The sequence below is a fragment of the Amphiura filiformis genome, chromosome 15 (assembly GCF_039555335.1).
Source record: "Amphiura filiformis chromosome 15, Afil_fr2py, whole genome shotgun sequence".
In the NCBI taxonomy this organism is placed as follows: domain Eukaryota; kingdom Metazoa; phylum Echinodermata; class Ophiuroidea; order Amphilepidida; family Amphiuridae; genus Amphiura; species Amphiura filiformis.
This window is the reverse complement of record NC_092642.1, coordinates 29,805,006-29,930,915: the sequence shown is the minus strand read 5'-3', so window position 1 is coordinate 29,930,915 and position 125,910 is coordinate 29,805,006. Positions and strand designations below refer to the sequence as shown.

The following is a 125,910-nucleotide window of genomic DNA, read 5'->3' as shown; positions in this document are numbered from 1 at the left end:
AAATCCACCTTTTTAGGGGGATCAAAAAATTTGACGTCCGAGGTTCCAACTTTTCCAACCATCCCCTCCCCCACCAAAGTATTTATGAACACTCCCTACACTGGCACAAGTCTCTCTTGTTTTAGAAAAGATTAATTTCCGCCTTACGCGACACCACCCGGATTTAGAAAATTCCCAGGAAAAAATGGCCTATTGGCATTTCAACTCAAAACTGATTATTATCTTTCCGATTTAAAAGCACCTATCCTAAAGAATATGATCCCGAATCACATAAATTCGCCCAGTCCCATTTCCCAAATATGAAAGTGAAAAAAAAAAGTGAATTTCAGTTTGGCAGAGGTGGGACTCGAACATACGCCGCAGTTGCATACAGTATCTCCAAGTCCAGCGCGCTAATCCATTGGACCACATGAGTTGCTGGTAGCCATATCGAATTTTAAACGTATAGCTTATAGGCAACTCCAACATTTCTGGGTATAGAATAGAAATACAACAATACGTGTATTGTGCTGAGCACAATAAATAATATCAACTTTGACTGCATCGTGCATCATGGTATTGATATATCGGTCCGTACAATCTGAGACTATTATCTCAGGTACAATGTAGGCCTATAGGGAATCTGCCATTTTCTTTTAGGCCTATAGTCCCCGGAGTATAGACGTTGGGTTTTCCCCCAGTTTATTCAAGATTTTCACATAGAACCCCCAAGATGTTTTTTAGAAAATAGAAGATTAGGCCAAGTAAAAATAAAAATATGTTTCTCGTCCGGGTTTTTAAAAATTAGGAGAATGAGGGGCTTTTTATTTTTTATTTTTTATTGGAAAATGACACTAAATACCTGTATTTGGCACCATATTTTTGGGTATTTGACATACAGATTGATATCTGAGAAAAAGGAGGAGGCCCTTTTTATTTTACTGTTTTGAGAGGTAGGCCCCTCTAGTGATCACAAAACTCTTCTTAAAATGATGTATTATTCATTTACAAAGCTGTAAAATAAGTTTCAACTTCTGAAACATCTTTTCCAACAAGTTATAACCGAAAGTTTACAAAATAAAAAGAAATTTAAAAATCTTCAAAAAGGAGGAGGGCGCGGACGAGAAACATGTTTGTTTTTTTACTCGGCCTTAGATTACCATAAAAACGACACAGTAATATTTATCGGGGTTCTATGTAAAAATTACATTAGATTTTTCATCATTTTTTGAGCGTTTATTTTCAGTAAATTCAAAAAATATTTTGACGTATATAAAATTGAAATAAAATTCTCCCCTGCTAAACAACACCAACTGTAGGCCCTACCACAATTGGGTATCACGAATCGTTCTACATGTTGTGCAGTTAATATTCATATATTCCTTTATACATAGAATGCTGCAGTTTTTACACAAAAAATATTTCAGCGAAAACCCGCCCACTCGGCTATTTTATAATGATAATCAGACTTCCTTGGAACATGCAATAATTAGCATTAAAACCAAGTTGTTTTTATGCATTTTAAAAACACTTTGGCTGGACGGCGAAGGCCGCTGTGATCCCGAATATAGAGTGCTTGCACGAAAAGTCATTAGTTCAAATCATCATCCAGACACGCTCCAGAAGATATGCAAATGCATGGAGTACAAAAGAATTACTTTGATCAATACCAGTTAAACAGGCAATTGTATTGTACTCCATGCATTTGCATGTCTTCTGGAGCGTGTCTGGAGGATGATTTGAACGAATGACCTTCCGTGCAAGCACCCTATAATTATGATAGGGTCACGCATAAATTCAGCGCACACTTTAAATTTTCGTCTTGGGTAAAGACTATGCTGCAGGGATCGTTTTAAACGTAAATACCTAAATAAATCATGCAAGTGGCCATATTTTTGGGAATTTGTTGTGACGCACCATGATCTTTGCGAAGGTTGCATTCATAGAACACCTCAATGAAATATGATATGTCCCATATATATGTTTACTTTAAAGTCGAAACTAATTTATAGGCAGAAAAAAATTAAAATTTACTGGCCAAAAATGTGATATTTTTGGCATTTTTCTAGTAACATTTTTATGGAAACAAAATTACAAAAACCTCGGTAAATCTGTCAATTTACGACCAATTCTACCACCCGAAAGAAAAAACTGTCCGTGTTATTTTGCTCACACAATAGTTCTTGTTCAAAAAGCAAAACAGCAGAATGCGTGTTATCTCTAATTTCAAAAGAAATGTTCGGGACTTTTATCACGATTATTGTAACACGACAAAAGAAGTACAGTACATACATCCGACACGTAGCATACATCCTTTTGGTCTGATAACATACCAACATAGCACCCGGCTATATGGCCACATAAATTTTTTAATTCGTTTCGCATCCCAGTTGGAAAAGTGAGGAGGGAGGGGGCTGTTGATTTTTGTTTTTGTTTTTTGCTGAATTGACCAAATAAAGCAGTTTTCATGTAAAATTGACATTGCTAGCAGTTTTCGGGCATTTCAGCATATGCCATGAAAACGACGAAACCATCATTAATGAGGGTAAGATCCCTTAGAGTTCCACAAAAACACTAGCAAGTGATTCATGCTGACTAATAATCTTGTTTATACGCATTAACATTTCACTCATGTATTGAAACCTTTTAATGTAATATGAAAATTGAAAAATGAAAAAATATAGACTGATCCCAGAAAGTGAGGAAGGAGGTGGGCGTACAACAAATGATTTTTTTTATTTGGCTTAGCATGGACTAACCGGTGTATGTCTATTATTCTTAACCGTAACTGCGGGGTCAACAGTACATCCGATTTATAGTGATCTACAATCAGTCGCCAAGCTGTGAGTTATTGATTAACAATCAATCAAGTAAAAGCACTTTCCTACAATAACAAAAGCTTCTAGCCCTGTCTCGCAGTTGAAATCGCAATAATCTTAAGCGACCAGTAAGTATAAACTCAGCGTCATGGGTTGTTCCTGGGATATTATATATAGAGGGAGACATTCCAAACCCAGAAAGATTATCGCTGTAGGACCTATGCTATGAAACACTTGTGCCGTGTCGCCCAGTGCGACGAGGGTGTTGACGCGCTTACAAACCCAAACAGCATGAACGATGCCTGCCCCCCCCCATTTATTATGTTTTCCCCCGCTTGCCCCCACCCCCAATGAAAATGTCTACACTCTTAAAACAAACTAATCAAAAACGATTAGAAACTAATCAAATTTGATTAGACTGCCGTATCGATAGGTGACTTACTAGAATCTAATCAAAATGATACGGAGAGTCTAATCAAATATTTGATGAGGAACTAATCATTTTTTTACAAGTTATCTAATCAAAATGATTAGATAACTATTCAAATTTGATTTGATCCTTATCAAAATAATACGTAATATATCAAAAATGAATAGTTTGCTAGTTGCAGTTGATTAGAATCCATTCAATTTATTTGAATCTATTTGACAAGAAATCTGGTTAAAATTCTAGTCATGTTAATTTGGGGAAATGCGTCATCTCTTGTCCGCTTCACGCTAAGAGAGGAACACTATACGACTCAACACTGTGGTGTTAAATAGCCATCGAGTGTATTTGATAGCATGGTGACACGTATTACAGAAATTATCTATAAAATTATCCGGTCTTAAAAGAGGAAGGCAGATAATTATAATGTATTTGCTTGAAAATATAAAATCTATGGTGTTAAATAGCGTTTGCCCTGTGTTCTTCACCCGTGGTTTTGTTTCCTATTATTTCAACTGAGATTCTAACGTACTTTTAAAACATAATGAACACAAAAATACAGATGCTAGATTAATATATCAATAAAAGTAGATTTCTTACTAGTGCCTATGTCCCCACCGTACTGTACAAATGTGTAATGGCGGCCGACCAAGACCCCGGATACAGCAGCGTGCGTACTTTTGACCAATGAAATCCCTCATTATCGTTGACGTCATTTTGATGAGTGTGTCGATTCAAAGTTTTCTGCGATGTTGATACTAAATCGCATCAAACGATATGATTCGATTTAAAAATGATAAGGGATCTATTCAAATTGATGAGTTTCTATTTAAAAAAAAATGAATAGACTTTCTATTCAAAAAAATGAATAGGCTGTCATTAGAGTGTAGTTACGCCACTGTGAGTAAGTAAAATTATTGTTCGATTTAGTTGAACATTTCAGCATTTTATATTAGTGTTCATTTGAGTTAGTTGAATTTTTTTTAAGTAGCTGTTGCTATCATAAGGCCTACTCATTTTGAATGATGATTTTTTTAGCAACGAATATAATTTAAAAAATTCTTTCATCATCATCATCATCATCATCATCATCATCATCATCATCATCATCATCATGAAGACCTATATGATACCACCTGTCCCTATCCAAGCCTTAATAGTTTGATACTCGTACTTTTCATAAGTAGGCCTACCGTAGAAACCCGTCTATAAGGAATAGAAGCGACTGTGATGATAGCATATTTCACGCTAGCGCCCTCCACAATATTATATCATTATGGAATTTGAGCAAATCATTTACCGACACAAGCAGGTATACAATGTATTATTTTATCTTTATTTCGCATCTCACGAGCATAGCTCACTTGGCAAGGCATAAGACTTTGGTTCTTTAGATCGGAAGATGGTGAGTTCGAGCCTCATCACGGTCACACAAACTTTTATAAACAAAATATTGTTCAAACTTTTCATTTATATTTTCTTGCATTTTCTAAAGACTCCTTTCGTGATCATTTTTTTTCATATTTAGTTTAATTTATTCTATTGTTTTTCTTTTATTGTTTCTTTTCTTTGTCTTTTTTTCTTGTTTAATTTTATTTTTCTTTATTTTTCTTTGATTCATATAATATTGGCAGGATAAGGAGAGGAAGGAACTAAAGACCCATTCAGTGATTTGCTCATCCAGACGATCGTAAAAATCATCAAAATTCACCTTTGTCATTGTCATAGATGTGGTAACATAGCCTGCTAGTGGTTCAGCAGAAAACCGTGTGACACATAATATACATTTGGCTACATTTTATTATACGATAAATACGAATTTATTAAACATGGTAACAAATATTCTCTAGCAGATCGGTTATACGATGGAACTGGTAGGCATAGGCCTATTATAAATTCGGGATATTAAATATCTTCCTGACGAGACAGATCTGCGCATGTGGTCAAAGACGATTCCTTACTAGCCACAGACCGTCCGCTGGAATTAGTTCAGGGATCGATATAATGGGATAGGCATCGTAGTATTACGTAACACACCGAAAGATGTAGTTTAACTCTAGACAATAGGCGCCATATTGCAGGAGGGTTAGAGTTCATAGAGAAAACGTTAAAGGTTAGTAGATTAGGTCACCCAGGCACATCACTAATGTGTTTCACGAGTTGTAATACCGACAGGTAAAAACATTGATTTTGTAAAATTCTCCCGATTTTTAAAATTACTAAATAAGGTTAGTACTTCAAACCATTCTTTGATGAATCTATGCAATATGACGGTAATTTTTGAAACATCTAAGAATCAATCTTAAACATCTTCATGATATTCATTTTTTTGCGCATGGTCAAAGCATGCTCTTGCGCTATCCACAGACTATCCGGTGGAAACTTCAAAGCAGCGATCATGCGTTAATATTTACAAAATGGCGAATGATGTAGTTTAAGTCGAACAATAGCGTGACCGGCGTGACGTAGTTTTTGGCATTGTTCCTATATGCACTTTCACCCTCCTGATTAGTTGAACATGAACCATTCGCTATGGCTGTTGGTCGGACCTCTCATCTCTCCACATCGATTGTGACCTATAATCCCCGACATTGCCCTTATGAACTCACATCCTCCTGTTTTATTCCAATACGCTGGCGAAGTTACGTAATAATCGGATTAACTACCATAGCAATAGGTGAAAACAATTTTTGAATATACCGCGTTATACACTGATACGTTCAGGCGGTACCTCTTCATAGAGGCCCTGCATGAAATTATCGATTGGCTCCAAACAAAGGATTTGAGCCGGTGTCCTTCACCGTAGTTATGGCGGAGTGCAGTCCATTCAATCAAATGTTGTCATCAACCTATTTGATCGTAGTGCAGGGTTATGTGTGTGAGACGAACTGTCACGGTAGATTGCAATCATGCTTTTGTTGAATGCATTTGAGTAGTCCGCCATATTTACGGGATGATACGTCACATGCAAGGCCTCTATTGAACCATATCATGCTGCACCTGTAAGATCTTTGAAAAGACCAGTATTGTATTCAATCTATGATTGCAGACATACACAGTACAGGTGATGAGTGTAACCTGCTTGTAGCGCAGCGCGATATGTTCAAAATTGTTTTCACCTATTGCTATGGTAATTAATCCGATTAATTACGCAACTTCACCAGCGTATAATGGCCGAATAAATTCTGACCATCACTTGGCTTGTTGGATTCGTCTATACTACAATTCGCTGTCGAAGTGACGTAATAATCGCAATAACTACCATCAAGCAGATTGCACTAATCACCCGCGTATGTCACCAAACATAGATTGAATAACACTGTTTTCATAAATACTAATCTTACATGGCGAGTGATTAGCATTTCTTTGACAACTATGGTTTAATGCATAGGTGCCACGTGAACGATGAAGTGCACGGCTATATATTCGAAATTGTATTCATCAATTGATATGGTAGTTAATCCGATTAATTACGTCACATCGACAGCGGGTTCAAGTGGAACAAAAACAGTGTATGTCCATTGCTAGCTATGGTAATTAATCATGTTAGTGTTTACATCACTACTTCGGTGAAGACAAGAGAAGTGTGCCTTCTCTACCAACGCCTGTGATATAACAGGTGCAAGCGAAACAAAATTGAATGACCAGAATAGTTTCCTTTGTCAGATGAATTGATTGAAGTTTTTGAAGACACTCTATTCTTGATGGGACAATAGATTCAAATATGGAATAATTATTATTCCTCATCTATTTTTTTTTTATTGAAAAAACTGCAATTGTGGCAACAGAACAATATTTATTTTGATTTCATTTCAAGTAGAAACAAAATCGTGCTTAAGCCAAAAACGCACCCTACCTACCATTCCTCAAGAATTGGGATGGCACAAAGGTGCAACATAGGTTTTATTGCAAAGACGAGGACAGACAAGTAGTTACAACACATCTGTCTAACCGTGGGTTTCGCTATTATTTAGAATAAATGCTTTTACTAGTTTCTATAAAACCACAAAATTACTAAAAAAACTATAAAAAACTATAAAAAAAAAAAAAAAAAATAAAATTTAAAAAACAAACAAAAAACACCTAAAATTAAAAGTAGAAAGGTAGATTTGAAGAAAGATAAAAAGAACATGTCAAAAAGTTAAAATTAAACGAGAATGAAAAAACGGAACCGGTGCCCGGACCATGCTCTCTTCAGCATGTCTTCAGTTCCAAAGTCTGACGCTCTATCAATTGAGCTATGCGATCCTGATATACGAAACAGTCGTTATTATGTCAATACAATTGATTGGTGTTACAACATACTTAGATGGAATGCATAGCCACCCAGTGCCAGTATATATTTGCTCAAACTCCAAATACAACAAGCAACCAATTTTATTGAGGGCGTTTCTTAGGTATATCCTTGTAGACGGGGTTTTACGGTATTACAATATTATTTCGGAGTGCCTATATATATTGTACCAGGTTGGACATCAATTTAATACAATATAAGAAGGACAAAATTGGTAAAGATGTAGTAAATATTTGACACGAAACAATAATGCATGCAGTATTAAAACTGAATTTACGGATAAGATGCATATAATATTGCTATATCTTCTACTTAAATAATTATAAATATTGTACCAACAGATAACTTCATGTGAGATCTGAGAAGACTACTGAAAATCTGAGAGGACTACTGAAAATATCAGCAGTAGATAGCACGTTGGTTGTTGTCAAATAATGTTTGGTTATGTTTTTGCACCAAAAATATCCTTAAATAATGTTTTACTTTTGACAAACATTCGAATGACTTGTTTGAAGTGTGAAACAATTTTTGCTTTACTTTTTAGGGAAATCACAGATTCCTTTCCATTAGGCTTACTGTTTTACCCTTTTTTGGGATGCAAAGAAAAAATCACGAGTAAAAAGCATAGACGTATCATTCATACAAGTTGGACTCATAAAAGTCAAGTGGAAATAAAATAATACATAAAAGACACAAAAACAGACACAATATTCTTGCATCAAGTTGTGTATATAGGCCTACGGTATAAGCCCAAGCACAAGACCGCGGGTCTAGGCTAGTCTTTGTGCCGGGAACATTGCGATAATGAGACGGCAACCTTGTTAGTACGGTAAACCGTGAGGACCACAGCTTATGTACATCTACCTCCAACAGCCTATACAATTACGTCGCTGGCTGAAAGGGACGAGGTTGTCAAGCGTTAAGCCTGCAAGGCCACTAAGACTAGGTTGAATTTGCGTTGAAGAAATCCGGCTAGAGTTAAGACTCGGGCTTCGAGAGCGGGCTAGGCTTAGTAGCCTCAAGGCCACCTTAAGCCTAAGGCTTACGAAGACTCCTATCGAGAAATTCGCCCTACGACTCGTAGTAAGACTCTTAGTAAGAGGGTGTGATGACCGAGCGGTCTAGGCGTTGCGCTGTCGGCCGGGAGAATACGATCGGCTAGGGTTCGAGCCTTGGACTTGCCTTGGGTGAGAATTCTCTTTCTCTCCCAAAATGTTCCAAAAGGTCGGAAATCTTCCAATTGCGTTAAGGGACCGTTCACAAACACTTGTGGGGGGGGCAAAATTGAGTTTATATGCTTTTCTATGGGGTTAACCCGTAATTTTCATGTCAAAAAAAGGGGGGGGGGTCCTAAAATGTTTGAGATGTCAAAGGGGGCCCTGAAAAAATGTTTGCGATGATTTTTTTTTGCTCCATGCCCCCCTAACAAGTGTTGTGAACGGTCCCGAACACCACAGAATGTAATTCTCACCCCCATACACTGCACGTGCATGCTTTTAGGCCCCTAGTAGGTTATAGCATGGTTGCCTTGAGCACAGTAGAATATGAGCTAATATGGCTTCAACATGTTCAATGTGCCCAGGGCTTGAGCATTTTCCTTGAAGCTGGTCCATATCAGGACCCACGTGGTCGCCGCACGGAACGATCGTTTAAACAAACAACAAAATAAGTTTCTATTTTAGCGGGATTTTAGCTACCTCCTACCTTTTTTGCAATAGGTCTATAGTGCACAGAACTGTTCAGAACAACCTGCTCAACACTGGCATCACATGTACAACTGAGCTGATATTGTTTGGCCAAGCCGTTTGGTAGCAGTTTTTGTGTTAATTTCTAGTTCAAATTTTACATAACAAACTTGACCTTCTCATGCGTGTAGTATTTGCGAGTTGATAAAGCAAGTATTTTTCCCGCTGTTTACATAAATTGAACTGTATTTGAACTAAAAGATAACATTTCGTTTATTTCCATATATTCCGATATCGATATGCCATACCGTATGGTCTTGAAATTTACATAATTAAAAAAAATCATTTATTTATTTATCTATTAATTATTTTGTTGTTGTTGTTGTTGTTGTTGTTGTTGTTGTTGATGTTGTTGATTATGTTTGTTTGTTTCACTGTGACAGGCCCTGGAACAGAATGCTAACAAGTGCAGTTCTCGAACCACAAAGCTGATGGACCTCGGCATTTAAATCGGCTTTCGCGGTTATCAGTTTTAAAAAAGTGAAATTTTTCTCTTATTTTTCTTTATGACTTGTTGATATGTTTTTTAATTGATTTCTTTATTTTTTTCTCTCTTTCATTAATTTGATAGGCCTACCACCTGGAGATTTCGAGATATCTATAAGTTTACAAAGTATCCAAAAAATAGGCGGGACTTTAAAAATATATGTATACCAAAAACATCTTGCCTCCTTTTGATTTGCCACATTTCTTGACACCATTCAACCTGAATGGCATGCCCTCCCCCTTTTGTCCTGCCATGGGGTATTTGGATGAAAACATAGAATATGGGGCTCGTAGTGACAATTCAGTTGACAGTAGTTAAATATTATTGAATACCCAATGTAGATTTTCCAGTCTCTGAATCGCCGCACAAAACTAAAAATATCTAAATACAAACCCCACTATCATTTTCTCAATTGGGATGCGATCAAGCAAAATCAGTCGGAACTCGGAAATATTAAATTTTCAGTTTCTTATAGAATAGTAAAAAGCATTTACAAATCTGGATTTTGCAGAAAACCCCATTGAAATTGAACAACCATTTCCAAAATGAAATTATTTCCTTTGTATGGCTATATCTCACAATCAATATTTCCGAGTTCCGACTGATTTTGCTTGATCGCATCACAATTTTTGAATGGGTAATTTCAGCCGTATTTGGTGTTATTTTAAATTGCTCAAAGATGACTAAGTGTCATCATACAACTGAATCCATAATACAATTGTCTGCAGCATGATCAGGGCCAGAGGTGTTGTGAGTCCAGAAAAGCCAAAAAAAATTGCAAATGTGTATTCAAATTCAGGTTCACCTTAAATTTAACGGCCCCAAACATATTGCATGCTGCATTTTCAATTCAAATTACCAGTTGTCCCGCTCATCTTATTCATTTCCCGTTAATGTGCTTATTAACGAGTTGCTCGGACAAGAACAAATTTTTACGGTAGTTTTCATTTTTTTTTAATTACAAATATTTGTGTTACATGACTGTGCATGTAAATTTAAAATTAAAAGAAAAAATGAAAAAGTCCAAGCAACTCGTTAATCATGTTAATAGGCTTATTAACGAATTGAAGTGGGACATGTGGCCCTAGTGGGAATGACCTAAGTGGGACATGGACTAAGTGGGACATAAGTGGGACATGGACTAAGTGAGATTGGACTAACTGGGACATGGACTAAGTAAGATTGGACTAACTGAGTCTGGACAAAGTGGGATTTGGACCAAATGGGATTGGACTAAGTGGGATTGGACCAAATGGGATTGGACCAAGTGGGAATTTCCCCTTGGTTCGTAGACTAAATACTCGTTAGACCAAATGGTTTGTAGACTAAATGTGTATTAGACCAAATGGCTATTAAACTTATTGGTTATAGACCAAAGGGGTATTAGACTAAAATGGTTATTAGACTAAATGGTTTTAGGCTTATGGTTGTTTGACCAAATGGTTGTCGGACTATAATGATTACCGGACCAAATGGTTATTGGACGTAGTCGATATAGACCTAATGGGTTTTATTAGACTGAATGTTATTAGACTAATTGCAAATCCCCATCAAAAATTCCGAGCTCTTTAGATATATGAAAATATTCGCAATAATGTGATCAGCAAAATCTGGAGCTTTTTAAACAATGTTGTGACCATTAATTTTAAGTCAAGCTTTGCTCTATCATGGTCTGCTCACGCTTGTGTATTAAAATCATTTTATTAAGTGAAGACCTGAGCGCAAGAAGACCTTAAGTCCACTTGGCCCCTCAACATGTTTACACTAAAGTTGCGTATGGTTTCTTTGGGTTTTATAATGTTTAATACATGTTCCAGGGTGAAAACATCATGAACGGTTGTGAAAGATTTGTTTTGGCCCCTGAACATGTATAACACATTACCAAACTATACGAAACTATAGGCAACTTTAGTGTATAGGCCTACATGTTGAGGGGCCAAGTGGACTTACGGTCCTCTTGCGCTCAGGTCTTCAAGTGCGTTCATGGTATACCGTAAACGTTCGCCTAATGGCGCTATGGACTTTATAGAAATGAGAGAGCGCCATCCTTGCAAAATCCTAACAGCATTAAGGATACGTGTTGTTAGAGTCTGCAACCTCGACATAATGATTCAGAAACAAACTTTCGTGACGTGATCAAACAGTTAGGTTAGTTAGGTTACATGGAGTGTGATTATAGTGGCTGCATGCGGAAAGATTATACTGCAATAACAATAGAGGTTACCCACTTTACTCATGTGTGACTTCTAACGACTGTTCCCGTAGTGTACCTTATTCAAAGCAATTCAATGCACGACCTCGAAGTTACCTGCAAGACTTTGGCGGGCTAATTTGAAACAATGATGGTTGCACATGCAGGTACTTCTTTTGAAAGTCCTAAACAAGGTATAGCGGTCGCTGATAGGATAACCTCTGTTGATTTTGCAGTATACTTATACGCTAATATAGCCGAATAATCTGGCTCACTATAAAAACGATCTAGGTTAATAATTACTAGAGTGGCGCAAATAGCCATAGTAGCTGAAGGCGCCATTAAACCCAAAGAAAGAAAGAATTACTAGAGTGGTAAATGTTTTGGTAAATTTTTTTTTGGGGGGGAAGGGTCAGGTATTCTTTCTCAAAATGTCATTGTCCTTAATTTGCAGATCGATTCATACCTAACTCATTTTGGTAAATCTGCCATTGTATTTTTTTCATAGTGTGTGAATATTCTTCTGTTCAAAATGACACTGTGTTTCTGTCTGACCCGTTAGCTCAGTCAGCAGAGCGTGCGCCTTAAATGATTCAGGGTACTGGTTCAAATCTTGATCACTGACCCTATTTGATGTGAAGAAGCGTCAATAAATGTTTATGTCTCCATTTTTGGAATGAATATTATGATTCGTTTTTATTGTTGTAGTTTATTTTTATCATTTTTTAGATAAATAGTCACTACGAAACATAATTCCAAACGGCAACGAAACCCGCGGTGGGACCAAATTTGCTACACCTGGTACCTATCAATGCGCGGTCCACATAATGGTAATCGCCTTACACGTAACAGTTAAAAATGACCAAGATAAATCCTTTGCAAAAATATACGTCCTCAATGTTTCAAATTGTGTAACTATACAAAGTGTATTATTTACTTTATTGATTTATTCATTATAATAGCTCAGCTGGTTTTTTTTTTTTTTTTTTTTCATTTTATTAAAAGGATCGAACCCTAGTAGACCAGACAACAGAGCATATCCATCAGACCACGAAGTGGTTGCGTTACTCCGTGGTATCGAGTCAAGCAATTTTTGTATAGCGATTATTATGATCCAGGTTCAGAACTTTTAAGTTCATTAAAATGCGTGATATAGTCCATATAATGATAATCGCTTTACACGTATAACCGAAGACTGAACTAAAATGAAACATCCTCCGTGGAGCAGTTTCAGACAAAAGCTTGGGATTATTAGGGCAGAGGTTATCTTTTGAATCCTTTCATAACCACTGAAGCACAGTCAAAGACACTCGAGCGAATTGAAAGAGTTGTCGCTCGCGACAAAAGAATCTGGGTGCAAACATGTATAGAGAAGTCGGTACAAATTTGATATGTGAGGGTTTTATACTATTTAATAAAAACCGACGAACTTAACAATAACAATAATAATTAATATTGCTTTTATATAATTTCAGGGAAGAACCCATTATACCATAGTAGTTACTCTCCATATATTAATTGTTAAATACAAGAGAAACAAAGCAAAATGAAATGAAAAGAAATAAAACCAACAGAGAAACAAAGAATCGTGAAAAAAAGACACAAACAAATAAAATAAATAAATAAATAAATAAATAAATAAAAAACGATAAAGATAAAATCAACAGAATAGAGAAAAAAAAAGTACCTAAACAAATACAAATTAACAGATTTTAAACAAAAAGAGATACTATTTCCCCAAATCAGAAAGAAAAAAACATTGACAGACATTCTAAAGCAAATTTGTCAGGAATTTCTGCATGGGAGACCATCTAAAGTTCACTCTATCCTCGTCTGATGCTCTGCTAACTGGGCCACTACGTAATAGCTGAATGATTACCACATTATCATGAATATCGTTGTTTGACCTTGGTCATAATTGAATGTGTCGATAGGTTTCACGCTTTAACTACACGCGCCCTTAATTTTCAGTGATGATACTGGGCTTTTACAGGGAGGGCGCTCTCTCATTTCTATAAACTCCATAGCGCCATTAGGCGAACGTTTACGGTATTTACATAGTGAAATAAACTGAAACTATCCACCACAAAGCATTTTGTAAACTCTTCAGAGTAGGTTTTAATGTTTTCACTTATTTGCCTGACATATCTTGGTAAATTAATTTAGTTTGATACATCTCCTTCCCTTTTCTTCAGTTTATTTATTCGTCTTTATTCTTGCTATTCAATTCTTGTACCTGTTCTTCATCTGCTCTTTTTCATGCTTTTGCATATAATGATACACATGCATTGCCTTAATTTGGAAAGTTATTCTTCAGGAGTAACCAGGAAGTGGAAAGCGCACAATACAAACACGTCTTTCAGCAAAGATACTAAAATATCTTTGACTATATTAGTTCTTTATCCCCAGGCACGTAGCTCAGATGACATAAAAATGTCTATTATTATCCCTCACGTTTGGGATACTCTTTACACTCTCATCGGTATGGAGTTCTTAATGATCATGATGACTGGGCTTTCCTGGTTATGCGCCTGGTAATCGTGCCAATAATTGTAACTTTAGAAAGCTGTGGAGATGCCTTGTGAATGCCAGGTAAAACATTATTTTCCTTTTTTCTTTTTTTCCTTTGTCTTATTTACATGAGCACGTATTTCCACTTATTTCTAGATTATTGTATACACCTTTTTTCCTAACCAGCTGTAGGCTATTTATAGGCCTATTCTAACTTGCTTTTTGAAATACTAATTATAATGACTTTGTTCAATTGTTGTTTTTGTTTTTCGTTTTGTTTTCTTTGTTTTGTTTTTGGAAACTTAACATTTCATGCAGCACTAAATCAAAACTGGAAAACTTTTATAACATCGTTTTTGAGTCCATTACATTTGAAATGAAAGAAAGGAACAAATATGTAGCTTTAATAAAACAAAATATTACAAAACCAGTATCTGATATGTTCCTGGTATACCTGAGACTATTATACTCAGGTATAATAGTCTCAGGGTATACCGACCCAACTACTGCTAACTACTGATAGACTTCTATACCTGCAACCAAGTGATCTGCGAAGAGCCTCCTTGGTCTCTTCTGCTTCGCCCCACTCTATGTAGCTCTATGTAAGCCAGGCCTATAAGCTGCTCTATCTACTCATCGCAATATTTTAACTTTCTTTAGTACAAGGGCCGCTTTGGCCCAACCATTATAGGAACAAGCAAAATGAAGACAATGTCGCATTTAACCCCCTGAGCACTACCTGCCGATCTAACATTGCCTCTGATTGGTCAATTACGTGATATCTTCATTTTAATCACCAATCAGAATGGAACTTTGCCAATTAATTCACCCCAATTTTTTTACGTGGTGAAATTATTTTAACAATCTGACAATGTTGCTGATTGGTCCAATTGATAATGAAATCTTCTTAGGCATGTAGTTCTCATGGGGTTAAGATATACAACATTCAATCCGTAACTGTTGTTGATAAACATTTTGAAGATGACCTTATAGTACTATTTTCTCCCGCAGTACCACTTTGTAAATTGTAATCCACAAACTTCGTCTTCATTTTACTCGACCATATCTCAAACATGACAAAGTTATCAAATAATAAATATTCGGCAGTAGCATAAGTTCATATCATAGTCACTATTACGCAAATGATGACAAGACAGAGTGCGTCGTATCCGGCGTTGACGAAGTAGGCTGCAATCTTTTTGCCTTCAAATCCTGCATGAGGAATCTGTAACAACTGGCATGGGATGGTCAACGCTAGAGCAAAACGAATGGCATTATATAAGCCCTGTACATGAAAGTAGGATCTGAAAAGAGACAAAAGTAGAAAGATTATGATTGAAGCAACTTCATAACCCTGTTCATAATTTATGATGATGCATTCGCTACACACTAAAAACTACGGGGTTATATTTTCCGTGGTCATTTTGAATTGACCACGTTTGGGGTTGTTTTGACCCTTCAAGGGGGTTAAGTAATTTGACCACATTCACGAGGTCATTTTAGCCACGACGAACGTGGTCAAAAACTTAGTGGTCATTTTGCCGATACCGTCGCGCATTGATATCAGTTTCAATCTTCCGCTTTGAAAATCTCAATTCATAAATGAGTTTAAACATGAGCTGCAATTATAGTTTGTTGATTAATAAATAAAACTAATTTTTTGACCGAAGTTACCCAATTTGTCAACTTTATAATGACTTGCATTTCGGAACTATTTGCACAGACGGTGTGCATCGGCTCACGTGGTATAACATCAGCGCCATATTTGTTCTGATTGTGCAGCTCAGCGGATTGTCGTGTGTGCTTGTCTGCATGATGTGGAATATGAAAAGTTAGTTGAAAAGTGAGACTGCAAGGATGCATAGACCCTTGTCTATGCACGCAGATTCATTCCAATTTCATGCTGTCGTGGCTGGTGTCTTGGCTGCAGTTGTTATAAGCTTATATCATGTAAGCTTATAATACGTGAACTGTCATAGGCGATGACTGACTGTGTGTGAGTGTGATACACAGATGCATTTTGCAGTTTGCTGTTTATGTAATGCTTTCTCTGTGCAGAAACACACTTATGTCCTGGTGGGACCAGCATGACCATAGGCCTACTAAAAAAATCCAAACAACCCCTAAATGTGGTTATTGAGTAACCCTATAAAACAACCCTTTCAAATGGGTCATTTCATTTGACCCCGAAATGAGGTCATTAAGTAACCCAATAAGGCAACCTTTTGAAGGGGTCATTTCATTTGACCCCGAAATGTGGTAATATTTTGACCCCAATGGGGTTACTATTTGACCCAAATGCGTAGTCATTGCAATGACCCCGACCAATGGGGTCAAAATGACCCCGTTAGTGGTATGGTGTTTAGTTGATAACTATGCTGGGTTTGGGTCATTTTTTGACCCCGTAGTTTTAAGTGTGTACTTGCATGGTTCCGCCATTATGCATGTGCGGGGAGAGTCTCGAACTGGCAGCACATATGAAAGTAAGAATTGCCTAACCTTACACAGAATGTTATATGACTGGTTCAATTCCCATTCATGTATGCTGTTATGTCAGTTCGACGCTCTCCCTGCACATAGTGCATAATGGCAGAACCACGGAAGTAGCGTATAAACCATGATCTTGAATCCGTATAGTCCTGTAATTCATGCTCTAGTCATTTTTCCTTAGGCCTATGTTATCGCTTTTTGTTTTGAATTATTTTGTAATTGAGACCTTTTGGGGATAAATTGGGGCAAGGGCACTCGATATAATTTTCTTAGGGATGCCAATATTTCATTCACAATGACGGTGCCAAAAATCGGTAGGCCTACTCATATGATCCTAAATTGTTGCCACTATAAGAATGTGCACATTGAACATTGTTTGAAGTTGTGTCAATGATTGTTTGAGTTTTCTGCTTTTGGCATTCATAATACAACAGATTGATTATTTTCTTTTCAAAAGATATTTCCTATGTTTCCTTTTCGTTATTTTCACTGATCACGAAGAAGAGAAGATGACACTGCATTCATACACAATTTAATTCTAAAATTTAAATGATGAACATTGTACCATCCTATGATGGGGGTAAACGAACATCGATTATAAAACAACGAGGACGAGAACAAGAAATAACGAAAGTGAGGTCAGGGTCTGAGTGAGGTCAAGAAGGACGATGTTCATTCACCCCATCAACGGCATGAAAGTGCCACATAGGAATGGTCTACACTTAGTCTATACTTGCGCTATACTTACAAAAGTTTGGCATCAAAGAACAAAGCAAGACAAAACATAGCCACAACCGACGACAGATAAACCCTGTTATCGGAGGTAGCCGGCCTATGACCTCTGACCCATCCCCAAACAGGTTGTTCGAATACCAGAAGGCGCTCAAAAGTTGTGTGGCAACCGTTGCTAAGACGACGCTAATTATGGACATCTTGGATGTTTCTGATCACGAATCGGGAAGTAAATGATACCTGAAAAAAATACAAATTTTTCCAATTTAATCAACTTGATTGAAGAAGCAAAGTATTACAAGTATAGGCCTAAAGGGACCGTTCACAAACACTTGTTAGGGGGGCTGATGAAAAAAAAAGGGACTGAAAATTTTTGAACCTCCTAAGGGGGGCCCTGCAAAAAAGACCACACATTTTCCTGGAAAATTGAGTTTATATGCTTTTCTATGGATATGGGGTTGACCTATAATTTTCATGTCAAAAAGGGGGTAGGCCTGACATTTTTGAGGTCTGTAAAGGGGGTGACATTTTTCTTGCATCAGCCCCCCCAACAAGTGTTTGTGAACGGTCCCTAGCCTTATATGCCTACTCCTCACGTCAAATGCTCAGTTTCCTATATATTGATACCAACCCCAGACGTACATTACACTGGATGCTGCCCAGCTATGGCTACTCGGAGAGTACCAGTGCAGTACTGTATAGACCATTTCATATTAAGATCGGGAAAGTTCGGAAAACCAGCGGACTGGCGGACAAGAAATGTCATGCCACGTGACCCTTTTTGCGCCAAAAAAAAGCAGCTTATTTAATAACCAATATTAACATGGGGTTTAAATATTTCCCTAGCATATTGAGTTAACATCTCAGCTACTTGTTTTTTCACAATAAGATACTAATGGAAAGAAATGATAAAATGTTCGTCATTTTTCGTCAGTTAAATTTTTTTCACGGCAGTGAAATGATGCCACTTGCACCCACATCTCATATGCACAGTTTATCCCTTACATATCCTGTGTCTTGAATAGTTATATAGCCACCAAGCCTGTGGTTAAAGAGACTAGGAAATAATTCCTGATATCTCATACCCTAGTTTGTATGCCTTTATCTAATCTTGCCCCACTGACAACTTACTCATTAGCCCTTGGCCGGGGAAGAGTCTGTTAAATGTAGGAATTTTTTAGCCTTTTTTTATAAACATGTTTGTAATTGGCTTATAGCCATCACATGCTGACAATACACATAACTGATTGGTTAACAGGTCATGGCCAGGCCTGATCACAAAATAAACATATCATCTGTATAGAAAACTATGCAGCAGGCGATTTACTTCAGAAAATTACTACATTGCACAAAACTAAGTCCATTATCTATAGTTAATTGAATGTCGGGGAACCCCTCAAGCAGGTGGAGGATTTCGTATACCTGGGAGGGGTATCAGAAACCCCCAGCAATGAAAACGATATCAAACGTAGGATTGGTCTTGCTATGGGATCCATGCAGAAGCTGAACCCCATTTGGAAGTCGAGAGACATCAAAATTCAACCAAACTTGAATTATACCGAGTACTGGTCCTATCCATCATCACATATAGTGCCGAAACCTGGACACTCAAGAAATCAGATGAACAGAGACTGCAAGTATTTGAAATGGCGTGCTTGAGGAAACGAGTCACACGTAGAGACAGAATCCGAAATACTAGCATCAGGGAGCGGCTACATTACTACAAAGATATCATGACCAAAAAACTCAAATATTCATTTGGTCATGTGAAAAGAATGAACAACATCCGTTATCCAAAAATCCTGCTCGAAGGTCCGAGAAGGCAACAAACCCAGAGGAAGACCGGGAAAAAAGTGGCTCGAGGATATCAAGCACTTCTGTTCAGAGACAGGAATACCATCAATTGCAGCGGCAGGACATCTGGCCATCACCAACAGACAGCTGTGGAGACTCAAACTAGTTGGGAAGCCATCTCCGAGACCTACCTCAGGAGGACGGCTTTAAGTCAAGTAAGTCAAATTGAATGTTTATTGACTCTTGTAATAACCCATAACCTGTATAATATTGGTGTTCAGTTCATAAAAACAGGACCATGACCCTGACAAAAGCTAGCAAGAGCAAATGGCTGTTTAATTTGTTTACTTTAGTAATAAAGGCATCTTGCAAATTTTCTTCGTAGTTATAGCCAAATTTGTTTCCTGTATAGGTAGCTTAATAAAAATTCCTTTAAAAAAGGAATGAGGCGCCCAATGTGAGCTTGGTCGTGATGTGGTGAATTTCATGGTGTTTAGATTATTATCTCTTGCAAACCCGGTGACACCTCATTATAGAAATCAGACCTGTCGATAGGTTGTAAGAGGGGATATTCTTTTCCAGGCACAAATTGCGCCATATATAAAGAAAGTTTTGCTACTTTGCAACACAATAAAAACCTAAATGCAAAATGAGATCCTGTAGGTGGCTCCCGAGGGGCTTAAAAAACTAAATGCAAAATGAGGTTTTTAAAAAATATTGTTTTCCAGAGTCAAGACGCAGGTATCATTATTAAGCCTCATATCACTTATTTATTGTCGAATAAGTGCAGAGTAGGTTAGATATGAATATTAAATGTTAGACCAAAGTAGCTGAAAGTACATGTAGGCCTACTATACACCTGATCCGTGAACTTGTCTTTTTTATTAAAGACAAATTCTTGTTTACACTTACAGAACGTTTTGTCTATGCATTATCACCTCTTCCACAGGTCAGTCTCTTACACAAGACATAGGCCTACCACCACACGCTTGATTGCACATTGAGGGTTTTTTCGGCCGATTGTCCCCCCCCCCCCACCACCACCACACACACACCCACGCATACATGACCACCCCCGACCCAAATGAAATTGACAGTGTAGGACCTACACATAGCACCGTGAATATATTAACATATAGTTCACGAGGTGCAGACTTGCTACTATAGATGGATGGAGCAGAATAGTAGCCTATGTAGGCCTAACCCAGCAAACACAAAAACGTTTTAAAAACGTTTTAAATAAGTTATATTTTGGCTTTTGGTTTAGGTAAAAACGTTTTAATAATATTAAAATGTCGGGTTATATAAAGGTCATGATAACGTTTTAAAACGTTTTGTATGAAAACACACTACAACAATATTGCTAAATGTTTTCAAAAAATGTTATTATAAACTATTTTTGCAAACATTTTTGCCAAATATTGTGTCAATACTTAAATATAAACATTATGTTAAAATATTTGAACCCAGCAAACACAGAAATGTTCTTAAAATGTTTTTTTTAAAACCTTTTAATAACATTTAAATGTCGGGTTATACAAAGGTCATGAAAACGTTTTTAAAACGTTATTGAAAATATTTTGGGCAAACGTTTTTCGCAAAATATATTTTCAACCCCAAAATAACATTCTGTTTAGAATGTTTTGTATCAAGTTTTCAAGAATGTTTTTGGAACGTCATTAAAACGTTTTTATACCCTTTCTATAACCCGACATTTAAACGTTTTCTGTAAAACATTTCTGTTTGCTGAGCATTAGATTATCAACAAATGTTTTTTAAGGTTATGAAAACGTTTTATACTCTTATTAATATACCCTTTATATAACCCGACATTTAAACGTTTTCTGACAACCTTTTATAACCTTTTGCGAATGATGTCGAAAACGTTTTGTGTTTGCTGGGAAGCTATTATCCTGTTATAGAGCTCTAGCCCGAAGCCGCCGAACAAACGCGCTTTTTCCATTATTTTCTTTCAGCCCATACACTTTTGCAATTCACACCCGAACACACTGGTATTGCATCCTGACGGTATATATACATGTAAACTATGGTCGGCGTCAATTAATATAGGCCTATTTATAAATTGGTGCAATTCATGATAGATATCTGTGAATTATTTTTGGTGATAGTTATTTCAAGCCGTTTAATATCAACCCTGTCGTCAAAACATTTGTTCATATATTTCAAATCCAGTGGCATGATATATTCTCAGCAAATAACTCATGCATACTGCCAGAAGATATTCTAGAGACAGTGAGCTAACGCTGGCACCAAAATAGAATGCATAATTTCTGCATGTTTGTAGGTAGCCTTTAATACAATTATCTGACCTGTTTTCGTCTTTTGAGGCTGCAGAAAAACACTAACACTGCAAGACTCTTCTAAATCGAAGATTTTCAAAAAATAAATTGCACTTCCGCAGGAAAGATTGCTGTAGTAAATACTATATCCAGTTCCAGTTGAACTTGAATTTCACCTTTCCGTAATAGCGTCTCTGTACGGGTGCACTTGTCTATACAAACACCAATGTGCAATTGTACATATGACCTTTTCGGTTAAATGAACGCCAATTTAATCCCGTTAAATTTACTCCGCTCCAATACACCATAATACCATGAATACAGATACGCTTTCATTTGCTTGTCAAAGCAGATATATTCAAATAAGTTCAAATAGATCTCAATAATATTCCAAATTTATCAGAACGAGGCTGAAAACACTATTCAGGATATTATTAATTTAACAATTAATAAAATAAAAGAATAAAAAAACCCTCCAAACCAGGAAATTGTAATTTTATCCATTTTGCGCTTCTCCCATAATTTGCATGCTGTGCCGTGTATTCCCCCGCTCATATTTCATAATATTATTTTTATTCCGTAGCCATGGTAACGTTAAAGTTTGCACTTCCCAAACATTGAGATTTGGATTGTGTATATTTTGGACCTTGAAATAAAAAAAAAAAAAAAAGAGGACATATATGCATTACATGGAACCATTATTATATATTTTTGTCACATATGCGAGTGAAATGTCAATACCATTACTTAGGCTTCAACGCCGCTCCAGTAAAAGCCCTTGACCCATTTAATTATATGGCACTAGCGTTGCTATATATTAGAGCATAGACCATTTAAAATATGGTCTATGATTAGAGCTTATTAGCTTATATTTCTTTGATGATGGTGTAGAAATTATGACATCAATCGTTCTACTTAAAAACTAGAACATATGGTATGGAAAAATCTTAAATTGAATATCTCTCCAACTTAAAATTAAAGAAATCATGAACCTAAGGAATGAAGTATCTAATATCTTCGTGATATTTTAAGATGAACATGATGACTGTTATTTATATTTAAGTGAAACATATGCAGCAGAGCCCACGCACGGCATTTCTCACATTGCTGAGATGGGTATCGGATGGGTATTTATATAAACATCACCTCAAAATAAAATATCATCATCAGTGCATGAGGCAGCGAGATGATGAAGTCAAGAATGTCATAACATGACACTAAACATTCAATTCAATATTCCCCAGCATGATGATGATGATGAAGCTATGATGATGAAGCTATGCTGATGATGATGATGATGATGATGATGATGATGATGATGATGATGATGATGATGATGATGATGATGATGATGATGATGATGATGATGATGATGATGATTTGACTGCCCCAGGCCCGTACTCAGGGTGGGGGTGGGGTGGTGAATTTTCAGTTTTAAAGTGGGTCATCGGGTATATTAGACTTCACAAAAGGCAGGGGAGGGGGCCTATTGACAGGCACATACCGACAGTCACTTAAAAAGCTGAGCCCCACCCCCCGGAGTTTAGTGCGTTTTAGACAATTTCTTTACCCAATGTTTGGGCAAATTTTCTACGGCATGATGATATTTATGCCGTATGGCTTAAATGCCTTTTTGAGAATAATAAGATATGCATGGTATTGATATTTATGATTATAATAAAAAAATAAAAATATTAAACAAGAATTACTTTCAATAAGGAGATCATGTCTAACAAATTTTAATCAAATTATCAATTTTATTTCCTCACCAGTGAATGTCACTTTTCCGTTGGCTTACGCATGAAATAAGCATAGGCCTAAGTGGGGTGTGGTGACGTTTAGATTTAGAAACATAAAATGCTCTCAGCTCATCATTGCAAGCAGACTTTTGGCATATTTCGGCGGGGTGGGTAGGTGTGTGCCGCTGAGAATTTGAAAGTGGACCCCATCAATATACCATTTTTTTTTTTTCAACTTAAAAAAAAGACTCCGAAGAGTCTAAACACAGATTGTCTCGTGTTGAAAACAGATTGTCTTGTTTGGCTTAAACAATTGGAGTCCAATCATTATGGGCATCTTCATTTGCTTGCCCTCAACCGACCGACCCTAATTTTGGAAATCTGGAAAAAAGTGTTTCTTTTTCTATTTACTGTACAAAAGAATACCGACCCTGTTTTTGGAAATTCCTGAAAAAGTTTTTTTTTTTCCTTTTCAAATTTTTGCATTCTGAAGATGTAAATAAAAATGTATTTTAGAGCTTGTGTTCAACATTTTAGTTGTTTTGTAATGTTAGTTGATCATTTTGACACCAAAATTGTCTGATTTTCATATTTTGAGCCTTATTAATACAAACAGTAGAGTTTGCTAGTATTAAAAAAAAAAAGAAATCCCGACCGACCGACCAATTGTTAAAATTCATTTGAGGGCAAGCAAACAATTTTTATTCTTGGCCGTATTATGGTTATTGTGCATCGTAAACGTAATGAGGTCAATCAAACGTGATGAGGAGTTGATATATCTGGTACGGGCCTTGTCCTTTTTACAGACTCTTCTTGTTTGACGGAAAAAATGTTTAATTGCCTACGCGCTGTCTCTAACAGAAAAAAAAAAACAACAAAAACATTTCGTCATAAATGTTATCAGCTGTTGACTTTGCTTTGTTCACTGTTGTTTATTGACACCCACTGATTATGCAGTGACCATGACAGATTGGGGAGTTTGGACCTTGATGATTACACGTTCCTGTAGCAATTTCGTGAACTGACAATATAACCCAAAGCAGAAAAGTGAAGTGAGTGATATTATTTATTTGAAATTTGAGGAGGTACGGTAAGCTTAAATAATTCCAGTACTATTTTACTACTTTAATACCAAAAATGTAGTCATGTCAGTGATTCGCTGGATTTGAACATTTTTATCAAAAATCAGATTTTGCACAGAGTATGTGACAGATTATGTGTGTAAAGTCATACCAGACACAAGCTCGGCATCCCGTAAAACTAGTAAAAGCGGGTTCATTTCGATATTTCTTATTTCTAAAGATTGGTAGCGCATTCATGAGATGCTAATTTCTTTTATGTTAATTTCGGTTGTAACGAACAGGCATTTATTCAATTCAATTTAATTCTTTTATTCTCATTCTTATTCAATTTATGTATAATTTTTATAAGTAGGCCTAAAACTTTAAAAAAAGTGCTTTTTCCAGGAAAAAAATCAAATTACTTATCCCTGTTGTTCATAATTAGCGCACATGCATTATTGTGCGATCATTGAGGATCTACAAGCGTGCCACCGTTGCGTGTCGACGTGCTTACTGTCTATATGACTATCCATTTATCGTGTCATAATGTATCTAGGTGACAACCAATCAAATTGCGTGTTTTCTTGACAAGACACACCAACTGAATTAGAAATAGAAATGATGGCCATAGAGGTCGTGTCACTGAAGTCATGAATAGATTAGCCTCGGTTCAAGGCGTTAGGGCGCCTAGGATAGTGGTGTTTTTGTTGTTGTTTTTTTGCTTCTCAATGTACTTTTATTTTATTCTGATCTCTGTAAGATCTCTACAAGACTTACAGAGATCAAAATAAAAGTACATTGAGAAGCAAAAAAACCAAAAAAAAACCGCTATCCTTGGTGCCCTAACGCCTCAAACCAAGGCTACACATGTATGAATAGATTATGTACCGGTATTTGTATTGTTCTCAGAAAAAAATGGGTTTTCTACCTATGGTGCTCTAGCTGAAATACAGCAAGATAATGTCAGATAGTAAAATGTTAACCTCACCCATCAGTTCCAATAATTGATATTCAGTATTACTAGGTGCTGGTGGAGTTATTTCCCACTGCATGATGAGATATTGTGTGGGGTCCACATTGTTGTAAGGTTTCTCTTTATTATAATCCTTAGGAGTAATATTTATAATGAAGAGAAACCTTACTTTGGACTTTTGGAAATAAGCATTCCATCTTTTGTTCACCGGATATGCTGTTATAATAACACCAATGATATGATGTACCGTTACTACAATTCTGTGGACATATTAATTAAATGTTTCCAGTTGGTGACCTCAGAAAGGCGAGGAAATGTGTATATGGTGTGTGTGTGTATAGTATGTACATGAATGTGTAGACAATAAGTACACTTTGGTGTCATTTTTCCTCAAAACTTTAGGATGGCAGATGTTGAGAAGTGGAGCACAAATGATGTCTCAGAATGGCTTCAACAGAATGGCTTCAGCAAGTATTGTGACCTCTTCTGCGAGGAACATGACATTGATGGACAAGTCCTGCTTCTCCTTACAGAAGCTGATCTTCGTAATCCTCCTTTATCCCTCTCTGTTCTTGGAGACATCAAACGTCTGATGATCAAGATATCTCAATTAAGACTTGACAATGGCGTTGATGTTGATGGTAATGAATTGTTTCCTGCTTATCAAAATATGCTGATGCGAAGCAGACATCAGTCATCCTTTGGAAGTCGCCAAGGTAGCAGGCGTTCATCACAGCGCAGAGCTTCGTCTTTCAATGGAAATCTACAAACTAGAAATGGTCAGACAGTGCATTTTATACAAGAGAAGAGAAAGACATTTTTAAGTTTCATATATGTTTTTCTGGTGTTTCTATTGACTGCATTTACAATGGTAGTTGTGCATGATAGGGTACCGGACATGGAAAGGTAAATACATGTACACTAGGCTCGCTATGAGCCGAAATGGTGTCAATCAAAGTAGCGTAGTTCATAACCTGCAGTGAAATTATAGCTCAAAAGTTGATTTCAAGTTGCTTTATTTAATTTGTTTGTTTCCAGAACATTCCAATGTTATTCAACTTTAAACATTCATTGATGAATTCATTCTTTCATGGATTCATTCATTTGTTTCTTGTTCATTTATTTGTTAATTTATTTATTAATTCATCAATTAATTCATTCATTCATTCACACATTGTAACGTAGTTTGTGAAAATGAAGTTGTTGATGACTGATGAACCAAATGAAAACAATGATATATTTAACAAATGAGATAATGGGTTTTACTGTGGTAATGATAATAGCATCCATTACTGGGTTTATCCTCAGTGTAAGAGAGCAAAAAATACTAATAGGATTAGAGTTAGGGTTAGGAATTAGGGTAAGGGTTAGGGTTAGGATAAAGGTTAGGTTTAGGATTAGAGTTGGGATTTGTTTGGTATTCTCATACACGAAGGATACACCCATTATTGGAAATTCAAGTTTATAGTAGAAATACACTCTTAATTCCAAGCACATTATGTCATTCTTGTTTACTATTCTGTTAGTAAAATTTAACAAAAGTAATATTACTGGAGTATCATAATTTGCTGCATCGCATACAGTGATTTGTCTATTTGCTTGTAATTCTTTCAGGTATCCTCCTCTACCAGATATCTTCCTGGATAATCTTCCATACATCCATTGGGCCTTCCAAGCAGCTGAATTATGTGCAATTATTTTAGCTACACTATTCTCAATCATCTTGATTCTTCACAAACACAGGTAGGAATATTTGAATGACGAAGTAAAATAACTTTCACTTTGCCCATCAGTACTCTTAGTCTCTTATCAGTTTGTTCGACTTTCTTTACACTATATACGAGTGTTAACATTTTATAGTTTATAGTTGTAGTTTATAGTTGTAGTTATAGTTGTAGTTGTAGTTATAGTTGGAATTATAGTTGAGCTTATAGTTGTAGTTGGAATTATAGTTGAGTTTATAGTTGTAGTTGTAATTATAGTTGAGTTTATAGTTGTAGTTGGAATTATAGGTGAGTTTATAGTTGTAGTTGGAATTATAGTTGGCTAGATAACTAAAGACATTCTCTGTACCATTGTTAAAATTATGCCATAGCTTCCCATAATGCATTGTTGAAACTATATGCTATACCTATACTCTGCAGCGAATGTCTTCCCATAATGCATTGCTGTAGATTGTATTGGAATGCTTTCCCATAATGCATTGTTGGAACTCTTGCCCATAATGCATTGTTGGAACTCTTGCCCATAATGCATTTTTAAAACCATGTTATTGTCATGTTAAATACATGTACACTATGTATTCTTCCCAGAATGCATCAGCTGTACCTTATATTCCCATACAAAATATTGATGAAATTATGCCATAGCTTCCCATAATGCATTGTTGATACTATGCTATACCTGTAGTCAAATGCCATAGCTTCCCATAATGCCATAGCTTCCCATAAAATTATGAAATTATTTCATTCCCATGAAATTATGCCATAGCTTCCCATAATGCATTGTTGATACTATGCTATACCTGTAGTCAAATGCCTTTTCCATATTGCATTCCGTAACCTGTACTGGAATGCTTTCCCATAATGCATCGTTGAAACTATGATATAGTTTCCCAAAATGCATTGTTGAAACTATATGCTATACCCATACTCTGTAGCGGAATGTCTTCCCAATAAATGCATTGCTGTAGATTGTATTAGAATGCTTTCCCATAATGCATTGTTGGAACTCTTGCCCATAATGCATTTTTTAAACCATGTTATTGTCAAATAAATAGGCCTACATGTACACTATGTATTCTTCCCAGAATGCATCACCTGTACCTTATATTCCCATACAAAGGATTGATGAAATTATGCCATAGCTTCCCATAATGCATTGTTGATACTATGCTATACCGGTAGTCAAATGCCTTCCATAAATGCATTCCGTACTCTGTACTGGAATGCCTTCCCATAATGCCTTTTTGTCAAGGTAAACAAAGATACTAAACTGGGGTCCTGAGTTCTTCATGCTTGGAGTTGAGACACACAGTGAGGGGTCAATGTGTTGATGGTTAAGCAGGAAATTAAAGCCTCTGGATGGTCAAATCATGGCCAAGCTCATGTCACTTCATGACTTAATTCATTTTTATAGCATGATCCTTCATCAATTCAAAGACCCAGAAGAACAGAGGCATACCAGCATCAGCAGTAATGGGGAGTGGGAGAGGCTGGTCCAAAATAGAATTTTTGACCAAAATAGAACTCCGAAAGACCCTTGATTTTGATCATTTCAGCTCTGAAAGGTTTTTTTCAGGCGATTTTCAACCAGAAAGCCAAGGTAGACCCTTGATTTGGACTGTTCGCAGCTCCAAAGGTCCCTGTTTTACTTGTTCGCAGCTCCAAAAGACCCCCTTTTATCGTTACAAAGTCAGCTCCCAAAGACCCACCGCCTAAAAATTTCGGGGGAGCATACCCACCAAAATTTTTTGATGCCCCCCCCCCCGGGGCTGGTCGATATTGCCTCGGCTCAAAATACTGGGACAAAATTGACCAAAAGTATTCTCAGTGAATATCAACAATATTTTAGTAGAGGGACAGCAGGAAAATTTGGAAATTTTTCACCTCTTGGCCCCTTCTTAATTCTCACACTCCTGTAGAAGAGTTTATACCCTGTCTTTTGAAGGTGGCTCCATCAGCCCTCATATACCCCTAATCATGAGCTGTAGGATTTGGCACTTTAAAAGAGGGCAGTACAGAAATGTGTGCAAAATGTCATGCTTGCTATGCTCATAAAACTATTTATGGACCGCTCACAAACACTTGTAAGGGGGGGCTGATGCAAAAAAAAAAAATGGGCACCATTATGTACATGTATCATTGGCCCCTGGGTTAACCCCTGAACTACACCACTGAACACTAATTAAACTAATAGAGTGCAATTTGCACTAATTATGTTATGCTAAATGGTACTAAATGGCACAATTATTGTTTTAAGTACCGCATTGTTACACCACCAATATCTGTGGTTACACCCACCCCACTATCATGACTATTTTTACAGTATAGGCATGGTAGGTGATCAGATCTATACCAAGTCACATCACAGATCCTGGAATTTATTTCCAGGGTCTGTTTTCACAACTACTAATCATGCTTATAGTCTCCCACAGTGAAAACATTTAATATGGCCATAAAACTAATTCCCCTTTGTTGTGCCCTCAAGTAATTTACCCAGGTCTTCCAGAAAAAAAGAGTATCTGATGTTGGAGTATAGTCTAAGAAGATTTGAATCTATAGGCCTAGGTTTTGAATTCAGGTTTAATACCTGATCATCATGAAAGATTTCTTACTTCTGTGATCTTATGTAACATAAGTGAAATATTCAACCCTAACTCTAAACCTACAACTACTATAAAGTAACTATAAACTCAACTATAACTCTAGACTCAACTATAACTCTCTAATTATAACTCTCAATCCAGCTACAATTCTAACTACAACTATAAATGCAACTATAATCCAACTACAATTATAAATGATTATAAAAATGTGATTACAACTATAACTACAATGTCAATGATAAAAATACATTTACTCACTATATACACTTGATAAAAAAGATTACAAATTTAAACTTTTTCTGTTTTGAAATTTGCAGTTTTGGGCTACTTTCTCATCAATTTCATGATAGCAAGCCATGCATGCCTAAACTACACCTTGCAGGATAGTGTGAACAAAGTTATCTCCTTTTAAGTTATACCATCTAGAAAGCATTAGGCACAAACATGTGGTGTGGGAAATTGCCCCATTGTACTACCATAGGGCATGCTGTCCCCCCCCCCCCCATTTTCCGCAATCAAAATAAGTTTTGTGTGTTTTATATCCTGTGCAATTTTTGCTTTAAAAATATTGAATTCAATTATTTTATGTGTATTTTTATAATTATTGTACATGTATGTAATTTGGCATACGGGCCACGACTAATAAAAAATAATAATATCAATCAATAAATTATGCGGAAATGTTCACTTTTGGGGCCAAAAGTGCCAAATGTTTGGCCTTGTTTTGCCACTTGCTTCTGCCTTGATCATTTTACAGGCCTATTAAAATTTTCTTTGTGCACTTTTGAATATGACAGTTTTTTGTGTGGTGGTTCTTAATGTCTTGTAATTTTGTAAATGCATTTGTTATTCATCCTGTATTTATAATATGTTTGGGTCACCCAAACCAAAACAAATGGGTTACCTGTTCATGCTTGAATGTGTTTTTAATGACAAAAGAATGATGGAATATAAGTGATGATACAGTTCACTTCCAGTGCCTTTTGTATTTCTTTTTATGAACTTGATTAGGCCTGGCTTACCCACTTTTCATATTTTGCTTAAACAATTTCTACATGACTTTGTTTTTCTAGGTATATTGTCCTGCGTCGACTCTTTGCTCTGTGCGGGTCTGTTTTTCTGTTAAGATGTATAACAATGTTTGTGACTTCACTCTCTGTGCCTGGTGTACATCTACAATGTGCTGGCAAGGTAAGAGATCCATAATGGCTATATGGTGCTTCTCTTAGAATTTAACCTGCAATCATGCTCCTGGATCATAAGAAATTGAATCACCAGAGATGACAGTGTTATTTGTTATCAAGCTTGGAGTGTGCCATGTAGTGGTATACTTGCATATTAGCTATATCCTGTTAGAATTATTCTTTGTTAACTATTGAAGATACAGTTGAATATAGTTTAAACCTTAAACTTCAATTTCAAATGGAATCTGGCCACTGAGAGATATTAAACAGTGGAGGAGTATCAACTCTGTTATTAGTAATATATCCTTCAAACGCATTTTTCTTGGAAACATGGTTTCTTTTTCACGTATGCCACTATCAGCATTTTTCTATTGAACATATGGTATAATAAAGAATTATTCCGGTTAGAGATTAAACTGGAATATTCCTGCTCACCGTGATTTTCTACTGCGCTAAATACCGGGTAAATGCCGCTGATGTCATTTGCATATCTGCTGGTTGTCATCCCTCACATCGCAATTAAACCTTTCAAAGCTTCAGGACTCCACTGAATACGGAGGCTGTGGTTTTCTATTTTCTACTGATAATTTTTAATCTCCAAACCGGATAAAAGCCCGCTTTTTTTCTCCAATAAAAAACCGCTGTATGTGTTGCAACCAACATAATGCAATGTACTGTGCCATATGTGAGTTGGATTGGAATAAGTCTAATTGTATTCAGTGTATTTATTTGTTGATCTAGGTATATGGAGATACTTTGACCAAAATGAAGCGTGCCTTAGAGATTTGGTTAGGCTTTGGAATGAGTCTAACAGGTGTCCATACCTGCGGTGATTACATGTTTAGTGGACATACCATAATGATTACAATGTTCAACTTCTTCATCACAGAATGTAAGTAGCATCTAAAGAAGTTATATTAATTAGAGAATCCATGCAGACTCCAATATGTTTGGGTGTGACTCAGGCATGGACAGTAAAATAGTGTGCAGGCTGTGAATGATTTCACCATGCAAGAACCAAGAACCACAAGACCTATGGAAATGTGAATGTGATCATTGGCTTCCCTGTCTCATTTCCTATAAGATCAATATATTAATATTAAGAAGTATACTGCAGTTTTTTTTAGTTAAATGGCTAAAACTGGAGAAATATGGCTCGTACAAGCATTACTATATCAAAATGATTGTTCTACATCTGGTTTAATTGCTTTGAAATGCCTGCCTCTTCCAAATGTACCCTTGGATGAAGTTGGGTCCACTTGAAATGACTAGACTTCTAAATATAAAGTATGTTAAATCTGGTGGATCTGAAGGTACCTCTTGAAGAGGAGGACTTTCTTTTCAAATACACCAAGATGCAGAACAATCATTTTGATACAGCCTTTAGTCCTATATCATCATTCAATTCCCTGGCAGTTGGTGGCAATGAGTGATGTCAGAGCCTTATGTTTGTTTTGTTTGATTCTTCTTTACCCTGAGGCCATACCGTAAAACCCCGTCTACAAGCATACATAGTGTTTTTTATGAAAGCTAAATTAAATTGAAGCCAGCGTAAATATACCAATACAATAGATTGGTCTTAAAATAATACTTGTTTGTATATGCTTGGATCCGTGATTTATTTGCTCATACTCCATAATGGCGCCTGGATTAATGTAGCTTTCATCAGAAGCACTCTATATGCTTGTAGACGGGGTTTTACGGTATTCTGTGAGAAGTCTTAAGTATTCCTCTGTTCTTCCAGAGGGATACTTTTCATCACTTGGCAACCTGGTTAATGCTGACTTCATCTTTGAATCACAATTAAAATGATCACAGCACAAATCCAATGGCCTGCACATGTACAAATGTGCAACTCAAAGCAAGAAACAGCATGTAAGTTATTACATAATTGCTACAACAAAGAAAAACTTACATTTCCTGCCCAATTTTATTCTTGCAGATTCCCCCAGGAAGTTCTACCTAGTCCACACCCTCACATGGGTTCTCAACCTCTTTGGTATCTTCTTCATCCTTGCTGGACATGAGCATTACTCCATTGATGTCATCATAGCCTTCTACATCACATCCAGGATGTTCCTCTACTACCACACATTGGCTAACAACAGAGCACTGAGTCAGGAGGACAAGAGGACAAGTGTATGGTTTCCAATGTTTTCATATTTTGAAGCTAATGTTGATGGTATTGTACCAAATGTATATGAATGGCCATGTAGGTATCCAGCGTTTTTAAGAGAATGGTTTGAGAGTGAGAAAGAGGCTATTGATTAGAACTGTGTTGCCATACCGTGCCTTATCTGCCTGGAGAGCAGTTATGTAGAACTCAATGGGACAATTTTTCTCAAAGCTTGGCAAGAGTCAAGGCTTTTAGCTATTGGACCAAATAGTCATAACCTTATGGGACATAATATCATCTTTTTCATTTCACCAAATTAATTAAACAAATTCTTGATTTCATACTTAATTTCATGCTAATTAAAAATGCTTAACATTATATAATCAACCATGTGCTTGATGCAAGCTTTGATGTAAAGATGTAAATATCCAGAATAATGTCCTCATTGGTAGGGCTTGCAATTCTGTGAAGTCATGTCTCTAGCCAAGCTTTGAGAAACTGGCCCAATCAGTACAAATCCTGTGTTGTTCATTTATATTGTTGGGTCATTATACAACAAGCAAACGTTTTTATCCAACATTGAAATGTTGAAAGAGTTGTGGCATTGTCATAGTAGTATTTACCATGTCAACAAGTAAACATATAGCATGACAGGTTTTTAGTTTTGTTGCTTAATGGGTTGTACAAACTGAACATTCTGGGTGGTGTAAAATTGTCTCCCTCTGGTAATTCAAGAATTTGAACATCAACATTCATTCAGGGGGTCAAAATTTAAAACTGCTCAAATTTTGTTTAATAAAGTATTACCAAATATTACTAATGTCATAAGGATTCAAAAATATATCTGCAAATCTTCATTCTGCAGTTTTGCCCAACAAATTTTAAATTTTGTTTATTCATTGAAATACTGATGTTGAAAAATCATGGAAAAATGGGTAAAGCAGATATATACTTTGATTTGATCAAAGTTGAATGAACACAAAAGCATCATACAAAAACTGTTGTGAATTGGTATGGCATTTGATTGTCACAGTTATTTGGACTAGAATTAATAGTGTGTGTTCAGATTATAATGCAAAATTGGAGTGTTATTTATATACCTCATGATAAGATTCCTGTCATCTGATTGGTTAAAAGCACAGGCATAGTTTTGACTATACCCGCAAAACTAACTATTCCCCGGGCATAGTTCTGTGTGTACTTTGCTCCCAGCGTAAAATGATATTACACATGCGTTAATGTTTTTGCACGCTATTATAACGTGGAAATCGCAGATTGTAATCTGTGCCGTTCGCATTGAAACTATTAATTTCTCTTACCAAAATCGATGCTTTTAACCAAACAGATGACAAGAATCTTAAGATTTGGTATATAAAACAAATATTGACTGCTTTTTATTCAGGGCATGGTTAAAATTATAGGCCCACAGTGACAGCGTTCAAAATAGGGCCGGTCAGCCGGCCATTGGCCTGTAACTTTTCTGACTGGCATCTAGTTGCCGGCCCAGCTGGCCGGTAACTTTTTAAGGTCAAGCCCGGCTGGCCTGTAACTTTTTGAAACATATTTTGAACACTGCACAGTGATCTCAAAACCATGACTTTGCCCCTCGGCTACGCCTCGGGGCATAGTCATGGTTTTGAGATCACTGCGGGCCTATAATTTTAACCATGCCCCTCATAGCAGCCAATATCTGTATATTATTAGTTTTAAAAACAAAAATGTGTGTTTGTATCCATAAAACATACAAATTCAAGCATGAAAAATTTTCTATTGTATGTACATGTATATACAAGACAATGATTACAATCCAAAGATATTGTATGTTTAATATTAACTCAAAATGGGCTATTCCAGTTAAAATCCACCCACCCCATGGAAGACATGACCTTTATAATCTCTCACACTGGGGATGTAGATTTCAAATGGAGTGAACACCATTTAGGTAACTCCATTTGGAATTCACACTCCCTGTGTGGAAGATTACGATCATATCTTCCATACATTGTAGGAGGTGTGTGGATTTCAACTGGAATAGTCCAATATTGGAAAGGAAGGAAGGAAGAAGTCAGCACCTTTGATACATGTAGGTATGCATATATTTAAAAATACTGTAGTTATAGATGCCATACTGCATATTTGACAAAAATGTTTATAAAGAACTTTGAAGTGCAAATATTAACAAAGGCAATATTTTTGTACAATTTGAAGATTTTTGTTTCTTTTGCATTTTCTTAAAAAATAAAATCCCCCTTTGCCTCCAGGTGGTTTTCAAGTTTTGCCTTATAAATAAGAGTTTATAATTTTTGTATCTTACATCGCCATAATTTGTACAGAAATGAAAATGAATAATATTTGTACAAAATAAACTATTACCAAATATAAATGTGGAGAATTATCATGTTTGAAAAAAAGTGATCGTATAATTATAATGGTCATTTTAAAGATAACTGTGTGTTTGATCTATTTATTTGATGTGCCCGGAAACTGGAGTGAGAGGGTACTGGGTTCCTGGGTTCGATTCCCAGGCGGGATCACTTTTTTTTCCTTATCTGCTTTATTATTTGCGACGGCGAACCTGGTGAAAATTAATGTTTATTTATATAATTCCCGTCGATCATGCCACTGTTTTTCCATGTTATATTTCCTCACAGGGAGGATGGCAATTTATTTCTCGCATTTACGGCTCTAGCTACTATGGGCTATTTGCGGGGAGGAGATAAGTTTAAGTGACCGCTTATGGGTTTGAATTTCAACCAGCCTAATCATGAAGCTCCCGTGGCCAAGTGGTTAAGGCATAGGTTTCGTAAACCTGAGGTCCTGGGTTCGATTCCCAGGCGGGATCACTTTTTCTCCTTGTCTCCTTTATTATTGGCACTTGCACCAAGGATACACCAAAATATTTGTTTGCAAATATTTTTTTAAAATTACTAAAAATAACATTATGTTGTTTCAATTTTGTAAATGTTTTGGGAATGTTATTAACATGTTTTATAACATTTGAAAAGCTTGTTTCCAAACCATGTCAAGTCCACAAACACATGTTTCTGATTTACCTACAGGTGCAATATTGTGAATTGTGATGCTTTAGGTATAGTAATTTCAGTTGGATGCACCATTACAAAGCAAACAGTGGATGGATGCAGAGTAACAATATTGTGTGAGGCCTTTGTTTCCCAAATGAGAACAATAGTCTGCATATTGTTTTAAACAGCATTGTTGTGGTAAATAATGGCTTGTTGATGGTACAACTCATTGTTGCTAATGGCAAACTTGTCAAATTAATTGTGAGTGTACAGTATCACACAAGTAAATGAGAAACATGTGGTTGTGGACTAACATGGTTTGGAAGCAAGCTCTTCATTTGTATAATCTGGCATTTTAAACATTCTCTGGCAACCTTTGTGCCCTCTTTGGAAAATATTACAAAAAATATTTTGTGTTTGCTGGGTACACAATGTTTATAAGCAAATACTTGAACATCCTATCTCACTAAAGTGGAACTAGTAGGCACATCAAATGAATAGAATATAAATAGACTATTTGTAACTGTGTTGTAAATATGTAGAACTTATTGGAAGTTGTGAACCAATCTATACTATGTGTGTGCTATGTATTGTATAATAAGGCAAGAAAACATTGTTTGTTTGTCCTTGCCCGACCTGCACCCTAATAGGCTATTCCATTTCAAATCCACACTCCCCCTGTGGAAGATTTAGCTAAAGTCTTCCACAGAGGCAGTATCAATTTTGGATATAGAATAGACAGTTGAGTGACTTCCATTTAAAATACTCACTCCAGTTATGGAAGATATACGTAAAGCCATAATACAAGGGAGTATGGGTTTCAAAATGATTAACTCTGACCAATTACATTTGAAAAACACACTCCCCCTGTAGAATATATTTCCAAAATCTTCCATAAGGGTTGTGTGGATTTCAACTGGAATATGCTAATCTTGAAAATCTTGGAAAAAAGTGTTTACTGTACAAAAGAATTCTGACTATATCTTTGGAAATTTCTGAATTTTTGACTTCTTTAAGTTTGTAAGCAGTTTCTTTACACTTCTAAACTGTTGACAAACATGGCTGAAGTGAAACAGTGGAGAAATGTCTCAAATCACATATATATATTTTATTAGGCCTAGGCTATATATGTTTTTGCTATGACCTTAAAAAAAAGGAATTAACAAAATAAAAATATATAGCGCACTATAAATACCTGCACTTTATTTTTTAGAGAGAGACTGTACATGTAAATGTCTTTGAACTTCCAAAAAAGCGAATGTTAATCAATTTTAAGATAAATTCACATAGGATCCACTTTCGCATAACTAAAACGATTCAAACACTAAACTCCACGCGGTGATGTTATGGTTCACTTTTTTGCAAGTATATTTTTATTTTTAAAAGTCCACAACCTCAGGAAGTCATGGCCTACCCCTTAACAAAATTAGCTATGGGCTTTATCAACTACCATACTGTATTGGTGCAGTAGTCATTGATGACAGTTATATTGCAATATTTTAAAACAATCATGGAATTACTCTTGCAGATATTTAAGTTCAATAAACAACATTCTATTTTAACAACATTTGCTGTACTTGATGGGTACTAAAGTAATTTTTATTATTTCTTCGAAGGAATTAGATATTTGTGAGATTGTGGTTTCAAGATGACTCTTCTGAGACTTATTTTCAATTGATATATCTGTCATGCATAGAAGTAAGCATATTCAATATATAGTCATAAAAGGTCTATATCACAATAAAAGTGCAGTTACTGTATTATGTGGTCGAATGCAACATATTTCGACATAATTATATGAGGGTTCACTTATTAAACAATTCTGATTTTGGGATCTACCGCTTTTTTGACTGTGAAACCCTGAGTAAAATATCTTGGGAACTATAGGGAGTATGGTCACTGAACTTGAAGATCATATGTGATGCGATCAAGCAAAATCAGTCGGAACTCGGAAATATTGATTTTGTGATACAGCCACACAAAGGAAATATTTCCTTTTGTTTCCTGTTGTTTTGGAAACTCTTTAATTGCTCATATCTTTGGAACTGGTTGTTCAATTTCAATGGGGTTTTCTGCAAAATGCAGCTTTTTAAATGTTTTTTTACTGTCCTATAAGAAACTGAAAATTTAATATTTCCAAGTTCGGACTGATTTTGCTTGATCGCATCACATGTGTAAAATCTACCAATTGTGCACACATAATGCAAATCGGGGTTTATATGTAGGGCATATAAATATAATAGCTAGTATATTTGATGTGCAAGTGGACTACAGAGAAGTCTACAGGTTCTGAGCCATAGGCCTATTATTACGTTTGTACTTTTCTTTTCTATTGATACAACAAGATAATATACTGCGCCCAGAAAGTATTCAAATACTTGGGAAAAAAAGTCATAATTTCAAAACTAAACCATATTTGGGTAATTTCATTTTTGTAATAGATGTACTATGTCACACTGCACATTATGACACTGTATTGAATCCAATACGACATCTAAGCAAAGTTACAAGCATCTGAATGAACAAAGATCCCATTTTAAAAGTGGCACTTTGGCCTATATGGAGAAAAGATTCCAACAATGCAGCGCAACAAAGAGACAACACATTTTCTTTTGTCAAGCTTAATTTGAAGCAGTAAATTTTTATTTCAATTTTTTTCTCTGTACTGTTAGCAACTTTTATTTTGTTTTTAGTTCTTTTGTTTCATTTTTTAGTTCCTTTTGTTTCAGTTCTTTTGTTTCCATCAATATTTTGTGTGACCACCGTTATTATCTATAACGGCTGTGTAAAGTCGTCGCCTGCTCTCTATTAGAATTTTTTCTCCTTGTATTATAGGCCAAAGTGTCACTTATAAAATTGTGATTTTTTTCTAAGTGTTTGGATACTTTCTGGGCGCAGTACATATATTATGTATTTGACTGAAGGGCTTTAAATATTTTTGTACGGGTATGTGCTTCCTATCTCATTGTCAGTTATTCACCAAAGTGAGTATGGCAGAGTCAAGAACTTATAATCATTTGCAATTGCGTTTTATAATTATGTATATAGTCTTTGATGCATCAGAATGTGTGAAATCCCCCCACCAAAACAAAACAAAACAAACAACAACAACAACAACAAACAAACAAAGAAACAAAAAACAACTGGCACAAACGGAAACAAACAAACAACCGTACACTATCGTTTAGAGAGAGGGGAGACCCGCCCTCCCCGTGATTCGACTACTGAAATGTATATACATAGTCAATTCTCGAGATGGAGTGCACTGCGTTAGAACACTTTGTACTATGAAATGTAAATGCTTATAAACATGATTAAATTTATATTTTCTGTAACAGCATTTTGGATGATGACTTGATACAATATTTTAAAATTGTAATAAATTATGTTAACATCATCAGGAGAGTCCAAGAATGGTCGTGTCTATCATTTGTGATTGTTTTTGTCTCAAAAGTTCAAAACGCTCAAAAACCGCTTTGCTCTTCACAACTATCACATCTCAAACAAAGGGGGGGCGGCAAAGATTTATTGGCAAAACCGGAAATGCGTATCTTAAAGTTAAAGGAGTATTTTACCAGAAATTAGATTTTTCCTATTGACATTTCCTTTGATCCAGCCCTGGCGGTTTTTGAATGATGAATTAAAATACCGAAGGAATACTTTTAAGTATTTAAAAAAATACTGATATGATGAGTTAGAATACAATCTCCATGCAGAACTCCCAATCTATTCTGATCATGTTGAAGAACTCAAAGCAACAAATTCTGACGCAATCTTGAATATCAGGAACATGAAGGTAAAAAAGAAAGAAACAAAAGTGCAAAATATGGCTGGTATTAAAAAAACCAATGATGATTCAGTACGCAAGAAATTACCTTTTGTCTTATATAAACCTCCGTAATTGCTATCTTCAGTAGATAGTCAAAATAATAATCATTAAAAAAATATCATTAAACATAAAGAATATAGTGACGTGTCATGTCAAAAGGAGACACTTTTGGGCAGGTTATAAATTTTGAGGTTTTTACATATCTGAAATATAGAGATATTTTGCTCCACAACATCGTTTTCCCCAATGAAATCGGACATTCCTAAGCGAAGATATTAAGTTCGTAAGGTATGGTATTATCAAATTGGAAATTGAGATATCGGCCATTAAAAATATTATTGACAATGTTGAAAGTAGGAATTACCTTGAAAAATGTCTCTAAAAATACAAGATGCCAGTTATATTCCGGTCTGAAACTATCAGACAATATTTTAAACATTAATAACATCACAAATTCGCAACAAACCCAAATTGTGAAAAATCACCCTCCGGCAGATTTTTGGCTATTTCTCCATTTACGATCCTGCCCAAAAGTGTCTCCTTTTGACATGACACGTCACATATATACATACGACAAGATGTTTTTAACAGATTCCACTGTTGGTAATAATTATTTTCTTCGTAGGTCCTGAATGCTATTTTCAGAAGATAGCAAGCAAAAACATTAAAAATAATAATGTTCCAAAAATACATTGCCAAACACGCGTTGTAGATGATGATTCAGTACGGCGCAAAACGGCAAATTTAATTGACCGGGCCACTCGCTTAGAAAAAAAGGCTATAGGCCAAATGCAAAGCTATAAAGAAATGTTAAAATGACGAAGTTGACCAAAATTGAAAACGGTACTTATATAGCAGAGATTATCAGGAACATGAAGAAAAAAAGAAAGAAGCAAAAATTCAAAACATGGCTTGTATTAAAAAAACCCACAAAAACAATGATGATTTAGTACGCAAGAAATTAACTTTTGTTTTGTATAAACCCGCCGTAATTGCTATCTTCAGTAGATAGTCAAAATAATAACCATTAAAAAAATCATTAAACATAAAGATAAAAAATATATATACGAAAAGATGTTTTTAACAGATTCCACTGTAGGTAATGATTATTTTCTTCGTAGGTCCTGAATGCTATCTTCAGAAGATAGCAAGCAAAAACATTAAAAATAATAATGTTCCAAAAAACATTACCTAACACGCGTTGTAGATGATGAGTCAGTACGGCACAAAACGGCAAAATTATTGACCGCGGCCGCGCGCTTAGAAAAGATAGGCAATAGGTCAAATGCAAACCTATAAAGAAATGTTAAAATAACAAAGCTGACCATTTTCCCCAAAAATTTGGGTCTTTTGGGGAAAAAATGTGTATCTTGAATACGATGATGTCGAAATTTTCAAATGATCGTCGACTTTTCCTAGCTGCTACATATACATAAATTTTACTTCGAGGACAGTTAAATATGAAATTGAATAGGCCTAATAATAAAAAAATATCACTTTTTATAATTTGCCATAAAATTTGTATTATATCGCCAATTTCAAAAAATCAAAATTATTTGATTTTAGAAGAACATTCCTCGTATTCAGAATACAATTCGATGTCTGATGTGCTCCCATGTCCCACAAAAGATACTGTGCAAACGTTGTTATCCGAGCCCTTAACCGTGAATAATTTCTTAAAAAGATGAATGCACTATTTCTTACCCTTTCAAAATTGTTGTGATTTGAAAGAAAGAAACAAGCAAACAAAATGTTTTGACAAATTTTGAGACAAAACATTCTATGGACGGACGTACGAACGTGACATCGTCATATAACGTGCACAATTCTCATCGACCACATCAAATTCAGGCACATTGAGTCAATCGAATTTACGCCATTGACTGCACTTCAGCGATCAAATAAAAGCCAAATAACCCAACATCTTGTTAGTTTCCCGCTCTATTGCTAATTGTTCATTATATCAAACTTAAACTCCTTTTTATTTTTATCGATCTTTTCTACTATTCTTTTCTCCTTAAAAATTGATTTTCAAGTGCATGCTCAATTTAATATGTCAGAAAGTAATAAATAAATCAACTAGACAATCTAATGATATAGCTGCTTTATTTAGGCTACATAAAAGTTGAGTTTTCTCGAAATTGCTTTATTGAGAAAGTCAACGGGATTCTCGAAAAATGACGAAATCGTCTAACCTACATATTAATTTATTTCGGAATAATAAACTTTTGAGCATTATTGATTATAAAACGAAATCAAAAGTTTAAATTAGTGTCACTGCACTTAGGGATACGAATTTGTCTGTTCCTATATGTACAGCGACCCGCCGATAGCCATGCAGGGCCGATAGCATTTCAATGACGAAACAGCTGTCCAGCAGAGAACATCGTGTTTTGGGGTTAGTTGGTTTTATCTGTTATATTTTGTTCTTTGCTGATTATTGTTCATAGTGTTCAAAGTAAAATTGTGGTGATGTAAAAATAGCGCCCGTGTCAATTTACAAGTTACATAGGGGACAATATTCAAACTGCACGGTCCAAACCCTTGCCAAATATTCTTCTGGTCACATATATTCAGAAAATGGATATAGTTTGACATAATATCTACGTTAAGTTAAATTTTGGGCTCTATTCATACGGGTGTCAAAACAAACAAAATGTTCTGATTTTGATGGAAACAGTCTCTAATTGTTTGTCCTGCTATGTCATATGAAGAGAATAGTAGGCTATTACATGGTGTTTATAACTTTGGCTGAACTAAAAAATTCAAAAGGCAGCTATAAGTATTTGCGAATGTCAGACCTCTTCTTGAAGTCGTTGCCACTTAGCATCACGATATTAATACTAAACATCATAAATATTTAAAATGCTTTAATATTGTTAATTTCCACGCTGGCTTACGCAGTCATAACTTTCATTCCAACGTAATACGTTGACAATAATTCACCTATTCAGCAATAACAGCTCGATGAGCTAAGAATTGCACGATGTTTAGACAGTTTATCAAGATGGAATGTATCACAGGTGATTGAAGGTGGTGTAAAAAAGACTTAAGACATGGACATCAGTGTAGCACTGCACTTAATTCACCTATTTGCGGTAAGTAACGCACTCTGTACTTTCATCATGTTTTTTCGTATAGCAAGTAATAACTAGTGGCAAATGGTGGTCATAGACCACAAACCTAGCTGGGGCATGTTGGTGTTTTGGAGGTATCTGACCCCTGCAAAATGTTCCAAAAACGTTCCCCTGGACATGTTTTGTTTGTTGTCACCGAGTTTGAGTCCCATACTCCTTACAGATGCCTAGAAAATTAAATTAATAAGATTTGACCCATATAACCTTTGACCTGACCCCTGCACAGCGTTCCAAAGTGTTCCCCTGGTCAGTAAGTTTGTTGTCACAGAGTTTGAACCATACCCCTTACAGATGTACAGAAAATGCATTTCGAAAATTTGACCTCTGCATGACCTTTGACCTGACCCCTGCAAACTGTTCGCCTGTTCATGAGATTTGTTGTCACTGAGTTTGAGCCCCATACCCCTTACAGATGTCCAGAAAATGAAATTATAAGATTTGACCCCAGATAACCTTTGACCTGACCCCTGCAAAATGTTCCCCTGGTCATTAAGTTTGTTGTCAGTGAGTTTGAACCCCGTACCCCTTACAGATGTCCCGAAAATGTATTTCTAAAATTTGACCTCTGCATGACCTTTGACCTGACTGCAAAATGTTCCATTGGTCATGATATTTGTTGTCACTGAGTTGGAGCCCCATACCCCTTACAGATGTACAGATAATACAATTGTAAGATTTTACCCCCTTAATGACCTTTGACCCCAATTCTGAGTGTAAGGTATGGGCACTGGGTAAAGCCGATGCACATGTGTAAGTGACGTCATTGTGCTATGTAATATGTGGCAGAAGAAGCATTTTGAAGATATTTGGGGAGATAACGAAAATGCCCCGTTAATGACCTTTGATCCCAATTCTGTTTGCACCATATGGGCCCTGGATATAGGCGATACATATGTGCAAGTTACGTAATTGTAGGGTGTAACATGTAGGAGGAGAAGCATTTTGAAGTTTGTTGCCAGAAGAAGAAGAAGAAGAAGAAAGAAAGAAGAATCGGATAGCAAAACAGTACCTAGCTCGGGGGGTTGAAAACCCCCCAGCTAGGTAAAAAGTAATAGTTTTTGTATGAAATTTATACAATATTCATTTTTACCGGCTTAGACCTAATTACGGATAAGGGATAACGGCACAGATATTAATCTTTGTGCAATTGTGTTTGGATGTATAAATGTAAACCCCGGCAATGGAAAGATTACACTGGGCTACTATTCCATTTGAAAACCGCACCCACTGTGGAAGATTTTTGAATTCCAACCAAATTCAACAGATCCAACCAGTTTCATTCATAAAAAGTAGAAAAAAATGTTGTCTAATTGGAGGCCAAATTGTACCAAATTCAACTGGATTTTATATATTTCAACAATTTTCAGTTGGAATTTCACATAAAACTAAATAGCGAAAATTTCCAGTTGGATTGACCATATGGTGCAACTGGAATAGAAATGGCATTGAAATCTTCCATAAGGGGTGTGGATTTTAAGATGGAATTGCCCATTGTAGTATGGAAATTATGTGTAAACGACGTTTCAACGATTTACTATAACTGGAGACAAGATGCCAAAACAACGTTTAAGGAACGTTTAAGGAACACTATACTGTAACTCGTCCTTGACTGGTATCACCACTGACCAACTTAACAGACTTCAAAGAATACAAAATTGCGCGGCCCGTTTAATCATGAAGAAAAGGAAGTATGAGCATATCACCCCGTCATATATGGGCTTCACTGGCTGCCATTAGAATTTCGGATTCAGTATAAGTTAGCTGTTCTTGCTTTTCGGCACTTTGAAGATACTTTACCAACTTATCTGTCTGCTACGCTCTGCACGTACAAACCAGCTCGATCACTTCGATCTTCTACTGAAAGATTATTGAAATCTCCCCGTGTAAATCTAAAATCGGCTGGTGAACGCTCCTTTCATTTCGCTGCCCCGGCTGTTTGGAACTCGCTTCCAAACAGCCTCCGTAACTACATTCGCTTATGCAGTTCAAAAGCAACTTAAAACTCATCTTTTTTCTTCGTGCTTTTCCGGATTCACATATGTAACTTGTTTGTCTTTATTGTTTGTGCGCCTTGAGTTCTTTTGAAGATTGCGCGCCTACTAAGAACCCTCCATTATTATTATTATTATTATTATTATTACTCCTTTACGTGTGCGTTTCCTATCTGTGTTCAAATTCGGTTTATCCTTAGTGTAAGAGAGCACGAAATACTATTAAAATAGGACTAGAGTTAGGATTAAGGTTAGGGTAGGACTAGGGTGGGTTAGGGATAGTGTTAGGATTAGAGTTTGGATTTGTTTGGTGTTCTCTTACAGGAAGGATGTATACACCAAAGTTTCGTATAGTTGATTCATTACCAGGCACATTTTTATCATTTTTTTGATTTAAAAAGTCCACATTAACATCCAAATTAATTTCAAATATAATTATGTTATTTTTCTCTCAGGTTCTGTCCATTCCAACGGCCCTAGCTACACCGGTTTGTTTACAAGGTGTGTATAAACATTTCTGTTCAAAATTACTATTTTGAACCTTATAGATAAGTCATATCGTGTCCACCTTCAAGCAGGTGGACACGATTATAATTGATTTTGAAATAAGCTCAAAATCAATGTAATATATTTGTTTCCTATTGTGACCACGAGGGTTCATTATGTAAGAAACAGTGCTTGGAATTTTGATTGCAATTTCAGTCAAATGAAACATTTTATAGTAGTTACAAAGTACAGTGGATTCAACAAGTATAACGTTTGGCGTTCTTCTTGGATTTATCATTCTGGAATTTGAAGCACAAAGGTCAAACTTTGGGCTTTACATTCAAATGGCTTACTTTCAAATCGCGTTTCCGAAAGGGAAAAAGTGACATGTTTGTCGAAGACCAGTTATGCCCTTGCGTGAAATATTTAATAAACTACAATGCTGGCCATAAGTGTTGGGACGGTTTTGATAGAGTTATGTAATAAGCCCCACTCCCGCCGGTCAATGTTGAATCCTACTTTTTCGTCACGCGCCTAGTGGCACCCAACATTGATTGGTGGGGATGGGGAAGGATTGGGGTGTTAGGAAAATGTATAGGCTTGACACCAAAGAAACCTCCATTTCACCAAATTACGGAAATAAGGCCTTAATAAAGTGTACGTTTTCCATAAGTGTCCCAACACGTTTTGGCCAGCATTGTAGAATCTATCACGGTTTTTTATCACATAAAATATTCTTATGTATTTTTATGTCATTATAATAATGCTAAAAGTGTTATACCGTAATCATACTCGGTTAAAATATTTACCTACATAGATGACGTACCAACATTGAGGAGACCTACAAGCAGGTGGACACGTTGGTTAAACAGTGACCAGATAACATCAGATAATCCGAGTGAAGGTGATAATGAAACAATAGCACATATCAATGAGGTAAAGATAATAACACCAATCCGACTAGGCCATTACTGCGGTGTCCCCGACGTAAAACTGCGGTGTCCCAAGGTCGGGGTTCCATCAATAACTTGTTAGTGTACTATACAGAATTGTACACAACAGTGATTTTCAATACACGATCATGAATTGATTTTACAAATTAAATCTCCCGCACCAAATTGGTGTATAGAAGACAAGCCAGTGTATTTTCAAATGGTTTTTTAAGCACATATCTTCAGGTTACTTCTTGTAAAATCGCACTATCGCAGGTAAAATCAATCGAGCTGGTATCAAAATTGAAATTTAATATCACCCACACTGTAAATGTCACCATATAGATTGGTTCAATTATTTACTACCTCAATTATGAGGGCATTAGTTTGTATCAGGTATTGACGCTTCATTATATTTGACCATAAACTTCACACAATCTTTGAGATAAATATTCACGTCACGCGTATATATCCCCACACACCCCTACAAGCATCCCATTCACATAAACACCCCGGCGAACCATAATGTACGTTCACACACAAGAGTCATTATAATGCAATTTTGCTATCAAAGTAGACTTTCCATGATCCGGACTGCCACAGAGAATACGTGTGTTCGTTAAACGGGCATTTCGAGATCCACAGCCTCAGTCATTTCCCACTTTTCTCAAAAAAAGTTGAGATTTTTATACCACTGGAAACCCCTGGCTACATAATGTTTGTGTACAAAAAAAATATTACAGATTAATTCGTGTAGGAAAACTATCGTCAAATTTGAATTACGGTTTGGTACACCAGAACGAAATTATAACACAGTGGTCTATGGAGTAGTTACACATGATCATTAATGACTGGAAACCATTGGCTAGCTACATATTGTTTGTGTATAAACAATTCTCGCATATTTATTCGTTTGGGAAAAATATCGTCAAATTTGAATTACGGTTTGGTACACCAGAATGAAATTACAACAACACAGTGGTCTATGAAGCAGTATTACACATAATCATGCATATCTCGCAAACGCAAAATCGGAATTAACTGAAATTTTGGCAATAAGCTTGCTTTGTCGATTTCAACTGAAAAATGTCACAAAAAGAGGATGCTAGGATAACTAAAATACTCCTTTAAATTACATTATATATATATATATATATATATATAAGTATTATTTTTCAGGTGACTATATATATATAGAAATCGAATTGAAAAAGTTAACAATTACTATACCACATAACAAGAATAAACATATCCCACAAAGCGTAAGCCTACAGACAAATACTGACTTTATCGTCGTGTAAGAATGTTCAATTTTCCATGAACGGAACTCAAGTTGAAGTCAGGGGATAGAGAAAGAGAGATTCCAATCATCATATAATGCCGTGCGCTAGCGCTCATAAATTTAGTATGTAAGTTACAAACGTGTTCTACAGAACTGTAACAAAATAGAGCTATCACCATAAGTCGGTTCAATGGTATAGTACCTAACTTAGAATGCTCAATAATAAGGAGGGCAGAGTTTGTATCAGGTATTTGATTTGAACATAAACTTCACACTATCTTGAGATAAATATGCACGTCACGCGTAACCGCACGTGTACACCCCTGCAAGGATCCCATTCATATATGCTAAACAATGCACAAGGGTCATCATGTAATTTAGTCAGCAAAGTAGACTTTCCATGATCCGGACCACCGCTTAGAAACAGCTGGATTAAATATACCATCAACAAGCATCATTTTGCGCTAGATAGTGATCACAAATTTAGTACTGTAATTCTACGTTGCATACTTTGTTCCACGGAATAAAAACACACACACACAAGCAAACAAACAAACAAAAAACACAATTTAATTTATTTAAACAAGACATGACTTATATTTAGTGTTATTTCGATTCAGAAAATGAATTTCAATTCAATTCATATTCAATTCTTATTTTATAAAATCATTTTGATGCAATTTCAATTCAATTCTTCTCTGGTTTAAATCATTCTGATTTAATTCCAATTCAATGCATTGAAATTAACTGCTAACCAATTTCAATTCCGATTCACAGCATTTGAATTCAATTCATATTCAAATTCAATTCTTATTACCAACACTGATACATTTTACCAGGCATTTGGCTAAAAGTAGTTCAGGGAGAAAGTTTATTCAAACTGATAAGCTGACAATACATGTGAAATGGCAGAATCAAAATACATGTTGCATGAATTGAATTGAAATGAACAAAAAACACATTTCGATTCAATGCATTGAATTGAATTGAAATGAAAAAGAAAAAAAAAACAAACATTTCGATTCAATTCACTGAATTGAATTGAATTGAAAAATAGCCAAAATCAAATTCAATTCAATTCCTATTCCAATGCATTGAAATAACATTCCATGTTATTCCCTGAGACAAGTATCCTAAATGCTTGTCTTAAAGTTTACTAGCAATATAATTATACCTTATACCAAATTGGCGTTTTGGAACAGGGACTCTCTCTTGCGCCTGACTGATTGATCATAGGACGTATTAGATTCAGACGAGGTGCGTAGGTCTACAATGGCACTGTAGAGTGGGCATAAATAGGAGAGGATGAAATAAATGAAATGAACCCAAATTATGTTTCTACATTATGCAGATTTATGGTGCCGATATCTGCTCATCTCCTATCACCATCCATTGCCGGCAGACATCTACCGGCATGTCATGGAAATCTACTGGTCGTCACTTCGCAATACCTTGCACAATAGATGGTGGTTTGTTATGTGTAAACAGTGACCAGGATACTGGTGTGGAATGCGGTGACTTTGAAGTTCGTCTAAAGTGTGCCATAACATATACAGCAGGTGAGTAACGGGTTCGACTGCAAGATTTAAAAACAAAATTATGTGGAAGAGCTTTGAGTTCATGATGTTACGCTGTAAAAGGTTGTTTTCTCTAATTATTCCTTGGATATAGCTTGATTCTGGACAGTCTTATCCATCTTCACGTTCCAAAAAACAATTCTGTGGGGTAAATTTAATACGCTCCCTCTGGCTACACCATTGACCCGGCCACTCAAAGGACCAGATGAAGCGGTAACCTTAGACATCGGGTCGGAGTATTTTAAGCCGAAAATCGGTCGTTACCCTTATCGGAACCGACTGTAACGAGATCTTTATCATGGGTCATCTACCCCGTCAGTTTTGAACCGGGGACCCCTCGCACCAAAGGCAATTACACGAAAAGTTTCGCAGTAGGCCTACTGTAAGACGAGTTACGAAGTTTAGTCTTCCAGAGACGTTGACTACAATGCTACTTTCCCAATTACATATAATTTGCCTCTTAGTTCTTTTTCTTCAAGTATACATGGTCAAAATATGCAATGTATTAAGAATTTATCAAGTCGTTTCAAGTAAATGACTATTCTGATTCGAAACAGGAGGAAAGTTTGAACCATTATCGATATTATTTAAGTAGAATACGACTTAACAATTGAGATTTTGTGTGTTATGTTATGAGGAGCATTTTGTAACTTATACTTTATTTGGAAAGTTCGTTTCTGAGCAGCGTGCTTTTATCGATATTGCTGGTAACGTGCGTGGCATTCCATTGTTGCATGTCTTTATGAAATTGTTTCACATTCGAATGGCAATCAATTAATTAATAAGTCACGAGAAAAATAATAATGTAAAACGTGCAAACCCAACTAATACTTGCTTGTAAACATACGTCTAAAGAGTGTAAATTATTAATTGTAACCTTTGTGCTAGATATGAAACATAAAATAGGCGGGAAAATAGACAGTTGTAGTAAATTTGTCCTACTTTCGCAAGATCCCAAACAACGTTTACTCGTGCAATATTAATTTATGAATCAATACTTGTTTATAGGAGAATTTTGTAACCTTTGATCACGGCAGCCGTTTCATTGCCTTGCAGCAATTAATGAATTTTTAATTTTTATTAATTTTAAATTGTTATTAATTGAAATGTTATCGTGCAAATAACGACGCATTTGGTTCATGTGCAATAATTTACTGACGAAGGCTATGGAATTCGTTACAAGTGAATTATTAATTATTATTATATTTTAACATTATTATTGGCAGGGTAGTATTATGATAATAGTTGCAGTGGTATATTGTTTAGATGCTGTACCATGTTATAAAGAACATGTTGTTATGACACCATCGATTAATTAGTAAAATGTACTTTTAATTTGAATCATAATCAACACCCATGTTAAAATCATTTTATCAGAATACAGCCGCATTCATGGCGGCGTTATATAGTGCATGGTAGCTGCAATTACATCGATAAAATCATAATTATATAATTGTGGTAGTATATTTCTAGGTGTTATTTCATTAAAACCTAACAAGAACTTATGAATGATACCATCAGCTCCCATCGTTTGGGTAGTAAATATTAGCTAATTGGTTAGCCCCTAAAATTACTTTGTTTGTTTGCTTGTTTGTTTGTTTGTTTGCTACAGCTGATCCACCTGCCCCAGTATACCATTGGGATTTCAGCACCCAAAGCACTCCATATGGATATTGCTCTATCCCTGGCAAATCATTCGATGTGTATCCTAACAATGGAGGGATATTCGGCCATATAACGTCAGGAAATATTGATATGACACAGATACAGGTAACAGTTTGGATCTCATAGTACATTGCTCTTTTTAACATAACTTTACGTTACCTCTGCCCGTGACACAGTGTGCATTTTCACTTCATGCATTTTACACTTTTTTTTCTTTCAAACGTGCCATTTAAGGGCTCATACCCAGGCAGTAGTTCACCGTGTATATGGCCATTTACAAGCGATGGAACTATGTCAGTAGACTTTGGTGACTTAGCAGGATCGTGTCTGTCCAACCCATCATGTTGTCAAAATGGATTCACCGTTAGTGTGTGGTTGATGGTGTTGTCAACTGGGGCGGATGAAGGGTCAGTTAAAGCTTTGTGAAATAGCGAAGTCTCATTTAAAGTGTAAAATGATTTATAGGCCCTAATGTGATGTAGCCAGGAGGATGAATTATGACATCTATCTTATTTAAGCAACTGATTCGATTTTGATATCAGTTTTGGTAGCATTTGCAACAACATATCTATCAGAATTGAATGTGGTCGACATATGACTAAGGGAGCTTGATCAAATCGCACTCAGCACCTAGGTTTCATTATCATTGAGGTATAGGACTTTTTATTTTTTCGGAGGAGAGCAGGTAGGGCAACTACTTGATTATATCTCTACATGTTCATACTACATACTCTGAAAATTTTAGAAAATTCGCACGAGTCCGTTTTTTTAAAATCACATTTTTGTTCCTAAAATGGGGGTTATAGCGCCCTCAATGGGCACTCTCTCCATAGGACTACATGTAAAGACCAGTTATAGACAAATGGCCCTAAAATAAAACGGACTCGTGCGAATTTCCTCAAATTTTGCATATGATGTAGATTTAACATCTGGAATGTAATGCAAGTGATGTCGTTGCTGCTCTTCTAAATTCATTTTTAAAATGTCCGCCCCAGACCAAGGTGTCAGCTATCCGATACACACTTAAGACGGTCCTTTGCTACTAACCGATTTGGCTCCTTCGTCACTAAACAAACCGTCTGGCGACAACCTCATAGTACACCTTTTCTGATTGGCCAATCATCATCATCATAAAATGTTAAGACGGAAATTGGTTGTCACTTAGCGCTGGACTGCAGCACATGCACGTGGTAGATGGACAACTATGTGGTTAGATAAATCCACACAATGTACTTGAGTACGCGCTGCGAGTCGCTGACATGAAAGGCGATATCAGACGATTGGCGCCTCGGTGGCTGCTAAGCTAGCGTATATTTTGCGTTTGCGGTATCTACAAATAGTGGGGGCCTATGATGTTTAGTGTCACGTCCTATAGCCAATTGAAAACAGTTTTATTTGGAAATTCCATACTGCAGTTACTGTACCTTTTCCTATACACAATACACAGTGCTCTCACCATTGACGCGCGACCTTTACAAATAGTGTATGTTAGAAGTATATTGCATTTGCCTAGTTAACATCACTGTGTGAAAAATAACCGGCCAATATTTAAAGTATTCTCCAAACTTCTAGCAAATATATTTCTCTAACATGACCTAAAATTACAATTAGGTTAGATGTTCAGAAATAGTCGCACTTTCGTAGAATATGAGTGAGGGCAAAGCATAGCTAGCCAACTCCAACGCCCCGTGTTAATTGAATGGAGATTTGACCGAAAATATTGAGCTATATTGGTAACGGATCGCTCCGTTCTGAAGGATGCCACAAAAAAACGGTACAAGCTACGTTTAAACTATTCTATGAAATTCTAGAAAATATAGTTTTGTAACATGTCCTAAATTTTTAGCTAATTTAGGTGTTTGGAAATAGTCGCACTTTTGTGTTTTAGGAAGGATATGTAAACGACAGATAACACCAAAAATATGAAGAAATTATTTCCAAACCGTGTTAAGTCAACAATCATTATGTTGCTCATTTTCAAGAATGCTGGTTAACAAAAAGCAGGCCATTGTCTCATTTCGTGAACAAAGGTCCACATACCATTGTTTTCTTGCGTTTCCTTTATAATCAGTTACCCAACTGAAGCTGTATTATAGCACCTCATAGCGATACCCCACATATAAAACAGACACATGTGCACAACCAGAGAAGATCCGATTTAATCAGTTGAGCTGTTTCAATGAGTGTTATCTTGGTTTAATAGCTTTTAATGGGGTTTAAGTCCTGCAAAGGTCGAGATGAATTCTACTGTAGATATGACTGCATCATGCATTAACAAATCAGCGATCGTCATTTCACGGGTTGTTGCCAGACAGCTTGTTTAGTGACGGACGAACACAAACCGGCTGGGACCGAGACAATGGCCATAAACAGTAATAATTAGTACATTACAAAATCAAAAAGGACCTGTTTTTAATTTTTTCACATTATATTTTACTCTTACAAATTTCACCAGATTTATTCTCAGTACCGGTGCACATGATTTCGAAGCTTCATACGGAGTGAGTTTATCTGTGGCAGGAGCCGTCTCCAGCCTATCGCCAACAGTCATTGTCCAAATCAGTATCGATACGGGCTTACTGGAAACCCACCACACCGTATCACGAGACGAATGGGTCCTCTTGATCATATCATTGAATAGTGGTACATTGACATCACGTAATAATACAGACGTGGTTACGGATCTTGTTCCACTTATTCGTGATTCGGCAATGGTGTATCCTGAGAGATACACTCGATTGAGACTTGGCAGCATTAGCGGGCCTGCATTTGCCATTGGCGATCTGAAAGTTTTTATGCCGATGCTTAGCAATGATCAGATGGGGACTCTGCAGACAAGCTACGATGCAACACACGGTAAGATTGACCCAACTAAGAATTGAGATCCGCAATTCATTTTAAGTACAGAAAACAATTCTAATCTACAATCCAGTACTGAATTGTTGGAACACTTTGAAATGGGTATTTGCCGCCCAATCATGCCAATCAATGTTGCAACCCGTTCATTTGGTCAAGCCCCCTAGAGACCACCCAACATTGATTGGTAGGGAGAGGGGAAAGTTGTAGGGTTCAGACTTCACACTAAAGAAACGCACTCTTAGAAAAATAACGGAAATACGGTTTAAAAAGTACTACTTCTGCACAAGCTTTGCCACTATTTGTGTCCGGGATTTTGTGTTATTGATTACTCATAGATTATGTTACAATATTAGCATACAAAATTTTACTTAAAATCATATTGTGTAACATATATTTTGGCGACACGATGTTGCTTCTGATGGACGTCTTGAATTGAGTGACATCTCACGTAACCAATCAAGTTATGAATGATTATGCAATATGTCATGCTCTTTTTGCAGTTCCAGATTGCCGGAATTACCATACACCGGATGAGATATACACCAATGACCCAGCAACCTACAGTCATCACTATGAATGGCCATCAATACCAGATGGTGTTACGTATTTCACATTTAAAGTTCGCGCCACACAGGATGCATTACTCAGCTTATCACCTACAGACTCGGATGTAGCAGGAATGTATCAAATAGGTAGGCTAATAGACATAAATGGCTACCCTCGGCGTATCAAGCATTTTCAAACTAAGTAGACAGAATAAAAGAGAAAGAGATGAATTGTTTTGCAGCTCACGTTGCAGTTAGGTCATTCACTTTTTTGTTTTTCTTTAACTTTTCAATAAAGGATGTGTCATTGATGGACATGGCAGTTGGTTGGTTGGACTCGGCATCTTTAGTTGTCTACCAACCCGCTGCCATGTCAAATAAATGGCATATACCTGTATCAAGGGGTTACAGAGCTACAGGCCTCTGAGCCTCAACTGTAATTCTTTCACTCATCGTTGTATTATGCATTTCCATAGTTTATTATATATGTATATCTTTATACCGTATTGTATTTTTGTGTATTATTCTTGTATCATGTAATGAGTGAAAAGACAATAATAAATCTAATCTAATCGAATCTACTGATGTATGAATTCTATTTCTTTTTGTTTCAGTGCTAGGTGGATGGGGTAACAGTCAATCTCAAATTCGTCTGTGTAAAGAGTGTTATGGCGCCATGACACCAGTATCCACCCCATCTCTTCTAAACCCTTACGAATATAGAGAATTCTACGTGTCATTTGCCGGCATTCATATCCAAGTTGGTGTCATTGGTCAGGAGCCATTCATGAGTCTTGAACACAATACTCCATACGATGTGAAATATGTTGGCATTGTTACAGGCTATGGGGATGGTGCTGATTGGACATTCTGCGGATATGGTAAGTTTCTTGGGGATACCGTTGGCGAAGTGACCAGCAAATTAATGTACAGTCTAAGACAGTCACACTCAAGATTGCCATTTCCATTACGGTCAGTCCCTGGTTATTTAATGACAATATTGCCACCGATAACGTGACTTGAACGGATATTTATTAGACATATCGCAACGACCCAATTTCAAAACCCTCTTTTGCCCAAATTCATTTTAATGCACAACAAAATGTTCACACTGTTTGTATAAGTTAACAAAAATAAGTCTACATAATAAATCATACAATAATCACAGATCTTTTTAAAACAGATAATTGCAATGACCAGCTTCTTGTTCTTGATACAAAGTTCTGTTACACTCAAAGCTCCGAACGACTGTCTGGATATATCAGGTTTCAAACTTATCCAGCGAAGTCCAATATAGACTTGATTCAACTGGTATATCCTTTGCGTACAAAATGCTTGCACTGGTGACGAGCTCCAAATGGTGTTACGTGTACACTATAGCTCCGTTCTTCATTGGAAACAATATCTTTGGTTTGTTTCATTTACGTTGACAGATGTGTCTGTTCATAAACCGGACTTCAAAAAGCCGAAAGAAAATATATTCCTTTTTGGAAAAGTTGTATGCTTTGACGTACTCCAAATCTCCTTCGTTCTAGCTGGAATAGTAGCTTCTTGACTACGTAAATAATTGGCTGGTTTGCAAGTGCTGTTACTTGAGAACACATGCTGCAATCCTATACATTTCATACTTGGAACACTTTCATAAATCTACCCCGAAAAAATCGGTTAAAACCAAAAATGGGGCCTTCTTGATTATTAAGTTCAACAAAAATGGGGCAGTACCAGTTCAATTATAGCTCATTCTCTTACATTCGCATTTAGCAACATGGTTTGTTTTAGCACTGGAAATTTTCCAATCCATAAATAGATCGAACTAACTTTGTTCTTGTAAATCAACTTGATTACATTCGAAGGAATGCCCATATCTCATGAAATAGTTTGAATGTAAACAAAATAATTGATTAAATTTAATGACTCAGAATACATCTCAATGTTTTAGCAAATTGCTGTAACTAAATATTGAAATTTTCCCCACGACTTATCTTGTCATAGTCTTGTGCACACATACATAACCAGGCGAACTCTGTTTTATTCACTTCCAGGTGGCTGCAATATAGTATCAAGTTGTTACGCAATCAGCTCAAGTTCTGATATTGGCATATCACCGGGAGACTTCATACCAAACGATTTGACGCAAACCACTTGCAAGGATCTCTGTGCGTTCTTAGGCTTCATCTACTCCGTAGTCGCAGGTTCAACATGTTATTGCAGATATACATCTCTCCCGACACAGTGGATCACAGATCCCAGTATGTGTGCCACACCTTGTCCAGGAGATTCAGGCGAAAATTGCGGAGATGCCAATTACGTTATCCAAAGTACGAGTTGCTCCACAGAATCGGACTTTGAATTAGGAGAAGTCTACCAATCAGCAGAGGTTGGTCAGACGGTAGCAATTCCGATTGAAGCAGAAGGCAAGTCCGTTCTAATTGCCGTTGATTATGGAGATGGAACGCCTATTCAAAGTCCTTCTGCTCAACAAATAAGACCACACGTATTTACAATACCAGGGAAATATGTAGTTTCTGCGTCTTCAAGTACCTATAGCAATGTAAGTACTGATGTTAGTTTGTTATTTTATCTGGATATGAATTGGCGTCTCATGATGTAATCCTATAAACATCTGTTACATATACTGAGACTCCTAAACAGTTACAATTTCAACGTATGAGAGCCCATCTCACCCACTCACACTCCACAAACACCCAACACATCCACAACCCCAAATTACCCCCACCGACACACCCCCACACACCGTTCAATGTGCAAGCACAAAATAAAATAAAATCGTAACATTATATTATTATGCACAGCAGCCTGTTTTCAGATTTCACAGAACGGATTATGTTAATATATCTCTATCACCCACAAATGCAGACCCACCCCATCTCCACCAAAAATACATTTTCTTAAAATTGATTTGCAAAACTCTTTTTTACCTCTGTGTTTCATTTAATACACGTCTTTTGTGTGTGTAATAGTTTTACGGTAAAGCCGTCGCAATGACTGCCGTATCAGGTGTCGGAGACGTCGTGTTAGATTGCCCTGAGGAGCTGTATATGTGGGACAGAGAACTGGAGTGTCAGTTACACGTTTTCTCCGGGTCTGATTTGGAACTGGATATTTTGTTGGATGATAACATTGTCATGTCTCTACCAATCGGATGTAAGTTAGGTGACAACTCTCTAGCCCGAAGGTTCCCTAGTCCGAAGGCTCCTTAGTCCGAAGGTTCATTAGTCTGAACACGTAATTTACCATTCGCTATTCCGAATTCTGAAAAAGGTTCGCTAGTCCGAATATCGGCTTCTCTAGTCTGAGGGTTCGCTAGACCGAATAATAGATAAGGTTCTCTAGTCCGAATATAGAATGAGGCTCGCTAACCTAACCCTAACCCTAAACCCTAACGCTAACCCTTATTCTATATTCGGACTAGAGAACCTTCGAATTAGCTAATTTAATTTGGTTTTAAGACTAGCGACCCTTAAGATCAGGTGATAAGTTCAGGCAAAAGGAGTCGATTGTGAAGAATATCGATTTGGACAAAACCATAATTATGTGTGCCTGTTCTTTTCTTTTCTATTTTTGCAAAAACCATGAACGTTCATAAATTAACAACAAATGATATAACTTCACGTCCGTGTCCAGCAAAGTTTAGTATTCAAAGTTATGGTTCAAAAGGTTATGGTTCATAAACTAAGGGTGAAAAAGGTTAAAATTGGACATCGTCGTCATGCAACTCAGTTGCAAGATAGTAACGCTATAGAATAAGTCTTTGTCTATTTTAAAAGTTTGATTTTAAAGATTATCAAATAGAAACAGCGAATGATGTTTATAAATGCAAATTTTCAGGATATAAAACCAAACTGTTGCCAAGATATATTCAAATAAATTTCTTTGAGCATTTTATTTTTGATAGCCATCTACCAAAAATAATATTTTTGGTAGCCATCTAAACCTTTCACCTTTCTTTGCGTATAGCGCCACATATGTTCTCCGTCGGACAGATTACCCATGATACAACAAGACCATTACAAGATATCATACACACAGCCGACATTATTGTATTACCATCAACAGAAGTCACGGAGGAAGCATATTTAATGGCAATGGAAGCGTTTGTATATGGGGATATAACACAAAGCATTGAAATCCATGTAAGTATTCTAAAAATAAACCCGGCGACGTTGTCAACTTTTTCGGTGTAGCAAATCCCCGGGAGCAAATCTGTTTTTGACATTATCGCTGCCCGCACTCTGCGACTAATCAAGAGCGCTCCACAGGTTACAATATAGCCCATGTTGTGTATATAGGGATGTGTTATAATAATCTTGTGTTCAACACTATTCACAAATTACGATTATCCATGATACCTTAAGCAATCACATAAGCAATCAATAAGGCTTCTATTCCTTAATGTTGCCAATATAGTACTGCATGCAAATTGCAAGCAGTTGAAGCCTTATAAGTAATTTGTAAGCTATCATTAAGTAACCGCTAATGCATTTGGGCGAAATAACAAAACAAGCTAAATAGTTGAATGCCTAAAAGAAGAAGGCGATTGTCATAACAAGGCATCGCATAATAAGCAATCCATTCTTTATATTTAAGCAATCAATGCCTTGTAAAGATTCGATTGCTTATCAGCAATCGTCAAGCTATCAATAAGCAATTGTTAGGTCTGCTTTTCGGCAAAATGAAACGAGCTGAGTAATTGATTCCTTGTTAGAATTATTTTTGTTTTCAATAAGGCATTGATTGCTGATTGCTGATGTGCAAAAGTTGCATATCAGTTAGGATTGAACAGTATATTCAATCATAACAATATACGTGGTAAATTTTTACTTAATATAAAAATCACTTTGCCCGTTTCAGATTATGAAACCCACTTGCATCGACTTTCCCGGAACCATTTATTGTAAAGAGACAAACACTTGTGAAGCGGCGACAGACTGCCCATTGGATGCCAACACGTGGCATTCCAGTTCTATCTCCCGTCACTCATGTACAGCAACAGAAGTATATTGTATGCATACCGCCAAAGGCGTTCCAATTGTCAACATAGGCTCATGCCCTGCTGACCAAGAACGATATCCTACTGAACTTAATGCCATTGTGCCTCCTAGATACGAGTTAGTCCATCGTATTCAAATGAAACCATCAACTCCAGGATATAATTATTTCAATGAATATACCATCGTCAGTGATACCACACTTGTTAGGCCATTGCTGATGAAGGTTGGTTACGTTCTAGCCATTGTGGAACCAGCTGCCGGTATACATATAGCCTATGAGATCCCTCCAGATGACGAACCATCGGAGATAAGCGTCACTGGTTGGGTTGAAATCAGAAGACGTCATTTCCTGCGAGGGATTCTTAGTCAGCCTCTTGTAACATCTTATCAGGATTCTTTGATAGTACCTGGCGTTTACGTTGTATCGGCTGTTGTGAACAGCTTATCAGCAGAGGGTGCCGTTGTTCAGGCGTATGTTGAGTTGAACAATGACACAATATCAGGTATTGTTGTTGCGATCTTTTGTATATGCATTTTTGTTCAATCAAATGTCTAATGCCATGCTACGGGTTTTCAGACTTTGACAAAAACATCCAGCTATCAAATTTATTGTATGAACCTATATTTGCAAATATTTCATGAAAAGTCTGAATGCAAATGTGGGTTTTCTCGCTTAAGTCGATGTTATGGTTATGATCAATAATAGCAACTGTTTTTAAGTCATTTCTATATCTGCAACTTAAAGAGATTCATATATCAGGAACCGTAAGTCCAATTCAGGGATACCTACTCCCGCGACGAATTACCTAATATGCTTGATGGTCTTGTAAATATTCTTGTGATAGAACTACTTTGAATAGCGCTCATGTTTCATTACCATTAACGCGGATTGGTTTTCTCCAATAATAGGACTAACAATTGACATACTTCCAAAGACCGTGATAGCCCAGCAAGAAAGTGTTACTGTTAGGGCATGGCTAGAGACGGGTAATCAAGTTCACTTCTCATGGGATTGGGGAGATGGCACCGATGCAACCTCTCTGAGGCTAGGTAGGTGTTTTGATAATCAAGTTGATGTCCAATGTTCATATTAGCCATATAGAAATGCGTCAAGCCGAATTTTGACCGTATCGTAAATGCCAATATTTCATTTCAAATGCATTTTAATGTGTTCAATAATTCAATAATCATAAGATTTATTTGCTCCCATTCCAGCTTCCAATGCATCTCAGTATGACGAACTCACACATATTTACGACCATATCCGTGGCAACGTTACGATTACCGTCACAGCCTGGAACCAATGGGACCCACCTGTTAACCAGACTGGTGTTGTACAAGTCTTATATCCAGTGCAAAGACACCAGTATTACGTCACTTTAAGTGGTGGAGATCCGATTCCATATGTGTATCCCGAAACAGGTGAAACGTCTTACAACTTTGTACTTTTAACTGGAAATTGAAACTCGATCTGTTTAAATAATACTATTGTTATTGTCTATTGTTGTTTTAATTATTTTTCATCTTATTCTGATCCTTTTTATATACGTATACATATCCATGTCGTGTTATCGAAAATAATGCACGAAGAGAAGAGAGGGCAAGAGAATAAGAAGAAGTAGAAGAAGAGAACGAAGATGAAGAAGAGGAGGAAGTAGAAAATATAATCTACTGTACAATATGTGTTCACAATTAACGAAGCTGCTACTGTTTGATATATCATATATATGAAATGCATGTAGAAACGTCGACTATTATTCTCCACAGATGTGGATTTTCTTGTGTGGCACACATTCGCTAACGGTGAACTGGTTGCTAGCAACACGTATGTTACCGCGGGATCTTACAGCAGTATAAATACAGCGGATCCCTTGGAGCTGAATCTTGTTACGAGTGGTACTAACATGCCCGTGTCTGTTGGGTTTCAATTACCCGCCACTTACGATATTTATGTAATTGTGACCAATGGATTCAGTCAGGAAATCTACAACGTTTCAGTAAGTGGTACTTCTTTGAATTATGGTAATTAGATTTAGGAGTATAAGACTCATTATCGAAATGATCTTCATGATGATGAACCTCCTCCTCCTCCTCCTCCACCTCTTCCTCCTCCTCCTCTTCTTCTTCCTCCTCCTCCTCCTTCTTGTCATCATCATCATCATCATCATCATCACCATCTTCATCAACATCCTCATCATAATCATCATCATCATCATCATCTTCTTCGGCATTATTTTTGTTTTCTATGTTATCATTATCGTCGTAATCATCATCAACATCATCGTTATCAATATCATTATCATCATTGTCATCATCATCTTCGTCAGTATGTTCAATTTTATATGTCATCATCATCATCATCATTATCATCGTCATCGTCGCCATCGTCATCATCATCATCGTCGTCGTCGTCGTCGTCGTAAATCCTGATAATGAAAAGGTGCGGTAAAAGGAATACTTTCCATAATGAGTGGTAATCCCACACGATAATGGCCTGTTTGTGAAATCCTTCATTCCCAGGTAACCCTGGTAGAAGCAATTGCAAACCACACCTGTTCTCCAATGTATCGGCCACTTTCCATAACTGGTGAACTTGTTCCTGGAAAAGGTGGACATAGCAATATTTTTCCTGTGGATTCGCCGGTTTATTTTGTGCATACAATAGATGCTGGTAAGTTGATACATACTGATTTGTTTTGTCAAGCATATTTCATAACCAAACATTAGTTCATGATATGATTTTCTTTCATATATTTGTTTATTTTTTATTTATTTTCCTGTCAATATTTTCTCCTTTTTTACCGTCAAACATGCAATTTAGAATATATGTTACACAAAATTAATGCAATTGTTTTGATTAATTTATATTTATCTTGAAGGCTCTGATGTTGACTATTTATACGGCGTGGAGGGCTCAGAGACATTGTTACAAGAACCTGTAATGTCCTACCAATTTACTCAGGTAAAGATTGCATCCAGCTATTAATTTTAACTCATTATGCATTTTGTTTCGACATCATGAAAAAACGTTCAGGGGTCAGCAAAACTGACACATTTGGTCTCCATTCTACGATAAATATGTGGTTAACAGAATATCATGGTAAGGTGCTATTCCGAGCAATGTGAATTAATGCACAGAAACCCAGTGCCTGGAAAGTCACCATTAGTACATCCAAGTGGAAACCCTGTGCCGGAAAAAGCAATATTAGTACATCAATTGTATATAGAGCAGAACCACAGGGTGGGAAATTCAACATTGGTTCATCAATTGTATGTAGAGCAAACACCCAGTGCCGGGAAAATCCACATTAGTGTAGAAATTGTATGTAGAGCATACACCCAGTGCCAGGAAAATCAACATTAGTGTATCAATTGAATATAGAGTGGACACAGTTTCGGGAAAATCAACATTATTAGTGCATCAATTGTATGAGGAGTGAAAACCCGGTGCCGGGAAAATCAACGTTAGTGTATCAATTGCATGTAGATTGGAAGCCCAGTATCGGGAAAAATCAACATAATTAGTGCTTTAATTGTACGTAGAGTGAAAACCCAGTGCCGGGAAAATCAACATTAGTGTATCAAATGTATGTAAAGCAAACACTCAGTGCCGGGAAAATCAAAACTAGTGTATCAATTAAATGTAACCTCAGTGCCGGAATTATGTACATCAATTGTAATAAAAGCTGAAATCAGTGGCGACAAAAATCAAAATTAGTGTGCCAATTGTAAGGTGGCGACCCAGTTTCCCAAATCTTATTTTGGATTAGTGTCCATTTCAATCGAATCTATTTAATTAATGTTATGGATTAGAATTTCAATCTATAAAATTGATTAATTTAATCCAGATTAGTTAAATTTTGATTCAAGGATTTAAAAATACATTTAATACCGTAAAACCTCGTCTACAAGCATATAGAGTGCTTCTGATGAAAGCTAAATTAATCCCGGTGCCTTTATGGAGTTTGGGCAAATAAATGACAGATCCAAGCATATTTGAACAAGTATTATTGTAAGACCAATATTTTGTATTGGTATATTTACGATAGTTTCGTATTTAGCTTTCATCAAAAACACTATATATGCTTGTAGAAGAGGTTTTACGGTATAAGAGAAAACCTGGGACTGTTTTAAACATTCGCGTTTCTCCTTTTTTCAGCCTGGACGGTACCATGTATACTGCTATGCTGACAATGTCTTTGGTACTACCCCACAAGTTGATTTTGACGTAATACTATATGGCAATATCAAAGGAATTACGGTAACAGATTTGGGTTTAACCCAGGCAGATCAACCACGATCAATCCAAATCGATATAACTGACCTTGGATCGAACTCTTCATTGATGATCGATTATGGAGACGGAAGTAATACCTCAGTATACACCTGTCAATCATGTGATAACCCGTATCCAGATGCACTCTGGGAAGGGACTCTAGACTTCGCCACTACTTCTATCATCAACCACATCTACACAACCAATGGGTCATTCTACATCAGCCTATACGGATGGAACTTAGTTTCAGACTATGAGGTTGTTACCCTAATAATAGTATCAGCTTACTATTGTGGACAGCCTTCACTGACCATTCGAAATAGAAGCCCTTCATGGAGAGAGCCAAGGCGTGTCCATCGCAAAGATAATGTAGTAATTGAAGCCGTCACTAAACTTGGCCACGTCTGTCAGGTGGATCACGTGATTAGAACATGGGATATCCAACAGCTTAATGTATCATCTGGTGACGACCTATTTGAGGACATTTTACTGACTGATCTACCAGAAGATAACGCAATGTTTGTTAGTAATGCAGATACAAGCGAAATAAGAATCCCTCCTTTCTATGCGATAAGTTATGGACTGTTTCGTTTTACTCATAGAGTCAAGGTTGTTTATACAAACGGAGAGATCTTCCATCTCCGTGCTGAGGAATATGTTTACCTTGAGCCTTCTGATATTGACGTCATTATCGTACCAGGACAAACTACGTTAATTACAAAGGGACGTGGTCAACTTCTTCTATTGCAACCAGGAGTTTTGTCGGTTGATCCTGATCAGGACCCAGCTGGGCCCCAAGTAAGTTATTATATATAATAAAATATTTTGAAAAACGAATGATTAATATTCTACATATTCTAGTCTGACATTGAGTTAACATTTCAAACAAAAGTGGTTCTAAGTTTTTTACTTATGTTCTCTTTTATTTCCATCTGATTTTAGATATTTGATAAAATCAAGTTCTTCTGTAGACGAGTGGGGGAACCATGGCCTTTAGTTTACGGAGGGTTTCTTGACGAGAACCCCATTCCTGATGACATCGATCCACAAAACCCGTTGTATGGGACTGGTTGTTTTAGAACAGGTATTGATATCATTGTTGACAAAAGAAAAACAAAAGAAAACCCTCATAAATCATCCCATTAGCCTACTATAAATATTGTGATCGGGAGGTAAATAAAGTATTAGTAAATGTTTTAAATAGTAAATAGTTGACTGAATCATTTTTATGTGATTGGATGTCCAGAGCAAGGAATGTATGTACGTTAATTAAGAGCCGCAACAAATGCAATCATATTCCTTTACAGGTCCTGGCAGACTGGACTACATAAGCAGCACCTATAATTTGGATACTGTTGGAATGACAGCAGAAGTGACTTACGAGATTATGGTGGTTATTACAAAAGATACCAGAGAAGGACGGGCAACTTTATTGGTTAAAATAGAGGAAGGGGACGTTCCGGAACCCAGTATCACGTAAGCTAACGTAATATCCAGTCGTTAGAATCACAAAGTTTTGAATTAAATCAAATACTGGAACATTATTTGCAACTTGCTACGTTGTGTCTGAAACCATCAGACTTCATCAGGTAACGGACTCGCTGGTCATAATATTGACACCCGAGGACGCAGTGACTCTTGATAAGGAGAAGTAGTATAGCATAGGAAAGGCATCAAGGAAGCCATCTGGGACAGAGTAGAGCAGCCGTCACTTAATAAGAAAGGGGGACTGAGACATATCTCACGCATGGGACCGGGCCATCAAAACGACCCCTAGCCGTCACAAAGTGTCACATGACCTGATGAAGTCTGATGGTTTCAGATGCAACGTAGGAAGTTGCAAAATGTAAGTTCCAGTGTGTAATTTTAATTCAAAACTTTGTGTAAGCTGACGTGTTTGTGATATTTTGATCGGTTGCTTTTGTTTGTTATTGTCTTTTGGTTGGATGCTTACACATGGTTGTGGCTGGGTTACGTGCTTGGTTTAATGCTTGTTTGTTTGACTCACTTTACAGGTGTAATGCAGGGACCACATGTCGCCACAATTTTGATGTTCAAATCATCAATCCTACTTCAGATTTCCGTATAGAAGTAGATTGCCAAGACGATTGCGATATTCAGTCGTATGAATGGACGCTAACAATAAAAAGTGGAAACGACCTCATAGAACCTGTTGGATGGCGCGATTATGCAACGGGTTAGTCAAACTATTCTTTTTCATGGCAGTTACCACCATAATGTAATCAGTTTTCTTACTTCAGCTTGTAACCTGCATCATCATCAATATGATGAATGTACAACACAAGTAATCTTGTAGTAAATTTATACCTCAAGGAAATAACGTCCTATTGAAACAAACGTAGGTGAACATCCTGATCAGATTATTCAGTTAGATTAGATTATATTAGATTCAGTTAGGTTAGGTTAGATTTGGTTAGACAAGGTGTCCAAATTGACAACCATCTTCAATGGAGGAGTCACATCAGGATGACCGTCTCGAAGGTATGCATTATATTGGGCGAAACATATGGTTCACGATTGTTTGATGTAATGTAAAACTGTGTAATTTTAAAGTAATGTTGAACAATGATGGCGCCATTTATCTTAAATCTTGTTTGCATGTTTACAAGGGGCAGACATTTGTATAATGGTATTAGAACACTAGAAAAATACTAACAAATGACAAGGAAATTTTCAAAACTTTTTTATCATGACATAAGGAATAAGTCATATTATTTGGCTAATTTGAATTTAAAAAATATATGTAAATGGCGCCCTCAATTTCCACACTAATGTACAGTTTATATATAGAATGAAAATTTGATTGATATAGAAACGAAAATCTCTCTTTTAAGAGCTTATAAGCTTAAAAGCTTTAAAATATATCTGCATTAGTATGATAACTGTTGATATTGTCCAGCTCTAGAATGGAACATTATATAATGTTTCTTGTTTTTTTATAATTTATAAATGACCACATCAACCAACCGTGGGTTAGATTAGATTAGATTAAGTTCGATTAGATTAGAACAAATTAGATTCAGTTAGGTTAGATTATATTTGATTAGATTCAGTTTAGATTAGATTTGGTAAGGTTATATTAGCTAATATTAGATTAGATTAGATTGGATTACATTCGTCCCATAGCTCTGGATTCACGATATGGTCGACTGTGGCGACTGCGCTCTTTATTAATACCACAACATTTTCGAAATAATCAAAGTATAAACGGAAAGAAGATATGTCAAAGTAAAGTTAATCAAATTGTGTTAGTTAAATTCAGCATTAATGTAGATTATATTAGTACAGAGTACATTGATATATATATATATATGGTTTGTCTTCTTAAATATTGCTAGGAAGTCAAATTAACTAAGTCGATTAGGCGTTCGACTATGGTGCAAGAGCCTGAGGTTGTGGGTGCGGACGCTGGCAGTGGTTAGTACGCTCTCGTGTAAAAATTGAGTTAGGTTGAAATTCCCCTGAACAAGGAACCACTTTATTGTCGATATAACTTGTACGATCCTGGCTGTAAAGGTCTATTGTGGAATTTTTAGGGTGTGTGCTTCTTATCTCTAAGTCCCTGAGTTGCTGCTAAATGGTTTATGGAAAAATGTGGGTGGTAGTGGACAATGACAACCTGTAAAGAGTGCTGAAGCTTGTGGATTAACGTCTAGGTGCTGTGCCTGTATAATATTTATTTTCTGCAGGTATTTCTACATCAAGCATGTTCCTCGGTAGAGACGTATTCAGTCTAATACCAGAAGGATCTGAAATATATTTCATAGTTGAAGCGACAGACACAAACGGAGACGTAGGTGTATCGCAGATGAAAGCCACTCTGAATCCGCCTCCTGTCCCTGGCGATTGTACTATAACCCCAAATAATATTGCAGTGTTTGAAACGATCACGATCCAGTGTTCTGATTGGACGGATGATGATGGCATTGTGCAGTATGAATTTTATGGTATGTGAAATTACATTTACGTTATTGTTGCAGGAAACACAAGGACTTATCTCTTTCGACAATATGGATTAACATTCTTTGAGTTATGTATACATGTTATATCATAACTCGGGAATTTATAACTGTGTCACGTTTTATATGCTTTTTATTCAAACAAAAGACACTTTGATGACACAAAAATACCATTCACTGCATAATTCATAATAAATTTATTTAATTAATACAAATGACATACCTAAAGCACAAAAGAAACAGACGCGAAGTCCACAAATCGTATGTGCTATACCGTATGCGGTAAGACTAACGGGTCTCTTTACCAGCAAGAATTTATTTTCCATTCACAGTGGAATCTTCAAGTAGTTCCATCATCAAGGTTCTTACATTTGGAAATTCACCAAGTGTAACAGTGGCCCCTCCTGTTGGCCTTGCTACTGAGGACTTCGTATGGAATGTTGCCGTTAGAGTCACTGATTCCTTGGATGCAACCACCACACACGTTATGGGCCAAATTACCGTAAGTATTGTTAACGCCATCCAATATGGGAGAAATTTCAGGGCGAGTTATCTTGAAGTTGAAATTCGTGTCATACACAAGCTGAATCAAATTCCCGGGAGGTCACTCCCATTGTGGCCTGTACACCATCCGCGATAATGAAAACGCGTAAAAAGGGTAGTTTTTCGTGGGTAGGCACGATACGCGCGTAACGTGTTTAGGGTGTCAAAAACATGAAATATTGGAAAAAGGGTAGCAAAATTGCAATTGCTAATACGCGGAAATGAAATTTAGGGTATGAAATTTGATGTAAGGAAGAAAATCCGTGTTTAGGGTATCGTTTTAGCCAAGGGTTAAATCCTTGTTTAGGGTGCTTTTCAAAAGCTGATTATCGCGGATGGTGTACAGGCCACAATGGGAGTGACACCCCCCGGGATCAAAATAATGGATACCCCATTCGTTACCATTGATTATGGACTTCCACATAAAATCCAACATCAGATTTACCTCAGGTATTTGAAGATTAATATTAACCAACAGATATTGAAATACAAGTCTCTTTTATGGGTAACAAGTCTCCACATACATAAATGTCAGCCAGTTAAAAAATTTCACTGACAATCCAGGATTTGAACCTGAAACCTTAGGATCACCGGACCGATGCTCTACCAACTGAGCTAATGAGTCGGATGGGGAAGAGCTGGGATGTCAATATTGTTAGGTTTCAGAAGAGAGTCGTACCACTATTTTGTTAAGGTATTACCACTTCTAATGGTTAAAAGCCGCATACTTCTATCTCAATACGGTATTAATGGAATGCGCATCTCAGATTGCTGGGTTAATAGGTTGTCTCAGTCCCAGCCGGTTTGTGTTCCTCCGTCACTAAACAAACCGTCTGGCAACAACCTCATTGTACGTCTTTTCTGATTGGCCAATCATGGCCATCATAAAATGTTAAGACTGAGAATCGGCTGTCAATCAGCCCTGGACTTCAGCGGTTGATGGGCAGCTATGCAGTTACATAAATCCACACAACGTACGTGAGTACGCGCTGCGAGTCGCTGACATGAAAGAGGATATCAGACAATTGGCGCCTCAGTAGCTGCTAAGCTAGCGTATAATTTGAGGTTTGCGGCATCTACAAATAGTGGGGCCCTATGATGTTTAGTGTCACTGACACAAGTCACGTCCTATACCCAATCGAAAACAGTTTTATTTGGAAATTCATTAACCACTCAGCGATCGTCATTTCACGGATTGTCGCCAGACGGTTTGTTTAGTGACGAAGGAGCGCAAATCGACTGGGACCGATACTAGGTTAATAGGCTGTTGTTTAATACAATAAACTACGATGGCATCCGGTGACGTAATCATGAGGCGATATTGGCTGAAACAGGTTGACTATATAAAAATTGCATCGATAATTTTATTACATAAATACCTGAACAACTCGTAAAGCATTATATCATATACATTAAAGGAGTATTTCGTGATCTTAGCATCCTCTTTTTATGACATTTTTCAGTGGATATCCACGAAAAAAAGCTTATCCCCAAAATTTCATTTCATTCCGATTTTGCGTTTGCGAGTTAGGCATGAATATGTATATTACACTACTCCATAGATAATGTGTTGTGTTGTAATTTCGTTCTGGTATACCAAATTCAAATTTCACGATATCTTTGCTAAACGAATTAATCTGCAAGAATTTTTTTGTACAGACCCATTATGTAGCCAGAGGTTGGGGGGGGGGCACTCAACTTAAATTTTGGTAGGGGTGTGCGGCGCGGGCGCTCGAACTTTGGGAACTAAGAACTGATTTTCGGGCAAAATAGGGGCTTGAAGAACTGAAATTAGGGCCAAATTTTAGGCTGTTGAGCTAAAAATTTCTAAATTATTTCCAAATTTGAGCTTAAAGAGCTACAATTCAGAGTTTGAGGCTCAAAGAACTGGAGCAGATCCAAATGTGTGGCTTAAGGAACTGCCGGAGAGCCTGAAAAAGGGACACTTGAGCGCCGCACATACCCGTACCAGCTTAACATGTGAGTGCCCCCCGGGAGGTTTGTTTTAGAAAAGTGGGGGGGTGATGCTGTGGATCACGAATTGCTCTTTTAATTAAAGTAATTGCAAACAATGGCCAATAATAACAAGACTATAAAATTTTTACATGTTGAAGGTGAGCTTATCAGAAGATGCTACACGTCAACTATTTAGCATAACAAATGATGACCTAGACCGGGGCACGCTGTATGATGAGTTGATAATTGAAGACGATTCACACGCGATAAACTGGCAAATTCTACTAGATGCGTCCATACTAAATGAACTCAATTATCTTGATTGTGAGTATATTTGTTTTCATGATAAATAATCAATTGAAAACAAAGTAAAATGGAACCGTTCTTACGATAATGGATCGTCACATGAATGGTCAACAACATATCAGTTCAAATGTAATCAGAAGTTTTAAGAATATTGCACCGCCTTTTCTCACCCAAATGATGGCACTAACTCATTCAGTCAGACAGTGTCTGCAGCATAATGCCCCATGCAGTGACTGTCAACTATTGGTGCCTTTTTCTGCCTGTGTGGTCGAACCAATACCATAATGTAAAACATGTAACTTTGATGAACAAAGGAAGAAACAATTTCTGTGGTGTGATATATTTGGTATGAAATGTGTATGTTTGTATTGGTGGTTAAAGTGAGATGGTGACTTCCTAACTTCTTTACTACACAAAAAGTTGTCATGTGAGGTAAAGAGGCAACAGGATGAATTCCCGTTGTGATGTGATAAAGCAAACTATATTAGGCAGAAGTAACATAATGACTCCAATAATTTGTCTTTGCAGCTATACCACAACTATATACAACAACAGATACAGCTGCTACAACTTTGTCTCAAAATGTTACCGTAAGTAAAGTTATAAATTCTGCGAAGACATATTCATCGGAATAATTCGCGGCCTTCGACGAAATGTGTCGTTTGATATTATAGTTTGTTTTGCAGCAAATAACATTACTGTGAAAATGAAAATTGAACAAAGTTGTAAAGAAATTAAAACAATGCAACAATACAAATGGGTGAGAAATCATATTGATTAAAAAATACTTACAAATGTTTACTGCCTTTGTTATATAATGTTTGTTTACTAAATTTACTAAAAATTGACATAAAAACATTTTCAGAACCAAGGAACAACTACGAAACCACTGAGTCTGGCGCAACAACGGGAGTTGGCAAGGGTAACACGGGCGTATGTAAGTTAACAGTGAAAAGTAGCAAGTAGTAATAAGTATTCCTACTTATTTAGGACTCTATATCTTCTTATTGTTAAAAATCTTGTTAAGCCATATTCAAGCCATTTGACATGTTTAGAGGAAAAGATGCAAGCAATTGCAACGTCGTCTTTTGGATGAGCAATACACGTGAACTTCAGAAGATAGTATAATATAAGTGTCATCATTTATAAACAAAACCAAGCGCGCTTTTGGGAGTGACTTTCGGTAAATCCCATAAGGCTTTGCGAATATACCTGAGATGTCGTCATTTGACGTCACGCAAATGTGCACATCCTTTAGCGAGCATCGTTACTGCGCATGTCAAGGTCGCGAAGTGCGCAGTAAGGATGTGCGCATCGGCGTGACGACATCACATATCTATTCGCAAAGGCTTATGGGATTTACCGAAGAGGTCAATTAGAAACTGTTGCTTCAGAACAGACGGTGTCTTATTAAAAGTCTTCGTAATTCTGTCTTTGGTAATGTAAAGCTCTAATAATCATATTGCTGTAATACAATTATAGGTACGACGAGATTTAACCACGTTATTATCAACCTCCAGTATGGACTCCGTGGCCGATATCTTGCTGGTATCTGGGTCTACCAGTGTCTTGACTTCGGCCACAGACGAACTCTCTCACCAAACATTAGTAAGTAGCTCTTCAAATTCCTCCCTTATTTCTTTTTCCTTTACGGAATATCAATGTCTTCAACGTGTTTAATTACGAAGAGCAATGTTTTGCTTTTCTGTTTCTCTGGTTTTTTTCATTTGTTTGTTTTTGCTTTTTGTTTGCTTTTTGTTTGCTTTTTGTTTGCTTTTTGTTTTGTTTTGTTTTTGTTTTTGCTTTGTTTTTTTGTTTTGTTTGGTTTTTGTTTTGTTTTTGTTTCTGTTTTTGGATTTTTTTTTACAATATAATACAATACAAATTCTGAATAATTATATAGAGCACATTCATGGAAATGCTGTAACAATTAACATCGGTATCGATACGCGGTGTTTTTTGTTTCACTTGACGTTAGTTAATTTGTTTTCATATTCTTTAAATTTAGACTGCGCTAGGAAGTATAGCAGAGACTATGGTATCAACGTATGACGAACTGGCGTCGTCAGTTGACCAAAATGAAGTGTATCGTGTTGGAGCTAATATTCTTGACAGCATAACAAATCTGTATAAGGTATTGTGTGGCTTATGGTCCATAATAAAGCGAAAACTGAGTCCATCTACAATTATTATTTTGATTCACATATGGACAATACGTTACCTGTGCCTTAAGAAAGGTTGGCATTTTTACCTCACAACCTGAGCCTCCCCCTGATGTTTTCTACCTGAATACTGAGGTGACCACTAAACAGGTTTTCACACAGCAAGAGTCAGTATACACAATCCAGATTGGTCATTAAGTACATAAGATAACTTACTGTGCAGTTTTGTAGTTCTTTGGAAATGATCTTCCCCTGAGGTATTTTAATTGTCAAATGTTGACAGTCTCACTACGTGGCATATCATAATCATACAGGGGCCGTTTGATTAAATGAGTTATTACCACCCAATTAGTTAATGAAATGCAACATTCTTTTAGTAAGGCACTTGTAAGCTAATGCATATTGTTTAGATGGAATCACAAAAGTAATACGGTTGTTCATCCCGGTTGTTCGTATCACCAATATTATATTGAGAATTAAACATACTGAATATTATAAATTAAAAATTGGCATTGCATACGCACCTGCAGAATTTCTTTCTATACATTGCCTGATCATTGTTTCCTTTAATTTTTGATTGACAGGGAAGTCACGATTCAATAACCACTCCAATGCATGCGATGGATGCATTCGAAGCAAGTGGTGAAGGAAGCTATAGTAATGTCATTCAGCTTGTTGAAGAAACTGTTGGTGAGTTTAAACTTTTTATGGTCGATAATGTCAATTCATCATAATGTTGTGATTGCCAGAGTGTTCCTTTTAGTCACTACATCAATATAATAAGGTGACTTGATGTTCCTTGAGAGTAGACTCTCATCTCATTTATGACCTAGTGTGTAAACTAGTATCTGTACTCAGCGTCTGCTGTCTGGACTTTACCGACCAGATTGTTGCACCATTTTCATTCCCTCTAGATATATTCAGCTTGTGACTTTCCAATAATTCCAGTAATTTGTTCTAATACTGTTTTCTTCTTTGCAGACACAACGACAGGGTTTGATGCGGCAGGAACTATATCTGAAAATACATTGGAAATGAAAAGAACGCAGGTATTATATATTGTTGACAAGCCCCAAACACTTTGTTTTGTTTACACAAACGTGAAAAATAAGGATCAAAGTGATAGAATGGAATTACTAGTAGATTAAAAGTTATCTTGTATCTGACCCACTTGGTAGAGTACAGGACTTTAGATCAAGGGTCCTAAACCTATATTTGTCAAAATCAATGATAACCAGAAATCGTTCATGATGTATTATTGTAAGTATTTTAACAAAACTCTTGCATAGTTGATTAATCTAAACATAGTATTCTTTGCAGGCGAGTCAGCTCTTAAGAAATCTGGATGAATCCTTCGAAAAATTGGAACAAACTTTGGCCAAGAATAAAGTACCACGAGAACCACCATACTCCTTGAATACCGCCAATGGCATAACGCTGACAGTAGAACGCAGTATAGCTGCTCAACTAACAAACCGGCAACTTACTGAAGGACAAGGGTCCTTTGATGTACCGTCAATAAATGATCTAGTTGGATCTGGTATAGGTGTTAATGATGTCATGGATGTTATGGTAAGATACACCTTGAATAAACCGACTCATTGTGATATGTCAGGTCCGGGGTAGACCCGTGTTTTATGATATACGGGTATCTGCTCAAGTTCTGTGATGTATTTTCAGCAATCTTGGTATACCAATTAATGCCCGAATCCTGCAGTATATTAATGGGTGGGGAAAGCAACTATCGAGAAAACCGGTTGTTTTTAGACTCAACGGGCACATCCGTGTATAATGTATTTTTTGAGAACCCAACTCTAGGTGTCAGGACAATGTGATTCTCCGTAGCCATGGTAGCTATAGGCATAGGTTTTAACATCAGAAAATGGAGAGGTCAGATTTAGTCTTAATAGTCTAGGTAACCACGATTTAGCTTTAGAGGGGAAATAAGTAGTCTTCCTTAATCCCACGCAAAGCTATAATCTTAATACTCCTTTCTAAAATGGTTTAATATGAAGATGACGAATGTCGATAAAACTAAGCTAAAGAATAGATCTTGGAGTGGTAATGGCCTACTTAAACGGGATGTAAATAACAGCTGGTAAAAACAATCAAAGTTGCTGGTAAATTTTATAAACAGCATTATCAAGAGTATGTAAACAAAGTTAAGCCTATAGGATACTACTGGCCTTACGGAAGAGAAATTCTCAAGACCACCTATCTACATTTTGATATTTTCCATTTTACCAGCGGCATTCGATGGATTTCAACCCATACAACTTTGATTCCACAAGTGAAAGGATATCTGAAGATACACACTTAATGGGATTAAGTTACTATACACGAGATGCTGGAAATAATTTATTGCACCTTCCTGTTCAGCAAATATCGCGAGATATCACCATCAAAATCCCCCGACCCACTACACAACAACCACCATGGAATCATTATACTCCTGTTCCACATAATGACACGGGCATGAGTTATCACAGCTTTAATATATCTCAGGATAATGTATCTGTGACAGTAGAAGTTAAAGCTGATAGTCCAGATATTCGTTATGCTGTGTTTATTAATTACGTGATACCACCAACTGTGGATGAATACGCGGACGTCTTTGTAATGCCAACATCTATGAGATCACCAGGTAAGCAATAAAAAACCACATGAGTGAAATTGGGTTATGTGGTCGTTAATGATAAAATGATCATGATCTTGCTTAACATAATTGTTGTCGAAACAGCGAAGAACTTAGATACAGAAGATGTAATGCCACTATACTAGGAGTACTGTTAGAACATTATACTCTCGTCTTGTGCCTGAATGTAGTGTACGTTTGTGGCCCTGCTAGTTTGTCAGCGCAATAGGGACAGCGATTCGACAAAGAAAGGGGGTAGTGTAGCAGAACCATATATTAGTTATCCACAAAAACACCGCTCAACCATGGTGACAAATCTGGGTTATTTCCCTTTTACTAAATAGACTTTGACCGCAGCATGACCACATTCTTATTTACATCCATACACACCCCCTTTCCCGCTGAAGCGCTGTCCCCAATGTTCTAGACATAATAACCGACGATTATTGAATGATAAGTATGATCATATTTCCATACAGGTACAAACGAATCCAGCAGTGTGTTTAGTTTCTTTGTGAACAACACATTGATAGGCAACAATAGAGGCAAATACTACATTGGGTTGATGGAAATTGACGACAGCGGCAACCATTCTAATGATTACGTGAGGCTCATGTCGGGAGAGTTCACATCGAGTTATTCGTTGCGAACGTTTACGTCTGGGTGTTCATTTTGGCGGAAAACTGATCAGATATGGTCGTCTGGTGGATGTGTGGTACGTAACAGATACATTTATGCCTTCTTTAAATGATGCTACTTTACGTGAGACGTTCATTTACGACGTAGTTAAGCCTCTTACGCTGCTTCAAATATAATGGCATTGTAATTGTTAACTTAAATGTGATAGAAAATACCGTTGAATACATTCACGAGGCCTTACGTTTCCTCTGTCTAAAATATATATACTAAGTTGAAAATTAATTATGTTAATCTTGATATATGTTATAGGTTGATGTGGCTACCAACCATCGTTACACATGCTGCCTTTGCAACCATTTAACATCGTTTGCTAGCACATGGATCGTACCACCAACACCATTAGATTTCGATTATATATTTGCTAATGCAGACTTCAAGGATAATATCACCATATATGTCACCACTATCGCAATTTACTTGTTCTTTATCATTCTATTCATTTGGGCAAGAAGAGCAGACAACAAGGATCTCATGTTGGTAGGGACTCACTTCATGGCTTTTTTTTTAAATAATAAAATGCTAGAGTGAACAAATAGCCCATGAGGAACAACAAGAGTGAAGGGGTACGGTAAAGCATCAGACACGTGAAATAAGATGCTTATGTACTATGCTCTTGGATGGTGCCCGTTGTCCCCGACTACTTCCTCTGGTCTGTTTCACGTAGTCGTTAGGTAGGAATGGGTCGTTTCCGTCCATTCGAGGCTTCTTTAACTTACTTGTAGCGAGAGAAGTTGAAGAGTGGGGAAGGGGTGCTGGCCCCTCACCCCAGATACCCCATACACACCTAAGTCGTGCGGTGGGGTGTGCACTATACATGAATTAAACTGAAAGCATCCTGAGATTCAGAACAGTTCGGGCATCCAGATGGCAGACGATATCTCTCGGTGAAGGATGGGGTGGTCAGTGCTTTAATACATCCCTCACTACACCTCACTACTCACTTATCGATGTAGTTCATCACGTATTTTACGAAGAAGCCTCTCCCAGCACGGTGCCGTTTAATTATAATGATGATATGACGTGACATTCGCAATAAAATAATTTATACGACAACTACCTTTTAAAGAGTCTTCAACACTTGGTGACGTCCGCAAAGGTTTAGTGAAGATATCGTTGTCTTTATGTAGGGACAAAAAATTATTCAAGAAGTTTTTTATTTTCGTGTATAAGAATATCAATTACAAATTTACCATAAACGGGAAAGGAAATGAATAGGAGGATGACTCAATAAGATGATGTGGTGATGATGGTGGTGGTGGTGGTGGTGGTGATGATGATGATGATGATGATGATGATGGTGATGATGATGATGATGGTGATGATGATGATGATGGTGATGATGGTGATGATGGTGATGATGAAGTTCCGATATAAGATTTAATTTAAAATGTTGATGATGTTAAATAGATATGTGACTTACTATTTACAGCTTGGTGTAGCACCATTACCAGATAACTCTCCTACTGACAGATATTATTACGAGATTGTGGTAGTTACTGGTCATCGCAGAAACGCCGGTACACAGTCAAAGGTAGGCGGTCTGCAGATGCTTACTTTGATCTAGAATATAAGTGTACTTTCCTTACTTTATATTCACCACCACCAATATTTTGCATTTTTGGCATTTTTAATATTTTTGGAACATCAACCGTATCTTCCACATGAATTTTTCTAGGTGAGTTTTATCGCATCCGGTGACCAGGATGAGACACAAGTGAGGATGTTCAGAGATGACAGGAGGAAGGTATTCAACAGAGGCAGCACTGATAGATTCCTGATGAGTGTGAGCAAGTAAGTCTCAAGCATTTTTACAAAGTCGGTTAAAATGGTACTACTAAGTCAGTGCAAAAATCGTTTTTGTTTGATTTTTTTTTAATAAGTAGTTTGAGCATTTTTGTCTCGCCAGTGCAATATTGGCGTATATCAACCAGTGTGGCCATTTTCAAGAGGAGCGTTTCGTGTTTCAAGTTTTAACTTATGCAAGTGTTTTTAAACTGATCAGACTTGTTAGATAACTTAAAATATGTGCCTTTATCTACATTTCATAATCAATAGCAATATTAAATTCGCCAAACATGGCACATTACAACTATATTGCATTCACCCGCCGGCTCTATTCGGTAACTGTAGAATCAACTTTCTTTCAACATTAGATCTGCTTTGTTATTTAAATATCAAATTCTAGAAAGACCAAAGTTATTTTTGATTTCAATACGTAAATGATACGTGCCTGCTACTGATTTGCTGCTTGCGTAATTTATGCTTTCATCAAAAGAAGAACCCTGTAAATTTGGGTCCTTAAATATCTGGCCTCTGTCCGTTGTCACATTAGATTGATAACGAATTACAAGACGCCAATGTAGTAATGCATTTAATTGTTTTGACAGGCCCTTGGGTACGTTGAACTACATGAGAATTTGGCATGACAATAGCGGCATTGGTAAACACCAAAGTTGGTATCTGAATTATATTGCCATCCGGGACATCCAGACCAAAGAGCGTTTCTATTTCATAGCGAATACGTGGTTTTCTGTGATAGATGGTGATGGCCAGGCAAGTTTCTACACATCACTTTTCTCGTTAATTTAAATTCGAGTAAAAATTCAATAATAAATTAAGAATATAGAAAGCTTGGTATTTTGTATGGTGTTGCGAGAAATAGTTAAACGACAGTAAAATACAGAAAAGCAGATAAAAAGCCGCACAGCATTTATCATTTTTATCACCTGATCAAACGTGAAGGCAAGAAATTTAGTACGAGTTTGCTAACGTATAGCAACGATAGCCTGAGTCACTGCTAGAAGTCTTAAAAGACTCGAAAGCTTTGATATAAGAAACCATGCATAATACAAATTACAGGGAAATATTACAATACACAAGGTCGGTGAAATTCGGTCGGCCCCATTTCCGAATATATTCTATTTTTTATATGAAAATGTTCTTAAACAAACGTAACAGATGTTAACGTACCTCAATGACGCTTCGTGCTGAGTCACAGCACTGTCACCCGGGACTGTCACAGCACTTTCTCAAATTGAATGACTAGCTTTGACTTTTGACGTCGGCTGCTTCCTATTGGTAGCTGACGAAAATGGCGTTATCAATAATTGATCATAGATATGTGGAAGGAAGTAGTTGCCACAATCCCTGTTGAGTGCATTCCATTTTGTGTTAAAGGTGTTGACTTCCTCTGGGCTTACTGGCCCTCTGATCATCTCCTCTATGAATTGTTTGTTTGATATTGCTATCGTTTATTTGTTTTGTGCATTGTTGTGAATTATGAAAAAAATAATTATCTTGTGTATGTAAAAAAAACAACTATTGGTTTTCACAAATCTTTCTATTATATGTTTTTAAAGGTGGATAGGCTTATCGCTGTCGCTGGAAAAGAGCAAATGCAAGACTTTGGTCACGTTTTCACGAGTCACACGGCATCCAAGCTAAACGACGGCCATCTTTGGTTCTCCATATTCAATCGTCCCCCGAGTACAAGGTTCACTCGAGTACAGCGAGTATTATGTGCTATGATGATACTGTGGTTGGAGATGTTGGTGAATATCATGTGGTATGAGGTACGACCTCCTCCAGAGGCTGGACGAAAGTTAAACATAGGACCATTTAGTTTATCACCAGCTCAGGTAAGAAATATAATGGATGCCGGGAGTTGTACTTGACTGATTAATTACCAGGATAAAGTTTTGCTGACAGTTTGCTCGAGCCCCAAACACACCATTTAAAAAAATTATTCAATAGATTTGTATGGCTTCAAACGAATCTGTATCTTACCAAAACACTTTATTGAACTGCATCAAAGCGCTTTCATTATACAATGTACCCAGCAAACACAAAACGTTTTCGACATCATTCGGAAAAGGTTATAAAAAGTTGTCAGAAAACGTTTAAATGTCGGGTTATATAAAGGGTACATTAATGGTATAAAACGTTTTCATAACATTAAATAACATTTGTTGGTAATTAAAACATTTAAATGTCGGGTTATAATTATAAAGGGTATAAAAACGTTTTAATAACATTCCAAAAACATTTTTGAAAACTTGGTACAAATCATTCTAAACAGAATGTTATTTTGGGGTTGAAAAATATTTTGCAAAAAATGTTTGCCCAAAATATTTACAATAACGTTTTTAAAATGTTTTCACGACCTTTATATAACCCGACATTTAAATGTTATTAAAACGTTTTGTAAAAAACATTTCAAGAACATTTCTGTGTTTCCTGGGTGCAAATATTTTAACATAATGTTATTTAAGTGTTGCCAAAATATTTGGCCAAAAATGTTTGCAAAAATAATTTACAATGACATTTCGAAAACATTTTAAAAATATTGTTGTAGTGTGTTTTCATATAAAACGTTTAAAAACGATTTCATGACCTTTATATAACCCGACATTTTAATGTTATTAAAACGTTTTTACCAAAATCAAAACCCAAAATATAACTTATTTAAAACGTTTTAAAAACGTTTTGGTGTTTGCTGGGTATGGAATATTCATTCATTTATATCATATCCTCAATCTTGTAATGTATTTGATAATTTCAGATAAGCATTGGTGTACAGGCTAATCTGATCGTCTTTCCAGTCAGTTTCTTAGTTGTTCAACTTTTTCGAAAAGCACGTGCCAGACACAAACGGAAATCTCGCATAGAATTGGCCAAACAACATCAACAAACTGTCCCGGAAGAGAACTCTACCCATGTGGATGTATCTCATGCAAGTATAGTATGTTAAACTTTGTTTGACTTACCACTCTATAAGTACCACACAATACTTACAATATACATTGTGGAGTGCAACAGCCCATATTGACATCGTAGAAGAATACAAGAAAAGATACTCTTGTGTGTACAGAAAGAACAGCATTGGTCCCAGAATAGACCCTTGTGGGACTCCACAACTCACACGTTCGTTTCTAGAGTTTTAAATAAGATTATAAGGAACAACGTGTTTTCTATTAATAATTGCCAAACCATTCATAAGATGGGATACTCCTCTAAAACCAAAGTGACTTGGCGTAATTACGAAATCATATCCTACGAGTAAAACTATTATGTAGTATTTATTGCCCTTTTACATATAATGGCGGTACGAAATTATTTCCTACAAGATTAATGGATATGTTAGGTGTGCGTGGGTGTGTGTATGTGGGGTAGGGTGGGGTGCGTGTTTTGTTGTTGTTTCTGTTCTTTATTTGTTTGTTTGCTTACTTGTTGAGTTGAGGTTGTGGTCGAGAAAATTAACAGTTCGTTATTTATTTAAATAAAGTGTGGTTTCACTATTTTACATCAGAGATCTCCAAGCCGCGTTATTGTTACCCACGATGACAATGACGGAAATATATCGGATCAGCAACAACTTCTCGTCTCGCCTCCAAGTACAGGATGCTATGTACGATGGTGGGCGATCTACATTGCCTGGATCATAGCAGTGGTTGCTATTTTATCAGCTACGGTCATAACTGTGTTTTATGGAATACAATTTGGTAATGAGACTACCAAGAAGTGGTTTACATCTGTCACGGTGGCGTTTTGTACAGGCGTTTTCATAACCCAGCCATTACAGGTATGATTGAAGACTAGTTTGCCTATGACGTCCTGTCAACCAAACCAAATATGCTGTACTGCACAGGTCAGCAACCAATCACGTCGCGCCTTTGCCCTGACGTCAGACACAAACTAGTCTTTTTAACTCGGTCTTCAATTATAATAACTGAGTGAAATCTTACTTAACTCTCTCCACGTGGGTGTCGACTGCAGAAGACAAGTGTTGAAAAAATTCAGAATTGTAAATTTCATGATCATATTTGGAATTAGCATGAAAAATGCATTAAAATGAGTACAAACAAGCCTAGTATTGGTTCAGTGGTTCTTGAGATAGCTCGTGATATTTTGAGAAAATGTCTCAAATCTTACACTTTTTATGTTCAAGCCTTTGCTTGCACGCAGAGTATTACCATGAACTGTGCTAATACAGCGGATGTAAAGTAAATGAACACATTACAGCATTATGGAGCATGGAGCATAGATAGTGAAGCACTCAATTGAACGGCTCTTTAAGAAACCAATCTCTCATGTTGTTTACTAGTTTCAAATATAGTACTCTTCTGAATTCGTAGCCTACAGAATGATAATAATAATTATCATTTTCATCATAGAATTATTGTAAGTTAACTGGTCAATGCAGTACACGTAAATGGATTGAGGTGTCTTTCTTTTTAATCGGCAGGCAATTGCCATTGGGCTATTTGTAGCTCTCATTATAAAGACACCAAATGCTGATGAAGATGGTGAAATGAAGGAAGACGAAGAGGAATATAAGCTTAAAACTGACGAGGAATGGCTACATAGCTACGCAGGTGTGTCAATTTGTACAAATTATTACCCTTAATGTAACTATAGACATCGTTTAATATAATACCGCATGGAAGGGTTGACTTGTGAAGTCATTGAAGTCACTGGCAGTATGCGCGCGCATCATATTTTGTCCAGGGTCCGTGCTTTCAAAACACCCGCCACATCACAATAAGGCTATAACAGTGTAGTGGTTGTATGCAGTTTGCTCAAGCATATCGATATACCAGTCCCCTGCCTTTGTTTATGAACATTAAGGTCAACACATATATACTACGACACAAATAGATGTGTCTTTGCCGAGGTCTTGATCAAATTATTGTTGGTTTCCTTTGCTTTTTGATTATGGTGAAATGATGATAAAAATTATTCAATATTTTTGTTTTTTGTTTTTTTAGAATCCAAAAGCTTAAGGAAACCATCAGCATGCGGACCACCAGATCCTCAGCTAATAGAAAACCAACGTATTCAAAGAATAAAGGAGCTACAGATGCATTCAATAATTCGAGAAATCTTGGTCTATTTCATCTTCCTCTTCATCGTACTTCTCATTGCATATAGCAGTCAGAATACACAGGCTTTTTATATCAAAACGACGCATACCAACCTGCTGGTCTATGATGAGGTCAAAGTGAAAGGAGTGCATAGGGCTTTTATCGACGTAAGATTAAAAATTCACCGTTAAATATACCATAATATAATTTTTGTTTTTAGATTTGGTTATACCCATATACGTATAAATATATACGTAATGTTACCCATTCATTTAAAGGCGTCTCTTAATCGTGATCTCAGATTCCAACTGTTAAGATTGATATCAACTTTGGGCATATCGGGATACAACGATTAAGAGCTTACTTTAAGGTTTAAAATAGTCTTACTTAATAGTACAAGTTACGGTATTCTCCATGTTTTTACCAGGCAAAAACTGTCGACAAATATTGGACATGGCTTGAGGATATGCTTCTCCCTCAGTTACATGGTGGTGTGTGGTACAATGGGGACATAGATGACCAATTATTACCATACACGGCAGACAAGGTTTCCTATATGCTGGGATATGCAATCATTCGGCAATTACGAGTCAAGAAAGGTATGTATTCACTCGGAATGGGCTATTCCAATTGAAATCCATTCACGCCTATGGATGGCATGACCTTAATCTCTCACACAGGGGTGTAGATTTCAAATGGATTCACTCATTCAGGTAATCCGGCCCGGCTTGAAATCTACACCACCTATGTTGAAGATTAAGGTCATGTCTTCCATAGGTGGTGTAAGGATTTTATCTGGAATAGCCCAATTAAGCACTACGTTACACGTCCCTTCATGATTTTAGCACGTTTAGTTCGCAAGGATTTCTTTCCCTGTTCCTGAAAATGAACAGGTGTCAGATCTGTAGACAAGCTACATGTCACATGACCCATGGTGATCTGTTACATCGGTCCAGCTTTCCAGAAAGTAACCTTTGTATGCAAATGGTTCACTGTTAACAGGTGCCATGCTGGAGTATCATTTGGCCATGGTATGGTTGAATGAGTTATTACCTCTTAAACAGCTAAAACGTTGATAACATACATAGCCAAATTGCTTAAGGAGCATGGCGTAATGGATGAAAAGATCTATTTGCTTGTCAAATGCACAGAATTTCTTTTATTCACCTACAACGCAATGATGAAAACATGAGCTGATTGGATCGTCGTCTTGTCTTTTTTTGTAAAAATCGTTTTTTGTCCTGTTTTTTTTTCCATAACGAGGAATTCCACATTATTATAAACCACCCCATTTATACCGACCTATGAGGACGACGTAATTGAAATACTAATGATTTCAAATGCTGTTTCCTGTCTTCCACTGTCACTACCTGACCCCTCACGTAAAATGCTTCACATGTATATACTTCACAGGTTTATAGTTACGGTTTATAGTAATATTGTATTCGATACTATGGTAACGCACACTAATTGACTCAGAATCGAAGCATTTCAGTAACAATATGAGGGGATCATATATCAGAAAATTCAAGAGCTCGCATTTCTTATTGATGTAGAGATTAATATGGTGTAAGGATAACACCACTTATACCGCCAACACCAATATTTTAACTAACTATTTTCCAGATCAATGTACGCCAATTTCCCAAATGAAGAATGTCACACCAAACTGCTACGTCGCCTATTCTTGGGATAATGAAGACAGACAATCCTATGGGCCAGGATGGACAAATGTCAATGAAACTGACAACACGCCCGATGAGTACACTTATAAGGGATCTAATGATCTGGATGGTTATCCGTTTATTGGGAGACATGCTGTGTATAGAGGTGGCGGGTACACCGTCAAATTAAGCGGTACGCCATTGGAGAATCGCGCGATTTTAGAGAGACTCCAAAAGGAGGCGTGGCTGGATCATTACACCCGGGCTGTATTTGTACAATTTGGAAGTTATAATGCCTTCGTGAATTTGTTCAGTTCCGTTACGCTTTTGATGGAGTTTTTGCCAACAGGTGAGGAGCAAGAGTAATATCTTCTGTATAATGTGGATGGTGTTGTTAACTGGTAAAAGTAAATCTTTCTTCTCCCAAACATACCTATAAGTACTAACAACCCTTTTGGAGAAACATATGCACCGCGCAATTTTCATAGCACCTCGGACATGTTGTGCGTCAGACGTATTCCAGATGACAATCTTCGGATGGCGATTCCATAATAAACACAGAAACTTGATCATATTATTAACTTATTTGACTTTTTTCAAATCTTTGATGGTTAAGGATTAACTTAATTTAGACCAGAGGTATACTTAATACAGTCCACCCTAAGAACCTCCTTATTCAAAGTTTGTGTCTGTTGTTCAGTGTTGTTTTTTAATGAAATGACATAAAGTTGAATGAATGAATGAATCAATGAATCAATCAATGAATCAATCAATCAATAATACAGATGTCGGAATATGTTTCCAGAGGAAACGCTAACAAAATCAGAAGGCGTCCGTCTATTGTGTTTAAATATGCACATTTGGAACACATTGGACGCGTGTTGACATTTTGTTACCATCTTTCTGGAAACAGTTATCCAAACATCAGTAGTATTTTCTGTACAAACAGTATCCTCAATCCACAAGACAAGTCCAAAGAACTTGATATGATTCCTTGGGTTAATCTTGAAATCTTCGCAGAAGATTTTCATCTTGAAATGCGTCTGAGCTGTTCTGATCGAAAAACATTACATTGTAAATTTGATGTGCTTGGACTTCGGTTTGATTTGTAATGCATTGCTGATCTTTGGATATCCATTTACCTCATTTTCGTTGCAGGAGGTGGCTATCCATTCCACCGAGTTGATGTCATCAAACTTATCAACTACACCAATGATGGTCTGTTCATCTTCAGAGTCGCCTGCGAAATTACTTTCTTTCTCTTCATCATATTTTTCTTCTTTAAAGAAATAAACAATTTGCGCATAGAAAAGAAGAAATACTTTAAAAGATTTTGGAACTACATTGAGATCATCATCATCTTCTTCTCAGTAGGGAGTATCACAGCTTATTTCTTTCGTTACGTCGAAACGGTAGGTCTATTGTCGAATTTCGATGCATATGACGGGACTGTTTTCATCAATCTGCAATATGCTACCTATCTCAATGATATATTTCACTACATGTTCGGCGGTGTAGCGTTCTTTTCGATATTAAAGTTTCTCAAGTTACTCCGGTTCAACAAACGTATGCACATGCTCACCGATACTATCCACAACATCCGATGGGACCTCTTCTATTTCGCTATTTTTTTCTCATTCGTTTTCTTCGCTTTTTCACTCGCTTTTTACATGGCGTTTAGTTCTCATCTGCTCGATTTTGCCGATATCGTGTACACCATGGAAACATTGTTGCAAGTTTTGCTTCGACGGTTCTATTTTGCTGATTTACTGTTAGCAAAGAGAGTTCTTGGGCCGCTCTTTTTATTTCGTGTTTATGAGCACAATGAGTTACATAGTCATTAACTTCATGGTAACCATCGTAATGGACAGCTTCAAACAGGTTCGCAATGACGCCACTACTAAATCCAACGAGTATGAAATTGTGGACTTTATCATATCGCGATTCCTATCTGTGTTTGGAATGAAAACCGACAAGACAACGAATGGGACTGACAAGACATCGGACGGGTCAGACAAAGACAAAAATGGACATGCGAAAAGTAAACCAGCTGATACCACTGACGATATTGATGAAGAAAATATGAAGGATAAGATAGATAAAGAGAATGATGATAACATGACGCAACTTGGTGATAAACTTGACCAATTAAATACCCGGGTTGACCAGATGATGTATCTGGGCAGACGACGGAATAGTAAAGCCGATCAAAAACTCACTATGAAATGGTACGCTAGACGGGCGTACAAACTGGGTCCTTTAAAGCCAATCGTCAAAAACCCAGGGATATAATTGGCTAGGTGTTCCAAGCAATACCAAAGACCCGTTTGTTTCAGTTGTTGTTGTCGCTACGCAAATTTTCACAAGGCCCCTAGCCCCCTACATTTTTAGTAAAACGGGTAAATTACTCCCAAAGAACAGCCTGGAAGAATATTAACGTCTTTTAAATAAAAAGTTACATAACCTTTATTTGCAACACTATCTATATCACAAAACTTTAAGGTTTAATTGTAATTGTGTAAACACTAACAATATGCTGTTCAATGTGCCATTGTGACATAGTCAAGGATTTAGGCTATATCCAAAACACCATTATTTTGGTATTAGCTTCTACGCAAGGTTGATAAATTGAACATCGAACTACATATACCTTAAATCACTGAAACGGTACAATTTATAGGATTAAAATGACTACTTACATGCATTAGTCAGTAGCTACATTACTAACGCTTGAATTGTAATATTTGTTATGGACGAGCAAGTCCAGTAGTAAGTACTCTCTTGAGGTTGAAGAGTATGCCTATTATCAGGGATGTGAGAACTCTCACATCCCTGCTATTATGCACACGAAGAGTCAATATCATTCTTAAAGAGTGTCACTTGTTCAAGTCATTGAAAGGACCACTTTAAAAGAGTTGTCCCTTTTATGGCTCCTTACATTTTTGTTCACGACAGTGAACAATAATGCCACTTGCCCCCACATCTCATATGCACAGTTTATCTATTACATATCCTGTGTTTTGAACAGCTATTGTAGCCCACTAACCATGTGGTTAAAAGGCTAGGAAATAAGTCCAAATATATCATACCCTAGTTTGTATACCTTTATCTAATCCTGCCCCACATGATAAGGACTATTTAGCTCATTTAATCTGGCAGTTAGACTGTTCAGTGTAGGAATTTTGTTTTATAAACATGTTTGCAATTGGCTTATAGCCATCACATGCTGACAATACACATTACTGATTGGTTATTCAAAGCTAGGTCATGGTCAGTATACTGAATGTTTACTTTGTGATCAGGCCTATCATCTGTATAGAAAACTATGCAGCAAGCTACAATGGGCGATTTATTTCAGAAAAAAGTTCAATATAACTACATTGCATAAAACTAAGTCCATTATCTATAGTTAATTGAATGTTTATTGACTCTTGTAATAACCCAGCAGTGTATGTATAAACCTGTATAATATATATTCTGTTACAAAATAATAATTGGTGTTCATAAAAGCAGGGCTATGAAACAAATATCCCTGACAAAAGCTAGCAAGAACATAATGGCTGTGTAATTAATGGCTGTCTTATTGATTGTAAAATTATGTCGAATATAGAAATAAATTCTACAATAGTCAAGAGGAAATAACAGTCCGACATTTTCATGCATGTGTTTTAAGCAAGACCCTATAGAAAGCAATGGTCTCTTCACTGATCTGAGATACATCTAAAGATGCAGCAAATAACAACCACACAAATAAAATAAGTAACTTAAACTATGGGAAGCAAAAAGTACACCTTGTTCTCAGGATGATATTTGTTACGGGAGCTTAAGCAAAAGAAGATAACTTTTTGACTTTATAACAATTACAAAGATAATGCGTATGCGAGTCAATGAAAGACTTAGTAAGAAATCTAAGATTAACTTGTTATTGATCCACTCCAGTGATTTTATGTCTAATAACTAGCATACCATACTCAGCCGTCTCGATCTCATGACTAGAGTGAGAACATATTGCGAGGAGGCAAGACTTCACAACAGGTTGCTGGGTGGTAACGCTTTCATTTCACGTAAACTGCTCAATCATGTCCCAAATAATGTTTTCTTTACTTATATTAATGTATTTTATTAATTTAAGTCCAAGTTTTATTCTTGCGAAGTCAGCGCAAACCTCACAAAATTCAAATCTTCGAGAGTTAGAAAGAAAAGAGCTGTTCCGAGTATTTTTGGATAGACTTACAAACAGGGCTACTTCATATGAAGCTGGGATACATGAGTTTACAGTTCTTGAAAAGCAAGCTATATTGGATCAACATAATGAGTTAAGGAGTTCGGTGATGCCAACGGCTGGCAACATGAGATATCTGGTAAGTTTAAACTCTTCTAAGTCTCATAGCAGAAGTTGGACTTTAAATATGTTACTAAACTGGCGCCCAGTATAGAAGGAGTTGCCAGAACCCGAGGGGGGGGGGGCACTCACATGTAAAGGTGGTACGGGTATGTGCGGCGGTCAAGGGTCCCCTTTTCAGGCTCTCCGGCAGTTTCTCACATTTGCAATATGCTCTAGTTCATTGAGCCTCAAACTCTGACAATTGTAGCTCTTTAGCTAAAATTTGGAAATTTTTAGCTCCAAAGCCTATATAGTTTGGCCGATTTTAGTTCACAGAACCCCACAAATATGTTGAAATTACAGTTCATCAAGCCCCTATTTTGACCCAAAATTAGTTCTTAGTTCCCAAAGTTCGGCGGTCCGCGCCGCACACCCCTACCAAAATTTTAGTTGAGTGCCCCCCCCCCCTGCCAGAAAATGTGGCTGATAATAAGAGATAATAACATACAAGTAATATATTAATTGATCGGTGCATTTTTTTCTTATACAACTCTTCTTTCTTATACAAAACTTCTGCTATTAAAAACATCGCTCCGTGTGGAGACACGCTTGGGTCCTGATGGGACCAGGCTTAAACAAAATGCTCAAGCCAAGCTAAAAAGCCTATTATAAGCATGCTAGCCCATATGGAAAGAGAAGTGTGAAACATATTTGAAGACCGTGAACAAGGAAAAGAAGGCCACTCCCAACAATCACGTGAACAATTTTGCTGTCAGCCTTTGGGTCAAGAGAAAGTAAATGCATAATCCAATCTCAACTGCCAGTGAGGCTTACACTGAGGCTTCGTACCCGTTGCCTATTCCAAAATACTGGAAATTTCTTTCTGTCTTTCTATATTTCTGTCTTTCTATCTTTCTTTCTTTCTTTCCACATTACATTACTTTTTACTTTGGTGACTCAAATATTCACTCACAAAATTTTTGACTATTTTGATGGTCAAAAAGGTGTTTTGTGGATAAAAATTTTGAACTCGCAAAATGGTTTAACGTGTTTTAAAATTAAAATTTCTTTCTGTTCTGTCATTTTTTTTTAAATTTCACATCCGTGCTGTTTCACTTCATTGCATTCTTTTTTTCCTATTCTTTCTAAATTACTGAAATAAAATTATAGAATATGTGTTGAGATCTGACTGTATGGTAAAAGATTATTTCTGTTAATCCACTTTACCTTAATTTATTGTAGAAAACATCTGAAATATGCTAAATCTGCAATAGTAACATAATCCTATTGAGGATTTACCATTATATTACTTAATAATTAAAATGTCCTTTTTTGGTCTACCAAGCTTAATAACTTTAATAACGATTAAAATTAATTTTAAAGGAATCTATAATCATAGATGATCAAAACAGATAATCTATGCTATAATACATGTATATGTAGGCGTTATTTTTTTTATTCTACTCGCATTCTACAGCATTTGTTTCACTTCTCGCTTTAGTCCAAACAACGAGCTTCAAAGTATAATTTTTAATCATAAATGATGCAAAAAGAAGCGAATATTCTATTACATTAAAAAAAAAGATATTTGCGTTGTTGTTGGGAGTTATCAACTTAGGGCCGTGAGGCTGCTTTATTATTGAGAAGTGGCATGTTTTACATAATTTGTCTACTTTTGAAGCGCGTAATTTTCAATTCCCTATATGCTTGCGTAAACACTGCAATGTTACAGAACTCTTGTACAGCCACTGTGTGACTTTCCTACCATAAACCTTCCCTATGTAAAACGTGACCCAGCAAAAATAAAAAATGTTTTGAAAACGTTATAAACGCGTTTTGGTTTTGATCAAAATGGCGGGTAATATAAAGGCCATGAAAACTTTTTATATGGAAAAACACTACAGCATTTTAGAATGTGAAAATGTTATTGCAAAATGTTTTTTGGCATGATTTTGGCAAATATTTCGTCAACACTTAAGGGATCTAAAATGAGCGTTTATTGCGTTTCGACAGTATTTTTTGTAGGACATGAGAGCACCTCAGACCTATCGAATTGCATTCTGAATACGAAGCATGTCTTTCTGATATCAAATAATTTTTATTTTTTGAAAATCACAATATAATACAAATTTTATGACAAATTATAAAAATTGGATATTTTTCAAATTTTTGATATATAACAGTCCTCGAAGTAAATTATATAAATCTAATGATATATTCTTAAAGTGTATGTAGCAGGAGGAAAAGCCGACGGTCAATTGAAAATTTTGACCTTTCATATTGAAGATATGGATTTTTTCCCAAAAGACCTTTTTTTTTGGTGTTTTGGGGAAAAAATCCATATCTTCAATACGAAAGGTCAAAATTTCAATTGATCGTCGGCTTTTCATCCCACCTACATACACTTTAAGTATAAATCATCAGATTTATAAAGTTTACTTCAAGTACTGTTAAATATCAAAAATATCAATTTTAATGATTTGCCATAAAATGTGTATTAAATTGCGAATTTCAAAAATGAAAATTATTTGATATCAGAATGACATTCTTCGTATTCAGAATGCAATTCGATATGTCTGATGTGCTCTGATGTCCCAAAATAAATACTGTCCAAACGTTCATACCCCAGCCCTTAATAAAATTATGTTAAAATGTTTTGTTTTCACAAATGTTTTCTGAATGTTATTTTATATTATATAAAGGGTATAATTAAAATACCTTTTATACCCTTTATATAACCCTTTATATAAACGTTCTCTGCAAAACGCCTTCTACTGAGAAGGTCTCTTAACTGTCCACGGGGGTGTCGACTTCAGACGACAAGTTTCAAAAGTTTTAAAACTTCTTTGATAAGTAAAAAAAAAACATCGGAATTGTACAGTTTAATGATCATATTTGGAATTAGCATGAAAAATTATTAAACGCAATAAAATGAGTACAAGTCTATAGTATTAGTTCAGTGGTTCAGATAACCCTTGATAAAAAGTATCTCAAAACTTGGACTTATTATGTTGAAGCCTATGGCTAGCACGCAGAACATAAAGCGATTCACCGAACGTGAGTAGCGAACAAGACAAAAACGGCTGTGCATTGCAAAGTAATCGATATCGTCGCCCTTTGTAGTAAAAAAACCAAAGGGATGCAGATGTGGACGGTTTATTGTTATTTGCTATTCGTCAGTATGTAGTATTCACAATGATATGACAGGACAACACTGTAGTAGGCTTAAATTATTGGACTGTATACTGAATCTATCAACTTTGTAATGGTATCTTGTTTCCTCTGTAGACTTGGGACGAAACATTAGCCTCTCACGCAGGTGATTGGGCAGAACAGTGTAATTGGTGGCATGAAACCACAGACGGTGAAGGACAGAATCTATGGCTTGGATTTTCACAACCTGATACAGTACAACCTGTCAAAGCTTGGTATTATAACGAGCAGGACAACTACAACTATGACATCAATGCTTGTTATGAGAATGAAGTCTGTGGACATTATTTCCAGGTACGGTACATATGGTAATTTTTCATGTTCTTGGTAAAGGTTTAAAGACTCAAAATATTCATAATCTTGTTTAAAACAAGTATTGAGCAAGACATTTAAAAATGTTTATCTTCATTACGAAAGGGCAAACATTTTCAAATGACGGACGGCTTTTCTTCCCAGTTACATAAACTTTACGTACATATCATTGCATTTATAAAGTTTACTTCGAGAACTGTTGTATATCAAAAATATAAATTTTTAAGTTTGCTATAAAAAAATCTAAATTACTTAATATCAGAAGGACATTCCTCGTATGGAGAATGCAATTTGGTGTGTCTGGTGTGCTTTTAGGGCCCACAAAAATACTGTGCAAACGTTGCTATCCGATTCTTTAAGCAGGTGAACTTTATTCGATGTGTTATTTGTACAGGTTGCATGGGCTAAAGCTTCAAAGGTGGGATGCGCTAAGGCATTCTGTCCGGAACTCACTAGAAAGAACGTGATAGATCTCGAAGACTTCTGGATTTATAACTGCCATTATGACGTCAGGTAAGTATCTTATGAGTCAGACAAGTATTTTCCGAGTTGGACTCAGACCAGTCTACATGCAGGTTTGGCTGAGTCGAACCAGTATTTTGTCCGAGTTGGACTCAAAACGGCCTGCATGCAGGTTCGACTGAGTCGGACCGGTATAATAATATTATCTAACATAAGCCAATAATGACACAAAGGTATTGTACAGGGTGTCCCTGAAAGAACTGTATCGTCGGAAACTGAATTATATGGGGTTTTTAACGCTTAAACCAAACATAACTGATGTGGTTCAGTGAGGAATATATCAGCTTTCACATACTTTTTAAATGTTGACAATTGACCGCTCCGTGTTTTAAATAAAAGAATTTTACGAAACTACCTCATTTTCAGCCCGTTCCACGGAGTCAAATATCTATCAATGACAACAGACGCCTCATGCGCTGATGATGCGCAGTGATTAGCACTCCGAATACAGATCATCGATTGATATTTGAATCAGGGGAAAGGTTTGAAAATGGGGAAGTTTCGTAAAATTCTTATATTTCATGCACAATGTCAAAATTCAAAAAGCATGTGATAGCTGATTTATTCTTCAACCACACCAGTTATTTAGTTATGTTTAGTTGTGGCGTTAAAATATCCAAACAATTACGTTTCCGACGCTACAGTTCTTTCAGGGACACCATGTATCATATAATTGATTAAATGCGTTTTGGTTGGTAAAGTAAAAGGTTAGGGCCATTATGATTTCCAAATATAAATAACGGTCATGTTGCATCAAATACCATAAAAACTCAATAGTTAGCATATATGCTTACTATCGAGCGCTTTTGAAAACATGAAATTGTACCAAAGTCCGACGCTTTACCAACTGAGCTAATGGGCTTGAGACACACAATTGCAGGTTTACCTGTTCGTATATAACTATGTGTATCGATGATTCGCTCAAAACCCTTTACACTTTTGTGGAAGAAGCTTTTAATGTTTGCATGTTTTAAAAGCGCTCGACATATGCTAACTATCGAGTTTTTACGGTATTCTACGTTGAATAAAAAAGTATACATCTGGCGCCTGAACTGATGTGAACAATCCGAGTTTATTCATTATTATGTTCTCAGAATCTTCCTTCCTATACTTTGTACAGAGTTGAAGAGTCCAATATAATCAACACTTGGACTCAAAACTTGGACTGTGTTGGATAGGCTCATTTTTTCCTCCAAAATTTTATTTTCAACCATTTTTTGACCAAAACTCATTTTTGACTCGCTCATTTGTGACCAAAATCATTTTTTGATCACATTTTTGATTAAATATCATATTTTTGACCAAAAATCACATTTTTCAACAACAATCACATTATTGACCAAAAAAATCACATTTTTGACCAAAAATCATGTTTTTGACCAGGAAAAGATTCTGAAAACATAATAGGCCTAATGATAAAATTGGATGTTTTTTTTTTCACCCAATACAAAATTTATTGGTCTCGCTATGAGTTTAAAAATATTGGACTCGACTTCGTCTCGTCCAATATTTTAAAACTCATAGCTCGACCAATAAATTTGTGTATTGGGTTCAAACCATCCAATTTTATATCATTGTTATGGTTTGTAAAATGTAGTCTATTCCAGATGCAACATTGGATGCTCTTGAAATGTCCAGTGTGACTTGTTGTACAATTAATCTACAACTTTTTTTTGTTGATCTTATGTTGAATTTTGAGTTGTCACATTCATCCATTATCAATAAAAACTGATGGGTACCAATCCTTTTGATACAGCTTACATATTTTTAATTACTATTATTATTTTGTGGTACAGTGTTTACAGAGGAAGCAGGCCATACATAGAAGATGAGCCGTGCGCATTGTGTCCCGAGGATTATCGCAAATGCGTGGCTAGAAAACTTTGCCAAAAACCAAGTACGTCGTAATACCTTAAATCGCATTCAAAATAGTACAGATTAAGATCAAAAGAATCTACCAGTAATATGATATGAATTGGAACAAAATGAACATCCCAACCAATCTTTCTTATTGTATTTATAACAATTATCTTAATCTATTATGTTTTCAGGCCAGTGCGGAACGGATAATGTTACCAATTGCGGTAAGATACTTCACTTCATTAAATCTGGTATTAATAATGCTTTTTTCGCACGTTCGTGGATATTTGATTTATGTTAGCAACGTAGATAACACTATAGTATTAAAATGGTGATTACAGATAAGCTGAAGCCCAAATAAGTGCTGTATATTGTAGAAAAATTCACCCATTTGTGATTTAAAAAAAATTATGTTGGTAATTATACCGTTTATTTGGCTTTGTATTATTATTTTACCTTTATACCGGTGAACATGGTAAAGCTTGTGTAGAATATTGTATGATTTGTACCCATGTTAAACTTTTGTTATAGTTGGAATTGTTGCATGATCATAACAACATTATTTTCCTTGAATTACACACAATCCCCATCTCTCTGCTATTGAATTCAAAATGCAGATATTAAATATTGAACTTTAACGTTATCGGCACGTGCCACAACCTTTTCAAAGCTGTCCCAAATATCACAGTCCGCCCCAATAAAAAAGCAAAATCTTTGAATTCGCTATCCACTCAAACTTTGTCATCAATATCCCTTAGATTGCCGACTTGGCCATTGTGGAGTTGGTGCCAGGAACGATGACGATTGTCTATGTGATTGCTGTGAAGAGGGTTATTGGACATCAACTTGCAACACACGTAAGGGAAATATATAAATACATTAGAGAGATTGCGATGTCACATACGTGGTACGTAGCACGTACGTTGGCCCGTGCGTTTATACGACGTTGAAAACGGTGTTAAATATTGCTAGTCTCGGTTCCAAACTGGATTGTGCTCATTCGTCACGAAGGAGAATAATGCGGCTGGAACAAAGACCATAATATCTGATCTGGTCGATAGAGGGCATAGTGATTGAAAATTTAATGATTATCGAGTCTCTGCCTATTTAAAACAGCATGCTTTTGATTTTGAATAAAAACCAAGGTTAACATGCTGCTTAAACTTTATATTTTTGTGTTCCACAAATATCATAGTTGCGCAAAAACATATATTTTGGTAGATAAAGGACCACTACATCCATATATCATGACTTTACTTCGAAAATGAGACTTTTTAGTGCTCCGGAAATTTAGGCGCGTTGCATGAACTTCGACATTGGTAGAATCAGCATATTTTTACGTAACACGTGCGTTTTATACGTCGTTGGTGTCCAAAATGTGAAATCGCAGTGTCTTTTTTTTATACGGAAAGTATCACACACATTTCAATGGACAATCTCGTCATTGAAGTCAGTTTTTAACACATCGCTGTAACTTTATTATAATGATAATGTTAAAAATAAAAAGGAATAATAGTTAGACTTTCGTTCGTTGACTGTTCGATTATCCTTGACTGTCTTTAACATATTGTGAAATGGAAAAATCTGTGCATTGTCAACGATGTATCTAAGTTGATTTCGAACGTGGAAAATCCTCAAAACTGGCTAAATAGCCTACGTGACCTCCCTTCGACACAGGAGAGTGGTTTTGAATAGATGGACGTGCGTCCGATACCTACGTTTGGAAATCGCAATCTCTCTATTATCATGATTATCAAACTAGCATTCCAGATACCGCAAAGCCGATATATGATGTAGGCATAGTGTCTGTATAGTATTCAGGATATCGGGCAACCGGAAAGCCGATGTAATACCACATTTTCAATTTTGAACCTCAACCATGTAGCAAAGGAATAACAGTGTTTTCCTTGATGATAGCATATAAGCTTGTAATATTCCTTGCGTCGATTTTAAGTAAAATCTGATCTATAAACTGAAAGGCTGTGGTGATAAAGGAAACGAGCCGATCATATTCTAAACTCATAGAATGTTAAAGAATATCATTTTGCATATTTGTCTTTTCAAATTATTTGCGCACTTTTCGGTTGCTTGACTTTTTCATTTTAGCGTGTTCAGACAACCCATCTACCTGTGGTAAAGGGAACATCTATCCCGACAGTCGATATTGCGTCTTTGGTACTGTCGTACAAAAATGCCCAGCCATGTGTGGGGAATGCGGTAAGTTTGGATAACAATGAATATGGCTTATGTAAGGCCGTGTGTCCTGAACTCGCCACCCTTAGCGTTACATGACAAATATTATGAATTTTTACACCAACCGGGTTTCTAATTAGATTATCTCGACAATCATCAACCCTAAACTAGCAAAAGTATACATTTTTAAATAGCTGAAGGCATAAGCAATTCAAATATATACATTTCAACTCATTATACAGGGTGACCTGCAAGTTATACAGGGTGGAATAAAAAATATTTTGATAAAAAATGGGTCACTCAATGCATTGCTTATTACCAACTTACAGTAATAAACTGGAAGTAAACAACATTCATTTGATTAGAGGCTATGGAGAGCCAACTGACTTTGGAAGAAACCAAAATCACAGCTGTTTGGTAATCTCGGAATATAGGGTGTCCCAAAGTATGTTAGATTTTTTTACAATTCAACATATTTTGGACCTAAACATTTCCCCCTAACCCATACAGAAAAAATATGTCCATATTTAGATTCCTCGTCAAATTTCCCTTCAGAAAATATATACTTTGACTATGATAGGATAAGTAATTAAAATTTTAAAGTAACTTTTAGATTTTGAAGACATCTGCATTACTACAGTGCAGAGGATGTTTAAAGACATTCCCACAACCCAATGGGGTTTCTGACCTTGTATGTCTGGCTTTTGTACAAATGTGGTACAGTTGATCATACCTTGCATTGGGATTGTGTGCAAATATCTGGTGTTTTCATCCTATTATTTAACATTCAAAACATCGAGACTTAGGAATAAAATTAATGCAGTGGGACAATATGAATGTTTCCTGTAAGAAAATCAAATATCATTCCTAAGTCTCAACTATTAACTTGTTGGCTGCAGTTTTAAAATTACCATTTTGTGTGTGTGGCAATGGGGACTTTGCCTTTAAAATTAGGTTATATTGATCAAATTTCCCAATCATAGTGCATTGTAGGAATGCCTTTAAGCCTCCTCTGACTACAGTGTTTAACATGACAACGGGTAGTTTTGTATGGAAAAGTGGTATTTTCTAGACTAAACCAATCATAAACTATTAAAAACAATTAGTAGTATTGTTTAGCTGTAAGGCCATGAGTGTTTTAGATGCTAAATAGAGTCCAAATCCAATTTACAGCCTTTACAGAAGCAGATTACGCACTAAAAATACCAATCCCATAGAGTTTGTGTGTACCACATCCCCACCACCGCCACCCTGCCCATTCTGAATTCTATGAAGCACAGTGTCAGTATTAAAAAGTTCAAGTATTTCTTTTTACAGGGTTGAAAGTGCATTTTATTTAGCAATAAATGAGACCACAAACATGACAATACCTTCTTGCTTGACAGAGATATCATCATTTGTTTTGAGTCGACTTTGGCAAAATGTAACATCGCCACCTTTTTTTGGTGGCGAGCTCAAGACACACGACCGTAAAGAGTAAACATTAGTTTTGATCAAGCATGCCCATAATGGTTATTTATTGGTTTAAGGTTTGTTATCCACAACGACCTTAGGGGCTGTGCAATAATTATGAGCCCTGGTGGGAGGGTAAAATTGGGGGGCAAGTAATTTTTGGCGAGCCGAAAGGGGGGAAAGCCGAGAGGGGGGGGGGGGCAAGCGATTTTTGAGATACATTTATGGGCGCCTTTTAAATAAAACGCTCTAAAAAGGAAAACAGTACGGAAACGCTTTTAAGAATTTTAAAATATGCCAATTTTCCTGCTCGCTGCGCTCGCAACATAATTATATCTAAACCATAATAAGTTCGCGCAAATTGGTATTCAAAAACTTTGACATGCGCAAAGGGGGAACAAGATTTTTGGCAGGCCGAGAGGGGGCAAGCGAATTTTGGCAGGCCGAGGGGGGGGGGGGGCAAGCAATTTTGGCACAAATTTGGAAATTTACACCATTACGTAATGGTGGCTATTACGACGCTTCTATACATGATGTTCTCTTAAAGATACTAAAGCTTGTCTTATTACATCCAGTAATTATTGCAAACTGTATAATAACAATAAAAAAACTTTCAGCTACATTATGTATAGACAAAACACAGGAAATAAATCCCGCACTTATGTAACCCGTCTTACACCAAACCCTGATCTTGTTATCACAATTTAATTAATATGGTCGTGTGTAGTCTCTTGATACCAAATGTGCTACAAAACACTGTAAATTGAGAGTGCATCGTTTTGATTTGTAAATTTTGAAAATGCACCAAATTTCATATACTGGTATCCATCTTTGTCAAGTTAGAGTGTTTAGTAGAAAATTTGGTATCAAATTTGAGCTTATAAGATTCAGCACACGACCCTGCCACACGACCTAGTCAAATAGTCATAACAGGATCAGGTTTTGGTGTAGGATGGGTTATATAAGTGTGGACTTTCTTTTTGTGTTGTGTTATATATATTAGTAATAAAAGGCACCACGCATAGTTGGGACCTACGGCGCTATTGGTCCCACGTACCATACCCCGAATAGCTAATAAATTGTATTTAGCATACTAATTAGCATTTACATATTTGTTTTTAATATTGTTATGTTATTTAAATATGCATAATTATGTTCAGGTACGATAGAAAGAGCTATCGGCACCCATCGGGGCCCCGATAACACTATAGGACCAAACTTTATGTGGTGCCTAAGTAATATTTTCTGTTTTCTTTACCATGTTTACCAAACAGATAAATGGAAATGCAGCTAAATGCGGTGGTAAGTAGTATCGAACTGACAATTGGGCTATTCAATTTGAAGACCACACACCTTGTGAGAAAGATTTTGGAATTGCAACCACCACGGGATTAGAAGAGCAAAATGTTATATTTAAACTATAAAGACCAGGATATGCGTTTATAGGCTATAGCTACAATCAAGAACAATAATGTTGGCACACTCTAGCATACTTAATAATGTTAATCTCCCCAACGCTAGAGGGATATCTAGTGTGAATTTTAGAGTGGCCAGTTCTGGGTGATTTTCGTGATCCCTGTTGCTCATCGAAAATGTGAAATAATTGATACTGTCCTTCGCCTCAATTCAAAGTTGTACGCCCCCACTGTCTTTTTACGAAATTAAAGACTTCTTAATCCAACGTTTATATCAATCTTGCTCCGGGCCAATAACCTCAGCCTCCCCATCCAATAACGTAATTCTTGTCAACAACAAGAAGGCTTTGAAATTATAAGATACTACGTATATTATTTAGTTAATTTCATTTTTCTCTTCATATAGGAAACTGATGAGCCCGAGATGAATTCTTTTCGGAATGGATTGTCATTGTTCTTATACCGTATTATCTGTCGAAGACCAAGTCTGACTAAATCAAACAGGCTAGATTATCTGTGAGCAAGGGTTTTTTATGTTAGATAATTATTTAGTATAAGTTTGCTATTTATAGAAATTATGCAATTAATAATAATGATAACAACAACAACAACAATAATAATAATAACAAGAATAACACAAATAATAATAATAATAATCTACTATACTAAAATAACCAGCGAAGTCTGTGTGTCTGTGTGTCCGGCTATGCGTTTCGCCGCACTGCGACGCATCGATCCGATATTTCGGATATAGATAGGTGTCGGGAAAAGCATGTTGACCGGGTGGTTTTGAAGGTCATCGGAGGTCAAGGTCAAAGGTCAAAATTTCAAACTTTGTCCGATCAGGCCCAAACTTGGTGGGTGGAATCCTTGATGCGAGGGGAATGTATGCCCCCCAAAAAAATGCGGTCAGCCGAGGTCAAAGGTCATTACGGAGGGGTCAAATTTCAAACTTTGCCCGATCGGGCTCAAACTTGGTGGGTGGAATCCTTGATACGATCGAGAGAAATATATGCCAGAAATAAAATCGCGGTCAACCGAGGTCAAAGGTCATTACGGAGGGTTCAAATTTCAAACTTTGTCCGATCGGGCTCATACTTGGTGGGTGGAATCCTTGATACGAGGGGAATGTATGCGCGAAATAAAATCACGGTCAACCGAGGTCAAAGGTCATCACGGAGGGTTCAAATTTCAATTTTTGTCCGATCAGGCTCAAATTTGGTCGATATGAGGGGAACACGTAAAAAATATAATCGAGGTCAACCGAGGTCAAATGTCATCCAGGGGCTACATTTTAATATCACGGGAGCATGAACACAATCAAACCGAGGTCACTCGAGGGCGAAGGTCAAATGGGGTCAGTATCCCCAATTGGGCGTAAAGGTAGTAAAAAGAATGATGGGAACATGTCAAAAAGTCAAAAGGGGTCATCAGGGGTCAAATAGCATCGCTATCAGTAACTCTCACAGCAACGGGTGAACTAGTAATAATAATAAAATAATAATAATGATAATAATAATAATAATAATATTTTATTACAGATTCGTACGTTAAGGGGGGGTTAAAAAACGAAAGCACTATGCAAATCGAGCGAAAACAGAATATCCCCATTCCACGCTGAACAACAAACAAGGATCTAAAGAAGTAAAGATGGAAACCATGATGTATACTTGAGACTTGCCTGTGGTCCAATGCATCATGTCACTCGGATCCGTTTGGTATTAAAGTGACAGTTAATATATAGCCTGTCTCAAACAAAATTGTGCAAGTGAAAAGCGCCCTCTTCGGGGGTAGTCTAAACTAGCCTTAGCTCTTAAATAGTTTGTTCTGTTAAATTTGCTTGTTTTAATCTCGAGGTATGTTTAGTTAACAACGAAAGGGTAAAATCACAATTGTGCCACTTTTACTAGTGATGTATGTGATGTATGCATCAGGCGGCGGATGACATGATCGAGCCGGTAACTTGTGAAACCGCCCGGCCGTATGGCATTTTCCAATATAGTCGGTTAGTTTTGTGGGGTTCATTATCGAACCCCAACGGTTTTAGCTTGTATTTATATTATTTATCAACATAGGCCTATTTGTTTGTGATATTTCAAGCGTTTTAAAATTTCAAAATAATCCCATTCAATTACACGGTTGACGATGAAAATTTACTGAATTTAGAGAATGCAATGCGGCCACCACCTGGTATGCATCATGCCACAACGGTAGTTTATAATTGCCAAAGAGGGCGCTTTTCACTTGCACAATTTTTTGAGACAGGCTGTAGTTATCCAATGTGCATGATATCTTCGTCTCATGAATAAAAAGTAGCAGTTGCAGCGACATAAAACTATATCTATTCAAGTAAAATATCCGATTGCTTATTCACTTATTCATATTTTACCATCTCTCTGGTTTGTGGAAATATATATATATATATACCTATTCAAAATAGATGTCCATGTTACACTTTGTCCAAGTATGAGTATTCAAGGCCTTATCTACATGGTATATTTGAATATTATTCGCCGTCGAAGTGACGTCATAATCGGAATAACTACCATAGCAATAGATGAACACAATTTTTGAATAGATCGCCCTGCACTACAAGCAGATTACACGAATCACATGATGTCAGCAAACATAGATTGAACACAATACCGCTCTTTTCAAAGATACTAATCTTACAGGTGCGAGTGATCAGCCTCTATTTGACATCTATGGTTCAATGCATCGGTACCGCGTGAACGTTGTAGTGCAGGGCGATATAATCAAAATTGTATTCATCTATTTTATTGCTATGGTAGTTAACCCGATTAACTACGTCACTTCAACGGCGAATAGTGATATTTCTTTTAAAGCTTATTTTGTTTGAAGGATAATACAAACAACTGGTTCCTTTTGCGTACTATATATTTCTAGAGTTTCTTGCCTTTATGGGTGTGATATACATAGAATGTGTCAACAGCCTGTACATGTAGGGACTACTGCACATCATGAGTAAATTTCATTAACATGCTTTTAAAATAGTTTCCTGTAGGTGGCTTAAAAACCTTAATGCAAAATTAGGCTACAAAATATTTTACAGAGTCAGGATGTAGGTACAGGCTGTATCACAAAGATTGGTACCCATCAGTTCCTAGTGATTATGGACAGGACTACCACATCAAAATAATGTAACATCGTATCCATCTCATTTATAGGTAAATGTTACACCAAAAAAACGTTGACAACGTAAAGAAAGCAGCAAGTTTAAAAAGCCCCCACCTCGGCTCACTTTTTGAAACTTGGTCCCATTTGTAAAAGATACTGATTTAATCTTTGTCATAATTATCAACTTAAAACATTTCCAGAAGTGTTATGTATCTTTAATGTGCCGATGCGATATTAAGTTGTTAGCATTCTGGAACGATCAGAAAGGTTATTATGTTGTTCTTGGCCAATATCCTATATATGTTTTGTTTTATAATAATTATTAAGTTCATGACCAATGATTGAATTAAACGAATAACAAGAAGGCATGTTAATGGCAATGATGCTATTGTTTAAACGTTAAAAACACCGATTTGCTGTTGATATTCACAATGGGACCAAGTTTCAAAAAGTGAGCCGAGGTGGGAGCTTTTTAAACTTGCTGCTTACTTTACGTTGTCAACGTTTTTTTGGTGGATTTTCTTTCTTTTTATGAATGTAGCCAAGCAGCTTTAAGCTTGGAAAGTCATCGGGTTACGAAATACTCCATAAAACGAATAAAACGAAAAATAGATGTTTGAAATTATGTTATCCTTGATTTATGACAGTAAATAATTTAATAAAACTTTATCAGCCGTTTATTTTGAAAACTTGCTGGTCACTGCTACCGCGTGACTGTAATGTTAATAGGGATACATATACATTTTAATATACTTTAATTGTTCAAGGCAACTAAGAAAATGTAAATATGAACAACACATACCCAATTTTGACGATGCCAGCGAGACACAGAGTCAGTCCGATTTACTTCAAATTGAAACTATGTAGCAAGGCTTATACTACGGAAGCGTCTAAGTGCCACGACTTAGCAAGATAATTATGTTTTAATGATTGTGGTTTTAGTAGCCCTGCGGGGCAATCTAGTTGGATATCCAAATTTCGCGGTTGATAGTTCTTTGTAGCCCTGCGGGCAATCGAGTTGGATTTCCTATTAAGCGGTTTGTAGTTTTAATTTCCCTCATTCTTCATGCCCTACCCTCTATTGGGGGTTAATTTTGGATAACTATACTTCGCGGTGTGTGGTTCTTTGTAGCCCTGCGGGGCAATCTAGTTGGATATCCAAATTTCGCGGTTGATAGTTCTTTGTAGCTCTCGGGGGCCGTCGAGTCGGTTTCCTATTAAGCGGCGGTTGTTGGCGGTCTTTCGCTGTTTGTAGTTTTAATTTCCCTCATTCTTCATGCCCTACCCTCAATCGGGGGTTAATTTATAGTTTAAGCTTGTTGGATAACTATAATTCGCGGTGTGTGGTTCTTTGTAGCCCTGCGGGGCAATCTCGTTGGATATCCAAATTTCGCCGTTGATAGTTATTTAGATTTATAGATCTAGTTGGATTTCCCTATTAAGCGGCGGTTGTTGGCGGTCTTTCGCGGTTTGTGGTTTTGATTTCCCTCATTCTTTATGCCCTACCCTCTATCGGGGTTAATTTATAGTTTAAGCTTGTTGGATAACTATACTTCACAGTGTGTGGTTTTTGAAGCCCTGCGGGGCAATATAGCTGGATGTCTCAAGCCCTGCTCTCTATCGAGGGTTAATTAAATAGCTTAAGCTTGTTGGCTATCAAAATTTCGCGGCTTGTGGTTCTTTACAGCCTTGTGGAAAATCTTGTTGCACATTCCTATAGGCTGTGTCAAGTTGTTCTGTGTGTCTGTGGCGGGGACAGTCCCTCCTTTCAATAGGCCTTTGTGTATTTTTGCCGCTTTGCTAATTTGTCTTTACGTATGACTTTAATGGCCTTCCATATTTGGATACGTTTTTGTCCCTGCTGGCCTTCCATATTAGTGGAACAATTTTTCACACCTATAGAATGTATGCAACAAACCAACCGGAATGGTATAACAATTGAAATGACAGTCATGTAGGAATACATTTATTTTATTTATAACAATTCGGTCAGAGACCAGGCGAGAACCCAATAGTGCCTATGCACTAAATTAAAGGGTGGCCTAATTACACCAAACACAAAATAAAAGGGACAGACAAAAATGGATGAGAAAAATAAATCAAGACCAAACAAATGAGGTGGAGAAGAAGATGGCTAGCACACCTGGTCATTAATGGCAGATTTGAAGGCAGCCAGGGATGGACATTTGACTACAGTGTCAGGAAGGTAATTCCATAGGGTAGGTGCATATGGGAAAAAGATTTTTGAGACAGAGAGAGACGGGAAAACGGAATAACAAGGGCGCAGCTGTTGAGATTGCGAAGGCCAGGGCGCGGGTGCAGTTTAAATGGGTTTGGCGAAGAGCAAAGCTTGTGAAGGATTTTGTACAAGTGGCAGAGTGTGGCCAGATCGCGACGTTTGGAGAGGAGGGGGAGGTCTACTTTTGAAAGTAGATCCTCATGGGAAAGCTTCCATTCCTGCAAGATCACACGGAAGGCAAAGCGCTGGGTGGATTCTAACCGGTTTGTGAGCGTCTGGTTTAAAGGGTGGTATGTGATTGAGCCATATTCAAGGGTTGGACGAACAAGAGCCAGATATAGAGAACGGCGGATATGGAGTGGGGCATTGTGGAAAGATCTGTGAAGGAAGCCTATTGTTCTACGAGCTTTCTTGCAAATGCTATCAACATGGCCTTTCCAGGAGAGATTATTACTGATCCATATGCCTAGAAATTTAACAGAGCTAACTCTTTCAATGGGCTGTTGATTCATATAGAGTTGCATCTGTGGGTAAGGTTCCTTTTTTGTTGATATTATCATGGTCTTGGTTTTGCTGGCATTGGCTGAGAGATGGTTGGAACGGAACCAGTTATGGATAGCATTAATGTCCTCTTGGAAACCCGTCAAATCAGAATTGCAAGTAAGAGGCTTATAAAGTGTGGTGTCATCTGCATAGAGCACCAAGGCACTGTCCTGGGAGAAATTAGAAAGGCAAAGATCGTTAGCATAGATAAGAAAAAGAAGAGGGCCCAGGACAGAGCCTTGAGGTACTCCAGAGATGACAGGGGCCGGATCAGAAGTAACGCCATGAACCGCTATTACCTGCGTTCTGTTGGAAAGATACGAACGTAACCAGGACATGAGTGGACCAGTGATGCCAACAGATCTGAGTTTTAGCAGCAAAGGACCATGGGGTACTCTGTCGAAAGCCTTTGTAAGATCGAAGAGGGCCACAGCAACATCGTGCCGGTTCTCCAGAGCATTATACCAGTCATGAAGGGCTGTTGTTAAGGCATCAGAGGTTGAGGACTTGGGGAGAAAACCAAATTGCCGGGGAGTGAGAATGTTGTTCTGATTGAGATATTGGAGGATGTGCTGGTGAATGACTCTTTCCATGCGGTTACTGATGATCGGCTGAAGCGATATAGGACGGTAGTTGGAGGCAGACTAGCGGTCACCAGATTTAAAGATCGGAATCACACGGGAAAGCTTCCACGCGCTTGGGACGCAGCCAGTATGAAGGGATAGATTGAACAGTTGAGCAAGGAGAGGAGAGACAGAAAAGGCTGTGTTCTTCAGCATCACACTGGTGATCCCATCTACACCGGCGGCAGAGTTGTTTTTCAGTTTGCGGATAAGCTTATGGATTTCACCAGTGTAGCAGCTGAAATGAGAAATAGAGGAAACTGTATCATAGTTAGAAATAAAAGAATCAGACACTTCATCTTGGTTGAAACATTCAGAGAAGAAGCAACTAAAGACATTGGCAACGTCACATGGGGTGTTGGCAGTGACATCTTTGTAGTGGATACTGTCCGGAATGGAAGACTGAGAGGACTTGGATTTAACATAACCCCAGAAGCGTTTGCCAGGAGAGTTGTTATCAAGCAGGTTGGAAAAATAATCTTGTTTGGCATACTTAAGCTGATTAGAAAGTTTGTTTCTAACCTCTTTATACTTCTTATAATCATTAGTCTTCTTGGACTTTTTCCACTGATTGAACAATCTGTGCTTCTTTCTAATGAGTTTACGAAGCTCTGAATTCAGCCACGGAGAGTCATTGGTCTTACATTTAACAGACTTTTGAGGTATATAAGTACACATGGTCTGCATAAAGTTCTACGATAGCTGAAGATGACAGAGGGACAGGTCTCTAGATCGATTCAACAACCATTCGTACATATTACATGTTTTATTGTCCTATTAGCATGCGAATCGCCCCGTGGTAGGACCGAACTTTATTTAAATGAGAAAATATTGGTAACCTGATCTAGTTTCTTGTGTTATTCAGATTGTTGTGTTGTTCAGATTTAAATAAATAAAGAAAGTAATAAAGAGATTTCTTTTATTATTTGATCTGCTAGCGGCTGCACTATAGGTTTTTTTTTTTTTTTAGGCCTTTAATATAATAAATAATAAACCTGAGAATCAAACATCTTGCTTTGATAAAAAAAAAATAATAAAAAAAATTCAGTGAGGGCGTCCTCCTCAGCAAATGTTATAATATGGCTTTAATTATTATCGATATAATTATGTTCTTAGAGATGTGTGATCAGATCGATAGCTTTATCCCTCCACTTTTTTTAATTTCTTGCTATCAACATAATGGGCTGAGATTTTGGAAAAGAAAGCTTATATTTTTCCGGTGAAATTTTAGGCCTGAAATAGGTTCCGTTTACTATTATGAACGAAAAAGTGATAGCCTCATCCCCATCAGATTATGTCTTTTTATCAAATTAACTCATTTGTTTTGGGAGATGGCTAATAAAAGGCAGGAAGTAGGCATATTGTGTACACATTGATCCTGTTTTACAATAAAATAAATTATTGATATATACACGTTTTCCAATTAAATTAGGCCTAGGCTTATAAATATAGACCTAGCCTACAATGAGCGCAATGACAATCCATACGTTTGTTCACCAAATCATTATCAAAACCAATCACCAAGTTGTACTGTATCAAGGTTGTTTGCTAAGTTGAACGCTTATCACTCTTTATCAATATTATGTTGATAGTTATGTCCACAGTAACAATAAATAATCTCACAAAATAAATCGCCTAATAGCCTAAACCCTTCCAATCTCGATTGTTTTTGCGTCTGCAGCAGGCCTTTTTACAGCGAATAACGATGCGTAAAAAACAACTACAACAAAAAATAAAAATAATGATTCATAACTGAGTTTAAAATACCGGTGTCTATATTAATCATAGTTGAGGCACCAGGAAATTGTAGCAAATACAAGTATTAATAAACACAAGTAAGAACATTATCCACGGAGGAAAGGACGTAACGACTGGTGGCCGTTTCTCTTACGCTTCATTTCACGTAAACTGAGCAATCATCATTATGTCTCGAATAATGTTTTCATTACTTATATTACTGCATCTTGTCAATTTAAGTTTTATTCTCGCAAAGCCAGCGCAAACGTCACAAAGTTCAAACTTACGAGAAAGAGAAGAGCTGTCCCAAGAGTTTCTGGACATACTTTATACAACCATGCCTACTTCGTATGAAACTGGTGTATATGAGTTTACAGTTCTTGAAACGCAAACTACATTGGATCAACATGAGTTGATGAGTTCGGTGACACCAACGACTGGCAATATGATATATTTGGTAAGTTTAAACTCTTCTTAAGTAGAGGTATTATGTATTTGCTAGAGTAGGCCTGTTGAATGACTGGAAGATACTGAAAAGATGATGTTAAGGGGGTACTACACCCCTGTGGTAAATTGTGACTATTTTTGCAGTTTTCTCAAAAAATGATAACACAATGGTAACAAAAGTTATGTATATTATTGGGGCAAGGAATCCAATTACTACACTGGAATTTCAGTGATTCAAGACAAGTGGTTCAGTATATATGATCGGAAATGAGGTACATTCTTGCAGTACCTCTTTTCTTATCATAAATAATGAACCGCTTGTCTTGGGTCATTGAAATTCCAGTGCAGTAATTTGATTCCTTGCCCCTATAATATACATAAGTTTTGTTACCACTGTGTTATTAGTTTTTGAGAAAAATGCAAAAATAGACACAAATTTATCGAGGGGTGTAGTACACCCTTAATTGATCACTACATGTTTTGTTTCGTACAACTACAATCCCGGTCATAAATAGTTGGAACACTTGTGTCAAAGTAGGACTGTTTGAAACCACATTTTTGTTATACTTTACATCATAAAATTTCGCTTTCTTTGGTGTGAAGTCTGAACCCTTCCCTACTAACCCTCCCCTGCCTCCACTAATGATTTGTAGGTTAATTGTATAACAAGTCATAAACTATACATTCTTGACATTTCAAGCGTATCCACTGTTGCATTTCGAAGAGACCAGCTTGAAGAAACATCAAAATTGATGGATACCAATTATTTTGATACAGTATAATCATTGCGTGTATTTAAAGTGACTGAGCCTCTCTTCTATGTGTATTTCTCATTAAAATTATGTACCCGTTCAAGTCCAAAATATTTTTTCTAAATCGCAGTTGAGGCACCAGGAAAATTGTAGCAAATAAAAGTATTAATATAAAAAACAAAATTTGCGATACGCTGGTTGCCGTTTTTATTACGCTCTCATTTAACGTAAATCATTGTAAACTGAGCAATCATGTCCCGAATAACGTTTTCATTACTTACATTCTTGTATCTTATCAATTTAAGTTTAAATTTTACTCTCGCAAAGCCAACGCAAACGTCACAAAGTTCAAACTTACGAGAGATAGAAGAGCTGTCCCAAGAGTTTCTGGACATACTTACAAACAGGGCTACTTCGTATGAAGCTGGTGTACATGAGTTTACCGTTCTTGAAAAGCAAGCTATATTGTATCAACATAATGAGTTACGAAGTTCGGTGACGCCAACGGCTGGCAATATGAGATATCTGGTAAGTTTAAACTCTTCTTTTTATGTATTCGTATAGCCCGTTAAATGATTTGAAGAAAATATAGTTGATAATAACTGTATTAATTAATCGATATGTTTTTATACAACATTTATTAGAAACTCGTGTGCCTAACCCGAACGCCTACACTGCAAATTTTCCCGAACACATGACGCTTCTCAGACGCGTCCGAGGTGTTCATAATTGTCTCTTTAGAACACTGGTATTTTTGAAATTATGATAAGCCTTGCGCACTAGTGTTCTTTTAGTATAACGTAGAACACACATTATTGATCAGACGTGTCACAAGTGTTCTGAATGATTATATTGAATACTGGTGTTCAAAAATGGAACGCATGTAGTAATGATACCGATGTGGATGAGCAGATAGAGGCGTTCGAGAGCTGCGACGTGTCAGCTAGAAATACACGGTGCTCTTATGAAGGAGGGATATAAGTAACAACAACAACAATGGCGATGCAACGTGGAAACGCTAGCGCTATTCCAAACTCTCTTTTTCAAGACAAAATGGGATGATAGTGAGAGTAAATTCGAAGGATTTAGGGAAGAATGAAATTCAGGGCAACTTTGGGAGCGACTCGGAGCTAGTATATCTGTTGACAGCGATGAACAAGCATCGGAGAGACACAAGAGGGCGAGATGGTCGAGCAGTCAAGGCGTTGCGCTCCCGGGTTGCGCTGTCGGCCGGGAGATACGATCGGCGAGGGTTCGTGCCTTGTGCTTGCCTTAGGTGAAAAGTCTCGGATTTCATCGGAATTCTTCGGAACACCGCCATTATCTTGTTTATACTACCATGCATTTGTTTATTGTCGAGTAATGAGATTTTGAAAATGTATAAATAAAAGTTGAACACCGGCATTCTGAAAATCAATGTTTGAACACGTGTCATGTGTTAAAAAACCGTTACATTTCTTTCATGTGTCCGAGGTGTTCATAGATAGTAATTTTGAACACCAGTGTTTAAAGGATTAGAACACGTTACACTAGTGTTCTGAGGTAATAACACCTGTGTTCTCTACATTAACACTAGTGTTCTCTAAATAAGTTGAACACGTGTCATGTGTTAAAAAACCGTTACAGTAATGAACGCGTTCCATGTGTTCTGGCCAATTTGCAGTGTATCCTTCCTTTCTTCCTTTCTTTCTTTCTTTCTTTCTTTCTTTCTTTCTTTCTTTCATTCTTTCTTTCTTTCTTTCTTTCTTTCTTTCTTTCTTTCTTTCTTTCTTTCTTTCTTTCTTTCTTTCTTTCTTTCTTTCTTTCTTTCTTTCTTTCTTTCTTTCTTTCTTTCCTTATAATAAGCATGAGTGGTTGTGGAATCGAACTAGAGACATATCCCTCTGACACTGTCCACCAACATGGTTGCCATTTCAATTGTTCAATTTTAATTGCAGTTGGTTTTGTTCGATAGAGTTGACATATATGGGATGAAAAGATGAAAAGAAATATAGCGGAAATGAAATTATTGAATCAAAATAAAGTTAAGAAAAATGAAAGTCGTAAGAGCAGTATTAGTTTGAGTCTGGTCTAAGGCAGTCAAATTCTGATGCCTATACTTTTTATCGTGTTTTTGGCGTGGTTTCGAATCTCGCTGGTGCATGTTATTAATTTTGTAGTCATGTCTTGTTTTCTCTGTAGACTTGGGACGAGACATTAGCCTCTCACGCAGGTGATTGGGCGACACAGTGTAACTGGTGGCATGAGACCATAAATGGCGAGGGACAGAATCTATGGCTTGGCGGCTCAAAACCTAATGCAGTACAACCAGTCCAAGCTTGGTATTATAACGAAGTGGACAACTACAAATTTGAGCTAAATACTTGTTATGAAAATAAAGTCTGTGGACATTACTTTCAGGTAAATGCAGTAATTTTTGTCCATCCCTAACATTGTTGTTAACTAATGGATTTATCTTACTATAAATAGGGGAATGTTGTATGTATGTGGTTTATGTTAAAGGCTCCGTCAGTTTCGATCCACATGTCGCCAAATTCATACGGGAGATCGAGGAATATACGGGAAATTGCCTCCACTTTATTTGGTTGAAATCGGTCAAGAATTGGCTGCAAAAACAGTGAAAATATGGGTAAAAACGGGGTTTTTGTTATGAAAATCAGTTACCAGCCTGCGCGTCACTGCAGCTGGCAGGCAACGCGTCGGCGCGCGAGCGTAATGCGCACTACGCCAATGCGCGCGTAAACGGCGCAGAGCCACGCGACTTGCGAGCCAGAGACCAGTGGACATGATAATACAGAAAGAAGGAAAAATAAATAAAAATTAAAGGACAAAAAGGTACATGGACGGGTCACGGGATTATGATAAAGATGAACAAAAATATGTGTTGTATAAACAAAATGAAGCGGTAGACCTATACTATAAAGAAAAATGAAATTAAAATGACAAAAGAGGTACGAGTAATTAGGCCAACGGGTTAAATTAACTAAATGAAACGGGAACGAAACAAAGAAGGAAAGAAACTAATCAGGAAATGTAAGAAAAAAAAAAAGAAGCTATAATAATGATAACAGAATTAAATAAAAAACATGGAAACGGGAAATCACAAGCAGCAAATAAAAAATGAAGCTAAAAGGGAAATGTAACAAATAACAGATTTAGAAAAAAATGGGAACGGGTTTAAATAAATAAATAACATGGAAACGGAAAATCAAAATGTATTTTTTCGATGATTCTACCTGTCCAGTAATTCTTCCTGTTATAGTGAACGTTCCCATTTACTCATCTAGCGGGGACCCGCGCGAAGCGCGGGTATCCCGCTAGTCTCAATAAAACCAGAACCCAACTTTGACCCATATTTTCTCATACTAGGGCATGATATTTAAAATATAACTTTTACTATAATTATAGTGTGCGTTTTTAGATTTACGGATTTAATCACGTTACCGTTGTTCATCACCGTTTGACAACGATGCGTCTGCGTCGTCTGCGTGGTTTACTTCGCGTTCAGAACACCCAAACGCACTGTTTAAAAACGGTACTGAACAACGGTTAAAATGATTAAATCACTTTCATCAACGAAAAGATGATTAAGATTGTCTAATTGACTTGATTATTTCATGAAGAATGTCAGTTAAGCCATTGCCACTCAACATTTCAAGAAGATCGCTGATTTCTAATCTGTTAAAACTACAGAATAAAACGGTAATGTTTAGCCGCTTCCGCCAAAGTAATGAATTCAACATGTAAGCTTGTATACATTCCAATCATGACGAAATTTACGTATCAATGTACCATATGCTGTAGCTGGTACCAAACGATAGCTGTCGTTTTCCTCTATTATGTGATACCAAAATATGTACCAAGTAGTTCAAGTCATGTAAGCGCTTAATATGAGCGTTTTGAGTGCACCGGGAAAAATCTGTTGATTTTTTATACCCGTTACACTCTTCCTCCTTCTTAGTAAGACGATGGTTAAAGCAAGTGAACTGTATTCTTCTTATTTGTACAGGTTACTTGGGCTAAAGCTTCAAAGGTGGGATGCGTTCAGGCATTCTGTCCGGAAGTCACTAAAAAGAACGACACACATTTCTGGACGTCACAGAACGCTTGGATTTTTAACTGTCATTATGATGTCGGGTAAGTATTACCATGATTACTGATGTTAACGATTGTGTATTAGACCAGTAATTTGTCCAAGTTGGACTCGGACCGGTTTATACATGAAGATTGCCTGAACCTGAGTCGGACAAGTATAATATTGATTAAAGCCATAGTATACGATTTCAGTCAAATTTTAAGTTCATTATTCTTGCCAAATGTATGAAATAATATAGGTATCCAGCAAACACAAACATTTTCTTTACAAGTTTATTCAAAACGTTTTTATAACATTTAAATGTCGGGCTATATAAAAAGATCATGAATACGTTTCAAACGTTATTGCAAAATATTTTGGGCAAACATTTTTGTAAAATATTTTGTCAACAGCTAACATTGTCTTAGAATGTTTTGGATCATGTTTTCAAAAATGTTTTGTGAATGTTATTAAACGTTCTTATACCCTTTACATAACCCTACATTTAAAACTTTTCTTTAAAACGTTGCGTGTTTGCTGGGTAGCAACTGTCAAGAAGTTTTTATGGTAATTTTAAGCTGTAATTATGGGGTTAAACGATAGAAAAATATATTGGCTGCTTAACTGTAGAGATCTATGGGTAATTTAAAAGACTGGTTCAAACTGTGACTGATTCCACTTAAGTGTAAGTTGGGACCTGTGTAAACATATCAATATGCCAAAAATCAGGTTTAAAAAACAATCATGTAAAAACATTGTACATTATGGCTTTAACTGCTCGCTGGTTGGTTAAGACATTAAAACTGACCTGGAGTGAACAATCAGAGATTTTTAATCGGTATAACATTTTTTACATAATGCTTAAAGTAAATTTTTAATATCATTGTTATTATTTTGTGATACAGTGTTTACAAGAGAATCAGACCTTACATAGAAGATGAGCCGTGCGCAGTGTGTTCCGAGGATTATCGCAAATGCATGACAGGAAAACTATGCCGAAAACCAAGTCAGTCGCAATACCTTAATTCGAATTCAAAAGAATACAGATTAAAGACCAAAGTAATCTACCATTAATATGAAATGAAATGGAAGAAAATGAACCTCCAAACCACTCTTTCTTATGATATTTGTGACAATAATAATTGGATCTTAATCTATTCTGTTTTCAGGTCAATGAGGAACGGATAATATTGCCAATTGCGGTAAGATACTTCGCTTCATTGGTATTAAATTGATTAATTTTAGCTATACGATCCCTTATAGACCACTTGGCATGTGACGTCATTGCCCGGCAGTATGCGCGCGAATTATGGCAATTACCTTTGTTCTTTGCCCTGCAGTGTGCGTGCGCATCGTAGTTTGCTAAGGGACCGCTCATTATTTACAGGGGAGGGGGGCCGGAGAAAATGTGGGGGGGGGGGGCTATGTGATTTTCACTTTAACAAACAGGGGGGTTGTGTGATTTTATTTTTCCTGATAGGGAGGGTAAGGTGAAATTTAATATTAAATTATTAACTATGATTATGATTCACTACAATATTTACCTCATATTTGGCCATTTTAGCCACAAAAATATCAATTTTTGCGCGCTTCGCGCAAATTTATTTCTGCAGCGTATTTGGAGTTTAGCTTCAATATGGCAACAGTTTTGTGCACTTTGCATGCATTTGTGTCATAAACTTATTCTCTCACCAAAAGGGGCTGGATTCACATAATACTTCAAGAAATTTTTCCAACAACCTCATGTCAAAAAGAAATCTATGCCACTGTTCATCAGCACATTAGCCATATGGCAAGTGAGTCCCCTCCCCTGCTCAGTAGACAGATCAATTGTTACAAAACTTATGATTTGCATCTTCCTTTTGGTCTATTTTAGACCCTAAATTAACCCCATTTTTGTAGTATCAAAATGCCAAATTGCCGCGCGCAAGGCGCACATTTTATATCTCAGAAAAACCATTTGGTGAGTAGATTTGCGTAGAGTTATAATTCCACCCATTCTATAATGTAAATCATAAATATGAGTGCTAGGGCAGCTCCTCTGATGCTTGGAAAAAGCATAAAACTTGTATACTGGATCAAAATACTGGTACTAAATTAACCAAAACTTGTGAAAGCCATATATATGCATCATCCTTTGGAATGATTTTATAGGCCACATATTGTCCTCAATTTTGTTCATTTTAGCTTTTTTTTCTGTGCGCTTCGAGCGCATTTGTCCAGGGAATGTTCTTTTCGTAGCAGATCAGTGGGACGATTTGGAAATTTTGCCCCCTGGCTCGGTGACTCCATTACATCTCTCTTTGAATTTTAGCATTGAAATAGCATATTTTCTGGGGACATCTTGGAAAAAAAACTTGGATTACAAATGTGGGGAGAGGGGTGTCTTCTATACGAAGAGCCAGAGGTGGCAATCATGTTGCCATGCCCAGGGGCCATCAAAAGGTGAATCCGGCCATGGTATACCAGCAAAATGTATTTCTCGATGTGAGGGGGTGGGGGGGTACGTATTTTTTGGCAGCAATAGGGGGGTTATGTAATTTTAGATGCTGCTAATAGGGGGTTGTGTAACTTTATGAACTCAATTTTGAAATCCCTCCGACCCCCCTCCCCTATAAATAATGAACGGTCCCTAAGGACACGTGTATTTTAAATCGCCCGCCACATTTCATATAGTACAAGAAAGCCATTGAACAGTGTAGCGGCTCGTCCAAGCATATCGACAGACGAGTCCCTCGCCTCTGTTGATAAACAGTGATGTCAAGTGGTCTATACGTTTGTGATTTATTAAAAGTACTTCGTTTCAATAAACATTGTAAAAATGCACAAGGGACCATCCGACCCCTGTCCTCCCCAAAAAAAAAGCAAAATCTTTTAATTCGATCCACTCAAACAGCGTTGTCGTTAATATCGTTTAGATTGCCGACTTGGCCATTGTGGAGTTGGTGCCAGGAATCATGAAGATTGTCTATGTGATTGCTGTGAAGAAGGTTATTGGACATCAACTTGCACACGTAAGGAGAATAAATACATTGTAAAACTAGCATTTCAGATATCGGAAAACCGATATAGACCTATACCGTACTACAAAATATAACACATTTTCAATTTTGAAATCAACCATTGTAATAAAGGAAAAACGGCGTTTTCCCTGATAATAACATAATAGGCTATACCTTTCGTGGATTTTAGGTAAAATTTGAAAACTGCAGGGCAATGAAGATAAATAAAACGAGGAAGCTTTCAAGTTATAGAATATTAAAGAAAATATATCATATTGCGTGTATGTGTTTTCAAAGTTAATTTTTCACGCATTTTTGGTCACTTGTCTTTTTCCATTTAGCATGTGCAGACAACCCATCTACCTGTGGTAAAGGGAACATCTATCCCGACAGTCGATACTGTATCTTTCCTACTGTCGTACAGAAATGTCCAGCCATGTGTGGGGAATGCGGTAAGTTTGAATGAAAATGAACAGAAATGTGTAGGAAGTATATATTTATTTTTATCAAGCCTGCCCATAATGGTTATTTATTGTTTAAAATTTTGTAAACCACAATGATCATTGGCGGTGCTTATCTACACGATGTCATCTTAAAGATAGTAAAGCACAGGTTTTGCAGGGGTCAGGTCTAGAATGAAATTAAGGAATGCAAACCCTCTGTTACTTACGTACTTACACATTAGCAATATTAGGAACCACACCTAGTTTGGATATATACCGCTATTGGGCCCGTTATACCGATATGAATTGTATTTAGCATAATAATAATAACATTTGCATAGTGTTATTAGTTTTCCTTAAATATACAGGGTACGATAGAGAAAGCTATCGGTACCGATCGATACTTCGATAACACTATTAGGACCAAAGTGTACGTGGTGCCTAAGCAATATTTTCTGTTTTCTTTACCACACAGATAAATGGAAATGTAGCTAAATGCGGTGGTAAGTAGTATTGAACTGACAGATTGTGCCATTACATTGCAATTGTAACCATCGAAATAAGGGGCACGGAATAAGAAGAGTAAAATTCTTCCTTTCGACTATTATGGGCCAGTGCTATTTTTAGGCTATAGCTACAATCAAGGACAATAATGTTTGCATACTTGAAATCTCCCAAACATTGATTGAGGGGGAATGGGGAAGGGAAGCGGTTAAGGGAACGGTTTGTACTTGTACAAATATGGTTGGTTTTATTCAGCTGGTGAAAGCAAATACAACAATTCTTGTATTAATTTAAATGCTTAGAATCTGCTCTATTCAATGATGTTTTCATTTACAGCGGATTCCTTCCTTTACAAAAGCACCACAAAAACACGAATTTCCTTTTTTTTTTATCTGCTTGTAACAGAAAAAACTTGTGTGTATTTTGGTTTGTATTGCCATATTTCATATTATTTGCGAAAGAATAATCAAGTTAAAATTTGACCAAAATCATGCTTCAAGGCTTTAAAAATACCACGTATTATTTAGTTGTTTATTTTTGTTCTCTTCATATAGGAAACTGATGAGCCTCAGATGATTTCTTTTCGGAATAGATTGGCATTGTTCTTACCGTGTTCTATTAAATTAAACAGGGCTGATTATCTGTGACAATTCATATACTTTGAAAACGTGCTTGATTTATTGTTGTTAATGAGTTATGTACGTTTTATAAAAGTGTTGTTGTTTCAGCCCTCTTTACAACATAACAAGCTGTGATATTTGAATTCTTCTTTGAATTTTTGCCAAAGCTCACTACCATTCGCAAGATGCTGTGAACTACCAAATCGCAACAGTTTAAAATAGTTGCTACTTGACAATTATAAGCAATGCTACGTTGCGTGTGATACCATCACACTTCATCAGGCAACTATGACCAAATCCAGCAGGTCAGTTACCTGATGAAGTGTGATGGTATCACACGCAACTTAGCAGTCCAGTATTTTGATTCAATTCCAAACTTCATGCTGCTACAACTGGATGACTGAGAACAAAGGAAGTTAATAACTTTGCATCGGTAATATTTCGGGCATTCTTATACACTCCAAGAATATACATTTCTCGGAATATACACTCCTAGGAATACCCCTCGGTTTAAAGCACAATGCTTAGATATTTCACAATACCTGAAAACAACAGACGGTATATCTAACTATCAAACCTTTCCAGTATGATTTTTATAATTGAGTAGATTTTGCAGATTTATTTATGCGTAATGTCTTGATATTCTAACACGCAATTCGCAATTGTAAATTTACATGACCATATTTGGAAAAATGCATTAAAATGAGTACAAACAAGCCTAGTATTGATTCAGTAGTTCTTAAGACAGCTCCTGATATTGTGAGAAAATATCTCAAAACTTGGACTTTTTTTTGTTGAAGCCTATCGTCATGATGATTAGTACGCTGAGCATTGAAGCACATTCTGAAAAATCCACTGGTATTAATATCTAAATGTTAATAAAGCCATACCACATGCAAGCTATATAAGCTGATGATTAAGGACAGGGGTTAAAAAGTGACGAAAGCATTACGCAAATCGAGCAAAAGCAAAATATCCCCATTCTACGCGGATAACAAAGAAGGATCTAAAAAAGAAAAGATGGAAATACTTGGGACTCGAACCCATAAAGTGATGCATACTCTCAACACTAAGCTTGAATGGCCTGTTGCCCAATGTATCGTACCACTAGGGCTCGAACCCATGCATTAAGTGATGCATACTATCAACACTAAGCTTGAATGGCCTGTTGCCCAGTGTATCATGCCACTGGGCCTCGAACCCATGCATTAAGTGATGCATCAACACAGAGCTTGAATGACCATTAGCCCAGTGCATCACGTCACTGGTAGATAACGCGTATTTGAATGTGGCCTCAACTCCTGTCAATACTGGTGTATTTTTTATCAAATTTGTCAAAACAACTCAATGACATTATTCAGTGTAATGACTTTCATTATCATCATCATCATCAGTCGGCTGTGGAGCAGGCGACTACAAGCTTTCTCCAACTATTGCGATCTTGGGCAAGCGAAACAATTTTGTTTGGCTGCAGCATCCCTTCAGTATCTCCCAGGAGGTGCTGGACATACTGTAAGTACAGTGTGCGTGGCCATCCCGGTTTCCTCTTCCCATGTGGTGGAATATAAAGGACATATTCCTTCACAGGCTCGTCGTCTTCAAGACGCAGTATGGCCGAGAAATTTGAGTTGATGAATCTTGACTCTGGCTACCAGTGGTGGGTTTTTTGTCAGATTGTAGATGGTTTCATTTGGAATCCGATCCACACGCTTGATGTTTAACATGAATTTGTAGCATGATGTTGCAAAGGCATTGATCTTGTGTTCCATGTCCTTGATGATTACCCATGACTTAAAGCAACTCAAAAGGTATATACATGTATTATGAATAATAGTAATCTAATGACTTTCATAAGCTGCTTTTTTATAATCCAATTGATTATTGATAATACACATGCATATAGTTGTATGTAAGCCAAGGAAAAATTTAATAAAAAGGAAAATTGAACTTGTAAGTTATCCACTTGAGTGATTTTACCTAATAAATACACCGGTCACTAGTAAGAACAATATCCACGGAGGGAAGGACGTAACAACTGGTTGCCGTTTGTCTTACGCTTTGGTTTCAAGTAAACTGAGCAATCATGTCCCGAATAATGTTTTCATTATTACTTATATTACTGTATCTTATCAATCTAAGTCCAAGTTTTATTCTCGCAAAGCCAGCGCAAACCTCACAAAATTCGAACTTACGAGAACGAGTAGAGCTGTTCCAAGAGTTGCTGGACATACTTACAAACAGGGCTACTTCGTATGAAGCTGGTGTACATGAGTTTACAGTTTCGGAAAAGCAAGCTATACTGGATCAACATAATGAGTTACGGAGTTCAGTGAGTCCAACGGCTGGCAATATGAGATATCTGGTAAGTAAAAACTCTTCTTAAAATACAGGAATTATGTATACGTGAATATTTGAGACTAGGGGTCCATTTTACGAAGCTTTGTAAGTCTCGAAGTCGTTCGTAAGTTCCATTTCACTAAACTCATTAACGAACGGTCTGTACCCATCGTAAGTGGGATTTACCGCAGGGACCCTTCGTAAAGTTACGTCAAGTATTGGGTATTCGTAAGTTTACGAACGGTTACTTGAGTTACGAAGGGTTAAAAGTTTAGTAAAATGGACACCTGGTCTGCTGAATGAGTTGAAGAAAAGATAGTGGATGATAACTTCGCCGATTCCAAACATACAGAAAGATACCAAATATCCGGAATATTTAACGACTATCCTCCTCCTTTTAGTACTTTCGTGCTTCGTCTTAGGCCCGTATACGTAAAAAGGTCCAAATGGGAAGAAGATTCACTTTTCACACAATCACCTCCCATGGAAAAAAAGTCCACTTTTTCAAAATCAGCGCCAGACCCCCCAAAAAAAAGAATCCTGCGTACGGGTATGCCCAGCAGACACACAATTTTGCAAAACATTTTGTCAATAGGTAAATAACATTCCCGATAACATTCATTTTTTGCATCACGTCCTCAACAATGTTTTCTGAATGTTATTAAAACATGTTTATACCCTTCATATAACCTGACATTTAATAGTTTTCTGTTAAACGTTGTTTGTTCACTGAGTGCTTCTTGTACTTTCTTTCTTTCTTAGAAATATTCCACATTTTGTGGTCAAAATCTGACCCTGTGTGACCTTAAGTCGATATAAAAATGACCAATCAATGGTTAATCATATTATATATTTACTTATTTATTTGATTTTATTATTTTCTTTCGTGCCTTTTTACTTCGTTCCTTTCTTTTTTTGTCCATTCATGGCTAGATTACTGAAAATATAATAAGTTTTGGGATCTAACTGGTCTAAAATATTGTTTATGCAAATCCAATTCACCTCAATTTATTTTAAAAACAGATACAATCAGCAGGCCCAAACCAGGAATGTGTGGCTTGTTAAAAAAAGAAAACAGTCAAAGAATAAATAATACTAATATTTTCATTATCTTAGCTATAAGGTCAACGCATTCTTTTCTTCTTCGACCAATTTTAGTTAAATTATTTAATCAAAGCCATTACTTGCATGAGTACTTTTGTCGGAGTTCAAGGGCCCCGGTGCAACGGGTCCAGCATGAAAGTGGGTGAATCACAAAATCTTGTTTAGAATAATACCACTTTACACTATTATTATTAAAGTGTCCTTTTTGGTCAACCAAGCTGAACAACTTTATTGAAAAAGACTTACAGATTATATTTAGTTTTTCTAATGTAACAATATATGTCTCGATCTCGAGTTTTTTGTTTTGTTTTGTTTTGTTGTTGTTTTTGTTGCTGTTTTTTGGTGTGTTTTTTTTTTTTTTTTTTTGGTGTTTTTTTTTTTTTTTTTTTTCAACTGTTCATTCTGCAGCATGTAGTTTCCTGTTCCCCAGTAGTTCAAACCGTCGGGTTTCAAAGTATGTTTTTTCTTCATTAACGATGAGAGAAAAGAAACGTAGAATCCCCCCTCCCATTCCAAACAAAGCTTGTTTTTGGCCCCGTAGGGATTATGTTTGCTCATTATTTTGCGCTATTCGTCCGTAAGCACCCTCTACTCCTAGATGAAGTTATACGGTGTAGTCATCATTTAGTAATATTGCTCTTTTATTAATTAGTCCACCATAATGCATGATCTCCTTGTTATCATTCCACATGCCCTTATATAGCGCTCTACAAAGCACAGAGCGCAACATATCAGGGATGAAAAGAAGAAATATAGAGCAATAATAGCCGAAATGAAATTATTGGATCAAAATAATGTTAAGGGCTGGGGTATGAACGTTTGGACAGTACATTAGAGCACATCAGACATATCGAATTGCATTTTGAATACGAAGAATGTCATTCTGATATCAAATAATTTTGATTTTTTGAAATTCGCACTTTAATGCACATTTTATGGCAAATCATTAAAAATTGATATTTTTGATATTTAACAGTACTTGAAGTAATCTTTATAAATCTGATGATTTATACTTAAAGTGTATGTACGTGGGATGAAAAGCCGACGATCAATTGAAAATTTTGACCTTTCGTATTAAAGATATGGATTTTTTTCCCCAAAACACCAAACAAAATTGGTCTTTTGGGAAAAAATCCATATCTTCAATATGAAAGGTCAAAATTTTCAATTGATCGTCGGCTTTTCCTCCCTGCTACATACACTTTAAGAATATATCATTAGATTTATATAATTTACTTCGAGGACTGTTATATATCAAAATTTGAAAAATATCAAATTTTTATAATTTGTCATAAAATTGGTATTATATTGTGATTTTCAAAAATGAAAATTATTTGATATCAGAAAGACATGCTTCGTATTCAGAATACAATTCGATAGGTCTGAGGTGCTCTCATGTCCCACAAAAAATACTGTCGAAACGCAATAAGCGCTCATTTTAGATCCCTTAAGATAAATAAAAGTACAGTATTAATTTGCGCCTGGTCTAAGCCACTGAGTCCAATTTTGATGGCTACTTTTTTACGGCGTATGTTCAAATTTCGCTGGTGCATTTGAATACCTTTGTAGTCGTGTCTTCTTTTCTCTGTAGATTTGGGACGAGACATTAGCCTCTCACGCAGCTGATTGGGCGACACAGTGTAATTGGTGGCACGAAACCATAGATGACGAGGGACAGAATCTATGGCTTGGCGGCTCACAACCTGATGCAGTACAACCTGTCCAAGCTTGGTATTACAACGAGGTGGACAACTATAACTATGAGCTAAATACTTGTGATGAAAATACTGTCTGTGGACATTACTTTCAGGTAGATGACGTACATCATATCTAACCCTAACGTCCAATTTCTAGAGACTTGGCTAGTGGTCGGGCTCCCTAACCCAGCAGGCTAGCTCTACCAATGTGGATCCATTTTATTGATTTTTCTTTCTAAATGGTTTACGATGTGATAATGTAAGCATTGGTATTGTGCTTAAACTTGATGGCTTAGGAAGTCTTCGAGAAACCTACACCACATTTCGCCATACTGCATTTTAGAAACGCTTGCTGTTAGAATAAGAAAAAATTTAATGCTAATTTATTGCACATTCTAGGGAAGCGTGGTTACCTTTTTTAAAATAACCGAGTGAGAGGGTTTTCAAGAAAATATTTTTCCTGTCAAAACTGAAGCATCCTCTGTATAAAAGAAAATATGAATATTAAAGGAGGATTTCGTGATCCTAACATCCTCTTTTTATGACATTTTTCAGTAGATATCCACGAAAAAGCTTATTTCCAAAATTTCAGTTGATTCCGATTTTGCGTTTGCGAGTTATGCATGATTATGTGTATTACACTGCTCCATAGACAATGTGTTTAGTAATTTCGTTCTGGTGCACCAGAACGAAATTCAAATTTAACGATATTTTTGCTAAACGAATTAATCTGCAAGAAATATTTGGTACATAAACATTATGTAGCCAGAGGTATCCAGTGGTGTAAAAATCTCAACTTTTTGGGGAAAAGTGGGGGATGAGGCTGTGGATCACGTGATACCCAATTGTGGCACATTTGATGTCGTTTAAGAGGCAGAGAATTTTATTTAAATTTTATATACGCCAAAATATGTTTTTAATTGAGCAAGAATAAGGATAGAAAAAACGTTGAAAATTCTATGTGAATATTACATTAGACCCCACCAAAGATTACTGTTTCGTTTTTATGGTAATCTAATCTTTTATTTCCTGAAAAACATTTGGGGTCTAATGTCGATTATTTACATACTTGATCAAAACATCGAACGTGTATACAAGAAAAATGGTAGGTTCCTCTATAGTATTTTACTGACCATGGAAATGTACTGAGACACGAGCACGTGTCAAAATCGAGTGTCCAATGTATCATGTTATATTGTTGGATTTTTTTGTATATAGAACACGCAGTTAACAACAATTGAGCGCTATTAATACACATTAATGTTTTTAGCAAATAAAATTCCAAATATGGTACGTTTTCTGCCTTTGCTTGTCACGTGGTAGGCCTATGTTGAAGTTGCGATCTTCAAATAAGTTTCAAATGGATACTAACAAGACAAGTGGCCGAGTGGTCTAAGGCGCTGGGTTCATAGTGTGTCCAAAGCGGTGCGCCGTGAGTTCGAACCCCGCCTCCGCCAAATTTAATTTTACTTTTTTTTTAAATTTCATATTGGGGAAATGTGACTGGGAGAATTTATGTATGGCGTGGAGTGGTGTGCGAGAAACCGGTCCTAACACTTTTAGTTTTAATATGTTGTTACAGGGAGTTTCATTAAAAACTTTGACACCTATATTCTCATGCTTGTTTATATCCATTGGTCGTAATATTTAAACTAAACTTCTCAACAAAAGTTTGGAAAGTTTTTTCAATCATCTATATCTCAAATTATTTGTGACATGTTCATATCTTGTGGCATATCAATGGATAGCTACATTATTCCCCTTTACAATCACCTTTTTCACGGCTGAGTACACGTCTTGTGAATGTAGTGGGGTCTCAAACAGAATGTGCCAAATTGGCCATTATTCTGTGCAGCAAGCTAAAATTCCATATCTTTACAATCTGGGACCCCTAATACAATCCTCCAAGATGACAACTCCAAATGTGGTGTCATTGTAAAGGAGAACAATGTATAGATATCCATTGATATTCAACACGATAGGAACATGTCATAAGTAATCTGAAATATAGATGCTTGAAAAAACTTTCCAAACTTTTGTTGAGAAGTTTATATTTTCCTTGATAATGTTGCCAGATAATAGTGTGCACTGTTAGGGATAAACAAGTCAAAATGGAAATCCCGCATAGATCTACAACCCAGCAAACACAAAATGTTATCGACATTATTCGCAATGGTTGTCAGAAAACGTCGGCAAATACTTTCAAACTGTTATTTTTGATAACATATCACAAATTCGAAATCCCCCATGTGTAATAACTTGGCAATTCAATTAATACTAAAATTTGACGATATTTATTTCTAATCCATGTAAATGGCATGAGGATTTGGTCACGCTTGCTGGTCTTGCTATGTCGTGCCCATGGGTCACGTGGGTAAATATAAATACGTATTTATAAATATAGTCGAAGGTAGCTGATATTTGTTTACATGGTTTACTACGGGGTTTCTACCAAATCCCCTGTGTGTTTCAGACTATACTGACTGTAGTTGGTACCAAATGACAAAATGGCAGCTGTGCTTCTCCTCTGTGTACACAATGTAGTCCAGGTTACGTAAGCGCTTATAAATATATGTTGATTTGTTGATACCCGTTACCATGGTTAAACCCCTCGCACTTCCTTATTTATTAAGACAAGATTTAAAGCAAGTGAACTATATTCGTGTTATTTGTACAGGTTACATGGGCGAAAGCTTCAAAGGTGGGATGCGTTCAGGCATTCTGTCCGGAAGTCACTCAAAACAACGACACCCATTACTGGACGACA

The 125,910-nt window shown here is 36.7% G+C and overlaps 6 protein-coding genes and 2 long non-coding RNA genes across 8 annotated transcripts; 7 read left to right on the top strand and 1 right to left on the bottom strand.

The window, feature by feature from the left end:
- Positions 1-14,042: 14,042 nt before the first annotated feature.
- Positions 14,043-17,912, bottom strand: LOC140170856 (uncharacterized). The gene is given in 3 exon segments (XM_072194068.1): positions 14,043-15,757; positions 17,692-17,794; positions 17,797-17,912. Coding segments are annotated over 3 exon segments (369 nt in total). The 5' UTR covers positions 17,876-17,912; the 3' UTR covers positions 14,043-15,570.
- Positions 17,913-24,385: 6,473 nt separating this feature from the next.
- Positions 24,386-39,570, top strand: LOC140171490 (sphingomyelin synthase-related protein 1-like). Its single transcript, XM_072194758.1, has 6 exons — positions 24,386-24,560; positions 25,945-26,448; positions 27,157-27,285; positions 30,943-31,060; positions 31,795-31,945; positions 32,996-39,570. The coding sequence occupies exons 2-6, from the start codon at positions 25,946-25,948 to the stop codon at positions 33,322-33,324; spliced, it is 1,230 nt and encodes a 409-aa protein (XP_072050859.1). The 5' UTR covers positions 24,386-24,560; position 25,945; the 3' UTR covers positions 33,325-39,570.
- Positions 39,571-49,204: 9,634 nt separating this feature from the next.
- On the top strand, positions 49,205-57,716 carry LOC140170855 (uncharacterized). Its single transcript, XM_072194067.1, has 8 exons — positions 49,205-49,408; positions 51,039-51,196; positions 51,326-51,498; positions 53,547-53,947; positions 54,451-54,642; positions 55,110-55,376; positions 56,538-57,046; positions 57,477-57,716. Exons 1-8 carry the CDS (start codon positions 49,264-49,266, stop codon positions 57,714-57,716), a joined length of 2,085 nt encoding a protein of 694 aa, XP_072050168.1. The 5' UTR covers positions 49,205-49,263.
- Positions 57,717-60,726: 3,010 nt separating this feature from the next.
- Positions 60,727-78,653, top strand: LOC140170854 (polycystin family receptor for egg jelly-like). Its single transcript, XM_072194066.1, has 24 exons — positions 60,727-60,929; positions 61,275-61,504; positions 62,028-62,178; positions 62,387-62,469; positions 63,667-64,581; positions 64,726-64,867; positions 65,091-65,259; positions 65,799-65,980; positions 67,494-67,751; positions 68,096-68,265; positions 70,421-70,586; positions 71,097-71,158; positions 71,434-71,505; positions 72,051-72,176; positions 72,577-72,702; positions 73,315-73,420; positions 73,712-73,779; positions 74,051-74,302; positions 74,978-75,374; positions 75,845-76,080; positions 76,314-76,541; positions 77,494-77,595; positions 77,740-77,855; positions 78,452-78,653. Exons 2-24 carry the CDS (start codon positions 61,412-61,414, stop codon positions 78,651-78,653), a joined length of 4,422 nt encoding a protein of 1,473 aa, XP_072050167.1. The 5' UTR covers positions 60,727-60,929; positions 61,275-61,411.
- Positions 78,654-79,427: 774 nt separating this feature from the next.
- LOC140171489 (polycystin-2-like protein 2) lies at positions 79,428-88,148 on the top strand. Its single transcript, XM_072194757.1, has 8 exons — positions 79,428-79,702; positions 80,626-80,805; positions 81,373-81,645; positions 82,309-82,438; positions 82,832-83,094; positions 83,355-83,526; positions 84,554-84,940; positions 85,750-88,148. The coding sequence occupies exons 1-8, from the start codon at positions 79,460-79,462 to the stop codon at positions 86,433-86,435; spliced, it is 2,334 nt and encodes a 777-aa protein (XP_072050858.1). The 5' UTR covers positions 79,428-79,459; the 3' UTR covers positions 86,436-88,148.
- A 4,072-nt stretch (positions 88,149-92,220) lies between these two features.
- LOC140172184 (uncharacterized) lies at positions 92,221-94,853 on the top strand. Its single transcript, XR_011861693.1, has 3 exons — positions 92,221-92,422; positions 92,835-92,953; positions 94,759-94,853. It is a non-coding gene; the product is annotated as an uncharacterized lncRNA (long non-coding RNA).
- Positions 94,854-108,379: 13,526 nt separating this feature from the next.
- Positions 108,380-114,613, top strand: LOC140170853 (GLIPR1-like protein 1). The gene is made up of 6 exons (XM_072194065.1): positions 108,380-108,619; positions 109,689-109,889; positions 111,543-111,761; positions 113,371-113,498; positions 114,342-114,442; positions 114,606-114,613. The coding sequence occupies exons 1-6, from the start codon at positions 108,500-108,502 to the stop codon at positions 114,611-114,613; spliced, it is 777 nt and encodes a 258-aa protein (XP_072050166.1). The 5' UTR covers positions 108,380-108,499.
- Positions 114,614-116,353: 1,740 nt separating this feature from the next.
- On the top strand, positions 116,354-118,541 carry LOC140172183 (uncharacterized). Its single transcript, XR_011861692.1, has 4 exons — positions 116,354-116,450; positions 116,780-116,890; positions 117,357-117,384; positions 117,940-118,541. It is a non-coding gene; the product is annotated as an uncharacterized lncRNA (long non-coding RNA).
- The last annotated feature ends 7,369 nt before the right edge of the window (positions 118,542-125,910 follow it).

Excerpts from the sequence above, each read along its gene's own strand:
- LOC140171490 (XM_072194758.1), top strand. The coding sequence starts at position 25,946 with ATGGCAGATGTTGAGAAGTGGAGCACAAATGATGTCTCAGAATGGCTT. Across the intron at positions 26,449-27,156 it reads AGGGTACCGGACATGGAAAG|GTATCCTCCTCTACCAGATA; the intron begins GTAAATACATGT and ends TAATTCTTTCAG. Across the intron at positions 27,286-30,942 it reads TTGATTCTTCACAAACACAG|GTATATTGTCCTGCGTCGAC; the intron begins GTAGGAATATTT and ends TTGTTTTTCTAG.
- LOC140170855 (XM_072194067.1), top strand. The coding sequence starts at position 49,264 with ATGTCATGGAAATCTACTGGTCGTCACTTCGCAATACCTTGCACAATA. Across the intron at positions 49,409-51,038 it reads TGCCATAACATATACAGCAG|CTGATCCACCTGCCCCAGTA; the intron begins GTGAGTAACGGG and ends TGTTTGCTACAG. Across the intron at positions 53,948-54,450 it reads AAGCTACGATGCAACACACG|TTCCAGATTGCCGGAATTAC; the intron begins GTAAGATTGACC and ends CTCTTTTTGCAG.
- LOC140170854 (XM_072194066.1), top strand. The coding sequence starts at position 61,412 with ATGCCCGTGTCTGTTGGGTTTCAATTACCCGCCACTTACGATATTTAT. Across the intron at positions 65,260-65,798 it reads GTTCCGGAACCCAGTATCAC|GTGTAATGCAGGGACCACAT; the intron begins GTAAGCTAACGT and ends CTCACTTTACAG. Across the intron at positions 76,542-77,493 it reads ACAACAAGGATCTCATGTTG|CTTGGTGTAGCACCATTACC; the intron begins GTAGGGACTCAC and ends TACTATTTACAG.
- LOC140171489 (XM_072194757.1), top strand. The coding sequence starts at position 79,460 with ATGCAAGACTTTGGTCACGTTTTCACGAGTCACACGGCATCCAAGCTA. Across the intron at positions 79,703-80,625 it reads TTAGTTTATCACCAGCTCAG|ATAAGCATTGGTGTACAGGC; the intron begins GTAAGAAATATA and ends TGATAATTTCAG. Across the intron at positions 84,941-85,749 it reads GATGGAGTTTTTGCCAACAG|GAGGTGGCTATCCATTCCAC; the intron begins GTGAGGAGCAAG and ends TTTTCGTTGCAG.
- LOC140170853 (XM_072194065.1), top strand. The coding sequence starts at position 108,500 with ATGCCTACTTCGTATGAAACTGGTGTATATGAGTTTACAGTTCTTGAA. Across the intron at positions 108,620-109,688 it reads CTGGCAATATGATATATTTG|CCAACGCAAACGTCACAAAG; the intron begins GTAAGTTTAAAC and ends ACTCTCGCAAAG. Across the intron at positions 113,499-114,341 it reads AACTGTCATTATGATGTCGG|TGTTTACAAGAGAATCAGAC; the intron begins GTAAGTATTACC and ends TTTGTGATACAG.